At 57.0% G+C, this 103,275-nt stretch overlaps 3 protein-coding genes across 25 annotated transcripts in view; 2 read left to right on the top strand and 1 right to left on the bottom strand.

The window, feature by feature from the left end:
• Positions 1–12,611, top strand: part of LOC108404439 (twinfilin-2) — a 15,633-nt gene extending 3,022 nt beyond the window's left edge. Inside the window, exons 2-9 of one of the 3 annotated variants that reach the window (XM_036994837.2) lie at positions 497–574; positions 2,714–2,892; positions 3,259–3,354; positions 3,537–3,641; positions 3,720–3,845; positions 4,523–4,673; positions 4,770–4,891; positions 9,423–12,611. In XM_036994837.2, coding sequence (XP_036850732.2) covers positions 497–574; positions 2,714–2,892; positions 3,259–3,354; positions 3,537–3,641; positions 3,720–3,845; positions 4,523–4,673; positions 4,770–4,891; positions 9,423–12,515 — 3,950 coding nt within the window. In that variant the 3' untranslated portion in view covers positions 12,516–12,611. Of the gene's footprint in view, positions 1–496; positions 575–2,713; positions 2,893–3,258; positions 3,355–3,536; positions 3,642–3,719; positions 3,846–4,522; positions 4,674–4,769; positions 4,892–5,265; positions 5,806–8,449; positions 8,547–9,422 lie in introns of those variants that run through there. The other 2 variants (XM_036994836.2, XM_017672030.3) reach the window with 2 other exon arrangements.
• A 4,869-nt stretch (positions 12,612–17,480) lies between these two features.
• On the bottom strand, positions 17,481–29,690 carry ALAS1 (5'-aminolevulinate synthase 1). Of its 2 annotated transcripts, none has more exons than XM_036994838.2 (11): positions 29,550–29,690; positions 28,383–28,600; positions 26,036–26,263; positions 25,101–25,250; positions 24,482–24,704; positions 23,419–23,603; positions 22,600–22,779; positions 22,094–22,258; positions 19,609–19,877; positions 18,836–18,998; positions 17,481–17,791 (listed from the first exon to the last, which is right to left on the bottom strand). In XM_036994838.2, the coding sequence occupies exons 2-11, from the start codon at positions 28,579–28,581 to the stop codon at positions 17,631–17,633; spliced, it is 1,923 nt and encodes a 640-aa protein (XP_036850733.1). In that variant the 5' UTR covers positions 28,582–28,600; positions 29,550–29,690; the 3' UTR covers positions 17,481–17,630. The 2 variants fall into 2 exon arrangements, with proteins under 2 accessions (XP_036850733.1, XP_036850734.1); XM_036994839.2 differs by lacking the exon at positions 29,550–29,690 and adding an exon at positions 26,682–26,775 and having other exon boundaries at positions 28,383–28,513.
• On the top strand, positions 29,078–102,582 carry POC1A (POC1 centriolar protein A). 20 transcript variants are annotated; one of them, XM_073230670.1, is made up of 13 exons: positions 29,735–30,051; positions 31,193–31,283; positions 34,807–35,288; positions 50,650–50,734; positions 51,687–51,858; positions 52,251–52,430; positions 53,584–53,691; positions 54,518–54,633; positions 62,761–62,894; positions 69,728–69,796; positions 71,979–72,074; positions 88,544–88,687; positions 90,950–91,222. In XM_073230670.1, the coding sequence occupies exons 3-13, from the start codon at positions 35,217–35,219 to the stop codon at positions 91,205–91,207; spliced, it is 1,434 nt and encodes a 477-aa protein (XP_073086771.1). In that variant the 5' UTR covers positions 29,735–30,051; positions 31,193–31,283; positions 34,807–35,216; the 3' UTR covers positions 91,208–91,222. The 20 variants fall into 20 exon arrangements, with proteins under 20 accessions (XP_073086779.1, XP_073086762.1, XP_073086778.1 ...); XM_073230678.1 differs by lacking the exons at positions 29,735–30,051; positions 34,807–35,288 and adding an exon at positions 29,078–29,140; XM_073230661.1 differs by lacking the exons at positions 29,735–30,051; positions 34,807–35,288 and adding an exon at positions 29,079–29,140 and having other exon boundaries at positions 50,579–50,734.
• The last annotated feature ends 693 nt before the right edge of the window (positions 102,583–103,275 follow it).

The raw sequence follows: 103,275 nt of genomic DNA, 5'->3' as shown, positions 1-103,275 counted from the left end.
CATGCATGTGTTGGTGTGTTTACATATGCTGGATGGAGCATGTACCTGTTGGCACATGCAGCATGAGACACAAGTGTGCGTGTGTGCTAACGGACTTGGTGGCCTGTGCTCATGGAGCATTTATTTGTGTATTTGTGTCTGTGGATATGGCAGTGTTGACAGTGTCCCAGGCCAGCTCAGCGCTGGGCCTTCCTGGGGGTAGGGGACAGGTGGGGGCCATTCCCTCTGGCTAGCCTGGCCTGGCCCAGAGCCCACCCCATTGTTTCATCCCCACCCGCCCTGTCCCACCCGCCTACCACCTCTCCAGGCTAAATTTGGGAGCTTGTGCTCAGCAGCCGGCTCAGGTTCCTAGTCACATGGGGGGTCGTATTTAACCCGGCTCCCAGTTCCGCTGCCAGACCTACGGGAAGAGCGGGCTCTAAGTGTGTCCCTGTGCACTAAGTGTGCCCCTGCTCACTCTACCTGCTCACTCCCACCATGTTTCTTGTTCTTGTAGCCACCAAGGAGCTGAAGGAATTCTTTGCCAAGGCTCGGGCTGGCACCATTCGGCTTATCAAAGTTGTCATTGAGGATGGTGAGTACCCCTGACGGGCTAGGGCATTGGCTGGGGGCTGGACCCATCTGCTCCTCTGGGAGCTGTGGGAGCACTGGCCTCCAGCCCCCTCAGGACCTCAGTTTCCCCATCTGGGAACAGGAGGTGCCTTGTAGGGGAGCATGGGAGTGGGCATGACATTACCCCTGTTACACCGAGCAGGACACCAAAGTTAAGGGGACAGCAAGGAGAGCCCTGCCTGGGGTCCTGCCCAGCGTGCCCAGGGGCCATGTAGGTATCAGATGGGCCTGGTCAGGGTGTGGGATGGGGGCAGGGAGGCAGGCGCAAGCGGGCCAGGCACTGCCCTGTGTGGCTAGTGCCACATGCCTCCCTCTGGGATCGACAGGCCTGGCCTGGCTTGGCCACTGGCTGGGGGGATTCCTAAAGAGAAGCTGGATCCTGTCTTTGGGAAGTGCCCCCACAGTGGGGAGAAGTAGGACTGGGGGATTCCAGGTTTGCCTGGGTTTTGGGCCTGGACCCTGGGCACCTGGGCCTTAGGCTGGGAGTACAGGAGAGGTGAGCCTGAGCTGAGGCCGGATATGGGGAGGGCTTGAAGAGGCAGACGGTTAGCCCGAGGCCCAAGGGGCTGGGGTAGAGGACCTCTATGGGCTGAGGGCCTGTCCTTGAAGGTGAGGGGCACAGACTCTGGGACTGGGAGTGGTCCAGGCTGCCCAGGTATCCTTCCAGCCCCTCCTGGTAGCTGTGCTGTAGCAGGCCCTTCGGGGGGCTTCCGGAATGGGCTCGGTGCCGGGCTCAGTTCTCACGCATTCAATTAACTGGCTCACAGCAGGGTCTGTCCAGACCCAGGGTTCACCCCAAGCTTTAGGGCCAGAGCAGTGCTGGGCTATGTCCAGGGTCTCTGAATTCCAGGCCCCTCAGCCCTCCGGCTTGCCTCCCAGACAACATGTCCCTGCAGGAGTTTAGCAGGGGAACCTGGAAGTGTGCTCTCGGCTCTGTGCTGTTCCCGGAGGGGCCAGGCCCCTGACAGGCAGCCACCACCCATCTCTTACTGAGTGTGGCTTGAGCTTGGTTTTTCTAGAGAAGCCATGAATTCCCACTTCTTAACTAAACTTCTCAGTTTGAAAATGTTGGCGACAAATTAAATAACATTTGACTGCTGCTGGCGCTGACTTGGCCTGTGATGCTGGGAACCTGGGGTAAATGGGCTGTCAGAAGCCCACTGAGCACCCCAGCTTACAGTCCCCGGACCTCTCAGCTTCCCCACTCATCCCCAAGCCTGGCGCCCACTTGCGCTGTGACCCTGCCTCACATCCCACCCTTTGTGGGCCCATGTGGGTCCCGGCCTGCGGGTGCTACCTTCACAGTCCCGAAGGTTCCCAGCCTTGATCCCATCTGAGATCTGGGATGGTAGGTGAGGAGGCTGAGGCCCACAGAGAGACGGCTGTGCTGGTGGCCTGGCATGTTGGGGCACCTGGACAGCTGGGCCCCTTGCCCGCATCAGGAGGGCATGATGGGCAGGGCATCCCTGGCCAAGTGGCCATTGTCCCCTTGCCCCTGGTCTTCCTCCAGCCTGGGCCTGTGCACCCCTGGGCTGGTGCTTGCTGCCAAGCTAAGGCTAAGGCCCTGCGGGCTGATAGGTCAAGTGTGCGTCCAGCCTCCCTGCTCCATTCAGCCACTGTGTGCCAGCTAGGGAGGCAGCAGGGACCTGTTCATACCATGTCTCTCTGTGTCTGCAGGTCCCTCAGGTTCCTGTGGCCTGAGCACATTTGTTCTGAGAAGGAGGGTGGGGCTTGAGAGCTGGGGCTGGGGGAGGAGGGGAGCAGGAGGCGCAGCAGGGGCCGTGCCCGAGCAGCTGTGCTGGTGGGTGGGCTCCGAGTGTGCGGGTATCCGAGAGGGGGCTGCACTGCTGGCGGCTGTGGCCTACTGTGCCTGTCTGTGTCAGGTCACCTGTGGGCATATTCGAGGCCATTTCTGTGCATGTGTGTGCGGGGAGTGACCCCTCGCTGGCAGCTCTGTGCCCTCTGTCACAGACACTGATTCACACAGCCTGGTCTGTCAGGGCCCTGGGGTCCAGGGGCAGGTGGGGTGAGTGGCCAGCAGGCCCACAGTCGGAGGGGGTGTGGGAGATGGCTGCTGGGCTCACCCAGCCTCTGCCCCCAGAGCAGCTCGTGCTGGGTGCCTCTCGGGAGCTGGTGGGTCCCTGGGACCAGGACTACGACAGAGTCGTCCTGCCCCTACTCGATGCCCAGCAGCCCTGCTATCTGCTCTATCGCCTGGACTCGCAGAACGCCCAGGGCTTCGAGTGGCTCTTCCTCGCCTGGTCACCTGATAATTCCCCCGTGAGTCCTAGGGACCCCTGCCCAGCCCCAAGATCGGGGTGGGAAGCTGGGTCTGAGCAAGGCAACAAGGCCCGGTCCTGGGGCGTCTGAGTGGAGAGACATCAGGTCCTGCCCCGGGGACTCTGAGAGAGGAGCAGGCCCTGTGCTTGGCAGTCTGGGGTCCCCTGCAGGCCTCCCCTCAAGGGCCTGGCTCTGGGAGCCTGAGAGGTTGGGTCTGGGAAGGGCTGGCTCACTGCACCCTTGCCTCTGTGCTGTGCTCTCTGCTGGGTGCAGTGAGGTGACTGGGTCCCACCCAGAGCCCCCTGCCTGCTCCTGGAGAGGCAGCCCTGCCAAGAGGGGCCTCACGGCATGGCCCCTCCCCTTTAGGTGCGGCTGAAGATGCTGTATGCCGCCACACGGGCCACGGTGAAGAAGGAGTTTGGGGGCGGCCACATCAAGGATGAGCTCTTTGGGACTGTGAAGGTAGCACCCCCAGACCAGGACCCACACGGGCCCACAGAGGGTGGGATGTGAGGCAGGGTCACAGCACAAGTGGGTGCCAGGCTTGGGGATGAGTGGGGAAGCCGGGAGGTCTGGGGACTGCAAGCTGGGGTGCTCAGGGGGCTTTCTGACAGCCCATTTACCCCTCTGCATCCCCTGGCCAGGATGACCTCTCCTTTGCTGGGTACCAGAAGCACCTGTCATCCTGTGCAGCACCCGCCCCACTGACCTCGGCAGAGAGAGAGCTTCAGCAGATCCGCATTAACGAGGTGGGCGTGCCGAGCCGGTGGAACGTGGGCCGAGGTTTGGGCGGGCGAGGGCCACGTTCACTCCTCGCCTGTCTGCAGGTGAAGACAGAGATCAGTGTGGAGAGCAGGCACCAGACCCTGCAGGGCCTTGCCTTTCCGCTGCAGTCCGAGGCCCAGCGGGCGCTGCAGCAGCTAAGACAGAAGACCATCAACTACATCCAGCTGGTGGGTGCCTGTTCCCCGCCCTGGGCTACCCAGGGTGCACACACCCCTAGGCTGCCCCGCAGGCCCCCCGTGTGCTTGTGGGCACGCACTGTCCCCCGACCCCTGCCTGTTGTGCTATGGGCACAGTCACCATGTGCAGTGGTGTACTCTGGTCCCCTGCTGCACAGTGGCACCCCTGACGCTGTCCGTCATTCCGTCCGCCACGTGCTACCCACTCACCCCTGGGTTCAGACCCCCTCAGCCCTGAGCCCCTTCCCGTCATGGGACCCCCCTGCAGCCCCCATCACCCCTTCCCCAGGCAGGGTGCCCTGCCCCCGTGGTCCTCGCTGCCCCTTTCAAGCAGAGTGGCTCCTCCCTTCCAGAAGGGCCCCTCTGATCCCGAGAGGATGGGCAGCCCACTCGTGGCACCTCCCTGAGGCTGAGACTCGCCTCCTTCTCCCTGCACCGCTGTCCTGACCCCACCCCACCCTTCGTGGGTCGTTCCTCTCCCAGAGCCTTCCTAGGACAGACTTAGGGCTTGGTCCAGAGGGGGGCTCCCAGGCACCATGGCCACCGGGAGGGGAGTCCTGGGAGAGGGAGACCCTGCCTGCCAGCCGATACCACCTCAGGGACCCCGTGTTGGGAGGGTGGGCCTGGCCCCCTCTGCCCTTGCCCTGTACCTCCCTGCTGCTCGGCAGAAGCTGGACCTGGAGCGGGAGACGATCGAGCTTGTGCACACAGAGCCCACAGAGGTGGCCCAGCTGCCCTCCAGGGTGCCCCGAGATGCCGCCCGCTACCACTTCTTCCTCTACAAGCACACCCATGAGGGTGACCCCCTCGAGTCTGTGGGTGAGTGGCCCATGGGCGGGCAGGAGCAGCCCTGGCCTGGAGCTGGGTGGCCCTGCAGCAGGGGCCGGCCCGGGCTCACGTCCGTGTCCCCGGCAGTGTTCATCTACTCGATGCCGGGCTACAGGTGCAGCGTCAGGGAGCGCATGCTCTACTCCAGCTGCAAGAGCCGCCTCCTCGACTCCGCGGAGCAGGACTTCCTGCTGGACATCTCCAGGAAGGTGGGCGCTGCTCCCCCGGCCCCGCCTCCCAGGGCCCGGGAGTCCCGCTGCCTTGTTGAATGGATGGGGAGACAGACCTGAGGGCACGTGCATTGCGTGAGGCCGCCCGGCTCACTGGTGGCCTGGACAGGCCCGAGCACCGGCTGCCCATGTCTCCCCTTTCCTGGTTCTGAAAGGAAGGTAGAGGGGGACCAGGATGAGCAGGGCAGCAGGCCCCAGGCTCAGTATTCCCAGAGGTGGCATTCCAGGTGGGCATCTGGGAGGAGACCAGGGCTGGGCTGTGAGAAGTCAAACGGGACGCCCCAGGGTCGGGGTGGCCGTGGGTGGTGCGCAGGGTCCCACCACTGGGGTGACTGCTGCCTTGCCCCGTTCAGATTGAAATTGGCGATGGGGCAGAGCTGACGGCCGAGTTCCTCTATGATGAGGTGCACCCCAAGCAACACGCCTTCAAGCAGGCCTTCGCCAAGCCCAAGGGCCCGGGAGGCAAGCGGGGCCACAAGCGCCTCATCCGAGGCCCTGGCGAGAATGGGGATGACAGCTAGATGGCGCCAAGCCCTGCTGGTGGGTGGATTGGTGCCCTGCTGCGCCCAGCCCAGGCTCCCAGTCTGGGTTGCTTCCTGTGGGGCAGGGGGCCCAGCCACTGGGCCCTTACAGCTTCTGAGGGCCACTGGGGTGGCACTTTGTGACCCTCCCCCATTGCTGTCACCACCTCATCTGTGTGCTCGCGGCCCTGGGGACCCTGCCTGGCTGGCTGAAGGAGGCTGGCCCCCCACGAACTGAGACCGCAGTCCCAGCACAGCCAGGAAGCTTTGGCCACAAGGGGGTGGGGTTAGTCGGGGCTGGGGCAGGGGCTCCCTCTGGGACAAGATGGTTGAATGCTGTATTTTTTAAAGAATAAAATATTTTTAAATCAATACCTGAGTCTGGCCCTGGGGGCCTACTTCTGGCACTGGAGTTGGGAGGCGCTGTGTACGTAACAGCCTCCCCACAACTCAGACAGGGCCTGTCAGGCTGCCAGGTGGAGCCGCAGCCCTCCTGGCTATGGCAGCCGTATGAGGGCACGAGCCGGACTGGCCAGAAAGGCAGGACCGCCTCCACTGTGATGTCGGAATCTGGGTGTATTAATTTCTCACAGCTGCTGTAACAAAGTGCCACGAGCTTGGTGGCTTAAAGCCACACAAAATTTATCCTCTGAGAGTTCTTGTAAGTCTAACATGGCTGCAGTCTAGGCTAAAATCAAGGGGTTGCAGGCCTGGTGCCTCCCAGAACCCAGAGGAGAGCCCGCCAGCTTGCCCGTCCCGGCCTCTGCAGGCTGCCTGCCTGCCTCGGCTTGCAGCCCTGACCCGTCTGCACAGCTGGCTGTGTAGCACCTCGTCTCAGACTCTGCCTCCCTATGCGGCCATGGTCATGTGGCCTTCTGGGGTCAGATCTCCCTCTGCCTGTCTTATAAGGACATGTGATTATATTCACCTCTTCCCCCCAACATAACTCTCCCATGTCAAGATCCCTAACTAGTCGTCCCTGCACAGCCCCTTCTGTTGTGTAAAGGAGCATATTCACAGGTTCTGGGGGTGAGGACCCAGGCCTCCTTGGGAGCATCCTCAGCTCGCCACACTGGGTTTTCCTGCCTGGATTTTCCAGTCTTGATGGGGCTCATGCTTGGCAGGTGTTTCTGTGGACATCTGGATCTTGTGTCTCCAAGCGTGTGCGTGCTGTGTGTGTGTGTGTGTCCTACAGTTCTGCCCCTGAGAAGTGGGTGGAAGGTGCCTCCCATCCCAGATAGGTGTGCAGGGATGGTTCCATGTCAGGTTGGTGACGATTCAGCTGCTGAATGGGCACTGTCCTTTCTGGAGGGTGTGTCTTGAGCTGGGGCTCAGGGCAGTGTCCCCTCCCTGGGGCCTATCTTAGCCCCTACTAAAGCCCCAGGGATTGTGGGGAAGAGAGCTGGCCCCCTACCCAGAACCCAGGGAAAGAGGCCTGACCTTACCTCCCTGCAAATACTGGTTCCCAGGTAGGCAGGAAGACAGAGCCATCACCCCCAAACTGCTGAACCACCCAGACCTGTGTGCCAGCTGAATGCAGGCAGCTTGGAGCCTGTGTGCATGACACCCACCTAGGGGTAACATGGTGAACCAGGGTGGCAGATGTCCAGCCTGGCCTCCCAGCAGAAGCCCTTTTTATTTCTTCATTTACTAATTCATTCACCGTCACTCAGACACTCTGTGTGCCTGCCCAGAGCACAGATTCAGCAAATACCCGGCACTTGGGGTGTGTGGAGCACTGTGCTAGGCCCTGGGGTTACAGAAAAAGACCCAGGCCCTCAAGACACTGACATTCCAGCAGGGGACTACGATGAGGTACAATGAACCGTGAAAAATCAGTGATAACGGGTGTTAGTGGGTAAAAACTGCTACAAGAACAAAAAACAGCAGGTAAAGGATCTCTGGAGTGCCAGATCCGGTGTAGGATGTTTGAGGTCAGAGAAGGGAAGGCCTCGAAGGGTGACTGAACAGAAACGAATGGATGTGAGTGGCTGGAAAAAGAGCTTCCAGATAGTAAGTTCAAAAGGCAAGGTTTGTACGCAGGTATGTTCCAGCCACAGCAAGGCCAGTGTGGCTGGAGACTGGTTAGGGGGGCAACGGGAGGGCAGATCCCGCAGGACCTTGTTGGCCATCATGTGATCTGTGGCTTTGACTCAGAAAGGCCTGTGGAGGGGTCGGAGCAGAGGCGGGGCCTACGTGACTTAGTGGTCAGGTGCAGATAACACAGATAACCTGAGGGGCATGAGAGCAGTAAGCGCAACACGTGAGGAGGCGGCCGCTGCAGCTGTCTAGGGGAGAGGTGACAGTGGCTCAGCCCGGGCTGCCCCATTTGAAGGTGGGGGCCCTGGGCAGATTCTGAGGTGGAGCCAGCAGGACTTGCTGAGGGTCCTGGGGCACCCCGAGGCTTTGGGCCTGAACAATTTATTGTGATGGGAAGAGCCTTGGAGCAGTATGAGCCTCGGGGTCCCAGCAGGCCAGCCCCCGCGCTGTGCTGATGGGGCGCCAGGAGCTCACGGTGGACCAGAGGGGAGGCCTGCTCCTGGAGGGAGCAGCTGCCGTGGTGACCGGTGCAGACCTACGAGGCCAGCCACAGAGCTCCAGGGCCGGTGCTGCAGGGACAGGGCAGGGCGGCTGGCCTGAGAGCTGCCTGCGGTGGGGGCCCCTCGGGGGTGAAAGTCTTCTTGGCACTGGGAGGGCACTGGCATGGGCGTCAGCATCTGGGTCTGGCACAGCCCCTAATTCCAATCTCCCGCTGACCCTAGACTGGGCTCTGGGCCTTCGTCTCTCCCCAGACTTCCCAGAGGACAGGTGTGGGGCCCCCAGAGGATGTGGTGGCACTTTAAGCTAGGCTGTGGGGAGGCGGAGGGAGTGGAAAGAGGAAGCAGCCAGGCTGTCAGTCTTCTGACTATGCAAATGGCCTCTGACTCATTGTGCCCCCCAGGGCTGGTGGGCAGGACAGGGTGAGGGGGGCGCTGCTGGGCTGTTGTGAAGTTCTCACTTCCTCCGTTTTCCCAGCTGCTGCAGGAAGGGACCAGGAGCTCGAAGCATCCTTGTCTGCAGAGGCTGCCCAGTCTGTCAGCCTAACACCAGGAGAACCCCCACTCCCTGCCATGGTAGGACAGCAGCCTTCTGTGCCCTAGGGAGGGGGATAGTGAGAGGTGGTGGGGAGAGAGATGGGTTTGGCAACTGCAGACAATAGTGAAAGGGGCTGCCATCCACATGGCCCTAGGGACTGTCACTGCCCCTGAAGACTGAGGCGTAGAAACCCTTCTCTGAGCAGTGAGCCCCAAACCCCTTGTGTGGATGAGGAGGCTAACCCTGGGCTGCACTCAGTGGGGCACAGGACTGCAAGTGAGGTAGGTGCCCAGGGCTGGGCTCTGTCTCCCCTCTGCTGCTCACCCACCTCCCATCCTATATGAGCCCTGAAGGGTGGCATGCTTGGGCTGGGTGAGGTGAGCAGAGAGGAAAAGAGCTGAAGGGTGCCCAGCCTCACTGGGGCCCTGGGTGGTACCTTCCTGGACACACTGTCCCCCAGGAGACCCTCATTTTGCCTAGGTCTTGGCAAAAGGGACAAGGTGGGGCTGGGGGTGCCTGGTGGAGGGCAGAGGGGGCTATTCAGAGTGGTAGAGCCAGATGCCCCCTTGCCCTGCAGGAAAGAGAAACAGCCTGAGGACAAGTGGGAGTGCGGGAGTGACCGCCCGGCTCCCTGTCCAGCTGGGGTCTGGTCATGTGTCCAAGCTCTAGAGCATCAGTTTGGTCCCGGCTCTCAGAACCAGTTCTAGTTCCAGTTTTGAGTTAAAGGCTGGGTCTGAGGCCACGTCCAAGCTCCCCATGCACCTCGGAGGCGGGGTGGGTGCTAGGCAGAGAGGCAGGAGACTCCCCGGGGAGGGCTTGGGCGGCGGGGGTTGGAAGCCCTGCTGGGAGACCCCAGGGAGTGGGTCCCGAGGAGGTGGGTCTGGGCTGTACACTCAGCAGCCCCCACCCCACAGGGCCCTTGCTGCAGTGCCCTGCACTGCCTGTCTCTCCTGGTCCTGGCTGCGGTGCTGGCCGCGGCCCTGGCCCAGGGCGCCCTGCCTGCCTTCCTGCCCTGCGAGCTCCAGCCCCACGGCCTGGTGAACTGCAACTGGCTGTTCCTCAAGGCCGTGCCCCACTTCTCTGCAGCCGCGCCCCGGGAGAACATCACCGGTCTCTCCCTGCTCTCCAACCGCATCCACCACCTGCATGACTCTGACTTTGCCCACCTGTCTAGCCTACGGGACCTCAACCTCAAGTGGAACTGCCCGCCCGCCAGCCTCAGCCCCATGCACTTCCCCTGTCACATGACCATAGAGCCCAACACTTTCCTGGCCGTGCCCACCCTGGAGGTGCTGAACCTGAGCTACAATGGCATCTCCACTGTGCCCGCCCTGCCCAGTTCCCTGGTGTCCCTGTCCCTGAGCCACACCCACATCCTGGCGCTGGACCCCCCTGCCCTCATGGGCCTGCATGCCCTGCGTGTCCTCTACATGGACGGCAACTGCTACTACAAGAACCCCTGCAGCCACGCAGTGCGCGTGGCCCCAGGCGCCCTCCTGGGCCTGGGCAACCTCACGCACCTGTCACTCAAGTACAACAACCTCACAGCGGTGCCCCGCAGCCTGCCCCCCGGCCTTCAGACCCTGCTGTTGTCCTACAACCGCATCATCACCCTGGCCCCTGAGGACCTGGCCAACCTGGCCGCCTTGCGGGTGCTCGATGTGGGTGGCAACTGCCGCCGCTGCGACCATGCCCGCAACCCCTGCGTGGAGTGCCCGCGGGGCTTCCCCCAGCTGCACCCAGACACCTTCAGCCGCCTGAGCCACCTTGAGGGCCTAGTGTTGAAGGACAACTCTCTCCACTGCCTGAGCTCCCAGTGGTTCTGGGGCCTGGACAACCTCAGAGTGCTGGACCTGAGTGAGAACTTCCTATACGACTGCATCACCAGAACCAAGGCCTTCCGGCGCTTGGCCCAGCTGCGCCAGCTCAACCTGTCCTTCAATTACCACAAGAGGGTGTCCTTTGCCCACCTGCAGCTGGCGCCCTCCTTTCGGAGCCTGCGCTCCCTGCAGAAGCTAGACATGCACGGCATCTTCTTCCGCTCGCTCAGCGAGACGACGCTGCAGCCCCTGGCCCACCTGCCCACGCTCCACACGCTGAGTCTGCAGATGAACTTCATCAGCCAGGCCCAGCTCAGCATCTTTGGGGCTTTTCCTGGCCTGCGTGTTGTGGACCTGTCGGACAACCGTATCAGCGGAGCTGCAGAGCCACTGGCTGCCACGGGGGAGCTGGACAGGGGGCACGAGCTCTGGCTGCCGCCCAGGAACCTCACTCCAGGCCCACGGGACAGCCCCTGCTCCGAGGACTTCATGCCAAGCTGCAGGACCCTCAGCTTCACCCTAGACCTGTCACGGAACAACCTGGTGGCAGTGCAGCCGGAGATGTTTGCCCGGCTCTCACGCCTGCAGTGCCTGCGCCTTAGCTACAACAGCATCTCACAGGCTGTCAACGGCTCCCAGTTCGTGCCACTGACCAGCCTGCGGGTGCTGGACCTGTCCCACAACAAACTGGACCTGTACCATGGGCGCTCGTTCACCGAGTTGCCGCGACTGGAGGCTCTGGACCTCAGCTACAATAGTCAGCCCTTCAGCATGCAGGGCGTGGGCCACAACCTCAGCTTTGTGGCTCAGCTGCCCGCCCTGCGCTACCTCAGCCTGGCGCACAATGACATCCACAGCCGTGTGTCCCAGCAGCTCCGCAGCGCCTCGCTGCGGGCCCTGGACTTCAGCGGCAATGCGCTGAGCCAGATGTGGGCAGAGGGGGACCTCTACCTCCGCTTCTTCCATGGCCTGAGAAGCCTGGTCCGCCTGGACCTGTCCCAGAACCGCCTGCACACCCTCCTGCCGCGCACCCTGGACAACCTCCCCAAGAGCCTGCAGCTGCTGCGCCTCCGGGACAATTACCTGGCCTTCTTCAACTGGAGTGGTCTGGCGCTCCTGCCCAAGCTGGAAGCACTGGACCTGGCGGGAAACCAGCTGAAAGCCCTGAGCAATGGCAGCCTGCCTGGCGGCACCCAGCTCCAGAGGCTGGACCTCAGCGGCAACAGCATTGGCTTCGTGGACCCTGGATTCTTCGCTCTGGCCACGAGACTGCGGGAGCTCAACCTCAGCGCCAATGCCCTCAAGACGGTGGAGCCCTCCTGGTTTGGCTCCCTGGCCGGCACCCTGAAAATCCTAGACGTGAGTGCCAACCCCCTGCACTGTGCCTGTGGGGCAGGCTTCGTGGACTTCCTGCTGGAGGTGCAGGCCGCCGTACCCGGGCTGCCCAGCCACGTCAAGTGCGGCAGCCCGGGCCAGCTCCAGGGCCGCAGCATTTTTGCGCAGGACCTACGCCTCTGCCTGGACGAGGCGCTCTCCTGGGGCTGTTTTGGCCTCTCGCTGATGGCTGTGGCCCTGGGCCTGGCCGTGCCTGTGCTGTACCACCTCTGCGGCTGGGACCTCTGGTACTGCTCCCACCTGTGCCTGGCCTGGCTGCCCCAGCGGGGGCGGCGGCGGGGCGCAGACGCCCTGCTCTATGACGCCTTCGTGGTGTTCGACAAGTCCCAGAGCGCAGTGGCCGACTGGGTGTACAACGAGCTGCGTGTGCGGCTGGAGGAGCAACGCGGGCGCCGTGTGCTCCGCCTGTGCCTGGAGGAGCGCGACTGGCTGCCTGGAAAAACACTCTTCGAGAACCTGTGGGCCTCGATCTACTGCAGCCGCAAGACGCTGTTTGTGCTGGCCCGGACGGACCGGGTCAGCGGCCTCCTGCGGGCCAGCTTCTTGTTGGCCCAACAGCGCCTGCTGGAGGACCGCAAGGACGTGGTGGTGCTGGTGATCCTCTGCCCCGACGCCCACCGCTCTCGCTACGTGCGGCTGCGTCAGCGCCTCTGCCGCCAGAGCGTCCTCCTCTGGCCCCACCAGCCCAGTGGCCAGCGTGGCTTCTGGGCCCAGCTGGGCATGGCCCTGACCATGGACAACAGCCACTTCTACAACCGGAACTTCTGCCAGGGCCCCACGATGGCCGAGTAGCAGAGTGCCGTGGCCCCGATCTGGGTGCTTGCCCTGCCTCCCCACCCCAACCATGGCAGATAGAGGGCACTCAATAAATGCCACTGGCAGGTCAAACAGCTGGCCCCGAGTCACTGGAGGTGTGACAGGGAGGACAGAAGGGAGAATTGTCCTCAGGTGGGGAGGGCCAAGAGGTGATATGGGGGAAACTGCCCCAGAGCGAAAGGGAGCACCCACAGCTGTGCCCATGGGCATCTCCTTGGGGACTTGGAGCAAGGGCACTAAACGGGGTCTCAGTCCTTCCCAGATTGCAGGCTGACTGCCCTGCCCTCTCCACCTGCCCCTTGCGGCTCCAGGCAGCCCTGCTAAGGTGGGTGGGCATATTTCCACCCTGCATGGTGCACATTCTCAGCATCCGCCTCCCTTACCTGCTGGGCTGAAAGTGGCTTGAGGGCAGAGAACCTGCAGGCCCATTTCATTCCTGGCCCCTGGCACAGTCCTGAGTGGCAGCAGCCCTGGGGAACGTCCATTCCCAAGCCCTGTGGGTTCCGAGGGGTGACTGTGCCCTCTGGTTGCCAACCTGTGCCATGCCCAGGAGGTCAGCCCAGGCTGGGGAGAGGAAGGCTTGTGGGTATAGCCCCATAGCAGGGCGCTGAGAGCCGCTGCAGATTCTAGAGTGAGCTCCCATCCATCCCGTTCTATTTTCGCCTAGCATGCATGTTGGGTCTCTCTGTTCTGACAGCAAAGAGACACCTCGGGAGCTGTCACCTGGCTGCGAAGGTGGGGCCTACCTTCTCTGTCCCTGCTTCTCACGGCTGTTTACACTTAGGTGGAAGACGCAGCCACCTCGGATGAGGATGGAGCATGTGTGTGTGTGTGTTTCTAGCTTTGATAGCCATTTAGACTTTGGGACATTGCTGGGAGCCCCTGAGGCCCATGTTTGGAGACAGCCTGTGCAGGTCTGCCCTCAGTGAGTGTGTGGAATTGGAGGGGTGAGCTCAGGCCTGGAGCCCCTGAGGTACTTTGTCCTGAACTGGGTGCCTCGCCATCCCCACAGCTAAATCTGCCCTTTGAGGAGCAGAAGAGACCAGTGCAGCCCGTGCAGCTGGGGCCCGGCGCTGCAAGAGAGTGGAACCAGCTTGGCCATCCCAGGCTGGTCCTGGGCCAGCCCGGTGGGTCAGGGCCTCCGCGGTGGAAGGTCGGAGCTGGCTGCAGACTCGGCTTACTCTTGCAGCTGGAATGTGGACAGCCCTGCGGTGGGATGAGGCTACTTTTGCCTTCCCGCCAGGGCACAGCTGGGAGAGAAGTACAGGCCACCCTCACCTTTCTGACTTGGGCTTTAGGCGCTCCTGTGGCAGGCTGGTGTACTTGCTACCTGCTTGCCTGAAAGAAAGACAGAAGGACGGTTTCTGACCACCAGTCAGAAGCCCCACCCGGGTCCTGTCCTGTCCTGCCGGAGGCATGGCTGGCCCTGTTACTTCCTCATCCTGTGACTGGGAAGAAAACAAGAACCATACTTCCTCTAGGCTGGAGTCTCAGGGGAGGCCCCTCAGTGGCTCTGAGACTGTTGTGGTCACATCCAAGAGCAGGAACAGAAAGCAGGGCCCTGTGCAGGGCACCATGCTTTGCAAGCGGGAAGCAGTTGGCCTGATAGAACCTCCACGTACACAGCGGGCTGCTCATGCGCAGTCCTGGTTCATCTGGGACCTTGAATTCAGAAGATCATTTTGGAGGCCAGGCCTGAGGCCTGAGGGAAGGGGGCTCCTGGGCTGGGCGGCAGTGAGTCTGGGGGTCCATGGTGCATGGTGTGACCTGCGGGGCAAAGCTCTGATGCTGTCTGCAGGATGGAAGGGGCAGAGCCCTACGAACTCAGGTCCTGAGGAAGGAGCAGGCCCGGGTAGGGCTGCAGAAGGTGGCGCTCGGGTCAGATAAGCAGGGTGATCACCAGCCCCATCATTTCTGGTGTTTTGGGCCCGTGACTTCCCCTTTGGAGCCTCGGTTTGCTCATGGGTGAATGGGGATGGCCAGAGTTACTCTGCAGGCTGTCACAAGAACCGCAGAAAAGTGTGTAAAGGTCTGAGAAACCCACTGGTCCTCAGCTGTCATCATTAGGTAAGGGGCTGCTGCTGAGGCCCATCCACTGATGGGGCTTCAGTGTTTTGTCTCCCCTCCCAGAGGTGGATCCTCCCCAGCCAGGGGCCCCACCCAGGGCGCTGAGCAGCGTTCGGAGACAGATACAGTTGAATCAGAGGCACATGGAGCTGGGAGCAGGGCCAGGGGCCATCTGCTCCCAGTGTTGGCTCCTGTGATTTTTGCTGTCAGGGAGCCTTGAGTGCCAGACAAGCAGGGGTCTGGGCACAAGACGTTGGAAAACCTGGTAGGAGGAACACTATAATGTGAGGAAATCCTGCTGGCTGGGGTTTTAAATTACAACTCACCCATTTCCCTGTAGGACACTTTATTGAATGCCCTAATCTTCTAAATATTCTTGGAAAACTTCCAGGCCATGATACATTTTCACATGTGTTCTTATCAGAAACCACCCTTCTCATTTTTAAGCAGTTTGCAAACCCCATCTGCCTCTCCGCAGATCAGCATGTCACCCCGGTGCGCGGTCCCCGAGCTGCAGGAGCAAAGTGGAGCTGACCACCTGTTGACTCTCTGCTCTGAGCCGCAGGAGAAGGAGGGGCTTGCCAAGCGCAGAGCAGCATTCCCCAGGCCAGAGGGAAGGCTGCCTGGGAGGAGGCGGAGGGCCGCAGGCCCGGGAAGGCCAGGACAGTGGGGAACACCCGCCGGCTGGCGTGAGCGTGCCCAGCCGGGAGGGCTGAGGAGGCCTTTCCCAGCAGACAGGAGCACCGTGATGTGACCTCCCTCGGGCGGCTGGTCTTACCCGACAGGACCAGGACCCCGCTGAGTTCTCCCCGGTGCTGGGCCCGGAAGGGTGTGCGTGCCCATTCCCAGCCTGCTGGGTGGGGGGCCAGGACAACGCTCTCTCGAGTGCAGCACGCTGCCCCTTCTGGAGCTGAGGGAGGCTGCTGGTTTCTGTTCAGTTCACCTCTTTGACTTGGATGTTAATCATTGGTCCCCGTTACGGGCTGGATGTGTGTCCCCCGCAAACTCCTGCGCCAAAGCCCCAGCCTCAGTGTGGTGATGTCTGGAGGTGGGGCCTTTGGAAGGTGACCAGGTTTAGATGAGCTCATGAGGCGAGTCCTCCTGGTGGGACTAGAGGTCTTACAGGTGAGAAAGGTCCTGTGGATTTATAGCGAGAAGACAGCTGTCTACAAGCCAGGAAAAGGGGTCTCTCCAGGAACCCACTCTGCCAGCACCTTGGTATCAGCCTTCCTGGCCTCCACATCTGGGAGGAATCCGCGGGTGTTAGTTCAGCCACCCAGCCTGGGTGCCTGGTTACAGAGCCCAAGCTGACTGCCCCTTTCCTTCACTGAACACACATTTGCTCAGTGCCTGGGCATGCGGTGGGGATGCAGGAGTGAAGACGGGGCAGACGATGGACGGGGGGGTGGGGGAAGCACTGAAGTGACCCCTGGTGGTGACAGAGCTTTGAAGGGCACCGTGTTAGAGGCCAAGCGATGGGGAGAAGGCAGGAGAGGCTGCTGTAGCCCCTGGGGCTCACGGACGGTCTCCTTAGGGACCCTTGTCCTACGTGAAGAGTGGTGGCTGTGCCGTGATCCATGGTAGAAAAAATCCAGGAAAGGGACATGGTCTGGAAGCTGGAGAAGCTGGGGGATCTGAGGCCCAGGGGTGCTCACCAGCACGCACCGGGATGGGTCCCTGAGCAGAGTGGTGTCTGCCTGTGCAAGGAATCTAGAGTTTAACCTGAGTGCCACTGGGAGACCCAGACGATTTCTGCATGGGACAGACATGATCTGATTTATATTTTTAAAAGCTCTCTTGGCTGCTGTGTGGGATTGAGGCGGGGGCAGGTGCCAGGATGAGGTGGGGTGGTGTGACGGCGGAGATGGGAAGTGGCCTGGATGCGTCTCATGAGGACAGCTGACTTCCATTTGAGAGGGCGTAGTTGCTGGGTGGATGATGGTAGGGCAAGGGTGCAAGCAGAACGGATGAGACCCAGGGTGCCCTGTGGACCTGTGTGGCTCGAGGTGTGGGGCTGATGGCAGTCAGCAATGTGCAGCTCACACTGAAAACCCAGGGCAGGGAGAGGCCATGTGGTGGGAGGGGAAAGGGTTATGTGCAGTTAAGAGATGAACCCAGTGGGCGCTCAACACTCACAGAAGGACCAGCTTGTGAAGGAGGAAAATAACCAGAGGTTAGCAGCATGGAAGCTCAGAGAATGCCGTAATACAGACAAGGACAGCCTCCTGAGAACCAATGAAAGGAAAACAACCGGCCACTGGATCGGGTAAGAGCAGCAAGACGTGGCAGGACACGTGGTCTCTGTAGGGAACAGAAGGAGCAAGGCGCACTTAGCAGACGAGAGGCAGTATGGGGCGGCAGCAGCCAGAAGGGGCTGAGGGAGGGCTTGTCCACTTTTAGGACAGGTGGCCATGCCTGCTGCAGGCCCATGGGGGGAATTCACGGCAGGGAAGGCAAGAAATGGCTGCAGGGTGCGCAAAGAGCAACAGGACCCAGCACACAGGTGGGAGGAGCCAGGGTGAGGGGCACGGGCACACGGCGGCAGGCTGGGGGGTCCACAGAGCTGGCCTCCCAGCTGCCCCTTTCCCAGGGAAGTGTATATAGGTCAAGGCCTCGGGAAAACGGAAACGGGAGAGAAACAGCCCAGCCTAGGTGAGAAATTTAAAGTGAAACTGGCGTGACTTCCTTCAGAACCGCACAGCTGCTGGCAGCTGGGTTCAAGCGGGGGATGTTCTGCCGCTGTGCCGGAGTCTGAAGCCACTACCAGGGACCAGTATGCGTTTACACATTTTATACGCCTCAACAATACAGACCAAGATTCCGGGGATGAAGAAAAAGGAGTTTTTGATTCAGCAGCCATTAACAGGACAACCATCACTTAAACAAGAATTTATTTTCTGGTTTATGCTTTTACCATAGCATATAAATTTAATATAATTTAATTCCCATATAAAGACACTTTTGGAGGCTATATGGACATGACATGGCCTGGGGTTAGGTGGAGCAACTGGGACCACAGGACGCTCAGGCCTGAGCAGACACCAGCTTGCTCAGGCCGGAGAAGTAGGATCTCTCTCTCTCACTCATCACCTCAAAGTGCAGCGGCTGCCTGCAGAAGTTGCACTCGGCGGAGGAATGCGGCTTGAGCTCCAGCCCCACGTGCTTCCACGTAGCCAGCAGATTCTCTGTGAGGAGAAACAGTTTGAGCAGGTTAAAGGAAGCCTGTCCCCAAAGAGGTGAAAACGTGCGCCCACACAGAGGGCCCGACGTGAATGCCCACAGCAACACCGTTTTCATAACGTCAGATTGGAAATGCCTAAATGCCCATCAACTGGCAGATATACAAAATGAGTGATCCACGCAGAAGAGGATTATTCCGTAAGAGGAATGCGGTTCTGACACACGCTGGACCATGGATGAACCTGGAGGCCCGTGCTGGAAATGCCAGGCAGCAAGGATCACATGTCACATGACCTCATTACATGATGTGCAAGTCCGGGCAAACCCACGGGGACGGGGCAAGGCAGGGGCAGGGCGAGTGGCTGCTGATGGGTATGGGGTTTCTTCTGGCATGAGAATGTTCTAGAATCAGACAGTGGTGACAGCTGTACATTATGATGTACTTAAAAACCACTAAATTGTATGCTTTGAAAGGGCAAAATTTGTGGTATGTAAATTATATCTCAATAAAGCTGTGTAAAACATGTTTTTAATTGCAGAACAAAACCCAACTCTGGCCTTATCTTACATGCCTACAGGGAAGAAGGTGCTCTGGCAGGGCTCAGCTGTGGAAACAGCATTCTTAGCCAACAGTCCAGAAGCCCGGCAGACGGTAGAACCCTTGCGGGGCTGAGGAAGGGAATGCACCTGGGGCCCTGGGCCGCACACAGCTGCAGAGCCCACGGGACAGGCACTCTCACCGGCGAGCTGGGCGTGGGGCTGCTCGGGGACCACACACGTCAGGGGGGAGAGAGGAGTGCAACACTGAACTTGGCAGGCCCAGGGCAGGCCCAGCCCCCAGAGGCCTCTCCCTGACCCCTGCCACAGCCATGCCATCTCCTTGTGCCACCCACCAAGGGGAAAGCGGGAGGGTTAGCAGGCTCCCTCAACGCCCCCCACCCTCAAGTGAAGGGAACAACTAACGGCCCCCACGGTCGGTGCCAGCACATTCCTGATCCCACGGGAAGAGAAGAAACCGACGGAAAGCCTCGCTGGCGGCGGGCCCTCACCTAGAAAATAGGCCATCATCTGCGGCGAGTGGTGCGGGGTGGGGGCGATGCGCAGGAGCTCCTCCCCGCGAGGCACCGTTGGGTAGTTGATAGCCTGCACGTAGATGTTATGTCTGCCCATCAGCTCGTCACACACAGCTGTGTTTTTAGCAGCATCTGCAACCTACGTTTGATGGGAACAAAAGGTCAGGCGAGAACTCAGCGGGGGCTCCGAGGGCCTTCTGTGGCGTTGGGGCAGCCTGGGCACAGGCGGCCTGAGCAGAGGTCATGTGCGGCTGAAAGGGCTTGGGGCTGATCGGTACGGAACGGAGAACCAAAACCACGCCAGAAGTCACCTTCACGTTCACCCCTCCCGGGCTTTGGGCGGGAAAGCACATGGTCGTCCCTACCGGCCAGTCCCCGTACCCACGGATGCGCAGGCCTAGGGGAGGAAGGCAGCTTCGGCTCCAAGCTCTGCTAAGCTATTTCAGCATGACAGCAGGGCCACTGCTTGCAGCAGGAAGGGCAAGACCCACTTTGGAATTAACCGAACAGAAAGCCAACATTTCAAAGCTACCAAGCTCAGGCTTCTGGGGCTCTCCAGATACAAGCTGTTCACCCTGCCAGGGCCAGTGCTGAGGAGGAGCCTCTGCTCCGGCCTGCTGGGTTCAAGAGCTCCATTCTCAGAGTGACACTACAGCCTGGCCCCAGCCCGTGCTCCGGGAGCCGTGGACCAGCAGCTCCGGCAGCGCAGAGGCCAGCCCCAGCGAGCAGAGCCCCAGGCAGGCCCTTACCCGCACGGGGATGATGTGGCTGGGGCAGTGGACCACGGGGAGGCCGGCATCCATCAGCATCTGCCTCATGAGCTTGACATTGCGCTGGTGCTGGCGGCGAAGCGCCCGGCCCTCGGCGCTCTTCAGGATCCGCACAGACTCCAGGGCCCCGGCCAGCAGCATGGGTGGCAGGGAGGTGGTGAAGATGAAGCCGGCAGCATAGGACCGCACGGTGTCGATCAGAGCGCTGGTGCTGGCGATGTACCCGCCGACACAGCCGAAGGCTTTGCCTGGAGGAGACGGCACCGTTCGCCACAGCAGCCACCCCGGGGCGTCCCAGCGACGCACCGTGGTGCTGAGAGCTCGCCGTGCCCTCACCTGAAGTAAAGGGATGCCCACCCGTTTTGGAAAGGGAAGGCTAAGAAGGTCATGGAAGCATCTGGCCCAGTCACGTGGTGAAGGTGGAGGCCGGCCAGGTCCAGAGCGCAGGCCCCCTGGCCAGGCCGGTCTGGGGTGCGGCGTATCAGCTGCTGCACCTCCTCACCCGCCCTCCCACCGCCTTGCTGCTCTGCCAATGGGCTAGGGGCCACCAGCACGCTCTGTGCCATGGGAGCTCTGCGGGACAGGACCTGAGCTGCGGTGTTTGCACCATCCTCACTGAGAGCACCACCCCCAAGGCCCAGCTGAGACATTAATTGTTGTGGTGTGGCTGGTATTATTTTCTATTCAAGTAAACACAAAACTCTTGACGGGCAGCAATTGCTGGATAAACATGAAAACTCAGAACCTGTTAGGGCTGATCTGGGGCCAGCCTCATTTTTAAATTCTTATTAAGTCCCTTTGTATAATCTGTATCTCCAGTTTCAGGATTAATGACTCCAGAAGAATCCTCCCAGATCTTAATGTTCTGTTCTGTAATTACCACTCCTGCTTGAACCCCATGCAGGGCTGGTTGGTACAATATCTTTCAGCAGAAAAGTTCTCTCTCCAGCCTCTGCCATCTCACAGTGACCACACCTTCGAAGGGCCCCCATCACAAGAGCTCCTTAAAAGAAAAGGGACTCTGGAATCAGAATACATGAGTACCAGCAAGGGTGCCCCTCCGGCAGGGCACCGGCTGCAGGATCAGGGTCTGCATGGGGCTCTCCCACCCCTCAGCGGGGCTCAGGGACACTCTGTGTCACCTGCCCTGCCTTTACCAAGAGCAGGTTGGAAGCTGGCATTTTGGCTAACTGCTGTGTGGGCCCCCAACTGCCTCACTGGCTTCTGAAATCCTCCAATCTGTACAATTTGCACATTTCATCTCTAGAGCCGCCACAGGCAAAGAGAACATCCACTGAAGTTCTCTGCACACAGTTCATTTATTTCCTCCACCAGAGCAGGGGGAGGTTCTGTTACCCCATTACACATGCTTCCCCCGCTCGTGGGAAGTTCGTGTTACTCCCCTTGGCTTTCGTTAGTACCTGTTTTTGCAAACTGAAAGAAATCTGAGGATTTTCCCTCTTACGAAATAAGGCAAAAAGCAAAACGAGCATCCAGTGTTTGTCACAGAGGCCGCACATCCCAAGCAGCCAGAGCGGCCCCTCGAGGCCCCTTCCCCAGAAACACTCAGCATCGCAGCACCACCCCGCCAGCGCTCCGACCTGCGACTGCGAGCATCTGTGAGCGTGTGCTGTATCTGCCGTTATTTTGAACATCTGTTAGCAGGATGTGTCCTGAGGTATCAGAAAAGACTGAGAGAGCTTATTTTTTGGGTCTGAGAACGCTCAAGAATTTTCTCATATAAGTTAATGGTAACTTTTTTGCTTTACTGCATTTTAGCTTATTAAAGGTTTCACAGGAACATTATGATTTTGGGGAGTGGGGAAACTTGTAGATGAGGAAGCTGAGGCACGGAGAGGTTCATTACCAGCCCACGGTCACACAGCTAGTGGGCTATGCAGGCAGAGGTCACTCAGCAGGCGGTGTGGCTATGGAGTCCAAGGTGGGGCTCCGTGAGACCCTGCCTCTCAGTTCGGGGGAGCAGAGGAGATTCAAAGTAGCCGGGGTGAACTGGAACAGTTCCTGTGAGGCAGGCACAGAGCTCAGCACCTCACAATGCTTGAACCCACAGGTCTTCACAACTGCTCTGGGAGAAATCACTAGAACTCCCTGCCCCATTTTTACATATGAAGGCATAGTCTGAGGCATGGAGAGTAAAGGCTATGGCCACGGCATGTAGCTAGAGTCACAGTTACGTAAGTGATGAGCTCAGATGGCAACAGACGGTATTTCTGTCACGTTAGGCTGTGCGATTTGCTTTGATTCTGGGGGCCATGCCTCCACAATTCAAGGGATTCTGCTAAGCTGTGCCACTATTCACGGAGAAAGTAAAAACTCACCCAGAACAGTGGCCCAGGCTTTATATGCTATCGCATTGTCTCACCTGATCCCTCCCAGTGAGTCCCTGGTTTGTCAGGGTAACGTGACGTCAGTGCAGCCAACAGAACGTATGAAGTACACATACCAAGTGTTCCAGAGATGATGTCCATTTTTGGCATAACTCCGTCCCGATCACCAATTCCTCCACCTTGAGCCCCGTACAGCCCCACCGCGTGGACCTCGTCCACAAAGGTGATTGCTCCAAACTCATGGGCCACATCACACAGCTCTTCCAGTGGGCACACCGCGCCTGAGGAAAGACCACCGACCACTCTGAAAAGCTTGCTACTTCATAAATGTCTGTTCTGGCAGGAGTCAGTCAGAACAAAATAACTTATGTTCTAAGTAAGTTATTTTTAGTTTTGGGGAAAAAAAGGAACTTCCCCCAGTTTCTAGGTTATCTGTGGGCCTTAGAGCTTAATAAAAGCCAGAGTAGAAAATCGACATACATCCAAATCTATACAAGGTCCACCAATCACAAAATCCTGGCAGAGTGTGAAAAGGAATTGCAAAACAAAATAAACAGCACACTTAAAGAAAGAATTCAGGCCTAGTTTTTAAGGCTTCAGATGGACCTCTATGTACACCTACCGTCCATGGAGTGGACAGTTTCAAATGCCACGATCTTGGGGACTGAGGGGTCTGATCTCTGCAGCAGCTCTCTGAGGTGCCCAACGTCATTGTGGCGGAAGATGTACTTCGGCACTCGGCTGTTCCGTATCCCTTGGATCATGGAGGCATGGTTCCCAGAATCAGAGTAAATCTCGCAGCCTGCCAGGATAAAGATGCTGGTTATTGCCATCTGCACCGAGGACAAACTATTTCCCAGACAGCCAGGGACTGTACACTTTGCCCTGAAAAGGCAGCTCTGCCCAGCAGGGAGAAGAGGCCACAAGCCGGTTTCTTCTCGGCAGCGTAGCTTCTCCTTGGAGAAAGCTCCGAGGGGTAGGGTCACCCCAGGGTAGGCAATTCACCTGCTTTTATATCTGGCTGCCTCCCTCCAAACCCAGCCAAAAGATAACTACAAGTGGTGAAGAGAATTCTCCAAAGCATTTTCCTAAAACACAAAGCCACGTGAAGCGGTAGGCCTATCGGCACTGATGACGAGCCTTTCAAATGTGATTCTTCACTGATGTCCTGCTCCTGCTCAATTTAAAAAGAAACGCTTCCCGATGCTGTCAGAGGGAAAACGGCAACTTGATCATCACGATATACGCCCCTGGCTGCTCGCCCGGCGAGTGTAGTCACTCCACTACCGCACCGAGCTGTGGCCACACTGTTGGTCATAGTCTCTCCGCCGCACTCGTTCCTCCTGACGGAGCGTTTCTGGCAGGCTTTCTGTGTTGTCAATGTCCCCGGTGTTACTGAGACACCCCCAAAACCCTAAGGCGTCCCAGTGGGCTTCCTCACCTGGCATCATTTTGGCCAGAGTGAAGAGAGTCGAGTCATTGGCCACGAAGCAGGAGGAGAACAGGAGGGCCGCGTCTTTCCCGTGGAGGTCGGCCAGCTCCTGCTCCAAGTCCACATGGAATTTACTAGTTCCGGAAATATTCCTAGTACCACCCGCTCCCGCGCCATGCTGCTTCAAAGTGTCCCTTAAAAAACACAGGCAGACAGAGAATTAATCCCATGGTCTGAACACTGTGCAAAAATCGATCCCTTCCAGCATCTGGGGGACTAAAAGCCTGCTGATCTGGAAACTCCCCGGCCAAGACCGGGGCCAGGAGTTCTAGAAGTTTCATCTGGAGACTAGGCGGGACACCCCTAGGGGGCACCGGGGACCCGTGTCCATTTAACAGTCACTAAGTTCTTGGCAGGAGCCGAGTTGACTGCCTAAGCCTTCTTCTCTCACATGAACATCACTCCCCAGTACCAACCTGTCTCTGGAGGGACCTTCCGGATAGTGGCTACCTAACCCTATACCCAGTCACATAACAACAGACCGCAGATCCACCTGCCAGCAAACCTCAGACTGTGCTCTTGTCCGAGCGCCTTGGAGAGGTGCTGAGCCTCCCTGGCGAGTCTGGCAGGTGACTCTCTCAAGTGTCCCCGGCCACGGCAAGCCTCAAGGACACGGGATGGGCTCTACCTCCTTTCTTAGTGTCCTTTTGAGGACGCTTTCTCTCCAGTGCTGCTAGATTTGTATTTCTCTGCCCACAGCCATGAGCAAGCATGCCTGTGAGCAAGACTGCCTGGTGTTCAGGCGTACTCATGTGTGGCATGCCAGGCGGTGAATGGCCACGTGGTGCCAACGCGCCCATAAACTGGAACCCTCTCACATGAAGAGGCTCCACCAACTACTTGCGTATTACAGTTTCTTTAAAGTAATCTGTAGATATTTTAAAAGGCCAAACACAGTATTTTGCTATGGCACACTTTCAGCTACTGAGTATTCCAATAAAAGATCCAATCCCTATAAATCACCAATGTTTCGCCGTATAGCGTCAGCATATGAGAGCTGAGGGCTACTCACATGACGGCCCCACACACCCGTGGGTGGCGGCTCATCCCCAGGTAGTCGTTGCTGCACCACACGGACACCTGCTTTTTGGTGACGAGAGAGTCCGAATAGTCATCTGCCATGGGGAAGACGTGTGCCCTCCGGTTCACAGTTTTAAAAACCCGATAGGTGTGGTCATTTTTCTTCTCATCAATTTTCTTCTCAAAGAAACGATCATACTGAAAAGTGGAAACAGCTAAAAACCAAAGGACAGCACAGTCTGATGGTTAAGAAGCATCTGGGCTTTGGCAAAAGACCTCGGTTCCAAGCCCAGCTCGGTTGCTTAGTAGCAGGGAGATTCTGGACAAATTATGGAGGTGCTCCTCCAGGCAAGTTACTTTAAGGTCCACATCTTGAGATGATGTGCTTCTCAAACAGGACCATCAAGTGTTTAGTCCAAGGCCCAGTGTGTGGAGGAAGAGAAGGCAGGCTGCCAACAGGACCTCCATTCACTTTGACCAAGAGCACCGACTCGTGTCCAGCAGGGGACATGGCTTTTGATCCATGACTCACCATGCAATTTTATGTTTACTCTCATGTACGTTTAAGTCATATACTCTCTCTCACGTCAACAGATACCAACACGACTTACATTTTGGTAAGTTATCTTGGAGAAGATGGGACACGCCTTCTGGCCTTTGCTTTCGCATGATATCCTGGAAATTCTTCAGCAACCCGCTCGGCTCCCTGCCGTCGGTCTTCACACCAATCACACTGGGGCTCACTGAGGTCTGGGCAACCTCTGTGACAAAAGGGACAAGAGGCGAAGGAGACTTACATTCTACTGAGTTCACGATGCCTTCCAGACACACTGTCAAAAATGGCTTCCTGCCTCGTTCACAAAAGAGGCTGATCAAAACCAGTTAGCTGTAACTGAGTGTATGAAGCTTCTCGTCTTCCGTGTAATTAGTTACTGTAATGGCCAATGTTTGGTATGGGTTTCAGAGCTACCAGCCAGCCTTAATGACTATTAAAGTCCAAAGCTCTCTAGCTGGTTGGTGCGCCTCCCCAGCCCCATGCCCCCAACCTAATCTCAATTTTCTTCACAGAAAACAATTCCAGCCACATGTGCCATTTCTGCTGGTGAGGACTTTTGGGGGACTTGGGTGCTCTTGTGGATACAGCCCCAACTGGAATGAAGGTTGCCACTCATTGACCATCGGTAAGACACACAGCTTGGGAGGCCTAAGACCATCACTCACTATGGTAACACTATTTTTTCCCTTTCATTTCACAAGACTGGGGGGAAGAAGCAAAGATCAGCTGCTAAGAGCTCATGCTTGCAGACTATCTTCAGAAATTAAGCAGTTACTATAAAAGCTTGTCACCCTACACACGCACCAGAAAGTCCCATATTTTGCCAGACTGCCCTCTGATTGTCTATCTTGGTGACCTTCCTCCTTGGCCCTAAAAGAGGAAGGTGTTTACACAAATGCTAGCCTAATAATAGCTCACACATAAATCCGAGGGTCCAAAGAGCCAAAAGGAGCGCTCCACTCTTCCTAATGGCTCACGTCGCCCACTTACCCTTCCTCACGGCATGCATTTCCTGCACGTCCTCCTGAAGCTCTAGGCTGGCTTTGCGGAAGACGCTGCTGCCCCTCTGGCTCATCTGGGCTGCCAGGAAAGGGCATTTGCTGGCAGTGCCCTGGCTCGCGGCAAGGGAAGGGTGTCCAGATGGAAGCTGGGTGCCACCTGGAGCCTGCTGGGACCCACCTGGGGCCTGCTGGACCTCAGCCTTGGCAGTTTTGTCCTCTGAGAGGTAAATGGAAAAATTGAGGCATCAGATCTGGTTGTACAATTTACAAGAAAACCACTTGTTTCTTTTCCTCACTGCCTCAAACACAAACTATGTTTTTGACCCCACAATCCAGACACAAGTTTATTTTCATGAGGTTCTCCTAATTTCACTGGAAACAATGCCCCTGTGAAGAGTTAACGAGGCGCAGTCCAGCTACCTCTCAAGCCCATAGTATTTCTCATTTATAAATCCCTTAAGACATCTTCTCTTGTTCCAGACAGCCCGGAGTTCTTGAGTTGGATTATTTCCAGTATGTCTACCCCACGTCCTCTCAGCATACCTGATGAGAGGTAACTGGAAGTATTTGTACAATTTTTTCTCTGCTAGTATTTTCTAAACAGGTTCTTGACAAAGAAGCTTTCTGTTGCTTACCATGTAAACTACTGGTTTTCTTCTTAACAAGAGAAATTAGCCTGAAAGTGAGGTCTTTAGATTGTCATCTAGTAGGGTTCAAATTATTCGTATGCTAAGAGAAAAATCACAGGGTTACCACCTTCAGATGCCTCATCTAAATGCACCAAAGAAGTTCACTGACAACGCAATTGGATGCTAATTATGCTTCTGGTGACGATGATTCCCCGCCCCAATCCCCCCCAACCCCAGCAAATTCATTTCCCTTCCTGCTAGAAGCCTTTCTTCATCCTTCTGGAATAGTCCTGAGTCATAGGCTAGCCTTTCCTGCCACTTGGGTAAGGTGTTTCAATGCACTTTTTATTAAAACCTTCTGAAAAGGAAAGTAAAAAAAATTGCTTTGAAGTTCATTTCATTCATTATAGAAGTAATACATAGTCACTGTAGGAAGTTTAGATAAAGAAAGAGTTTCATCATTCAAAACAGAAGCACTGCAGACATCGTGGTGTATTATCTTTTCTCCCTGTGGACAGGTTTTTAAAAAGTTTTACTTATTCTGTATATCCTGGTTTATTCTGCCCTTTCCATTATAAAGATCTGCCTAAGCTAGTCAGTCGTTTGTGAACACTGTTTGTGATGGCTGCATGGTAGTCTCTCTAGTGGATAAGTGACATTTTATGCAACCATTCCTCTACTCTAGTGACAGAAAGGTAAAAGAGGTAAGAAAACATAACTAACCCGAGTATGGTAAAGACGAAAAGAAATCCTACAAAGGATTAAACCCTTTCTACTTAAAGAAAAAAAAAGTTATTTTCTTACAAGTCCACATCCAGAGAACACACCTAACAGGGACCGTAAGGTGAACTATTCTCCAGGACTAAGCGGAATCTGAACAGCCGCATCTACTTTGGCATAGCCAGACCCAAAGGGAATTGAACTTTTATCTCTTTATGAAAAGCAAAATTTAAAAAATGCATATCCAACATAAGATACACATTTAAAAACATCACCCTCTTAATAAATTCCGTAGGATCTCACTTGTGAGGTTCCTATAAGCAGCCACACACATAGAAACAGAAAGTAGAATGGCGGGGGCTGGGAACTGGAGGAGGGAGATGGGAAGTTAGTGTTTAACGGGAAAGAGTGTCAGTTAGGAAGATGAAAGAGTTCTAAAGATGGATGATGGTGGTGGCTGCACAAGAGTGTGAGGGTGCTTACCACCACTGAACGGAATGCTCAAAACTGTTTGAGATGGTTAAGTTCTATGTTATGTGCATTTCACCACAAAAACTAATTTAAAGAAGAAAAATAAAATCACAACTTTTAAAGCCTAAAGCATCTACTCAGTTGTGCTGTGAACCTAAAACTGTGCTAAAACATAAACTCTTAAAAAAAAAAAAAAAGCCCAAGGGCCAAATATTTAATGAAGGAGAGGTTGACTTACAACAATCTAACCTTTTATTTATACGTATGAGGCACTAACACTAAACCCCTAATAGACACTGACATGCAATCCAGGAACCTGTAATGCCAACACAGGCCAGTGTCACCTTCAAAGGTGGAAATGCCTGTCTTGTGGGGTTAGGATGACAATGACCAAGCCTGGCACGAAGTAGTCCCCCTAGGGTTAGCCCGACCCACATCACCACTGCGACCAGAACTGCTTCCAGTCTGCAATAGGTGCATTGCTGCTGCCCCTGCTTTTCTGTCGGTGACACTTACTCTCACTGGCCGGAGGGGTTTCTCTGACCTGCTGGCAGTGCCCTGTGGAAGTGGACAGGGCCCGAGGGGCTGGCCTGGCCCCCATTTCCATCATCTTAGGGCAGTTTTGGGCATAGAACAACAGAGATTTGCCTGCCTTCTGCAGAAATGCTTGAGGCACTCGAGATAAGAAGGGGCAGCGGCGAACAACAGTCTCCATTTCTGGGAGGCAACTGGTCCTGTAGAAAGATGAGTGACACCAATATTTATTATAATCAAGCAAAAACCATGCAGGGTCACTGACTTCAGGGGTCACTTGCAGGGTATGGCAAGGGTACCCTGGGATACTAGTGTCACTTAAAAGTGTCTAAGGACAACACTGATTTGAGACTCGGCTGCAGACTGGTGACTGCACTCCACTCAAACCAGCAACATCTTCATTCCCCGCGTCTACACAAAAGCACCTGCAAAGCAACTTTACCAAATGAAGAAAATACCCATGATTAATAACCAAGGTGCTGGGACAGTGAGGGACACGTCAGGAACGGGTTTGGGAAGTTAGAGGCTCCTCCAGGCGACACACAGTGCAGATAAGAACCTGGCACACACCCAGGTGGAGAAGTGAGGTGAAGGAGGAAGCCACTGTCACCCATCCGGACAGAGCCACTCTCAGGGATCCTGATCTCCTGGTCCCGGGAATACCCCCAAGCCTCAGGAAGGGATCTAGCCGGGCCCTGGGTCCCTGAGGCCGGGATTCGCCGGAGATGGTGCCCTCACAGGTCGGCGAACTGGGCGTAACTGGGAAAGCGGGGCATAAAGAGAGGAAAGGGTATGAGGGGAAGCGCTGTCGGTGCTCACTGGGGAGGGCAAGGGGCCACAACGCCCAAGGCGCAGGGCCTGGCGGAAGGTGGTGGTCCTGGGCAGGGGGAGGCCAGAGGCGATCCGGGGGCCAAGGGCTCGAGAACAACGAGAAGGGTATGAGAAAGGAATTCTAAGGCGGCCAGTTAAACGGGGAATGGCCGAGCGGGGACACTAGGGTGTCCCAGGGGCTAAGGGTCCGGGGATGAGGGCTGAGCCCGAGCGGCGGCGGGGGGGTGGGGGATGGGGCCCGGGCCGGGGCAGCGGGGCGCGGGCTGGCCGAGCACGCGGGGCTTCCCGGCCCGGGCCTACCAGGGCGCGGGCGCTCACCTGCGCGGGGACGGCGGCGGCACGCGGGCCAGCAGTTCGAACCACTCCGGCGCCCTTGTCTGAGCAGAGCTGCAGGCCGCAGGCACCGTCGCCTTTATATATAGCGGGCACCGCCGCGCCTGCGCTCTGGGCGGGCCCTCTGCGCAGGCGCACCTCGTCGAGCTCGCGGGGCTGACCGGGCCAGCTGCCGGCGTGGGGGCCGGCCGGGCGGCCTGAGCCTGCGCCCCCAGCGCTGGGGGTACCGCCAGTCCCCGGGGGGCTTTTAGGGCTGTAAAACGCGTGCCGCGGACACAGGGGAGGGACGGCGGGCAAACGGCTTCGGGGCCAGGGTCTTGAGCAGGATCTGCCCGGTGGAGCTTGCTCTCGCGGCCGTGACGGAGGGCTTCCCGGAGGAGGTGGGGCTGGATGTGCCCAAGGATGGAGAGGTTCTGGGCTGACGCGCAGGGGGCTGGAGGGGTCCTCGGAGTGAAGAGGAGGAGCAGAAACGGATGGGCACTTTCCGGTACGGGATGAAGGGACTTAACCCGATGCCAAGAAGGTATAAGAATAGGGCTGGACGGAACCCATATACTCCGCAGCTCTGCGCCCCCCGGGGTCAGGGTTGTGGAGGCACAGCACTTACACATAGTTAGCGTTTGACACATACTGTTATTTTTATTTTAACTGGGGCTTGTCCAACGTTCCCTGCTGGCCACGCAGGGCATGGGCCGAGTGGCTCAGTACCCCTTCCCAGAGTTCAGCTTGGGCTGTGCCCTCTTTGAGTCTTCTCCAGACCACACCTGCAGGGAAGGACTTGGCAAACCCCTCTCAGGAACGCAGGCTTGGCCTCTTTGCTCCACACCCTTTCCAGCCTAACTCAGGCCGGGCTGGGCTGGGCTGGCCGGGCCTGTGCCATGCTCACGGCTGCCATCCTGCACTCTTAGGAAGGGGGCGCCCAGGTTGCTCCTTCCCCAGATGGGCATTAATAAGAGGGGCAAAGTCCAGAGTGATGCTGACCAAGGTGTGTCCAGGTACTTCCCAATTCCCTCTCTCTGAGTCTTCAGCCAGCTGCAAGGCAGGTGAAGTGAGTCTCTACCTGCAGAGGAGGCACCTGGGTCCAGAGAGGCATGGGTGCTTGTCCAGAGGCCCAGGAGGAGGGCTCTCACCTGGCATTCCAAGGCCCTGCTGTGCCCCCTCCTGCTGAGGGGCTCTTGGCAGTGCCCATTAGCTGTAGAGAGGCACAACAAGAGGTCAGCCCTTGGTCTCAGACCCCAGGGCAGATAGAAGTAGAAACGGCCAATGTCGTGTCGCGTGCTTTGCCCATCTCTGGGCCTCCCTTTCCTCATCCAGGCAATGGGGTCATAGCTGCTGTTCTGCCTGCCTGCAGACAGCCCTGGGCCTGGGTTCCCACCCCAGCTCTGGATCTCCTGCCCTGGGGCAGGCGACAACCTCTCTGAGGCTCAGCTTCCTCACTGTAAAGCTCTCCCAGGCCTGCCACTTGTAGTTGGCAGGAGACGCAGGTGAAGTCATGGATTTCAGATGCTTATTGTTTAAACCAACAAGTCTCCAGCCCTTCGGGAGTTTCCTGTTTAACAGAGGGAAAGGTTGGGAAACAAAGCCGTATCACATGGAAAGTGAAAAAAAAATGTTGTAAACAATTGCAGATGGAGGAGGAGGCCATTACTCCAACAGACGCTGAAGGCGGGATATCCCAGCCACCAGGAAGGCTTCCGGAAGACAGTGCTGGCCAGGAGAGTAAGTGTACATGGGGGTGGGAGGCTAGTGGCTGGAGCCCTGAGTGGGAAAGGCCCAGGCCTGTCCTGGGGGCAGTGTGAGTCAGCCCGAGTAGCCGGGCTGCAGGGGTGCAGCTTGGGCTTGGGGCCAGCTCAGACCAGAAAGGCCATAAAAGAGTCACAGAGCTTCGCAGCGTCAGTGCTCAATGATACTGTCAGGGCACTGGTCAAAACGCACGCTCCTGGGCCAGGCCCCTTTGATTCTGACCCAGGAATCTGCATTTTGATCAGACTGTTGTCCTGGTAATGGGGGCCACATATGGGGCGCTGTGAGCAGGCCACAGCCTCTCTGAGGCTCAGCTTCCTCTCTGTAAAGCTCCCCAAGCCTGCCGCCTGTGGTTGGCAGGAGACGCAGGTGAAGTCATGGGTTTCACAGGCTTACTGTTTAAGCCCACAAGTCTCCAGCCCTTTGGGAGTTTCCTGCTTGATAGAGGGAAAGGTTGGTATCTTGGGGGTTGGAATCCTGGGGTCACATTTTGGGAAATGCTCCCTGAGTACTTTACAGTTTGAGACCTTGAAGGGCAAGGTCTATGGCCATGAGTTCTCATGCTGGCACTGCCACTTTCTGACTCTGGGCTCTTAGGCAAATGACCCCATGCCCTAAGGCTCAGTTTTTGCATCTGTGACAGTGGGAGTGCCTCACCGTGAGGTGGATGGGCCCCAGCGTTGCACAGTGTGGTCTCTCTCCTGGGTTCAGCCGTCCTGCTCCCCAATTCTTTTTCCTTCCTTCCCTCCACTCTTGCTTCCCTTTTCTCCCCACTCCTGTCTGCCCGCCTCACAGAGCTGTGGTACAGACTCATCTTATCACCCTTGGCCCTGGGAGCCAAGCTGCTGGAGTTCAGACAAGGTCAGGTCCCATTTTGGGGCTGACGCTGGGGCCTGGCCTCCTCCACTTCCTTCCTCCCGCCCAGTCTGCGTCACTGGTCATCGTCACGGTCAGGGGCTGCTGCGCACAGCACCCATTCAGTGGTCAAGGCTGAAGGACAGTGTCAACCCCAGCCCCACAAGATTCATCCTTTTCCACTCTGGGCCCCAGGAGCTATTTTTAGCAGTGCCCCCCTGTGAGGGTCAAGTAGTGCATGGTCCTCGGGCAAGCTAACTGCTCTCCTGTGGGCTTCAGTCAGGCAGGCAAGAAATCCTACCGGCCTTCCCCTCAAGGAGACCTGGGTAGACGTGGGACAGTTTGAAAGATGGTTAAAACTTTCAGCCTGTGCTGGTGCTTGGTGTGGGCTTGGCGCTGGCCTCGTGGCGCCCCTTGGGTGTCAGGCTCTGCCTGTCTAGTAGCGGGTTGGGGGCCAGCCTCCCACAGTGCAGGAAGTTCTGGAAACAGCTCCTCTCTGCCCTGGAGGGTTGGAAACATGAGCTCTGAGGTTTAGTTCACAGGGCCCAAGAATTGTCATGGAGATGGAATTTGGGGGTTGGGCAGGGCTGAAGGGATCTGGTCAACAACACCTGCCTTGTGCTGGCCCTGCCTTTGGAACCCTATCAGGCTCTGGCCCTCCTGGGGCAGGCTCGGACCTGGTTTTGTGAAGCCAGCTTCAGGGCAGGGGCTGGGCTCTGATTAGCCAGGGGAGAAAGGGGCTGGCTGTGGTGAGGCAAAGCCATCAAATGTTCCAGGAGGCAGGTGGGGGGCTACACAGGGAAAAGCATCCCCCTTTTAAAAGAGCAAACACTATTCTTCCCTCCTGAGAGCCCTGTAGGGCCTCTGAGCCTTGCCCTCCAGCCTAGAACCCACAAACTGTGGCCCAGGTATATTTTTTTTAACCCACGTAGTGCTTTTTAAAAATATGCATTAATTGTCAGCATTTAGCAGTCAGGAGATGGTTAAATTAAATTCAGATTTCCATCTTTTCTGGAGGAGTCAGCAGGCCTGGGGCACCTGGGCTGGCCAGGCAGGATGTGCCCTCTCCCTCCCCCAGCCCTCCCTCAGTGACCCCAACCCTGAGGACATGTGATGTCCAAGCAGTGGCACCTGGGTCCCACCTTGTAGGCATCTGGGGTGTGTCCTACCTGTCTTAGAGCCTGGGTGACTGAGAACCAGAAAGGGGAGAGGATTTGCTCAAGGCCACATGGCAAGTGAGGTTTGGGCCTTAACGGGATCAGAGTCACATACCAGCTCTTCTGCCCTCACAGCACCTGGAGGAGGGTCTGGGGCGGGGGGCCTAAGGCAGGGGTCAGCTGGGCTGCAAGGGGCTCTGGAAGGGACTGGGTTCCCCAGGCTGGTTCTCATCCCCCCAGCTCCCAGCCCCTGGGTTTGGATCAGGCTTCTGTGGTGATGGGGGACTGATGATGGGGTGCTAGGATGACAGGGTGCTGGGGGCTGGTAGGGTGATGGACTGGAGCAGGCTAAGCCTGCCTCCTCTGGCCTGTGCCAGATGCACAGTGTGGAGGAGCCCTGTTCCCTGCCCTCCTGGGCTGCTGGGGCACAGACCCTGCTGCGGGCAAGGGTGCTGCGACAGGGAATGGCAGTGCACGGGACCCGCCCCAGAGCTGGCACCTGGTGTCAAGTTGATGCTGCATCAGAGCAGCCAGGCTGAGGACCCCCGTGAAGGTCAGAGGAACTGGGGTGGAGGAGGGACATCAGGAGGCCGAGGGAAGGAGGTGTGTGTGTGTTGGGGGGATGGTCAGAGTCCCCACCGCCTGCTGCCAGGACCCCACTGTTACCAACACTGTTGGCTGACCAACCAAGGTAGATGCCTTCATTTTTCTCCAGCCCTGGAGGCACTTAAAGAGCCGCCCAGCTGTGGGGGAGCTGGGACAAAGGAGGTGGCGGGGTGTGAAGAAGGCTGGGGCGGGGGCCCTGGCTGGGCAGGAGCTGTGGGGAGGAGGAGGGGAGGACAGCGCGGTGAGGTGAGCAAGTATGGCGGCGAGAGCAGCTCTGCTCAGACGTTGGCCTGGTGCTGTGCTCATGCTCACATGCAGTGTCAGGGGTCCTCAGGGCCACCCTGCAGGTCAAGGTAATGGTTTGGCCCGCACACAGGAGAGAAGCTCCGAAAGGTTAAGTCAGTTGCCCAAGTTCACACTGCCAGCAAGTGGAGAGCATGGCTGAGCTTCTGGCCTTCACCTCTGGTCTGGTGCCCTCCGGGGAGGTTGGGGAAGCTGGGAGGACGGAGGCTGGCACTGTTGCGGGGGCTCAGGTCTCAGTGGAAGCTTTTCTGTACCTCTGGGTGATCGGCCCAGCTTGGGTAGGCGGATGGGGGCTCCCAGCCCAGGAGCCTGCCCGCCTGACTCTTAGTGGAAGTCCCCCACCTCCAGAAGCCTCTGGGCAGCCAGCCATGGCCTCAGAAGGCAAGACTCCCTCTGGCCCCCCAACGCCATGCAACTCTGTCACTGTCCCGTGTGCCTGGTCATCGGCTTGGGGTCGATGGAGGGAGGAGAGGGACCCTGGGGGCTGGGGGCTTTGTGCCCTGCATTCTAGAGCTCATCGCAATGTGGAGGTAGTTGCATGACAGCCACTGCCTCACTGAATTCTGTCTCCACTGCAGGCATGGCCCCAGTACTTCTGTTCTGCATGGTTCTGTAGCTGATTCTCGCACATGCCCTGTGAGTAGCTGCCGTAGCCCCACTCCCCAGGGACAGAGGCAGGCTCGTGCTCAGCTCCCAGCTCCATCCTCTGTGCCTGGGGGCCTTCAGCAGTTGGCACAACCTCTCTGAGCTTCCACGGACATGTACAAAAAGAGGAATGCTCTCTGTCAGGCCTAAGTGTTATGTGTCAGCTGTGTGGTTTGGTTAAACACCAGGCTGCTGTAAAGGTAGCCTGTACATGTGACTAAATCTACAATCAGTTGAGCTTAAGGGAGATTCTCCTTGATAATGTGGATGAACCTCATGCAAACAGCTGAAGGCCGGAAGAGCAAAAACCAGGGTTTCCCAGAGGGCTTGGCTGCAAGCTGTAATGCAAACCCTGCTGACTCCCCAGCCTGCTGCCTGCCCTGCTGAGGTCATACTTGCCAGCCTCTCCAGTCAGGTGAGCCAGTTCTTTAAAATAAAAATATCTCTCTCCATATATACTGAATATATGTATGTATATATGTACACTGTGGCGGACACTGTGGGGACGGAGTTGGCACAAGGCCTCACTGAGACCTGCCTCCATGCTCAGGGGAGGCACAGCCCCTGGAAACAGTCTGCATTGTGTTACCTGGTGGCTACAGGTGACGGGGAAATTGAGGCTCGGGAAAGTGGCTTGTCTAGAGGTTCAGAGCTGGAGGCAGGCTTGGAGGCGGGACTGCCTTCCCACCCCTTTCAGCGTGTCCTCACTTTGTTGGCCCCTCCTCGCCAGGACCCTCAGGCCAAGGTGCCCAAGGGTCACCTCACTGGTGGCTCCCTCACTCCAGGGGTCCTCTGGGGCTTAACCAAAGCCCTCAAGCCCTGGCAGGGGTGATAAGACGACAAGCAGTGTTGGGCCCTGGCTTGCACTGAGTTAACAGGTTCTTGTGCAAGACTGGGAGCCTCGTGACATGCCGGTGTTCACCAGCCCCAGAACTGTCACGGCCCTGCTGTGGCCTTTGGAGTTGTAGTGAAGTCAGCATAGAAGTGATGGCTGCAAATGACCCCTCACCTTGGGGAAGCCTCCTCAGCCCCACTCCCCACCCTGCCGATGTAGCAAGCTCAGCCCTCTGCAGGGCAGACATGGTACCCAGATGGGGGAGGGCAGCGGGTGCCCTGGGCCCCCCGAGCTAAGGGGCAGCTACATCTCAGCTCCGGCCATCATCATCCTCAGGAACAGAGCCCGGTATGGCCAGGCCTCCTTCCCATTTTTAAAAAGAAGCTACACATCTAGATTTTTATGTGTGCCCTTTGAATTCTTCGTGATCTTTAATAACAAAAATATTTATTTGAGTAGATAATATTTGCAGATGGTAAAAATGCAAATAGTATGACATAGTAAGCAAAGAAATTCCCCTTACCCAGGCTTTTAGTGGACACAGCCACTGCTCCCAAGTTCTCATAGGTCCTTCCAGGAAGATCCCACCTGTCCATTCAACACTTACCAATTGATCAGATGTCCATCTACTACTAGATGTCCAGGTGGCACTTTTAAAATGCAATCCTCCTCATTTGCTACTTGCTCTTGTATTTCACAGGATAGCTTGGCGAGGGCCCCATGAGTGAACAGGGCCTTGCCTTTTCTATGGCTGCATAGTACTCCACGGCTCCCGAGCTCCTGGCTCGCCCACCTTGTCCCTTACCAGTTGCATGGTGGTTTCTATGGGGTTTCTCCTATGAATTTCCTTGAACTTGCCCCCTTGTATGGGGTGAAAACTTCTGTGGCATATTTAGAGATAAAGTCACTAAGTCAAAGGTGAGAATCTTTGATTCCAACTTTCTGGTTTTTCTCTTATATTGAATGTGTTTTTGTAAGCAGCCTCAGATCCATGTTGGAGTGGGGTGGCTCTTGGGAAACGGATAAATAGGTTTATTCACTCATCAGATCCTTGCTGTGCACCTACCGTTTACCAAGCCCTGAACTAGGTTCTGGGAGGGCACCTGTGAGCAAGGCAGATGTGGTCCTGCTCTCAGGGGTGGACAGTCTAGTGGGGGGGGGCAGCTGCACAGCGTGTGCAAGAGTGTGATCACAGTACAGCGAGAGTGCCTGTGGGTGCTCTGAGTGGCCAGAACAGGGACTGCTTCCGGGGCTTGGAGAGGCCTCTGTGAGGAGGGGACATTTGAGGTGGGTCCTGAAGGATGGGAAGGGGCCAACCAGGTGATGGTCGGAAGGGGAGCAGGCCAGGCTGGGGGTCCACGCTCTTGGCCGCCTCCAGCTATATAACAGGAAAGTTGGGAGCGTCGGTCATGCCCAGTGCCAAGGGGGGATATGCGTCATTATATCACCATTATTATCGACAAAATAGAGCCAGGAGGTGGGGATGGGGCATGGGGGGCGTGGGCAGCCCTCGGAAGGGGCTCTGGGGTCCTAGGCCTTTGAGGGCCCTGAGGAGGGTGGGTGGGAGGAGTCCCTGGAAGCCATGGGCCCATGTAGCTGGTGGCAGGGGGTATGGGGGGCAGCAGAGGCAGGCTGGGCCTGACCTGGTGGCCCCGGGAGCCAGCCAAGATGGACCTTGTTCCTTGGGGTGTGGGTGGCACGGTTCTGAAGCCTTGGGGCTCAGTCCTGGCTGAGGCAGATTGGACTTTAGGCAGAGTGACAGTGCCAGACCGAGCCAGGGGGCCTTGGGAGGGGGGAGGGCAGCTGCGACATTTGCCCAACCCAGAGCCCATCCGGCTTGATGCAGTGTCTGGTTGTGACACCAGCTCAGAGCTTCCCTCCAGCTAACGGCCACCATCCCACCCAGGCCCCAGGTTCCTCTTCTGAGCGGCCCACATGGAGATCTGTTGGGACTTTGCTGTTGTTGTTCTGACTTGGGGACCTGGGGGAGGGGTCGGCAGGGCCAGTGGCTTGCAGGAGGTACTCAACGAACATTTGTTGAATGAATGAATGAACAAATGGGCTCATGAGTGAATGAATGGACGGATTCCTCATGGGCTGTGGGAATGCATGTGTGGGGACAGTCCTCAGGCCCCAGGTTCAGGGCAGTTTGTGGGCAGGTTGTGTCAGCAGAGAGGCAAGTGTGGAAAGTGAGAAGCAGGTGGCTGCTTGGCAGATTGCCCCGAGGGGGCAGGAGAGTCCACACGGGGTCATATCCCAGGCACCCGGTTGCTTGGGCATTTTCAGAAGCCTGCCCAGGGGAGAGGTGTGAGTGCCTACGTCCTGACACCCTGCCACGACCCTCCTCTCCTCCCTGTGCCAGCCCCCATGGGCCCCCAGGTGTCTGTGCAGCTGTCCATGCCTGCTCTGTGCTCTCCCTGGGCCTGGACCATGGACTGTGCGTGTGGGAGCCCCAGCTGAGGCTCCATGGTGCTGACCCGACTTCAGGGTTCTGTAGGACGGGCCATAGGGCAGGCGGCAAGTCTGCCCCATCCCAGACCCCAAGCCCTTCCTGGACCTTCTGCTGTGCTCTGTGGCCAGTACGCCATGTGGCTGTGGCTACACGCAGGAGGGCTTTCCCTTTATATCTGGGTAACTATGTTTCAAAAACGCTGTTCCCACAGCCTGCACATGTCCTGGCGGAAGGGAAACCGCTGCAGCTCTGCAGTGAGTTCAGGTCTGGGACCTGTTAGGGCCAGGTTCCTGCCAGGCTGCCTGTTGGCCACATTCACAGATTCACATGCGGTCACAGGCCCACAGGTGCCAGAGTCACTACCACCCCCTTGTGTGCGGCCACGTGCCCAGCCACTCTAATCACAGGGACAGTGACACCTGTACTGACAGCCACATGAAGCCGCAGGTGGACAGATGAGGCCGACCGCAGTGACCATGGTTGTGGCACTGTCACATATGGTGTCACGCACACGTGAGTGGAGCCACGCAGCCACATGGCTGTTTGCTCCGCACCCTGTCCCCCCCCCATGTGCTTGCTGGCTCCCTAGGACGTGACATCACCACCTCCTTCCTCACCCACACCCCGGATGAGGCCAGGGCTGTCACGAGCCCTGACTGTCCCTCCCTCATCCTGCCTCCTGTGTGGCCATCCTGCCCAGGGATGCCCTGACCACTCTGTGTACCTCCCCAAACTACCCAGTGTGGAGGCAGGGAGCCCCCTTGGGCACTACACTCAAGCTATATGACTACAAGAGGCCCTTCTTTTCCTGCCTCAGTTTCTCCATCTGCTTAATGGGGGCACAGACCTGGTGGTTCCTAGTGTCTTCTGGCCCTCATGATGGGGACAGCTGTGATCCTGTGGCCCCTCTGGCATTTCCTGGGCCATGGGCTCCTTGGAGCACCCGAACGTGGCTCCCAAGTCTCTGTGTGAACCTCACGGCCAGATGCCTCCTGCCAGTGAGGTTTCCTTGGGAGCAGAGGAGACCCCAGCTACACTTGAGGCCTCAGAGGGGCCCCTGAGGTGGGCCTGGTGCCTGACTGTCCCCAAGGGCCAGAGGAGGTGCTGCCCAGCTTGGAGGCGGGGCCGGCGGGGCTGACTCCCCAGGCCCACCAAAGCCTTCTCCGAACAGCCTCCTACAGAAGCTGCTTTGTAACTCCCTGAGCTCAGGCAGGGTGGGTGCTCAGACCAGAGCCATTTTTGCTCCGCAAAGGCCAAGGTGTAGCCCCTCCCTCTTCCCTTTCCCCATTCTGACCCTCCCGGAGCCCTGGGGTCCCAGGGCAGCCCGGGAATCAGTGTGTCCCCCTGGGGCTCCGGAAAGGTCAGTGGGTGTGTGAGTCACCCAAGTCCAGTCAGGGTCACCGCGGGAAGGTTCCAAAGGGCAGTTGTTGAGCAGTCGCTGCGTGCCAGGTGCACCTGGAGCCCAGAGCAAATAACCAGCGAGCACCTGAAGTGACATGTCAGCGTGCAGAATGTTTAATAACATTCTCTGGAAAAAAATGTTCTGTGATCAACTAAGTTAGGAAAGCGCATTATATAACTGCTGGGTTGGACAAAGGTGAAGCTTGTGGGTTTTGGCAGGCCTTTAGCAGGCTGTGTCCTGGGCCAGCATTCAGGGCAGGTGAGGGCAAGGCTGGCCCTTCAGAGCTTCTGGGGTGGGAGCACTTGAACAGTGCCACCCGAGGGCCCCAGCACTCCCAGAAGGGCTCTGCGCCCTGCCCCAGGGATCCAGGTTCAGCAGGTGCCTGAGAATCTCTACTTCTCCAGGTTCCCAGGTGCTGCTGTGAGACCACACTTGGACAATGGCTGAGTCTTAGGGCAGCCGGCTGGGTGTCTCTCAAGTGAAAACTGCGTGGAGCTCCTCCTCTGCTCGAAGTCCTCCCATGGGTCCCCCTCACTCGTTAGAAGCCAAGTCCTCCTGGGAGGCTGCGACGCCCACCCACCCCGGTGGCCCTGCTGCCACCCGCCTGGTCTCCTGCCCCCCCAGCCCACCCAGCCAGTCCCCTGTCGGGCCTTCACCGTGGCCGGCCCTTCTGCCCCGCGGCGCGCTGTCCCCAGGCTGCAGCACCTCCTCTTACCTTGTGCTGCCGTGCCCGCCCTGAGCGCCGTCCTCGTGCCCCTGCTCTTCCGAGAGGCCCCCCATGTGCCGCGGCTTGTGCAGCCCTGTGTGTGGGCTCCATGAGGGCAGGGCCGTGCACTCTCGCTTACTGCCCTGTTCCCACCTCCCAAGTGCTTGGCAAAGGTGTGTGTGGGGGGGGGGAACGAGGGGTTGGGGTGCTGTTCTGTGAACATTGCAGAGAGCTCGGGGTCCAGCAGAGCTGAAGCTGGCCTGAGCAGCTGGGAACTGCCCATGGGAGGGTGTGGGACAGGGCTCTCTGATCCGATGCCAGCTCTTATGCCCTGGGGGTGGACGGAGAAGAGGGCAGAGGTTTCCGCAGGCTGGGGCCGTGGGGAGAAGCCCTGTGGCAGCCAGGCTTTGTCCCTGGTTCTGAACCTTATCAGTGCCGACCTGTGTCCTGTCCTTGCACACTTGGTGTTCCTGACGCATCTCCCCAGAGGTCAGAGCAGTGCAGATGAACTGAGCTCACAGGGTGTCCTGTGGCAGAATCCAGGGGCTCTGAGGAGCTGGGTCCGGGCCGAGGGATCAACCCTGTGGGCAGCCGCAGGAAGGAGTGTTAGCCCAGGCCCGTGTGACAGGCAGGGGCACGGGAGTTAAGGGGACGCAGTGCCGGTGGCTGCCGAGAACCTTCGCCGGGGCCCCTTGGGGCCCATCTGATTCTGTGTCCCGCCTCTTCCCCAAAGCGCTGTGTTGGCTGTACCCCCACACCCCTCCCCTATCATGAGTGGCCCTGGTCGCAGGGGCTGTCCGTGAATTTGTGCATGGTGCCAGTGGCGACCCTGCTCAGGATTCCCAAGGACTCTTCTGGTGAGCAAGGCTTTGACTTTGGGGTCCTTCTGTCCAGAAAGCTGACATTCGGCCCTGAGCTGGCTCTCAGTGACCCTGGCTGGCAGGTGGGACAGGCTGTCCCAGCCCTCCTGGGTGTAACTCCATGAGCAGTGTTCTGCCTGGACTCACATCTGTGTGTACATGTGAGTACGTGGGTGGGTACCTACAGAAAAGTCTGCCCGTCTTCTCAGTTCCCACCACCACCCCCTGCCTGCCTTCTCTTCTAAACTACCATTTATTGAGAGTTTACTATATGCCAGGCTTGGGGTTTTATCCTTGCAGCAACCCTATGTTTAAGTTCCAGCCCCCAATTGCTGTGAATGTGACTTTATTTGGAAATAGGGTCTTTATAAATGTAAACAAGTTAAAATGAGGTCACACTGGAAGTAGGCAAGTCGTCCTCTCCGCCTGGTAGAGGGAGATTTGGGCACAGAGGTGTGGGGAGAAGGAGGGAGAGACTAGAGGGGTGCCACCACCAGCCCAGGACTCAGGGCTCCCAGAAACAGAGAGGTGAAGAAGGGTCCTCCGAAGGGCCTTCGGAAGGAGAATGGCCCCACCCACACCTTGACTTGTGACTTGGGCCACCAGAACTGTGATAACTGTTGGTGTCAGGCCACCCAGTTTGTGGCCCTGTGTTACAGCAGCCCTAGGAAACTCACGCACCTGCCTTCTGTTCTGATCCCCATTTTAAACGAGGAAATAATGCTCAGAGAGGTTACACTCTTGTCCACAGTTACACAGCAAGTCAGTGTTGCACCCAGGATTGGAACCCAGGCCTGCACAACGCCAGTCTCTCCCCTAAGGATGCCCCGATCTGTCACCTTCTCCCTTGTCACCATACCCTGACCTTCTATAGCACACCCCCAGCAGCCTTAGGGGAGACCCCACCCCCTCCCTGCTGCCCCCTACAAGACCACAGCTGGCTTGCCATTGTGCTGACCTTTCCCTGGGCCCTCAGAAGCTTGCACAGAAGAGGTCCTTGGAGCACCTGCGTCCATGAAGCGTCACAGGGCACCAGCACACGCCCGCAGGCATGGGCACACAGCAGAGTGGCTTGGCGCTCCACCTGGTCCCCTCCCACTCAGCCCTTTGTGTACATAGCCTGATTTCCTCTGCCTGTACCCCTGGGCTGAGGGCTTACTTTGCCCCAGAAGCCCCTCGGCCTGGTGTAGGACAGGCTGGAAGTGCCAAGAACAGGTGGATAAAGCCCTGCATGCCCTCCCCCATCGGGCGGGTTGTCCCTGAGGTGTGTTCTGTACTGCGTCCGAAGCTCTCCAGTGTGACGGTGACGGTCCCGGTCACCCACAGGACTGACTTGTCTAGTGACACAGCCTTCCCTGGCCACCTCCCTTCCCTGCCTCACTTTCCCTTCCCTGCTGCTGTGTCCTAGAACCACCTCCCAGATAATGAAGTGCTGTGGAGCCCTTTCTCAGAGTCAGTGTCTGGGGGAACCCAAATTAAGATACCCAAGCCCAGCTACGTACATAAAGTCTCTCATGGGCATGCACATACGTGCAGCAGACACACACAGCCACAGAAGCTCTCAGAGGCGCAGCCAGGCACGCACAGCCAGCCAAACCCAGACATGCACACGTGTGCATGTGGACACACACACATTTACTCTCAGTCATTATGCACACACATGCACACACACTTCCATCCATGCCATAGGCTCCAGAGAGGGAACCCGAGTGAACTAACACATGGGTGCTCAGGTAGAATGAGACCCAGCCCCTGTGGCCATAGAGGGGGGAATCTGGCCTGAGGCAGTCTGAGCCCTGTGGGGTACAGTGGAGGGGCAGCCACCCCTTCTGTGTATGGAGGGTGTCTGAACAAGGTTAGAGGGCAGGGTTGCTCCCTGAGGAGCAGACCAGGCACAGTGTGGTGGAGTGGGGTGCAGGGCGGGGCTGGAGGGGAGCAGGGGCGGAGTGGATGGGCGTGGGGACCTGCCTTCCCCCGAGGGCATGGGGAGCCAGGAGGGGTTAGCGAGCCCCAGGGAGTAGAGACAAGTGGACCCCCCATATCTACGCCAAACCCCTTTCCTCCTCCAGGGCCAGAAGCCCAGCCTTGTCCCCTCTGGAGCCCAGTCTCCCCCTTGCATGTGGGGGTGCCACCCTGGCCCTGAGCATGTGAGTGATCTGTGGGCCCCTGAGCCTACCTGGGACCCAAGGATGCCTCACTACAGGAGGACTTTGTCACCTGGACAGACTCTTGGCTCCTGGCAGCTGGGCCGGGAGGGGAGCAAGTGGGGAGGCAGGAGGCAGGGGAGGCAAGTCCACACTGGGCGGGCCTGTCACTGCCCCCCACAGTGGGAGCTGCTGTGTCCTCTACCCCACACCTTCCTCCTCTGGGCCTTAGCTGCCCAGGGAACTGCCCTGGGGAGCTTTTAAGACACTGATGCTTGGTGCCACCTGCAGAGGTTCTGAATGGCAGCCAGGATTGAGAACTGCTTCTCTGAAGCCCCATCACATCATCTACTGGGAAGGTCAGTAGCTTTTGGGTTCAGACCTCCTGTGAGCATTTGTCCCCCGTCCCCAGCCCATGTGTGCAAGGCCTCAGCTTTGTGCATCACAGTGGGGCTGCCCTGGACAATGTGAAACGGAGGCCCAGCGCTCTCACAGGGTTGCTGGGGACTATAGAAGGGAGAGCGTGGGTGGGGGGACTTGGCATACAGAGCATTCCCGTCTGACCTGGGTGGCTAGTGAGCACTGTGGTTACTGGCCAGCTCTAGGTCTTCACTCCTGGAAACCAGTCCCAGTCCATTGACATTACTGTCCCCAGGAATCGCCGTGGCAGCTCCAGTCATGCTATCTCCTCTTTGCAAGGGGGATGGACAGGTTTAAGCTGGATGCTTGCCCAGAGGAGCTCCCCGTTGTCCCCACCCAGGGTGGGCTTCCTACCAGCATGGCTGCCACTGTTGGATGGAGGAGCAGGGCTGGCCATGGTTGAAGCCTGTGTCTCCACTGGACCTCTTCCTGCCTTGGGGTGTGGCCTACTATTAGAGGAGGCTGATATGCAGGGGATGCCCATTCCCCAGTGGGCACTTCTGAGGCCCAGAATTGCAGTGGGACTTGCTGGGGAGGATCCCCCAAATGGCAGACCTGCTACCATGGGAGTCTCTTGACTCACCTCAGCCCTAAGAAGAGACATGTGGCCCCCTGACCCTTTGAGACCAATGCCTGATTCTTGCCTACATTTGTGGCCTCATAATTGGGCCCTACTTCTGAGCCCCCCTACTTTGTCCCTGCTCCCCAGATACTCCACGCCCAGTCCTGTCTGCAGAGGTCTGCTGCCGGCACCAGAACTGTCCTTCCTCTTCTCTCCTGTCTACACAGGCCCCCACTCGCTCCAAAGCTCCTGCCCCTCAGAGAAACTTCTCCTGATTACTCTGATCCCTGCCTTTCTGTCCCGCTGAGAACAAGGCCTGCCCATCACAGACCCCATTACCATCAATGAGCAATCTTGTCATGAATCATTTATTTATCTGGCAATGTTCCCTGCGGCCGGGCCCTGTGTTGGGTGCAGGAGTATGGTCTTGTCTGTCCCCTGGAGCTGACTTCCTTGGAAAAAAGGGAACGAACCAACATGTCCCCTGGGTCAGATGGTGACAGAGTAAAGGGAGGGTGGGCTGGCATATTGAGGAGAACGGTCAGGAAAGGCCACACTGACACGGTGACATTTGAACAAAGTCCTGATGGAAGTGATGGGTCGAGGCAAGTGGACTCAGGGACAATAGCCAGTGCAAGAGTCCTGAGAAGGGGGCCGCGGCTCCAGGAGCAGCAAGAAGGCCAGTGTGGCTGGAGCAGAGGCGGGGGAGGTGGGGGCAGAAGCAGAGAGCTGTCGGCTGGTTGTCGGAGCAGAGGACGCACGGGATGTGACTAAGGCCCTAGTAGAAAGCCAAATGTGTTAAGGGCTGCTCAGTGTCAAGTTCTGACGCAATTTAATAGCTCATGGAATCCTTCCTTCCCTATTGTGGCAGGTATATTATAATTATTTTACAATTAAGGACACGAAGGCTTCGAGACATGGCGTGACTCCTGCTAGGTCAACCAGCCTGGAAGTAGCAGAGCCAGATTCACCCCTAGATCTCCCCAACCCTGGGATGAGCTCTGAGCTGTCCAGCTCAGAGATTCAAGCCCCGGCCACAGTGCAGGCTGACTGCATTGATGGGGCTTACCCCCGCAGGCTGGACTGGGCCATGTGCATGGGTGTGATTCCTGCCTTGCATCCTTTTTTCTCTGTGGTCTGGGAGCAGTGACAGGGTGAGAGGCTCTTGCGGGATGGACTGCCTCAGCTTTATACCAGGACAGAAACATCCCTGCTATAGGGGGGCTTCAAAAAGTTCTATTCCAGCACCTCCCACCCCCATATGGAGGTCCTAGTCAGAAATGAAATTTGATCTAATGAGGGTGGCATGGGGTGGGGGCTGCTCAGTCAGAAAGTGGAGGCACCAATCTTGGTTTATGCAGGTTGTGCCAGGGGGTGGGTCCTGGTGTGTCTGTGTGGATGGAAGAATCGACCTCTTTGCATTTTTTTGAGAATTAATGCAAGAGGTAGTGGAGCATCCCCTGCTTCTCCTCCCTAATGGGTATAGATACAGTGGGATCTGGAAAGACTAAGAAAGATGAGTAAAATTTTCCAGCACCTCTCCCTTTGAACAAACCTGATATTTGAAAATCATTTTACAGAAGGTTTATTCTAAATTCAGTTTTGTAGATTATGTGCTCCTGTCGACCAGGGGTATTCCATAACCAAAACTGACAAAACAAAGCAGAACAACAGAACAAAAAAACCCCACCATCCAACAAGAATAAAAGAACCCTAATGGATATTTCTCTGTATTTAGTTTTTTCTTCCTTGGCTTTTTTTTCATTTCTTTTATTTATTTTATTTTGGTATCATTAATATACACTTACATGAGCAACATTGTGGTTACTAGATTCCCCCCATTATCAAGTCCCCACCACATACCCCATTACAGTCACTATCCACCAGCGTAGTAAGATGCTATAGAATCACTACTTGTCTTCTCTGTGCTGTGCTGCCCTCCTCGTGCCACGCCCCTACATTATGTGTGCTAATCGTAATGTCCCTTTTTCCCCTTCTCCCTCCCTTCCCACTCATCCTCCCCAGTCCCTTTCCCTTCGGTAACTGTTAGTCCATTCTTGGGTTCTGTGAGTCTGCTGCTGTTTTGTTCCTTCAGTTTTCCTTTGTTCTGATACTCCACATATGAGTGAAATCATTTGGTGCTTGTCTTTCTCCGCCTGGCTTATTTCACTGAGCATAATACCCTCTAGCTCCATCCATGTTGTTGCAAATGCTAAGATTTGTTTTCTTCTTATGGCTGAATAGTATTCCATTGTGTATATGTACCACATCTTCTTTATGGATTCATTTACTGATAGACACTTAGGTTGCTTCCATATCTTGGCTATTGTAAACAGTGCTGTGATAAACATAGGGGTGCATATGTCTTTTTGAAACTGGGATCCTGCATTCTTAGGGTAAATTCCTAGGAGTAGAATTCCTGGGTCATTAGCTTTTTAACTTAAATGCTTGGCCAACAAGCAAAAGAATAGCTGAGTAAGATGTGGATGTTGGTGAGGAGACTTGAAAATTGTCCTTTGAACAGGGTTGAACAATTATGGGGTGTGTGTGATTGATACTATACTATGCTTGTTGTTTTACAGAGAATTTCAGCATCTACGTTAAATGAGCCTGAACATTTCTATCATAAAGGAATTAATTCTATGCCAAATCACAATGAAGATGGGGTTAAATTTATCTTTATTTCTTGCGTCTAGCCCTAGACCTTTTAAGTCCAAAGGAGAGACCCACTGCTGTACTTGCCAGCTCTCTGCATGTGCCAGTTTCTGAGTTTACTTAATTGGGCACTGGTCTGCAGGTCCAGGTATCCCATCTTAGATCTCAGGTTGTAGTGAGAATCCTCTGGGCCTGGCCAGATCCTAATGAGTGTTGGAGTCTGGCCAACCTGGTTCACCCAGGGGAGGCATGTAAGGTCCCTGAATCTTGCGAAACATCCGGTCCAGGTTAGTTCCAGGCTGGGAAGCCGCCTGGAGTGAGGGTGGGGGGAGGTGTAAAAAGGTCTAGGGACAGCCCCCTGACAGCAGAAAGTGAGCAGGGACGGCCTCTAGTGGCCAGGCCTCTGGAGTGCCTCCTCTTTTAAATATGTGATTCATAACGGTTGTGGGGCCGAAGGGTCCTGGGAGGGCCAGGCTGCATCATTCTCTTTCATATTACAAATGGAGAAACCGAGGCCCACGAAGCGGAGGTGTTTTTCCCGAAGTCATACAGTGAAGCAGGGTGACAGCTAGAATCGAACCTATGTTTCTCCACTCCATAGACGTGACTAGAGTTCTGTTTTAAGCACGTTCGGAGGAGCGAACCCTTTAAGTCATCCCCAAGGCGCGCACAGCTAGCGCCTATCGGGTGTGTTGAGCGACAACTTGGCCCCCAGGGCGCTGCAAGCGGACACTCACGTGTGCTCCACTTCCGGAATGCTCCACCCTCCCCCGGGGCTGGTGGATCCGGACGTGCCCTCAGAGCATCTTGGGAAGTGTAGTTCTGTCGTCCTCCGGATGCCCGGCGGCGGTCGCCTAGAACTGCGTTTCCCAGAAGACTGTGCTCGCCGTCTCGTTCGCCGGGCTACGGGCTGGTGGGGCGAATCGCTCACCCTGGGCTATTTAGTTTCTCAGGGGATGAGCGACGGTGGACGGAGGTCGTTGACGGTGCCGGCCGGACGTGGCCGGACCTGGCGGAGCCGGCCGGACCGCTCTGCTTCCGGTCCGGGGGACAAAAAAACGAGGCTCCGCGTCTCCTTTAACCGCAGTGGGCGGGGCGCGGCGCGGCGACGGCGTTGCTATTGGCGGCGGTTGGGGGCGCGCAAACTGAACGGGCCGCGACTACAGCCGCTGCCCGGTCGGCTCCCTCGCGCCGTGGGCCCGGCCCCGCCATGGCCGCGCCCTGCCCTGTAAGTTCCTGCCGGCGGTTGCCTCCCGCCTCGTTCCCCCGGGGGGACTGGGCGCCTGCCCCGGGCGGTGGGACGCCGGGTTCCGAGCCGGCCCTCTCCTCCGTGTGCCGTCTGAGCGGGCGCTGGGCCGGGGCCTCTGGTGAGCGCCTCCGGCGGGCCGGGCCCTTTTCGGGCCCCCAGGCGAACCATTCGGCCCCTGCCCACGGGCTGGCGGCCTAGCGTGGAGACGCTAGGTCGGTCTGACTGGAGGCGTGACCTGGGCCAGCGCTGGCCTCTCTGGCCTCCGCCCCGCCGTCCTGAGCAGCGGGGTGGCTGGGTGGGGGCTTGCTGAGGTTACACCTTGCTCCGACGGGTGGGAACACCAGGCCCCGGGGGTGCCCTGGGTCCCAGGTTCCTGCAGAGGCCAGAGGGGAGCACTCCAAAGGCCCTCTCTTTGACGGTTGTTTCGTACCCGATTGGCCTTCTGACTGGCTTGAGAGTTGGGCCCCTGCAGCCGTCTCTGGGGACTTGGACACCGAGACAGGGATGGGGCCTTTTGACCCCCGACTAGTGCTCTTCCGACAAGTACCACCTTCCCCTTTCCCCCATATGTAAACCATCGTTGGAGGAGGTGAACCACAGAATCGGGGGGAGGGTGCTGGGAGATTTCAGGGACCCTCTGGTCAGCGGTGGTCCTGAACTTGCTTCTGCCTAGGGAGCCTAGAGGTGGGCACTGTACTACCCGTTCATCCGAAAGGCTCAGCGCCAGCTGCTGCTCTCTTGGGGACCCTCACCCAGCGGCCGCTCCCACTTCTGTTGAAAGGAGCACTCTGGCAGGTGTGTTAGGGTGGAGCTGGGCCCAAGGCCAGGGCGCCTTTGTTCTCGCTGTGGATGGTGGTGGCTTTTCTCTGCCCCAATAACTTTTTTTCTCAAGAGGAGACTTTGCTGGGCTCCCTGGTGCACCCAAAACGCATCTTTGAGATTCTGATGTTTGGAGTAGGGGCTGATGTTTTCATAGCTGGGATATAACTCTTCCGAGTACTAAGACATGAGCTGCTGTTGTACGGCGGAGGGAATCACTGCAATATTAGCTACATGTTTTCCTGAGCGGTGTCCTGTAGGACTGCTCCTCTGACCCTGGGTGGAGTGGAGATGGTGGTGATTCCCCCCACCCCCACCCGGGGAGCTGTCCAGGGCTGACCTTGACCTTTGGGTTCCCTGCCTGGTCTGCAGTGGGTGAGGGTACAGGATCTGAGATGGGGGATGCTGAAAGGCCCCATTTTCTCTTGTTGGTTCTTTTTAAAGAATAATTGTATTGAGGTATTCACACCATAAAGTACACCCCTTTAAAATATAAAGTTCATTGGTTTTTAGTACATTCACAATGTTGTACAGTCATCACCACTAATTCCAGAACATTTATGTCACCCTCAAAGGGACACCTATACCCATTAAGGAGTCACTCCCCTTCATCCCCATTTCTCCCCTAGCCCCAGGCTCTGGCACTGCTAATCTATTCTCTGTCTCTATAGACTTACCTATTCTGGACATTTCATATAAATGCAATCAGACAAAACGTGGCCTTTTGCGTCTGACTTCTTTCACTTAGTGTCATGTCCTCAGTATTCATCTACCATGTATCCTGTGTCAGTACTTTGATCCTTTTTATTGCTGAATGCTATTATGTTGTGTGATTGTACTACATTTTATTTATCCATTCATCTGTGATGGTTAATGTAGGTTTGTCTGCCTTTTGTCTAGTATGGATAATGCTGCTATGAGTATTTGTGTACAAGTTTTTCCTGAGAACATGATTTAATGGGGTATTTACCTAGATTTTCTGGGTCATTTGATAACTAACTTTTTGAGGATCTGCCAGACTTTCTCTACAGTGGCTGTTTTTTGTGTGTGTTTTCAAAGATTCTTTTGTCTGTTCTGGCTGTTTCACATTTTCCTATGAATTTTAGGATCAGTTTGTCAATTTCTGCAAAAATGGTACCTGAGATTTTGATAGCGACTGTTGAATCTGCAGATCAATTTGGAGAGTATTGTGTCTTAGCAGTATTGAGTTTCCCAAACTACGGATGTGGATGTCTTTCCATTCTGTCTTTTTCAATTTCTTTCAATGATGTGTAGTTTTTGTCGTGTCTTGCCCTTCTTTTGTTAAGTTATTCCTAAGTATTTATTATTTTTAGTGTGTGATAAATGAAATTATCTTACCTTTTTAGGGATTGTTCATTGACCTGGGGGTTCCAGTAGATTAAGAGGAAATTGAAGTCATTTTTGGTCTGTTTTGGGGACCTCCTCTAGGCTGGGGTACAGAAAGAAAATTGATTTTGAATACTGATTTTATAACCTGCAACATTGCTGAACTCATTTTAATAGTTTTTAGTGGCTTACTGAGGGTTTTCTATGTACAAGATCTTGCCTTGAGCATTTTTAAACCCTCCTGGCTTTTATAGGAAGAGTCTTGGCCGTGGGGAAGCCCCTTCCTCATCCAAGCTTCACACATTTGACCCTGGCTCTCCCCCAGGAGGACCCCTCGCTGGAGAGGCATTTTAAGGGTCACCGAGATGCAGTTACCTGTGTGGACTTCAGCCTCAACATGAAGCAGCTTGGTAAGAGGAGGCATCTTGTCCTAGGCACTAGGTTATGAGTTCAGAAAGCTGTTTCTACCTGGGAGGTGTGGGGGTAGCAGGGCACAGTGAGGGAGGACCCAGGTGCTTTGTCTAGACTTGCATCTTGTTACACCTGGCCAGCTCTCTGGGCACTGGGCTTTATGAGCTCTGTTCTCCATGTAGAGTGTGAGTGAGGCTCAGAGAGGTTGGGGGCTTTGCCAACATCCCACAGCCTTTAAAGGTTGAACTGGATTCTGGGCTTTTCCCTGCACACCCCAGCTACCACTTGGGTCTGGCCTGTGGAATGGGTCCTAAATAGTGGTTCCTTTTCCTTGTGTCTGCTTTGATTCCGTTGTCCCCGGTAATACGGGAGCAGCTTCTTATTGAAGATCCTACTAGTAAGGGGCTGTGGACCAGACCCAGGTTCTCCCCTTACCTGCTACCCGCATGCTGCAGCTGAGTACCCCTGCTCCGTGGCTGCCTGGGGGTCAGACACAGCTATCATAGCTGTGGCTTTCTCATTTCTGTGGACAAGGTTCCTCCTTCATCCTCTGGTCAAGGTCCCCTGCCAGAGGTTGCTGACCTGGGGGTTGCAGTAGATTAAGAGGAAATTGAAGTCATTTGGATCTGTTTTGGGGACCTCCTCTAGGCATCTGATTGAGTTGAACCCTCTCAATGCCTAATGTGGGAGGAGTACTCTCAGAGACCCCATTGGGATGAGTTTTCTCAGAGACCCCTGTGGTTGTAGCCCAGGGCTGGCATGTGAATGGCATCTGTTGATCTGGAGAGCTGACAGCCCATAGGCTTCCCTGCTCACAGTCACTGGAAGTGTGGCCCCTCCTCATCGGGAGGGACAGGGAATGCTGCTCCCTTGACCCTGCCACCCCAGTGTCCTGGTGGAGGCCTGAGGCCTGCTGGAGCTGAGGGTTATGGAGTCCCTACCTCTCCTCAGCCAGTGGCTCTATGGACTCATGCCTCATGGTCTGGCATATGAAGCCCCAGTCACGTGCCTACCGCTTTGCGGGCCACAAAGACGCTGTCACCTGTGTGAACTTCTCCCCTTCGGGACACCTGCTTGCCTCAGGCTCCCGAGACAAGACTGTCCGCATCTGGATACCCAACGTGTGAGTTGCAGACTGAGAGGGGCTTTTGTGTGTCTGAAGCCCTGGTGCCAGAGCTGTCCACACCTTCGCTCCGTACTGGTCGCAGTGGGAGTTGCTGTCAGAAGCTGGGGCTTCAGTGGGGGCCCTTCCCTCGGGGTTGGGGAGAGGCTTCTGGCTTGCCCCAGCCATCTGGAAAAGGCTCCACCTGCCTTCATCCATGTGGGTGGGGCAGGGGGTGGGTGTAGGCCGCGCTCTGTGCCTGCTGGGGAGGCTCTGGCTCCCTTTGTTGGGGCTTGTGCTCAGGCCTGCATTGACTTTGGGAGGGGCTCCTGAGAGGTGGGAAGAGCGTCCATGTGCTTATGGGCCCTCATGTCACTGTTCTGGGTTTGCTGACTGGATACCTGTGCCTACAGCAAAGGTGAGTCAACCGTGTTCCGTGCACACACGGCCACAGTGAGAAGCGTCCATTTCTGCAGTGATGGCCAGTCCCTCGTGACAGCATCTGATGACAAGACAGTCAAGGTGTGGGCCACTCATCGCCAGAAATTCCTGTTTTCCCTGAGCCAGCACATCAACTGGGTCCGCTGTGCCAAGTGAGCATTGTCCTGCCTGGAGACCTCGGGGCGACTGGGGTTTGGGGGCACAGAGGCGCTGCCCTGGGCCACTGTTTAATATTCCTGAGCCTTGGCTTCCTTATCTGTGAAATGGGAACAGAGGCTCTTAGGTTGTAAGTTGTTGAGAAGCTCCACGAGCTGCTGCATGACTAGCTAGTTCATCCATCGCCAGGTACGGTCGGCTGCCTGACATCTGTTGCAGCCAGAGCTAGTCCACAGGGGCCACTGGTTAGCAGTGCGAACAGTGGCAGCAAGAAGCGTCACTGCCACCACTGTCTGTTTCCATCTGTCTCTTGTAACGCTCCTGCAAGCTGGGGGTTATCATTTCTGTTTCACAGTGAACAGTGCAGTATCTTGCCCCCAGGGCACATGGTGACTTAGTGGCTGAGCTGGGATTTAGTCCATGTCAGCTTCTTAGAGGTGGGTTTTGCTATAGACTCATCAGGTGGGCACCCAGGCTTCTGAGGAGGGTCGACCCTTCATTGGTGAAGGAGCAGTGCCTTGGGGGCCTTACAAGGTCCAAGAACTGTAGACAGCGATGTGCCTACTTCCAGCTTATTGTATTCTTTTCAGCAGAGATATCACATGTCAAGTGTCTGCCCTGGAGGAAGAGATTGGGGGGTGTCTGGGGATGCTGGGAATCCCTGGGGGTCAGACGTCAGGCACTATTGCAGTGTTGTTCTGGGGACCTGTGCAAGTTACTTGTTCTCCAGGTTACCCAATTCCTTTCTCCTGGGAGGCCCCTGATTACCTAGGAGGCCTCACTGTCAGACTCCGGAGAGCAGGTGTCTTATTGACTCATTCTCAGAGTCAGAAGTAGACTTGGGGGGCCTGCGAACAGGATAATGATGCTAACGGACGGGTTCCAGCTGCTTTAAATGCTGACAGCACTGGTAGGCAATGTGGACACTGCCAAAGGCCACCGGCAGTGCATGGTGCTGTTCCCTGTGTACTGCTGGGTGGGCACCAGTCTTACCCATTGCCCCGAGGGAAAGCCCCTTGCCCAGGGTCACTCAGGGTCAGAGCAGGGCAGGTGGCCCTGGCTGGTTTCAGTGGGCAGTGCACGAAGGTGGCTGTGGAGGACAGTGTGTGGTGCCTGTGACCGTGTGTGATGTTCTCCAACCTGGTTCAGGTTCTCCCCTGACGGGCGGCTCATCGTGTCTGCCAGCGATGACAAGACTGTCAAACTGTGGGACAAAGCCAGCCGGGAGTGTGTCCACTCATACTGCGAGCATGGCGGGTGAGTCCGCAGACCTGCCCTCTACCTGCAGCGCTCCGACTCACGACCTGGGTGTGCACAGGCCCAGGGGCCTTCTGTGGGGGCTGTACTTCTTCCTGTGTGGGTGGAAGGCTCAGCCTCACCCTCGCCTCCACATATAACAGGCGCGCTTGACCTCAAAGCATGTCTTTTTTGGGGCCTCCCTTTTCCATTCACTTTCTAGTTCACAGAGTTGGGACACGTTTGTCTGAAAGCAGTTGAGCCCTGATCCCCAAAATCATGTTAGCGTGTCACTTCAACGGTGATGACTCTATCAGTGAAGGGCTTATCAGGTTCTTGCGGTGGGTGGGCTCTTCACATGTGCTGTGCCATCACGGCAGTGGGGGGCCTGCCCTTGAGCGGGGACTTAGCCATCTTGGGTTCCTAATGGACCCCAGCTTCTGCCCTCCTCAGACTGGGAGCCCAGGTGAGAGGTCTTCCTGGGCTGGCCATGACCCCAGCCTGTCTCACTTGTGGGTATACGAGGAGATAGGTGAGCTGGCGGCCCTGGGGCCCTGCTGACCCGGCCTGGCCTGCCTCCGGCTCTGACTCTGAGAGCCCTGGAGCAGCCGGCTGCCCACTTCTCTGCTGGTACACGAAGCTGATTGATGCTGGGACTTGCCCCTGACAGTCCACCTCAGGGCACTGTAGCTGCTGTTCTCCACCCTCTCCTTGTTCTCCCTGGGCCACCTGATAGTGAGATGGGGCAGAAGGGAGGTCTTCTGGGTTGAGGGGGCAGTCGAGCAGCGGGGAGAGTGCTCTGAGCCAGAACAGCCTTCCTCTAGCACGTGCTCCCTTGTCTTTCCAGCTTTGTCACTTACGTGGACTTCCACCCCAGCGGCACGTGCATTGCTGCCGCGGGCATGGACAACACAGTGAAGGTGTGGGACGTGCGGACACACCGGCTCCTGCAGCATTATCAGTGTGAGTGTCCACGAGCAGCTGTGGTGGGACTGTGTGGGACCAGCTGTCTGGCTCATTGCTGTGGTGCTTAAATGGGCCTGAAGATGGCCCTGGTCAGTGGGGTATGTCCCAGGTATGTTGGCTTCAACAGGGGTGGGTAGTCTGTGGTTATCTTGGCATGGAACCTTGGCCAGGAGATGGATTGTGTTGCCTCCTGGCATCTATCACACCTCGTGGGCCCATTCATGAGTTGGCAGTCATATGCATACTGCAGGGCCAGATGGGGAGTGTCTGTGGGTCTCTGGACTGGGCTCCTCCCAAGGGCCACTTCTCAGGGGCAGCCCATGCCACTCCCCTCCAGGGCCAAGGTGACAACTCTTGACCTATGGTGAAGGGGGCAAGTCTGTCAAAAGAGGTCCATGTTGCTGGGACTTTGGCCACCCAAGGTCCCACTGTGCCCCTCACAGAGGTGGAGCCATGAGCCAGAGGGAGGGTCAGCTTAGCTAGGCACTAGCCTCAGGGCAGCCCAGGGACTGTGTCCCTGCTGCCATCATAGCCCTTGGAAAGCAGGCAGTAGGCATTGACATGGGCCAGTGTCAGGGTGCAGGTGGGCGAGGGTCGGGAGCAGACTGGGGTGTGATTAGCGTGAGACAGCTGTAGGTGCTGGGGTCTGGGGCTCTGCGAGAGCAGGCGCAACTGGGCAGGACCAAGAGTCACCTGGTGTGGGCATGGGGCACAGGGCAGGGAGCTGGGGAGGGGCCGCAGGAGGGATGGGGAAGCAGGCGGGTATGTGGGCTAAGGTCTTTTGAAGACCTGCAGCCACTGGCTTGGTACTAAGTTAAAGTGCATGGACTCACTTCCAAAATTCACACCTGAAAATGGGAAGGTCTTTTCGGGGCAGAGGTTTGGGGCCTGGTTCAGAGCTGTTCTGTTGACGCCTCTGCAGCTCCTCCTGGCGGATGTTTGAGGACGGCACTTTCTTGGGGTAACTGAAGTGAGCAGATTTCCCAGAAGGGGGAGTGGGTCCTGGTCTTGCAAAGCACGGTGGAGGGTGCGCTCTGCAGCCAGCCTCAGCCAGCCTCAGCATTCCTGGTTGTGTGACGCTGGGCAGGTCACTTGATGTCCTGGGCCCTGGAACATGGATGGGGCCTGTCTCACAGGTGGTGGTCCCACCAAGCACTTGGAGGTGCCGACACCAAGCAGGCCCCAGGTAGGTGTGCATACTGTGCTGATGGTGCTGGGTGAGTCCCAGTCCTGGGGCCAGGAGGCAGGTCTGCCACCTGCCCTTTTGGTTGAGGCCCGCACTACCCTTCACCACCACCAGGTGGCAGGGGCCAGCCGCAAGAACCCTTGTCTCCCCACAGGTTCCTGGGGTTTGTGCCTGATGCTGCTTCAGAGCTTCTAGAACCAAGCAGCAGTGGGGTCTGCCCTCTGCGTGGAGCCCACACTTCTCCCTCCGCACCTTCAGGTGCCTTTCTCCCACTCTGGGCTGGGCTGGGGTGGAGAGTGGGCCCGCCTGCCCAGCTGGCTGGGCTTGTGGCAGGTGGGTGCTGAGTGCTGGAGGGAAGGCCTCCTTTGAGTGGGGCCAGGAGGGAGGGCTTGCACAGGGAGAGAGGGGCAGGGAAGGCGGTGAGGCAGCGCGGTGGTCAGGGGTACCGGCTGTTTGCTGTCTGTAAAGGGGATGGGGATGGTGGTCAGGCCTCCCTTACAGGGTTTGTGAGGATGTGAGGGAGAACCCATAAGGACTCTAATGCAGTGCTGGGGATATAGTTTGTGTCATGTGGGAGTTGACACTGGGAGGAGAGAGTCTATAGGTGACCCTGGGAAAGACCAGGTGCTCCTTTAATGGGTCAGCAGCCTGGGCTGATGTTTGCAAGCAGCAGGTACCCATGAGGGGAGGCCCTTGAATGCCAAATTCTGGACCAGATCCTGAAGATGCAGCCTAGCCGGCTCTGCTGGGTCGGCTCTGGCACTCGTGTGGGCATCAGAGAGGACAGTAGTGCTGAGAGCCCTCCTGGGTAGGAAGCCTGGAAGGAAAGGTCCACAAAGCAGACAGAGTGAGGGGGGCTCCCTCCCCCTGCCCTGGAGGGCAGAGCCCCGGGAGTAAAGGAGCACTGACTCTAATGAAGAGGGTGGTCAGGAGGTGGAGTGACATGGAGCCGCCAAGGGGAGGGCGTTGCAGGGGAGAGGCCCCGGGGTTCCTGAGGGAGCAGGCTTGGCAGTGGGTGGGGTGCCAGGTCAGTGACCGGCAAGGCTAGGGACAGGCTGGGTGGCCTCAGACAGCGTCAGGGCCAATTCCTGAGGAGACCTGCAGTGCGTGAGATTGACAGGCTCTGCAGAGAGATTTCAGTGGGTTTCTGCCACTGTCCTTTTCTCTAGTGAAGAGCCACTCAGTGAGTCTGCAGCCTCTTGTTCCTAAGCCACCCCTAGTATAGATCTGAGGCTTTGGGGGGCTTGGATACCCCATAAACAACTGGGTTCCCCCACGTGCCCTGCCCAGTGCGTGATGTGTGGTGGGTACTTCCAGGGCAACAGACATATCCCACCCCCTCTAGGCTCACCCTCTGGCTCAAGGAGAGCCAAGCAGATATGCCTCATTGGCTGGGGCGCGCCCTCACCCTCTGTTGCCGGAGGGACTGGCCAGGTCTGCTTGGGTCTGGTGGCTTCTCTAGAGAGCTCCGTGCCTGAACCTTTGTCTGAGGGGCTCTCCAGCCCTGGAGGAGCAGCTGCTCCCCATCCGCACAGGTGCATGGAAGCTGTGTGGAGGCTGAGTCCTCAGGAAGGGCTCCCAGCCCTCTGGCAGGAGGCACCTGGGCTGATTTCTGCTTCTGAGCCCTAAGAAACCCAGGGGAAAGTTTTCAAGGACACAATGACTTGCAGTGTCTCCTGGTGGCCGGATGAGCACCAGGCACTCCTGAGTCGGCTTTGGGCATATGAGGCTGATGGGCTGTCCTGAGAATCTGGTTCATGATTCTGCAGGGGACATTCAGCTGCCCTATGGTCACACTTCGTGGAGGACACTTCCTGTCCTGTGTGGAATGTGGCTTTGCGCTCCAGCAGGCAGCTGGTGCCATTGGCTTCAGGCAAGGAGTTTCTTGGCTCTGGCCTGCCACTGTGGGGAGCAGTTCTGATTTCCCAGCTCAACATGGAGTCTGGGGGGTTGCTGGGCCCGGGAGTGCCAGTCCTGTGGAGGTGTGTTGGGCTCCATGTGCTCCAAGCCCACAGTAAGACTTTGCAAACACCGTTTCCGGAACCCAAAGCATACTTTGCAGTGTGTAGGCACATGCAGGTCCGTCATCTGGTGACAGGCCTGGGTGGCCAGCAGGGCAAGCTGCTCCCCATTTCACAGGTGGGGGTTTGAGGCTTGTCCACGGCCGCATAGATAAGAAGCTATGAATCTGGGTCTCCATCTCAGGGCCTTTGAGTTCATCGTCTGTCCACTATCCCACACTGGGTCCCTTATACTGTGTGGGCTCTAGCCATTTACTTCCCCAAGGCCCCTGGGAAGGCTTGGCCTGGACCCCTCCAGAAACTCCACTTAGAGCTCAGAGTCCCAGGTGCTCTGTCTGCCTGTCCTTAGCACATCCCTGGAGCCCCACCCTGCCCCAGCTATGGTCACAGAGGGTTTTAAGGCAGCTGTGTAGCCAGCCAGTAGGCAGGCCTGTGCCCTTTGCACGGTATCTTGACCCAAAAGTGTTGCTAGGGGGCGGTGCACTGTCCTACCTGGTCTGGCCAGCTTATTGAGCCATTACCGCCATCTCTAAGTGGGCAATTTATATGACATTTGCAAAGAGGAAGTTTTTTTTTAATCTATTATTTTCTCTAAGGTATTGTTGATATACACTCTTATGAAGGTTTCACAAGAAAAACAATGTGGTTATTACATTCACCCTTATTATCGAGTCCCCGCCATACCCTATTGCAGTAACTATCCATCAGTGTAGTAAGATGCCACAGATTCTCTACTTGTCTAGCTGACTTACTGTCTTCCCCGTGACCCCACAAACACCATGTGCACCACGTGATACCCCACAATCCCCTTTTCCCTCCCTCCCCACCCGTTCTCCCCCTCCCCTCCCCTCTGGTAACCACTAGTCCCTTCTTGGAGTCTGTGAGTCTGCTGCTGTTTTTTCCTTCAGTTTTGCTGCTTTGTTACTACTCCACAATGAGGGAAATCATTTGATACTTGCCTTTCTCCGCCTGGCTTATTTCACTGAGCATAATTAATACCCTCTAGCTCCATCCATGTTGTTGCAAATGGTAGGATTTGTTTCTTTCTTATGGCTGTATAGTATTCCATTGTGTGTAGTACCACATCTTTATCTATTCATCTATTGATGGACACTTAGGTTGCTTCCATATCTTAGCTGTTGTAAATAGTGCTGCGATAAACATAGGGGTACATATGTCTTTTTGAATCTGAGAAGTTGTTTTTTTTTTGAGTAAATTCCTAGGAGTGGAATTCCCGGGTCAAATGGTAGTTCTATTTTTAGTTTTTTGAGGAACCTCCATATTGCTTTCTACAGTGGTTGAACTAGGTTACATTCCCACCAGCAGTGTAGGAGGGTTCCCCTTTCTCTGCATCCTTGCCAGCATTTGTTGTTCCTTGTCTTTTCTATGTTGGCCATCATAGCTGGTGTGAGGTGATATCTCATTGTGGTTTTAATTTGCATTTCCCTGATGATTAGTGATGTGGAGCATCTTTTCATGTGCCTGTTGGCCATCTGAATTTTTTCTTTGGAGACATGTCTGTTCATAGCAAAGAGGAAGGTTTTGAATGTCCTGTGCTGCTGACATCAGAGCACCTCATTGTATGAATCCATAGCCCTTTGTAAACGCAAAGCCATGTGTCACTGGGAGGGTGCATCATGACAACCTACCCTGTATGAAGGGGGCCAAGCCCTTTGTTGGAAATGGTGGGGGGGCTTGGCCCTGGCATGGACTGCCCCAGAAAGTTACCCCCTACTTGGGCACCTGGGGTTGCTCGCTCTGGATCCCTTGGCCAGTTTGAAGCCCGTTGGGCAGTGGGCCAGGTTTGGTGAGGGCTTCTACATGCAGAGGTGTGTGGGCAGAGTAGATCATGGGTACCCAGGTATCTCTGTAGGCCACTTGCTGCCCACAAGCTGTGGCCAGTTCTCAGTAGCATTTGCAGCAGCCGCAATCCCAACCTCTCTGGACTCCTGGTAACCTGTAGAATCTTGACGTTGGTATATATCTGAGCCTAAGTTGGAGTCCCTTGTTTGGGGTAGAGGTGGGGTGGGGGAATAATAGCCAGGGGCCCACAGCTGCACCCAATGGCAGTCTGCCATCTGTTATCACTGCGTGGAAGTAAGAGAGGCCTTTAGCTTGGGGCTTGAAGAAACGTGGGTTGTTTGTGAATAGTCACTGCTCAGGGCTTTGTGACAAGAGGCTCATCCTTTGTGCGGCAGCCCAGTCTGCATAGGGGACTGTCATGTAGGGATGACTGTCATGAGGAGACCTCCCTGGAATGGCCTTAACTGCCCCTACAGAGCCAGCAAAGCTGCCCCAGGCTGGCAGGGGCAGCGGATGGGGCAGGAGAGCCAGTGGGGGGAGGCGAGGAGGTCCTGGATCTGGTGCATCCCCAGTGGCCCGGCATGCCTAGCTGAGCCCTCTTCTGGAGTAAACATCTCCGATGACCCCACCCAGTGAGGAGGCCTTTGATATTCCTGCCATTTGTCGGTGCTCGGCTTGTGGGGCCCTCCTCTGGGGAAGAGGCCCTCCCTTGGGTGGGTCTGGCACGGTGGGAGGTCTTGATGTGATGTCCATGCCCTGCCCACTGTTGGTGGGCTAGCTGTGTCTCAGCTGGGGTGGGTGGCGCCGATGCCCTGCTGGCTGCCAGGGGCTGCAGAAAGGGGAATGGCGCGCCCTGCATGGCTTGGAGGCAGGTGTGCCTGAAGCGGCATTTAAAGAGGCCCAAGGGTAGACTGGGGTGTGGTGAGGCCCTGGGGACTGCTTGGGCTTTCCTGCTGTGGTGGAGGGGGAGACTCGCCCGAGGGACTCAGCATGGATTCTGTCCCCCTCCCACCCCACTTCACTGCCAGTGCGAACCCGAACTCTGGAGAGCGTAGCTGGCCGCTCAGCCTGTAGAGGCACTGGCTGAAGGACCTGCAGGACCACTATGGGCTAGACATGCTTTCCTGCCCCCGGGCGGAATGTGCTCTTGCTGGGGGCGGGAGACCTTCACTTTCCATCCTTCACTCTGCTGTGTGATCATAGTGACTGGATCCTGATGGTCACACTATTCTGAGAGTACGTAGAATGACAAGTCCCCTGTCCCTGTCCTCCCTGCAGATGAGCCCTGTTCCCCATCTGTAGCTTCTATCCCCGCCCCTCCTCGGGCCTGCACACTAGGTGTGCCCCTCTGCGCATGAGCAGGGACAGTCTCCCTCTGTGTGTTACTAATGTTCTTTCTGCTCTGGCTTGTGGGTAGTGCCCATTTTATTCCTGCTGGCATCGGCTATGGCTTTATTCCTCTGCACTCCATGCCCCAAATTTTGGTAAACACTGAGGGTGCTGGCCCCCTCCCCCATGGCCTCGAGTGTGGGCAGTGTGCCAGGCTGTGGGGTCTGGCCTCTGCCTCCAGGAGTTGGCTGTGGAAACCCTGTGAGCCCTCTCCAGGCTGTCCCTTAGGGGAGCTCCTGCTGCCTGGAGTGGCCGGGCATAATGCTGTGTTATGTAAGGCCCTGGCTGCTTTCCCTAGGTGTGCTTGGGACCATGTATCCACCCTCCCAGGGGCATTAGCACTGCAGCCAGGCTGGTGTCTTGAGGGGTCTGTGCAGCCACGGGACCTGCTGAGGGCTGTTCCGTGGTGGCTGCATTCACTGGCCCACCAGTGGCCGGGAGCCTCAGAGTGCCAGGACGAGGGGTTGGCTTTAGAATTTGCTTTTACATGTTCAGCAAGTCTGCCTTGGCAGCGTCATGGCTGTCTCAGCCCCACGGGGTCCCTCACCAGGCCTGTGGTGATGGGTACAGAGGCCCTGGCATCTTCTGCAGCTCCTCTGAGAAGCTGTGATGCAGCTGGCGCTCACACTGCCATCCCTGGTGGCTTGCTGGGGCACCGCATCCACTCACCCACTGCCTTCTGAGTCTGCCCAGTGTCAGGTGCTGAGCCGGGAGCTGAGGACCCACACAGCCCCTGCCTGACACAGCATGCAGTCTTGGGAGAGACCCAGCCCCGAATCCAGCTGCACATACACGCAAGCCTGCTGTGAAGAGCATGCTGCCCGGCAACTCATGGTGTTTCAGAAGGACAATCGGGGGGCCCCAGTGGGCAAGTGACACTGAGCAGGGAGCTTCAAGGTCAGGGGAAGACATGGACAAGTCTCCCAGGCCCATGGGGAGCAAGGGGTGGAAGGGCCAGATCTTGGGGAGTAAGAGACATCAGGATGGACAGTGGGGCTTGGGTTGAGGCAGTGGGGAAAGGGTCATGGGTGGGGTTGAGCCACTGACTGGGTAAAATCACAGGACTGGCCTGCACGGGATGCTGGGGGCAGCAGAGGGTACCCAAGGGCTCCCTCTGTGTAGAGGCCTCACAGGCTTAGCCTGGCAGCAGCCTCTGAAACACCAGCACTTGGGTGCCATGTATAATAGGGAAGGAGAGACAGGCTCAGTGTGGCGAGGTGCTTACTCAGGGTCACAGGGAGGACTGTTGGGGAGACGGATTGGAACCAGGCCTGCATGGCTCCTGAGGGTGCTAGCCGTTGCTCTCCTGCCCCCACATGCAGGGGCATCGCCTTGGCATTTCAAGGGTCTTGTTTTCTATTTGGTTTCCCTAAGTAGCAGTGAGGAAGACAGATTGAGCCCGAGGCTGAGCACTCTGGTTTGCTCTGCTCAGCTGCTCAGCGTGGCGAGGCAGGTGGAGGGATCGCTGGATACGTCTGGCCTGCCACGTGTGCTCCCACCTGCACTTCTCCCCTGTCTGCCTTTGGCTCGGGCTGAGTCTCCCCCTGTCCTTAGATCGGGACAGAATCCTAGGCTGCTCTCCTAGGAAATCCTTGGGGGTCCCCACGGCTCCTCTGAGCAGCGGCTACCCTGTGCTGAGCCTCCACTGGCCTTAGTCACCTGCCTTGAGGCTGCAGCTGGGCTCTTGGGCCTCCAGCTGTTGCCTGACCAATGTCCTCTCCCTAGTGCACAGTGCAGCGGTGAATGCCCTCTCCTTCCACCCGTCTGGAAACTACCTCATCACGGCCTCCAGTGACTCCACCTTGAAGATCCTGGACCTCATGGAGGGCCGGCTGCTCTACACGCTCCACGGGCATCAGGTGAGGGCGCCAGCCTGGTGTTGAGCGGCATGCAGTGGCCAGAGACCTGTTCAGGGCTGGGTTCACCTGAGGTGGCCCTGCCCTTGGAGCCCACTGGGGGTGGTTCCTGCATCCCCTCATATCCTGAGCAGTGGGGTGAGATGCAGAAACAGGTTTGCTGCCCACAAGGCCTGTGGCCTCCAGCAGAAGTGTGAGGCCTGGTGCTGTAGCTGAGGAGGGAGGACAGGAGTTAAGTTGGAGGCGGTCTGGACATCATTGACAGACCTCCCCCGGGGGCCAGATGGAATCTGTCCCCTTGTGACCTCAGGCATCCCTTGATCCAGCAGTTGGGCAGAACCTGGAAGCCATGCCCTGAAATGCCATCAGGGCCTCCTGGGGTTCTGCAGAGACTGACGCCTCTAGAGACAGAAATAGCAGGTATCTCACAGAGGCAGGCATGAAGGAAGGAGGTCTCCCTGCACATTAGTTGGAGAATGCCTGGGATTGAATCAAGGGAGCTCCTCTCTGAGTGGCCTCACCAGGGCATCTGGTGGCCTGGGCTCCCTGGGCGGGCAGGCTGTGGTGAGGTGGGCTGCCTGCGGCTTCCTGGCAGCTGGCCTGGATGTGGGCCTCACCCCCAGGAGGTGTGAGCTGTCTCCTGCTGCGAGTAGGCATCAGAGTGTCTCCTGTTGGGATGCCACCTCCACACCCAAGTGGGCCAGGAGGCCTGGACCAGTGCGTTTCAGTTTTTCCCCCCTCCACCTGTGAGCAGGGAGCGGGCAGGCTGGAGAGTGGGGATGGGCTCTCGAGGCTGGGGGAGGCCCTGGGTGCGTGTGTGTCTTGGGCTGGCAGCCAGATGTGAGGTGTCTAGCCCAAGGCTCTCCGGATCCCACTGCCCACTGAGGTGGGGCACATGGGGGCGTTGGCCATGGCTTGGCGTAGGGTCATAGGCCTTTCCTGCTTCCTTAGGACCTAGTGGCTGCTTGCTACCCTCAGCACATGGTGACTCTTGTCCTCCCCGTTAGGACCATGTTTGATGTGCAGGACCAGTGGCCTGTCCCCCCAGGGACCGATACACTTAAGTGTAACACATGGCCGCTGGGGTGGGGGGACCACTGCCCTTGATGTGAGCTGCTGGGGAGCCCCCTTTGTTAGCTCTTTGGCAAGCCAGCTATTTAGACAACCCTGAAACCAGTTTGGGTTTTATAACTGGGGCCATTTGGAAACCAGGAAGCAGCAGCTATACCCAGAAATGTCATGCAGACAGGTGCACCCCAGCAGTCGCCGAGGGCTTGTTCTCCTTTGGGAGGGCTCTGGAACGGCTGCCTCCTCAGCCTGAGAGCCCTCGCTGTTCCTGGCTGGGCGGCAGCACGCACAGAGGACCTGTTTCCGTAGTCCTGCAGGAGTGAAACCGCATGCTGCACGGCTGCTGTTGCACATGCAAACGTGGGGACTAGGCTGAGGGGCGGCTGGTGGGAGGGCTCACACAGCCTGTCTGTTGGGCGCCGGTGCCCAGCCTCCTGAGGAAACACCCCAGTGTTTGCAGGAACGGCCAGCTCTCACCCTCCTGGTCCTGTTTTGGGAAAACCACAGGCGATGTGTTCTGAGCTCTAAGAGACTATAGTGGGAGGAGAGGGCGTGGGCATTGGGGTCAGAGTCCAGCTGTGCCTACTACCCTGTGACACTGGGCACGATGTTGACCTTGCTGAGCCTTTCTCACCCGTAAGAACACTCCTGTATCTGCCTCCTAATGGGCAAGGATGTGTCTGTGTCACCCAGCTCCCCACACAGTAGGTCCTCACAGATTAGGACCCCTTCAGCCCCTGAAAAGTGATCCCATGCTGTGGGTGAAAGGCTGTTTTTGTTTCTGTTACGGGCTTGGTGCTGGCACCGTGGGTGGGTAGGCAGTGTGTGCTGGGAAAATGGAGCCATTGGGGGGGGCTCTGATGACTGGGCCTTAGTTGATGGGCACAGCACCGTCACCATTGGCTTCTCCTCCAGGATGGGGGTCCCCATCTCCCCACCTTCCACTCACCCACGGGTGGGGCCTTTCGAGGGCCGATCTGGGTCTCCACTGTGTCTGTGGTCTTGTCACCTCTCCCAGGACGTCCTCTTGCTTCGGCCTCTCTTGTCACACAGCGCCTGGAACTTGTTCCCTGGTGGATGGCTGCTGCGACTCCCTCGACCCACCTGTGTGTGCCCCACCAGCTGCCCTGAGCGGGTTTGGCCTGCTGCCCATTATTGGTTCTGCCCATCAGGTTGTCTTCTCCAGGGCTTGACTCCTGGAGGGTGGCACTGGGCTGGCTGGGGTGCCAGTGGCCTTCACAAGGCTCTGAATGTCTTCTGTGGGGATTTGCGCAGTACAGCTTGCTGGGTCCGGGACAGGCTTTGGGGTGTCTGGCTGCAGGGGATGCCAGGGAAGGGCTTTCTTACCAGCTATAGCTGCCATTCAAGCCTCGTGCCCTGAGCGAGGCCCCCATGGCTCTGTGTAGCAAGTGAGGGGGCAGTGTACTAGAAATCCAGATTTATTTTTCTGTCTTTTTTGAAACATAATCTCGAGCCATGCTCATTTGGTTTAAGTCCCCAGAGCTATTTGGGAGAGGATGGTGGGCGGGATGTGGGTGGGAGTTAAATCTGGTGTTTGTGGCTGTGCAGTTAATGTTCGTGTCACCGCGGAGCGACTGAACTGCACAGGAACCCATGGCACATGGTTCCATGTGGCCCCAGCTGACCCCCAGTGCAGTGAGCAGCCATTGCTGAGGGCCCAGAAACCCAGACTAGGGCTGCTGTCTGCGCCCAGGCCTGTGCTGGAGACTGGTTGTCCTGACACCACAGGCTCAGAGCGTGGGGTCCACCGATGGTCCTGGGAGCCGCCATGCCAGGGTAGGCAGGGGCCAGCCCGCGAGGAGGAGGGGCGGCAGTGTGGCAGAGGGGCTTGGGGGCATGTGAGCCCTCATCCCTCGTTCCTTGGAGTGTTCTGCAGCTGTTGGGGGACCCTTTCATCCTGGGGAATTCCTTCGATGCTTGGGAGGCTCAGACCTGGCTTGGACGGTTGGGCACCTCCTGGGAGAGGTGAAGGGACATCAAGAGGGGAAGGAGCTCATTGGCTCTGACCCAGGTAACCAGGAGGCCAGCTTGGCCCTCTGTCCCCGGCCAGCAGCCCAGGGTTGGGGCTGGGAGTAGGTGTCCTCGGCCGTGGTTGGGAAAGAGCATCGGCATTCTTGGGCAGCAGCTCCTCCCAGAGGCCACTCCTTGTGCACGGGGCACCCCTAGGACACAATAGGCAGCCCCCGGCGGCCCCTGGTAAGCAAGCGCGTGTGGGAGGCCCCCCGGGTGGTGGTGGCGGTTGCGGAAGAAGCGGTCTTCTGGGCTGGATTGCTGTTTTCTGCCTGAGCACAGGGGTCAGAGGCCACAGCACCCGCACCTGGGGCCTCTTGGGCCTTGGTGCCCGTGTCTGTTTGATGGCCACTCTTCTTTCACCTCTGACTTGGGCATTCGTGTAACATTCCTTTTTATTTGCTAGCAGCCAGTGAAAAGCATTTCAAAACCCTTGCAAGGGGTTGATGGGTGGGAGTACCCACCTGAGCCTCTGCTAGCACAGCTGTGTGGACACAGCGGTCAAAGTTCAGGCATGCAGGGGCCTCAGGGAGTCAGCTGAGGGGTGAAGACAGTGGAGAGGTCTGGGGTCTGCGGGGTCTAAGCACTGAACGCTCCTTTGTTTTTTAAATTCTCTCCATTGACACTTTGCCGTTTAAGAGTGAAGAAACCAGACTGTGCAGGTCCCTTGGGACTGGAGGTTGGCAAGGCAGGGTGGGTGTGGTGAAGTGACTGAGTGTGGGTCCAGCCAAGCTCAAGGGCCAAGTGCAGCTAGGTCTGGAGGGAGAGTGGAGCAGGAAGCCAGGCTGCATCCAGCACTCGTGATGGTCAAGCAGGGTCATCTCATGAAAGACTGACAGGCCAGAAGCAGAGAGGGAAGGAGGAAGGGCCTGGTTGAGCCTGTGAGATGTCCCTGCCAGTGGGCCAGGCCTGGAGCCCGATGAGGGTCAGGACCTCAGGCGGGTGGGCACCTCTGGAGATCGGGGCAGGTGGGCTTCACATTGAGGGAGGCCCTGCCAAGAGCTAATGCCCAGAGTCATACCAGGAGTTGCTGCAGAGGTCCCTGGGCTTGTCTGAGGGAAGAAATGACTTGGCAGCACCCCTGCCCTAAGCTGGTGAGCTAGGCATCAAGCGTGACTAGTTAACAGGAGGAAGCTACCGTGTGGCCAGGGTGGCCTCAGAGACACCAGTGCACCCAGGCCCCGAGATTTGGAAACTAGAAGGCACTCCTAAAGATTGCCGGGCTGAAGGGAAAACTGCAGTGGAACTCAGCACTTGGTGGTGAGTGACAGTGAAGATACAGCCTGTGGGGCACTTCGGGGATCTGTCTAAGGTAATCAGGCCAGTTTGGAGCCCCCAGCAATGCGACTTAAAGCCAAGAGAGGTTGGAAATCACTGAAGAGCTCAATGCAGGAGCCTGAGGAAAGAACGTGGACAAAGAGAAGAGCTCGCCAAGCTCACAGTGCTGGAGGAGCAGCAAGCGGCCCAGCGGGGCTGGGATGCTGGGGAGCGCAGAGGGCGAGGGCTCGCCCTGCTCAGGAGGGCCTGGGTTCCCTGGGGCCCTGAAGAGACACTGACTGGCAGCAGTGGATGGTCCTGATACATGCCAGTCCCTTCTGGCTTTTGTGCCCAGCAGAGCCGAGGGCCCACTGTTCTCTGGGTGCCCTGAGCTGCCTTCCTGGGCCATGGGTAGGCGGGCAGGAGTTTTTGTGGAAGGCCGCTCTTCCCAAGAGCACCGAGGTGCCTGGCACGGGAGCGAGCGGGCCTCTGGAAGCAGGGTCTGTCGGGGAGGACTGTGGGCGCCTTCCCCAGAATTGCCTGGCACTTGGAGCCTTCTGGGGAGGCTGTAGCACTTCTGACCTGGGGGGCCCCCCCGGCACTGCCCTCTGGTCCTGGCTGCCCTGCTGAGTCACATTCTCCAAGTCTGCTGCCACTTGGCCTCCAACATCTTGCCCCCACCTGGGCATCTGGTGGTTGAGTGACAGTAGGGAAGGAGGTAGATCCACGAGTATTTGGTCCCGTAGCTGCTGTGCCTTCCTGGGGGGGCGGCTCCCTTGCTGGCCTCTGGACGGGCAAAGGGCCCAGCTGCCTTGACACGCCACATACGCTCTCCTCTTTTCTCTCTTGCCCGATTTGCTTTTCCTCAGAATGAAGATAGCTTGTTGTTTTGTTTTTCTGTTAGGGCAGCAGTGCCACATACTTGTTAAAAAAACTCAAAAGGCTGGGAAATTACAAAGACTTCCAAGAACAAAGGAAAGGTCACCTGAGATTGCAGCCCCCAGGTCCGTTAAGCCTTGGTTGCCGTCCACCTGGAAGGGAATCGGGGTGATGCACGATCTGCCCCCACCCTGCACTCAGGCCCTGCACAGGCAGCCCCGATGCCTCACAGCTGGCATCTCACACGCACTGATGTAATGGATATTGCTCCCGCCAGCAAGAATGAGTCCCCTTTGTCCTGTTGGGTGGCTGCACAGGACTCCAGCTGCTGTGGTTCCCAGCCCCCGCGGCCCAGCTGCTAGAGATGCTGCGCGAGGCACTGGTTAGGCTTCTCAGGTGCTGCTCTGCCCTCTTGGGCTCATCGCCCTCAGGCAGGGTAGACATGCAGACAGCATGCTGAAGAGCCGGTGGGTTAGTGCAGGTGAGCGACTCTGAGCCAGCCGGAGTGCCCTGCGTTGGCTGGCCTGATGCTTCCTGTCCCTGCCACCATGGGCCCCTGGCGGGGGAGGAGCATGGTAGATTAGGGAAATGTGGGTGGGCCCAGGCCCAGGGGCAGCTCGGCCTGCCTCTTTGGGACCATGCTCCATGACCTTAGGACCCCTTTCCTGCCGACAGCTTGTCGGTCATCGCCAGCACTGACTGGAAGGTGCTGCCCAGCATCCCTCTTGTCTGTGTGCTGCCGCTCCTGTCAGCCCCACTACCCGAGGCCCTCATACTGGGGCTCTTGCTGTTCCCTGTGCTGGTCTGGAGGAACTGTGGTGGCCTTTGTGACATGGCCATGCTGTCCTCATCTGGGAGAGAACGTCTTTTTTATCTGGTTTTGCCTGGGGAATGCCAGGGCTGCTGTACTAAAAGCTCGGCAAAGAGGAAGAGATGGTTGGTGGGTGGTGGTGTGCTGGACAGATCTTCTGTGTGCACCTTTCTGGGATGGAGCTCAGGCTTGTGGGGAAGAGCCCTCTCTTTACTGGGAGAACATGCTGCCCTCCTCCAATCCCAGATGTGCTCCCTGGCCCTCAGAGCATGGCCTGGCATCAACCTTTGAATAGTCACGTGGATGTTCAGCAGCTGGGACGCCAGAGTGGGCACATCTCCTCCCAAAGCCTGGGCATAAGGATAATGACGTGCACATTAGAGGGATGTGTCATGGTGCTTCTCTGCCCAGTGGCTCCCCCCTGGGGCTCTACACTTCTTTGGTCAGCTACTGGGTGTGTGGGAGAAGCAGGGTCTGGGTCAGGGGACCGACTTCTGGTCCCAGTGCTGGGCCTGGAGCAAGTCAGTGTACCCTTCCAACCTCCAGCTTCTTGTGAAGTGGGGGTGGTGATGCCAGCTCAGCAGGCTGCCAGCATGGACTGTCCTGCACATTCCCCTCTGCCCGGAAGCAGTGGCGCTCAGGTCTGGGCACCACTGGTCCCTTGGCCAAAGGCTGGGGTTGGCCGTGGGCCAAATGAGGCCTTCAGCCCTTCCCTGCCGCTGCTAAATCAGGAGCTTCTGATTCCTTTTGCCGTGACCTTTGGTGTTCTTCTGTGTGTGTTCTCCTATAGGGTCCAGCCACCACTGTTGCCTTTTCAAGAACAGGGGAGTATTTTGCTTCTGGAGGCTCTGATGAACAGGTAAGTAAGGAGTGGTCCCCACTGATGCTGGGCTGAGCAGGGCAGGTGGCCCATGCTTCTGGGCTGCCGGGTGTCACCAGCTTCCCCCATTGAGGCTGAGCATGGGGTGGAGCGCTCAGACCCGGGGCCCTTGCCTCCCAGGCAGGTCTCCTGCAGGGCTGACCCCTGGCTAAGCCAGCCTGGGTTGTAAGGAGTCTGAGCTATCATTGCCATGAAGAAGTTAAGACAAAGCTTCCCAGTAATTTCTTTTTCCTAACTATAAGTGAGTAATTAAGTAACTGTTGGATACCCACTGCGGCCCGGTAATGTGGGCAACACGGTAAGAGGCGCACACCCCACGTAGCCTCATGCCCGCCCTGTGGACAGGCCCTGGCCGCACCACTCTATGGGTCAGGACACCAGGTCTCAGCCTGGAGCCCGCCTTGGGGCCTGCGCTCCGTCCCTGCTGCCCTGGGCTCCCCGGCCTGCTCTTGCTCTCTTTGTGGGGCCAGCCTGTTCCGACTCCATGGCTGCAGGGAGGTGACGTGAGAAGGTCCCCTCCTGCTTTGTTAGTCCTTGCACTGAGGCTTTCTGCCTGTCAGCCCAGGCGCCTCCCACCTAGACTGCTAGCACCTGTCCCCAAGTGGGCACCCTGCCGGGCACCTGGGAGGCTTTGGGGCATTGAAGATCCCACCGGGCACAAACCTTTCTCCACTTTCCCACATGAACTGCGTCTCCCTGAGGCAGTGATGGGGTGGCTGCTGGAGCCGCTGTTGACCTGGTGGGCTGTCTGCAATGTTCACCCCACTGATGTTGGACCTCACAGCTCTGCCCAGCCCGGGGAAGTCCCACCAGCCTCCAGTGAGCCCCCACCCCAGCCCCACGGACCGATTGTGGCTGCATCTCTGTTAGGCGAGCAGTACAGCCTAGATGGGAGACAGGAGGTGTCTTCCCACACCAGCAGCAGTTTTGCCCTTCCTGGAAGAAGGGGAGGCCCCGAGCTGGGCCTCAGCGTGGAAGCCTGGCTCGCTGCTTAGAAGTGAGATGATAGAAGGGAAACTGGATGGCGGTGTCATGCCACACAGAGTCACAGGAAGGGAAACTCACGTGGCACAAGACACAGCCTGGCAGGAAGCAGGGATTCTGTCCTCCGGGCCCTCGGCTCCCTGACGGCCTTTAAGCCTGCTCCAAGACGTTTCTTGGAGAGAAGTTGGCCCCTCTTGTTTCCTGATAGCCCTTCTGCTCCAGGCATGTGGTCCGCAGCTAGACCGCACAGTTCCACGAGGATGCTGGGAGCAGCGTGTATGCGGTGCTCTGCAAGGGGACCAAGGAGATATCCTAGTGCCCATCACTGGGGGGTGGAGAGGAGCCCCCCCCAGAGAACTAGGCTGTTGGCTGCGTCCAGTGGGGAAGGCATCCAGGCCATGTTGGGGCTTCTGTTTGTATGGTTACAGTGGCTTTTCTGTGGCCTCAGTTGACTGCTGGCCCTGTTCCACAAGTGCTGTCATCCTGGAAGTGATCCTGGAAGAGCAAGCGCATGGCTGGCACTCTCCAGCAGGGGTCGCTCTTGCTCCCAGCAGGCAGTTCTCCACTTTGTGGAGGAGCCTCACCGTGAGGTCCTGTGTGGATGGGGATGATGGGTGTGTTCCCCCACACTCCTAGGCGCGGTGTGGGTGCTGAGCCTGGCGAGGTGGGCACTGGGATTGTCCCTTACGCACAGATGAAGAAACTGAGGCACAGGGAGCCACCCTGTTGTGTGGAGCTAGGATCTCAACCCTAGTGTCTGGGCTTGAATGTGTGCATTAACCACGATGTGGCAGGCCAAGGCCACCCTCAGGAGCTCCCATTTTAATGGGAAGACAGGTGGTGAGCATGGCCAAGGACTGATTCTGTGACAAAGCTGGAAGGAGGGAAGGCCTCTGGGGAGGTGGACCCTGGAGCCTGGGACACACTGGCAGGGGACCAGCAAGTGCAAAGGCCTGGTAATGGCACACAGGATGGTGCATCCTGGTGGCGCAGCCACATCTTCTCAAGGCCTGTCCCAAACAACCTGCGCTGCAGGGAGGTGGGTATTAGGTGGGGCCATGGTCCTGCTCCTGGCCCAGAGCTCTGGGAGAGGCCTCTGGGCCCATTTTCGCCATGAAGGAGGACTGGTGAGGAAGAGGTTTCTTTGCCCTGACTCTGTGCTTGTTGGTCTTGGCAGGTGATGGTTTGGAAGAGTAACTTTGACGTTGACTGTGGAGAAGTCAGGAGAGCACAGAGGCCCCCAGCTGTGCTGGCCGGCCCCTCTGGGAATCTGGTAAGTGGCTCAGCAGGTGAGTCCCGAGCCCTGACTGGTGGGCTGGGCCGTGGAGAGCAGCAGTGGGCTTGGGGATGCGGGGGCTGGCCCTTAGGCCAGGCGTGGGGAAGGGGCTCATGCTGTCTTGGCATTTACCAAATAATACTTAGGCACTGTGCTTTTTTCAGATCTAGAATGAACAAACGATGGGAAGAGGCTGCTAGCGTAGATGCTGGGTGCCCAGGGCCCATGCCATTTGGCGGGCGTGTGTTTGTGTGGGTCATGCTCCGGTTGGTTGAGGCCTGAGGAAAGGAAGGACGTGTCTGTGCTGAGCCCTGGGCCACAGGGCTTGCGACGTAGAGTTCCTAGAGGGTGCAGGGCCTGAGCCAAGCTGGGACAGACGGGAAGGGCCCAGCCCTGTTGCTCTCACTTCCTGTGTTTTTTTTTTTAACCATAAAAAGGAAGTTCCTCAGCCACAAGCCATTTTTAGTACCTTTGTTGGTAAAAGGGCATTCAGTGTTCCTGAATTAAAATGGTTAACAATATTTTTTGGTAAATATTTGGAGGGAAAATTGGTAATTGATAAGGGATCGTTCACTGAGGTTGCATGGTCTTTGGCTGAAATAAGCACTGAAGCCAAAGATGTGGAGTGTGAGGCTTTTAAGCTCCAGTGGCCGAAGGCTGTTCAAATCTCTCCCTCCTGGACCCGAGAGGCAGTGTGGCCCTGCCACCCATGGGAGCTTGTCTGAACAACGGGAAGTGGCTCACCTGAGGCCCCCAGCGAGTCAAGGCTGGCCCGGAATAGAGCCAGGAAGCCTGAGTCCATCCCAGGCTTTCTTCGGCTTCAGCAGAGGGACACCCCCATATCCATGCCCCTGTCCTGTGTGTTGGGGCAGCTTCTAGGCGTGGCCCAGGTTGGGACTTCAAGCTTTTCCTCCAAGGATTTCCCTTGGCCGAGGGATGTGTATGCCTTCCGCATTTGCTAGCGAGGGGCTTGTTCTCAGCTTCAGGTTTGTTGGGGGATGATCAGGTTGCCTGGCGTTCTGCTTGCTGCCATTTCAACTTCCAGTAGGAAGGCCTCTTCCCAGCTACAGGGCTGGGGTTCTCTGAGGGCCCTGCCCCTGAGGCTCCCCGTCTGTTGGACACTTACTCTGAGCCAGGCCTTGAATGCACTGCCCCGTTTCTTCCTTCCCTCAGCGGGCAGAGTGGTGCAGCCGCTGCTCTCACTTGAGATGACACACCTGGGGCTTAGTCACCTGCCCAGGCTCCTGGGCCTGGGGGCTCACCGGGCCGCTGCTGTGAGCAAGGCTGACTAAGCTGCAACCTGCGGAGCACAGAGGCTGCCCAGCAGCTCTTCTCATTGCAGGGGTGGGCACCGCTACCTGCCTCTTCAGAACGCTTAGGAATCACCTGCAACGGGAGAACACCAGTCCCCTTCCCTTGTGGTCGCTAGGAAAGCTCCTTGGACAAGCTGTGTCTTGTGCCTTGAGTCCCACTCAGGGATGGGGTGTGGGCACCCTTGCTTCCTGGAGCTGGAGCTGTGGGCCTTGATAATCTAGCGCAAGGCATGTGGGGTCGGGGAGGCCAGCAGGGCAGAGCAGGCACAATGGGCTACAGCTCAGTAGGGCTCAGGGAAACCACTTGTGCCCTGTGGGCCCATGGTAGGCCTGTTGGGGCCCAAGTAGCGGGAACGGTATAGGCTCCAGAGTCAGAGAGCCGGCGTGAACCCTGGCCATGTGGTCCGGCACAGCACCCACTTCTCCTAGGCCTCTGTTTCCATGCTGGGCCCGGGCATACCCTGTGGCAGGCTCTGTGGACCCTGTGTGTCGTGTAGATGTCATCTGCTGACCCATGCACTGAAGACTTGTTAATCCTAGAATCATTTTCTGTGAGGGCGCTTCCCTCATTTGTCACAAGCCCCTGGAGACTGAACAGACATAGGGGCCCCCATCACCATCGCATCCAGGCCAAGATGAGAGCTAAGTGTTTTGTCTTATCTACTTAAGATAAAATTTACAGTCTTAACCATTTTTCAGTATACAGTTGAGTGGCATTAAGTGCATTCACACTGTTGTGTAACCATCTCTGCCATCATCCACAGAATTTTGTCATCTTCCCAAACTGAGGAAAGCCAACTGGCGTGGCACTGCTCAGTGGCTAGGTTTCCCTGGGGCAGGAAGGGAAGCTGTTGGGTGTGGTCTCGCCCTTCCTGTCCAAGGGCTTCTCTGGTGCTGAGGTAGTGCCTGGTGATTGACCATGGCTGGCCAGGGTGTCCTAGCTCCCCAGGGAGCCTTGAGCTTGCAGCCATGACCAGGTGCAGTGAGTGGGGACACCCCGCCCTTTCAGTGGCCCAGGGTCTCAACCTTGGCCCTCTTGATTCTTTGGGACAGGTGAATCTTCCTGCGGGGGCTATCCTGTGCTCGGCAGGATCCCTGGCTTCTGGGGCCTTGATGCCAGGAGCACTCCACTACCAGCGGTTTTGGTGGCCAAAAATGCCTCCAGGCACTGCCAAATGCCTCCCTGGGATGATTGCCCTCCCCTCCAGGAGCAAGGAGTGTGGGGAGTGGGCCTGGGTGTCTGCGCAGTGGGCGGAGCAGGCATGTGGCCCACCCTGAGCTGAGGGCAGGACTCCTTCTGGCTTCACTGGTCCAGGTGTGGCCTGGGTCTCTCACCTCCATTTCTAACACAAGCCCGTTTTATAGGAATGTCACTTGGCCTGTCAAACTTTGAAATCTTCTGGAGGTAATGGTAAATTACAAAAAAGACCTTTAGCAACTTGGTCTTTTCACTCAGAGTTGGAGTGCTGTGCCGTTCCCACCTGCGGGCTTCCCTAGCTCTGGGATGGTACCTGGTCAGTGGGTGGGGGCTGGCCAGGGTGGCTTGGCTTCTCAAAGAGCCCATGAGCAGCACCTGTGCCCCAGAGGCTCTTAAATCTAATAACCTCTCCCTCTCCAGCTCTGTCTACACACTGGGCCTTGGGCCCTAAATCCACGTGAGACACACCTAGGCATTTGGGGATTTTAGGAAGCCATTGAGCCAGGTGTTGGGTTTTGAACTTCTGACGCTGAGCTTATTAGAGTATGGCAGTATAAAGCCAGGGTTGGGTCCTGCACGGCCTGCTCTGCTCACCCATCAGCAGACGGTGACAAGGGCAGCCCGTGAGCCTGTGACAGGCCCTCTGCCCCAGAAAGCCCCTGCCCAGGACCCCCGCCCCGACTGCGGAGCTCCACTCCCACTCCTGAAATGAAGGCCACCGTGAGCCCACTCTGAATACAGCTTTTGCTGCCAGAGCTATTTTCAACCTCTGATTGAAATTCACAGCTTATTTTAGGCACATTTGATATTGGAAAGCACAAACCATTTCCCAGCCCTTCAGAATGAGAATAATGGGTTCCATTTTCCCTCTATTCTTGGCTGAGTTGTGATAAGGAGAGGTTCAGGGCTGTGGCTGGGAGCTTTCTCTGCCTGGAAGGCTGCAGAGGAAGGACTGCAGCCCAGCCTCTGGGCTGAGGGTGGGTAGGGAGCTGTGCGTCCTGCCCCAGGACACGCTGCGGGTGGAGGGAGGTCGGAATGGAAGGTCTCCCTGGGCAGCCAAGTGCCTCCCAGGGGGCTTGTACGGGGGCCCCTCAAGTTACCTGCAGTGGTTTTTTCAAGGGTCCGGTCCCAGCTCGGGTTGTGCCGCAGCGCAGGCCCCTCTGCGTGCCCCAGGCAGGTGCTCCCTCCCCACTGCTGTCCTTGCTTTGGGGCCTGTCCCTGAGGCAGCAGGACCACCGTGTGGTGGCTGACCTTGGGTCTGGCGCCTGCCCCTCAGGACTCACTGCAGTCCCAGAAACATTTTTAAACCACTTTTACTAGCAAAGATGCATTTATTCTGACTTATTCTTGCCCTCCTTCCAAACATCTCAGAGCCCATTATGCAGTTGGAAGGAAGGCTATGCCCGGTGGTGGTGTGGGGGGAAGAATGCAGAATCGTAGAAAGCTCAGTAAAATGGAAAACCGCTTCCTGCGTTCCTGGGGCCGGCTGCCCTCCAGTTCAGACAGTGACCCCGAGCTCTGGGGCCGAGGGCTTCTCTCCACTCCCGTCAAACAGGGAGACACTGGGCCTTCCCTTGTGAGACTTCTCAAGGTGGCTCGCGCCAGGCAGGCACTTGGAACTGTGTCTGGCACATGGCAGGTGCTCACCAAGCTTTAGCCATTCTAAAATGCCCCTCTTCCTTGCTCTGAGAGCTTGAGGAGCCCCTGCCCAGGCAAGGTGATTCGGGTACAGAGCCTGCTGGGCTGGGGACAACGTGGAGCGGGGAGGACCTGACCGGGACCACTTCCAGTGCTGCCTGCTCCCTGCAGGCCGTGTCTATGAGGCCCAGCGGGGCTTAGACCCTGGCAGGCATCAGTTGTGCTCCCTGATGAGAGGCCCTAGTCCTCTGTGCTCCCAGATACAAAAGCAAATCTGTGAGGTGATTGGGAATAGGCCTCTCTTCCTTCCCTACCCCGTGATTCCTCAGGGCAGGGTGCCCAAGCCCCCCAGGGCTTCGTGCCAGAACTGTCCCCAGGAGGAGCAGACCCGGGTAGCCAGCCCTGTCGAACCTGAGGGTGAGGCTCCAGCCACCCTCCTGCTCCACATTTCTGTTTGGATGCGCTACACAGGGCTGGGCTGGACTGGGGTTCTGACCATGTGCTATGCTAAGAATCTGGGAGTCCTGGGTGGGGGCTGTGGACTGGCTTCTCACTAGCAGCAGTCCCCTCTCCTGCAGTCAGACTTGTCTCCCGGGAGGCTGGGGCCTGGGCTGCCCCGTGGTGCCTCGCGCATGTCTGAGCACAGAGCGCTCAGGAAGTCAGCTCACTGGACACGTGGCTGCCTCTGGGCAGCGGGGTTGAGTGTGTGAGGCTAGAGCCAGACTCTGACTCCTTCCTTTTGGCATTTCTGACAGTCCCAGGCTTCATGGAGGGAACCGCTTTCTGGCCGGCTGGTTAGTCTAGGGGCAGGTGGCATGGGGTGTGGACAGTGGAGGGGCTGCATGTTGGGACTAGAAGTTTCAGTACTGCTTTTCACTTCCTGTGGAAAAAAGTCCTTTGGAGCTTCTGTTTTCCAGATTGGATGGCGGCATTGCCCATGTGGTGCAAGGGTGTTGGATAATGCTTGTGTTTATGTTCTCATTGGTTACCATGGAAAAAATCAGAATAGATGGTTTCCATGGAGATCATCTTAAAATTAGTTTCTTTGAAGGTCTGGACATGGCTGCAGGGTTCACTGAATGCTCTGGGTGCCATCAGGGGTTTCGTGTGGCAGTGCCTGAGGCTGGTCTGAACGAACATTCAAACCCCTCCTGCTCCTGTCCTTGGAGACGCTGGGCCACCAGGGTAGGGGACCTCCATGACCCAGCTCCAAGCTCAGTCCAGCTGACTGGGAGCTTTATTTTCTTAAGAACACCTTTGCATAGTGGAAATTTTCAAGCTAGTATGGAACGCAGTGACAGTAATATGACAAACTCTGTGTACCTTTTTCCTAGCTGCAGCATCTTACCAGTCTTATTTTACTCATCTCCCCCACATTTCTTTGGAAGAATTGGAGCATTTTTGTTTAATTCCAGATATATTGTTTTACCCTGAATAAGGACTTTTCTTTGTTATGTGACTGCAGTGCTCCTATTATATCCAGCAAAATCAGTGATTCCGTAACATCAAATCCTGGTCCATATTCACATTTCTGCATCATGCCACAGTTTTCCACACTGTAGAAAGCTCAAGTCTCCCCTCCCCTCCGTGGTCCTGATTCATGCAGAGGTGGCACCAGGCTTCGAGCTGCAGCTGGACTGGACAGGAAAGCGTTGCGGGTCCACCTCCTACTGGCCTCAGGACAGTCAAGTTCTGTGAGCTCCAGGATGCCCCGTTCTGGCTGCCACGGGGCAGCTGCTGCCATCTGTCCTGGGCAGGCACCACTGGGGGTTGCTGTCCCTCTTTGCTGCCTCGGGGAGGGACAGAGAGAGGTGCGGTAAGGTTGCTTCACAACAGCTGTTTGCAGCTTCATTTTCCAGGGAAGGAAGGCTGTGAGACCCTGTGGGACACACCACTGCCGACTCCTTTGGAGTGTGAGGGCTTTCGTCTGGCAGGGCCTGCACTTCTGCATGGTAGCCAGAGCCAGTTGTGATTCTCTCGCCACGCTTTGCCCATGTCCTGGGATGCTGCACGAAACATGAATTGCTGAGCTTGGGAGTGATGCTGGGTGTGGTCGGTGTCTCCAGCACTCTCCATTGAGCTAAGTGCAAGGAGAGCCTAAAATAGCCAGCCTTTGTTCCAGGGTTTAACAGTTCAGCTCCACTGGTTACAATGAGCTGCGTTCAAGTGGGTCTATAAATAAACTGCTACTGTTCCTCTTTGTCACCGAGAGCTCCGGCGTCTTCCTGAGACATTGGCTCCGCTGCCCGTCTTCATTAGATGCCTCTCGTCTGTGGGGCAGCTGCAGCCATAAGCAGGCTAGCTGACAACTCAGAATTTGTAATGACAGCAACACATTCTTTTTAAAAAGCCACACTCCCCCAAGATCAACTGCACAGGGAAAGATACAACTTTGCTGTGGAGAAACCTGGCAGAGGGTCAGCATCACCACTGATGAAGGTCAGCGCTACGCATCAACCCTGTTCCGTGATGTCATGCATGTGGGTGTGTGGTGTTCCTGTCAAAAATGTCCCAAACTGAGGGACATTGGAAAGCATACCTGATTAGTACTCTTCAGAAGTGTCAAGACCACGAAGGACAAGTGAGAGCTGAGGCAGACGGCAGGATGTGCAGCCGAAATGACTGTGCAGCGCAAGGTCCTGGGAAGGATTCTAGAATGACAGGACCACAGACATCAGTAGAAAAACCAATGAAGCTCCTTAGTTTGGCTAGTGGTCTTGTCCCAGCGTTAATTTCCTGGTCTGATCGTTGTACCGATGGTTAGGTATGCCACTGTCCTTGGGGAGGGATGGATGGATGCACTCTGTACTAAGTCTAATAAAACTAGTTCAAAACAGTTTAATTTTTAAAAATGTACAGTGAGCACTTGGGCTTTATCAGAGCCTTGATCTTCCTGCCAGGGTGCCTGGGGTCGGTGTCTCCTGGCAGGCATAGGGGACCCTAAGGTACTCAGTGCCCCATGCAGAGGCAGCTCAGCAGTGTTCATGGAACCAAGCTGAGCAAATGCTTATGGCAGAGAAAGCCAGTGGCCTCAAGGGGCCACTCTCGCCAAGGTGTGGAGCCGGCAGGCGGCTGGTCGGCTTGTGCGCCTTTCTAGAGTGTTCTGGAGGCCCTGGGGCCCTGGCTCCCGGCGGGCTGTGCCGTGCATAAAGCAGGTGACCCAGAGGGTCTCAGCCCTGGAGGCCTCCGGTGCTTTTTCTGCTCCCTCAGAGCCCCTGCGGGGGGGCCTGGGGTCTCCTCAGCCCAGGGAAGGTCACTCTGGTTGCTTCATCCTCCCCTCCCGGTTGTCTCCCGATGCTTCCCTCTGGTAGGGATACCCTTTCAGTGGGACTGGCCTTCCCAGTCCCCTGTCTCTCTCTTGGGAAAATGTTTGGACATAGGGGTGACTCCCTGTTTCCTGTTTACCAAGGCAGTCCTGTCACCCCTTTGGAAAATGTGGCTCTGCAAATCAGCCCTCTTGTGGGCAGGGGCATACCTGGGAGCCTGGGAGAGCTGCCGATGCAGGGTCAGCAGGAGACTGCTGGGGGCCGGGCCCAGGTGGCTGACTTAGCCCTGGGGGGCCTTGATTTCTTTGGGCCAAGGTGAAGAGATGGGGCTCCTCGGTTGTGCTTTTGGCATTTCCCACATGCCAGGCAGGCCTGTGAGTGACACTGACATGACAGGATGACAGAGACGCCTGTGGTCCCTGCCTCAAAGGGACCACTCTGAGGAGAGGACAGAGACAAGAGTAGGCCAGGCTGCCTGGGGCCCTGGGTCTGCATGAGAATCCAGGGGTGTCAGGCAGGTGGATCCTTCATCCTCCATGTTAGATGAGTCTTTTTTTTTTTTTTTTTTTTGAGAGGGCATCTCTCATATTTATTGATCAGGGCCTAATTCTCGTGTCAGGGTCAAATATGAATATTCGTTTGATTTTTGTACTTGATTTATATGTTGATCCCACATTTCTCCTATTATTATTATTATTTTTATTTTTAATAAAATGCTGAAGTGGTAGGTAGATGCAAGATAAAGGTAGAAAACATAGTTTAGTGCTGTAAGAAGGCAAATGTAGATGATCAGATGATCAGGTGTGTGCCTATGGACTAAGTATTAATCCAGGCTAGACAGGTGGATCCTTCATCCTCCATGTTAGATGAGTCTTTTGATCTCCTCACAATTCTGGACACCCTGCCTGCTTCCTGTGGGAGGAGCCTGTGTTCAAGGGGTGGCTCTTGGGCCCTACTGACCCACCCTCATGGCACATCCTCATTCAGTTCACAGGCTGTGCAGTGCAGACCCCAGGCCCTGTGTCCTTGAGCCTCCAGGGCCCAGTGTCCGCCCTCCTTGGGAGCCTGTGTGGAGAACACGTCAGGGCACCCTGCACATTCGTACTCCAGATAAAAGCCCGTAGCAGTAACCAGACCCCATGCTCAGGCTCTTGGAAGAACATGGGCAAGATTGCCAAACAATTAGGTGATTTTAAGAAGCCAGAATTCCTGTTGGGTTCAGGGCTATATTTAGAACCAGAAGTTTCCTCTCTTGTTGGACCCCAGGCTGGAACCCTAAATTAGAGGGCAAACAAGGCCATGATATATCTAGTCCACAAACACGTGTGGTGAATACAATACCAGGTTTCTTTTGCTCTGATTTAGACAACAGCCATGCCTTTTTCCACATGGGAAGCTGGAGGTGAGGGTGAGACCGGGTGAGCGCTGTTCTGTCCCTGCTACCCTCACCAGGTCGGGGTTAGCAAACAGGCAGGTGGGCAAACACAGGCAAAGCCAAAGGGCCTGAGGCAAAGACCAGGAAATGTGTCTGAATCCCTGCAGCTACAGCAGACTAGGCGGTGAACAGCTTACTCAATGATTAAGCTGAAAAGATGGAATCATGGGGTTCATGTCTGTCCATTTCTTCCAGCTTTGCACTCGGCCCTGCTTTGGGAGCACAGTGATGTGCCTTGGTGGACAGTAGCTGGATGGGTTGCCCCCCCGGGTCTGTACAAAGAGGGCCTTGGTGAGACAGCCCGGTCTTGGGACTGACCGGGTCCCCTCCCTTTCCCCTTTTTGGCCCGGACTCAAGCCATGGACCTGTTCCTAGATGATTTTGTCTGTTTCAGAGTTTTAGTTGACGGAGCAGGCTGGGCAGGGGACTTGGTCCAGTGTTAGAGATTAAAAGAAAAGGAGAAATTTCTACCTTGAGCAAGTGTTAATAGTTGACAACCTCCCCCACCAGAGGGGTGTTCTGTGGAGCCAGCTCACAATGTCTGCAGGAAAACCGCAGCCCCTCCCGGCTGTCAGCCAGGTGTGTGCCAGCCTCCAGCTCATGACTGTCAAGGGCCCTGAGCAGCGGAGGCCTGATGTCCCATACACTGGGCAGCCGTCCACTCTTTGGGTAGCCCTGCCTGGGGGCACTTGCTGGTGACTGGATATTGAGGCTTTGGGAATTGAACTGTATCGAAATGTGACTGGCGTTTTGCGTTTGGCAGCCGTAATCCCCAGACCAATGGTGGACCTCACGTGCTTCACGTCGGGTCTTGAGCTTTGGGTTTTGCCCACTGGCAATGTTGTGGAGAGGCAGTGAGGGGTGGTGCCAAGTGCAGCTGTCATGTGATGGGCAGGTTGGGCTTCTCGGGGCATTTCAGTTGTAACTGCATCTTTTAAAGTTAGGCTTACTGATGTACAAATAACAGCATTCACCACTTTAAGAAGTGAAGTCTTTTGTGAGTTTTGACAGACACATACAGTGATGACCTCACCACCATGATCAAAGTATAAAATAATTCCATCATCCCAAAAGTTCCCTTGCGCCTCCTTATAATCAGTCCACTCCCTCCCGCTCCATCCCCAGGATCCTTCTCTGGACTCTTATTTGTCCCACTGATCTATGTGTCTCTCCTTTCACCAATGTGATTGCTATAGCTTAGCCCTAAGTCTTCAAATGAGGTAATGTGAGTCCTTTAATTTTGTTCTTTTGTTTAGAATTATTTTGCCTTTTCTGGTGCATTGCCTTTCCATGTAACTTTTAGAAAAAGCCTCTTGATTCCTGTAGATGACTTCAGTGAAAATTGACATCGTAGCAGCACTGAGCCTTCAGCACATGAACATGGTCTATCTCTTCATTGATATTGGTCGTCTTTGATTTTTTATCATCAGTGTATCACAGTGTATTTTAAACATACAGATTTTCCATATATGTTGTTAAATTTATTCTAAGCATTTTTTGGTGGGTTAAGTGGTGGCCCCAACAAAAGAGATGCTCACATCCTACCCCCCAGAACCTGCATACATGCATGACCTTGTTTGGGAAAAGGGTCTTTGCTGATGTAATTAAGTTAAGACTCTTGAGGTAAGAGTATCTTGGGTTGTCGGGTTGGCCCTAATCCAATGACAAGTGTCCTCACAGGAGACACATGGAGGAGAGACACACAGAGAGGAGAGGAAAAGCCATTGAGGAGGGAGGCCGAGCCTGGAGTGATGCAGCCGTGAGCCAGGGAACCCGGAGCCTCCGGAAGCTGGAAGGAGCGAGGAGGGGTTCTCCCTTGGTGCCTCCAGAGGGAGGGTGGGCCTCTTGGCCCCTTGGTTTCAGACCTCTGGCCTCTAGAACTCCGAGAGAAGAAATTTCTGTTGTTTTAAGCCACCAAGTGTGACAGTTTGTTAGAGCAGCCCCCTAGGAAACTGGTGACACATGTCATGGTTTTCTGGTGTTGTTGAAAAGATAATGGCTAAGGAATTTCAAAAAATAATGAAAGGCATCAAATCACAGATCCAAGAAGCTCAGAGAACTGACAGGCAGGTGGAAGAAAAACCGAAACCAAACCCTACACAACTGATATTCAGGCTTCTGAAAAATCAAAGATTAAGCGCAAACATGGGCAGTAGAGAAAAGAGACACATTATATACAGAGGTGCAAAGGTGAGAATGACAGAATTCTCAGATGAAGCCACACAATCCCGAAGGCTTTGGAGCAGCATCTTTAAAGTATTGAACGAAAAGCTGCCGACCCAGCACCCTATACTCAGCAATGCAGTCTTTTAGATGTGAAGGAGACATACTTTCTTCAGACAGATGGAAGCTTAGGGAATAAAATGTGCGCTCTGAGAAATGTCTCTTTCTCTCTCTCCTCTTTCTGGGGTTCCAGCCACATGTGTGTTTGGTAACTCGATATTGTCCCACAGCTTACAGATGCTCTGTTCTGGGTCGTTCTCTTTGCATTTCAGTGCGAGGAGCTGATCTACCTTTATGGTCATTGATTTATTTTCCTCAGTTGAGCTGAGCCTACCAATAGCACATCACAGCCATTCTTCATCTCTGTTACTGGGTTTCTTATTTCTAGCATTTCCATGGATGTGCCATTTCTACCTCTCTGTTGAAATTCCCCATCTGTCCCTGTGTGTTGTCCACATTTTCCAGTAGTCATAGTCATTTTAAATTCTGTCTGATAGTGTCAACATCTACATCATCTGAATCTGATTCTGCCGATTGCTTGTCTCTTTTGACAGGGGTTTTTTCCCCCTTGTTTTTGTGTGTGATGACGTTTGGCTAAATGCCAAGCACTGTGATTGGATAGTCAAGAGGGAGGTGATCAGTTTATTGGGTTGAGCTGAGTTTAGTGTTGCTGTGTCCTTAGGGTGGGCCCTGGGTGTCGGAGGGTCCGCTCAGGGCTCCTGCTCTGCTGCCATCTTTCGGCCTTCCTGCAGGCCTGCCCCTCAGAGCGTGTCCACTTCCATACTCTCACCTCTCCCCCAGCCATAGGCTCTGTTGCTCCTTGGGCTCTGCTGGGGAGCTGGGGAGGTGCTCGGGTGTTGTGGAGGCTTCAGTCTTAGGCAGGCCCTTTGTCCCTGGGTCTCGGTGGTCCTGCCTCTCCCCAAGGGCAGAGGGGTTTTATCTGTGTTCTTCCCCCAGTAGCTTAGGATTCTGTTCTGTAGGAGAGAGAGGCCCTGGCAGGGCTTCATGCCTTTCTGTCTCCCCTCTTCAAGGTCTCTTCCCCAGCCCCAGTGCCTTTCTCACCAGTCCTCATGGAGGTCTGCCGAGAAGACACTGTGAGTGGGTGCCAAGTCCCCTGTGTCTGTGGCTCCCAGGGGCTCCTCACTTTCACCCTGTCCACACCCTGAGTCTCCAGCACTTTGTTAAGCTTGTAACACAGTTCTTGCCACTTGGGCAGCTCAGTGTCCCTCCTTCCTGCCAAAGGTAAGCTGATGCTCACTTCCTGTTTGCCCTGGAAGAGTCTGTCGTTCCTTAGATTTCAGGCTAGTTGTTTGCCCTCTGGCCTCAGCTTTCTAATGTAAGAAAAATAATGATTCTTTTAGAATGTTAGTCTTTTATTCGGATGAGATTAGTGCCTTCCCCAGCTTTCTACATCTGGGTGGAAGGTCTTCATCCATACCCACATCCTGATGTTGAAAAAGTGAGACCATAGCCAGTGCGGAGACCAGTCAAGATGTTAACCCCAGATGAGTTCATTTCTTGTCACAGGAAAGACTTGCAAGCTGTTTTGTTTTGTGTTTGAATGAAAATTTATGGGTTGGTTGCCCATGTGCCTGAGTGGCTGACATTAAATTAACCACAGATACTTAGGCAGTTCCTACCAATGTGAGGAGCTGTGCTCCCAGCGGCTTGTGACCGGCTAGCAGCAGCAGCAGCTGAAGCAAGCTGGAGACTAACCTGCTGTGAGAGTCCAGGATCCCACAGCAGAGTAGGGTGAGGGGTCACCTACAGACCCCAGTAAAATCTGCAAAGTCACACAAATTCATCCAGTCTGAGTTCCACCTTTCTTTCCTTTTGATGTTGAGATGTTCATATTTGGCAAAAGTGTAAGCCCGCCCTCGAGTCCCCTTCTTATCTGTGCTTTATCACTTGTGCCAAGCCCTTGGGAAATGCCACCTCTCCCAAGTATTGGGATGCTGGTGAGTGGCTGCAATGCTGTGCAGGGCGGGGCTGCTGGCCCTTTGCTTGCAGAAGGTTTCATGGCCCCGGAATGTCACCACAGTGGGCTTGGCTCTTTAAGGCCAAGTCAAGTGTTTGCAGAGGCCCCCACTCTGTTCAGCTCTGTGCCAACAGGCATTCCAGGGCAGGTGGGTGAGGAGCTGGGCCCTCATGGGGATGCAGGGGAGAGGTGAGGTGTATGGAGGCAAGCCTGCATGCAAGAGCATCTGACGTCAGGGACCTGCCAGTACTTTGGGGTCAGATCCCAGCTCAGTCACTTTCTGGTTGTCTTCAAGTAAGTTAAGTGCCCTCTCTGAGTCTTCTTACAGTAAGTCACTTCCTGTCTGAGCCTCAGTTTCCTTTGTTGTGAAACGGACTCATTCTGGGAGAGCTGGGAGGAGGTGGGGGAGCATAGTGGTTCCTGCGGGCCTCTCCTCCCAAGGCCACCCCCCACCCCCCCACCCCCGGTCAGGCATGTGGCTGCTGTCCTCAGAACTCTCGGGGGCTGTCTCAGCTCTGGTTCAGAGGGAGAGCTCCTGTCCTTGAAGTGCATGGTGCTTCCCCAGCACCTGGTCACCTTGCGGCCAAGGAGGGGCCTGGCCTGTCAGTTTCTGGGCCCTTCTGCGGGGGCTCAGGATGACATTCCCTCCTTCCCAGGAAGCGAGCAGCACCCAGGGAGCCCCGGGGGCTCTGTGTCCAGAGGAAGAGCTCGTGTGATCGGGGGGGGGTCCTTGGGGAGCAGTGGGCCCAGGACCTTGAATGCTTCTCAGGGAAGGCCTGCTGGGGTTTCAGATGAGTGCCTCCCACCTAGCCCTCTGAGGGCAGGTGCAGTCATCACCCCGGTCACAGAGAAGCAGAGGCCCAGAGCCAGGAAGCCCCTTGCCCCGGGCCCCCAGCCGGTCAGTGGTGGAGCGGGCATGCCGGCCAAGGCTGTTCTGAGTGGCTGCTCTCTACTGTGGCTCCCTACAGGGCTGCCAGCATCCGGGGCCGCTGCAGTGAGGTGCGGGCGGGGGAAGGCTTCTGAAATGTTTCCTTTTGGGGTGCACTTCTGATGTCGTGTGTGGTCTCAGCCCGTCAACAGCCAGTGTCATGGCTGGACCAGCCCTTGTGGTTCTTTTTGACTGCAGGATACCCTTCAGCAATAACTATCAGGAAACTGAAAAACAGGTTTATTATATAGAACCTGAAAATTACACAGCACGTATGGGGCCACACAGTGCGGCCGTGGGGAGAGAGAATGAGAGCGGGCGGGCCTAGGGTTCTGCTTCATCAGTGTCGAGGGTGGAGGCCTAGGGTTTCAGGGGCTCACTCCTTATTGGTGAATTTAAAACATAAGAGCGGGAATTTTAAAGTTGAGGAAGAAAGAAAAAGTTTCCCAAAGGGTCCTGTCAAAATTAACCAAGATCTCTAAAAGAGGTGCGTTGCAGGGGAGGTGGCTGGCTCTTTCGTCACATGGCTGGCAATGTGTTTATTCCAGATAGCCTTCTTTGAAGTGGATGCCTGAACAATCAAAGCTCAGGGCAGGCACTTGTATGACAAAAAAAAGGAAGGAAAAAAAACCAACTTTCAGGGCTGACACTCCAAAAAGTGCATAGATCCTTGGAGGACTGGAGCCCTGCCCTCGGGCACCCCCACCCCTCCAGGTCTTACAGAACGGTCATAGCACCACAGCAGACACGCCCACCCTGGGGCTTGTGTCTCACATTCAAGTTCTTTTTAACCGCAAGGCCTGCATTTTTCCAAGTTAAGATCAACATACACTGTAGAATTGTTACCTATGAGATCAGAGCATGTTCCTAATAAAGGAAAATATGCAGGTGGGTCCATTTGCTAAACTGCCCTCCTTCGCTGGTTGGGAATCCTCTCTTGAGTTGGTTCTCTTTAAGGACTCTGATGCCCAGCCAGGTGAGCACGGCCAGGGCAGAGCATCTTCCCGAGGCTGGGCCGCTGTGGATTTGTGTGAGAAACAGGGAGACTCGGAGCTGCAAGCTGGAGATGTGCTGATGGCGGGGTGCAGGTGGCCTAGTGTCGGCGCCAGGCGGTGGGTGGGTGTGCAGGCCGCCCAGGTGAGCCCCAGGCACAGCCTAAGTGCTCCACGGACTGGCACTGGGGGAGGAGGGGGCTGGGTGAAGTAGCCTTGGCTCTGGTGCGTGGGTAGCTGACAGGCTTTTAGCCCAGTGATGTCATGGGTTTAGAGGGGGCAGGGTGATGAGTGCAGGCAGGAGACAGAGGGACACAAACACTCGGGCAGGTGGCAGGCCATCCCCCTCGTGTGCTGACCCTGGGGGTGCAGTGGCCAGGGGAGCAGGGCAGGGAGCACTGCGGAATATACCCTCACGGGGGGGTGAGTGGAGGACAGGAAACTGGGAGCAGGGAAAGGAGGGGTGGGGCAGGCAGGCTGGAGCAGGGGGCTTGTCAAGGGGCAGGGAACCCTGGAAGTGACACGGGGACACTTGGAACACCCACTAGTAGGGTTGTGGTGTGAAACCCGGGGCCCCAAGTCTGACTGCATTTCTAGGTTGCAGGGGCTTTGGGCCTGGCTGAGCACGTGAGCCTTGCCCAGCACGGCATTCCGGCATTCCGCAGGGAGCAGGTCCACAGAGGGATCGTAGGCTCTGAGACCAAACTGGAACATGTCCTCAGGGGCCAGGTGGCCCCGGAATCCGGCCCTGCTGAGCACAGCAGGGCACTTCCTATGTCAGGAGACGCCTCCATTTGTGTGCAGAGCAGGGCCTGAATTTGGGGGGATGCACCTTGGACTGGAATGAATCCCCTTAGGAAATCACTCATTCTCAGTGGTGAGGGGGTAACGGAGGATCTGTGTTTGGGAACTAAAGGATTCTAGGCAGAAACCTGAGTTGCTCATGTTCTGTGAGTCCTGTCCTGTGGATTCTGACCGTAGCAGCCGTCTTGCCAGAACGCTCCCTTGCAGTCTCCTTCCCAGGGAATGTGCACGAGAACAGGATTGGACCATCCCCTAGTGCTGGGCCATCCACGTGCTGAGGGTGGGGATTGGCATGGAGGATACCAGGAGGACTGACTTCCGAGCCAGGCCGGGCTTCAGGGCCCCTGCCCTCTGAGAGGCCTGCTGGAGGGTGCAAGCTGCACGGACAGTTGGCAGCCGGCCCGGCTTCCCTGCGGACCCTCACCTGCCCACCTGCACATCCCTGCCCGGCCCCCTCGTCCCCTTGCTGGGTCCTCTGATTCTGTTCTCATCACGGCCTCCGCTGAGAATGGAGGGGGCGGAGGGGCGCGGCTGAGGGAGAACCACACACTGCTGTTTCCCACCATTTGGAACTTGTCTCCTCAAGTTTGCTGGGGGCTTCCAGGTACCCCCATGCAGGGGCTGTCCTCTCTGTGTTTCCCCAAGCACTGGGTTGAGACTGAGGGGCCCTCTTTCTGTTCACTGTCTTCAGCCAGAAGTGGAGTTCCTGCTCCCAGCAGGCAGAGGCAGGAGTCAGGAGTCGGTGCAGAGCCGGCCCTGGGAGCCCGTCAGCACGCCCCAGACACTGACCAGCACGCTGGGGCACATCGTGGGCCAGCTGGACGTCCTCACCCAGGTAGGGGCTGCTGAGTTCACCCCATCGTCTGCACTCGGCCTGGCATTCAGACCCCTTGAAGTTGTCCAGCGGGTGCTGCATTTTTAAAAGACATAATTATAATGGGTCTATCTTCCAGCCTGAATTAGTGAAGTAGCAGTGTCAGCTCTGGGGTCCTGGCCCTCAGAGCCATCCCCACCCTGGTCAAGCCACTGGACCCCTGCATCACCCACAAGGCATCCTGCCAGTGTGGGCCTGCCTGGAGCGGGCCTGCTCGGGGCAGGGGTGGGCCACAGAAGAGCCTTGAAGGAGGTGCTGTCCAGTCATTCCCCTCTTTGCTGGGTGGGCACTTCAGGGACGTGCCAGGGGACCATGAGCAGTGAGTGAGTCCAGGCACCCAAGAACCCAGCTCTGGGTTCAGACTGACACTGCTGCTTATCACCTGAGTGACCCTGGAGAAATCCCTTCAGCTCTCTAAGCTCTGGTGTGTTTAGCTGTGCTGTGTGGTGGCCCTGGGCTCCGCCCCCCACATTTGTATGAGGATTGGAGGAGGTGGGTCCGTGGGAAGTGTCTGGTCTCACCTGGCCCCAGGTGGATGCTCAGTGATGTCAGCTGCGGGGCAAGGCAGGTGTGGGCCCCACCCTTTGGAGTGTGCATCTTTCTGGCAGCTTGTTCACAGAACTGTAGGGTTTCAGGAGTTCCCAGGATTGCCAAATGCCCTGACAAGAAGTGGCAGCCTGCCTGAAGGTCTGGAGGGAGTCCTGGGCACATCCAGGCCCTGCTGCAAGCCCAGCGTGGCTGGTGGGGGCATACAGGTAGTGGTGGCCCAAGGCAGAGTTTAAAGGTCCTCAGGCCCCTTCTCTCCTTCTCTCCTTGGCTCTGGGTGCAGCCCCCCCACCCCGCCGTACAGCCTTGGAGGTAGACCCAGGGTGTGGGGGGAACACAAAGGAGGACCCTTAGTCTCATGGAAGTGGAGCTGAAGTGCATGGCACCCTTCCGTCCCCCTGGGTCTGGGCCCCAGGAGGAAGCTCCTCCATGGCATGTGTGGCTGATGGCGTGTCACCACATCCCAGCTGGCACACCTCGGGCTCACTGAAGGAGGACCATTTGAAGGGAAAGGTCAGGTGTCGGTGACTGGGGGAATGCGGGACTGGGCACATTGTGCAGACGTTTTTGGAAGCCCTTTAACCCTTGAGAAGGAGGCATTGCTAGGAAATAGGAGCAGCGTGCCGAGAGAAAAAATCCTCCTCAGGCCCATCAGAAACCACCCAGGCTGCTCATATTCTTGACAGCCTTGTCAAGTGAGAGATCAGGGGAAGCGAGTCAGTTAGAACTTCCTAGGATAAAATTGGAAGTCAAGTCTGAGAAGTTGGTTAAAAAAAGCTTCATTGGATCCAGAGCAGTTAACACTAAACAGCAGCCCTGTTGCCGTGCTCAGGGACGTGCACAGAGCTGCCAGGAGTGCGATGGCACCCAGCCTTGCAAGGACTGTGCTGGGGTCTGGGTATCTCTGTGGCATCTTGTGCCCTCCAACACCATTCAGCCCCTTGCCAATGCAGATGGCACTGCACCCGACCAGATGCCAAGGCCATCAGCTGGTCACCTGCTCTGCCAAACAGGGTGTGTTCCCGAGTGCCAGAAAATGAGGCATGTTTAAACCTGGGTTCCACAGATGGAGACCCCAGCTGCAGCCTTCAGTGCACCCGTCTGCGCTGACTCGTGAGCTCCCCTTGAGCTTGGGGCCACTTGTTTTCCAGACCCCCCTCCTCTCCTAGAGTCGGGCCTCTAGCTGAGCTGCCCCTCATCTTGGGAATGCCTCCCCCAAGCCAAGAGCCAGACGTCCAGAGCTCCCGTGTGGGCAGCCCAGCCGGGCCCTGAGCCTCCTTAGCCTGCGGGTGTTGGCCTCAGGCACTGTCCTTGCAGTGGCGCACTTCGCCGTCCTGACGTGCCTCTGTACCCTGTGCGCAGTGGGGGCTCAGCCACCCAGCACGGACTCCTACTTCAGAGTCGCCTCTGAATCGTGCTGTTCTCCATCCTGACCCTCACTTCCCTTCCCAGCTCCCCTCAGGAAGTCTGCTTCCAGGAGGCTTAGAGGGAAACTGCCTTCCAAGTCCTTGGGGCCTCTGTTCTGCACAGCATCCTTCCAGGGAAGAACTCTGGGAGCTGCAGTGGCTGGGGATGCTTACTGAGGGGGTCTCAGGGCCTGCAGCCCCTGGGTGGCTTGAGCAGGGCACCCCACTGTGGAGACTCCCGGCCCTCAGAGCCTGGCATCTTGCCCAACAGGCTGGCTGCGGCCCAGGAACAGAGTCCTCTTCTCTGGATGTCTGTAGCCCACTTGGCAGCAGTCTGAAGGCCGGGGGCCCAGTCTTGGTCCTCTTCAGTGGCACCTCTGTGCAAGGCAGAGGTCTGGCGATCAGGCAGCTGCATGAGCCCATGGAGAGAGGTAACTCAGAGCTTGTTTGGGTGCAAATCCCAGCTTCCCATTTCCCAGCTCAGTGGCCATGGGCACGTCACTTTAACCTCTCGTGCCTCCATTTCTGAATCTGGAGTGTAGCTGATCATGGTGCCATTTCATGGGCCTCTTCCGAGGATTAGATAATGCCATGGTGCATGGGACTCTGAGCAGTCCCCACAGTGTCACACGCTGCCACCCTTGTAATTCAGGACCAGGCTGGGTGGACACGGGTGCTGGGGGATCTTCCCAGGGCACCAGAAATAGCTGCCCCAGTTCCTCACTGCCTCCCTGCCTGGGGAGCCAGGCCTCGGCCCTCACAGCGGGGCTGGCGGGCCCCCACATGCAGGTTCACTGGGCCCTTTCTACGGCCAGGGCCTGGTGCAAGACCCAGTCCCACCTTTGGGAAGGCCCAGGACTGACTCCTGACAGCAGAGCCAGGCCTTCAGGGAGGAGCAGGCAGCTGGGACTGTGGGAGTCGGCTGGGAATAGTAGGCCAGGTCTCAGAGGCGGTGGGGCCAGGAGCAGTGCAGGGAGGGCCTGACCCATGCTGAGGGTTGGGGGTGGAATGGAGATGGGGACACAGAGGCTGGCACCTGGACAAGGGGTGGCCCTGTTGTGCTCCTACCCCAGGAGGCACCTTGTGCAGCTGCCCTGGCGTGGGATCAGCTGCAGGTGTCACTGCAGGGGAGAGGCCCCTGGTCTCCAGAGTGAGACCCCAAGGAAGCAAAACTGTCCTGGAGGCGTGTTGTAGCATCTGAAATCCAGCCCTTGGACTCCCCAGCTGGGGCTGTGCTGTTTACTTTTTTTAGGAATATCTTTTTTATAAAGTGCATACATTGTTTTACCAAAGTATTTATTCAGGGAAATAGACTTTGGGGGTGGCCCTGCAAGGTACACAGTCTCCGCCCGGCTCCGAGCAGGCTGTCCTCAGGGCTGTCCGGCTACCAGGCCCCCTGCAGTGTTGCTTTAGGTGGAAAGGAGAGTGCAGGGGCCATGTCTTCATCATAATTTCCTCCTCGTGCTTCTCTGAGGCCTCAGCTTGCCACGGGCTCCCCTTCTCGACCCTCGTGTCACCCTCCACCTGGCATCCAGCAGCCAGCACGGTGTAGGTGCAGAAGCGTTAGCGGCAGCTCGTTGTGCCTGGGCTGCTGCATGCCCACTCAACCTGGACCTTTCCAGGATGCCAGGTGACCCTGAACTTGACCCAGCTTCCCTCGCTAAGCAATTTGGGTGTAGTCAAGGGCAATTTCATTGAGAAGCTCATCCACAAATCAAACGGGATCTTCCTGGAAGTGAAGGCCAGAAGTTCCTGCTCATAGCCGAGCAGGCTGAGGTCCCTGGCCAGAGAGCACAGCCCCTGTCCTGGTTCTTTTGTGGGAAGACGCTTCCTCACCCCTGTGGGCTTGCTGTCTAGGGCTTCACTGGGTCCTCCACTGAGTTCCTCGGGACCCTGGTCCCAGCTGGACACCATGTTTGTTCAGCCTTACACGTCCCTGCCAGCTATGGGGAGAGAGGTCTTCCTTGGGTTCCAGGGCTGCTCTACCTCAGCCCGCTGAGCCACCTGCCAGATGGGAGCCTTGAACCTGGACCTAGGTTTCAGGGGCAAGACTGAAGCTCTTCAAAGATGTGCGCTTCTCGTGACTGCCGTCCCTTGAATCTAGCTACTGTAATGGTTGCTGGGGAAACACATTTCCTAACGATGACATGTAAGTCTTTCTCTGGGAGACTTCCTGCCCCTCAGAACCCCGTATGGGAATTGTCAGGAGCCACTTGGGCTAACGGAAAGAGTGTGGGTGCGCGCCCCGCTGCCCCGCCTCCAGCCTCCTGTGAGCCATCCTGAGCCTCTGGAGGGGGTGCTCACCTGTCCCGACCTCCCAGAGCCCGTGACCCGCTGCGCCTGCCTGAGTCTTCTTTTCCTAAGAAAGCTGCCTCGACTTCAGAGGCCTGCAGGGCCTGGAGAAAAGCCCAGGCCAGGGCTCAGAAGCCTCAGCTGCTCTGACCAGGCTTTGCTTTCCATCTGCCCCCATGGAGGCCTGGCCACCTGTCTGTTCCCTGGGGTGGCAGCAGAGGTCAGCACCTCAGGTGGCTGGGCCTCTCCCCTGTGGCCGCCTAGCCGAGAGACTGTAGGGTGGGCCCCAGCCTGCCGGCCCTCTTGCTTGGTACTGGGCATTCAGTGGGTATCCAGTCAGAGGCCCTGACCTCTCCCCTGGTGTACTTGTGGGATACCACCAAGTGATGCAGGGGCCCCTGTCACAGATGCTGGAGAGCTGTGCAGGGAACAGGGAGAAGCTGTTTTCCACAACTAACGTTCCTGCACCAGCTCACCTCCTGGGTTGGCCCTGCCGCTCCTTCAGGGCTTCCCGGGCGACAGGGCTGGGGGGCCGGGCACGCCTGTGTGGACAGTACCCAGGAGCTGAGGAGGCTGCTGAGAGGGCCCGGCCTGGCAGGCAGTGGGGGGGTTCTGTCTCAGAAGCCCACAACACAGTTATTTTTGACTCCAGTTTCACGTCTTGCTGCTTTTTAAAAATACCGAGCCATGAAATTCCTGCTCCAACTGTGTGTTTTTATGGCAGCCAAGCTTCAGGCTGGCCCAGCAATGCCGTGCTGTCACGCTCAGGCTCCAGTGACTCACAGGGCTGCTGGGCCCCGGGACTGAAACGTGCATGCAGAGAAAGGCGGTGCGGGAGGCCTGCCCACCCTGCAGGTCCGAGTCCCCAGCCTTTGAGTTCGTTAAACACCCCGTGGTTAACTCGACTCTCCTAACACATCGAGCCTAAGGGTTTGTGTCTGGTTTGCCTTGGGGAGTTGGGTAGAATGGCCTGTTTGCTTCGGGACGCCCTGGCCCTCCCCCGCCATGGTCCTGACAGCTCCCTGTTTGATGGGCTGCTCAGGTGAGGCGCCCAGTTCCATGCGGGTGGGGAAGGTGGGCGCACTGGGCCGCCCAGAGCAGGCTTGTTGGGAGGATGTAGTGAAGGTCACACACACACACCACCCGTGGGCCCTGTGTCGGGTGGCGTGGCTTGCACACAGGCAGAGCTGAGGGCTGGTGGTTGGCTGGTTTCCATGCCAGCATACCCAGCCACCTGGCCTGTATAGTTCAGGGTGGGCTTTGCTGGCCACCTCCTTACGGTCAGGGAAGGGTGGCCCGTGGACCACAATTGAGTTCGGAGACAAGAGATTCGTTTCCCTCTGTTAAGAGGCTGCTTCCTGGGGACAAGGGACTCAAGACACTCTGGTCAGAGACGCACTTAGGGTCTGCCTCTAGCCAGTCGTAGAGGGGCTGGGCCCTGGCCTTCCCCAGCCCTGTTGGTCTCTTTGGCAATCAGTCTGAACCCAGAGGCACGGGGTGGCTACATGTCCCCAGCTCCAGGTCTGCTGCTCTGGCGGCACTCGGAGACAGGCCAGCTCGGGTTCGCCATTGCAGTGGAGTCGGGGGGCAGCTCAGCTAACACGCCGTCTGTGCTGTAGCTACAAGCATCCCCTCCCCAAAGAAGCTGCACATTGAAGCCCCCGCCCACCAGGTGGGCTCAGGGTGGCTGTGGTCACCCCTGGGGCCTGGGAATGCTCATGGCCATGAGGTTTCTCCTGTGAGGCTCGAGGGGCCCTGGAGCTGCGGACGGGGTGCGGGGACATCTCAGGCTGACTCCGGGATTACGCTCAGAGGAGGGAAGGAGGGGCTGCTGCGTGATTTGCCTACATTCCTCTGGGGCCCCGAGAAGGGCCTGTGGACATTCTGGCTGTGACAGGCCCAGGTCCCGGCCACTGGATAGTCTCCCTAATGAGGTGCTGCAGGCATGGGGCCTGTGCTTCCCTTGGCCTGCTCCCTCGAGGGCCCTCTCTGGGCCTGGGCTGTGCGTGCAGACCTTCTCTGCATACTTCCCTGCTAGGTGGAAGGGGAGAAGCAGAAAGAAGCCTTGGACTCAACAGGGCATGGCACTCAGCGGACTGGCTCTCTGCCCTCTGTTCTAATCTGGGCCTAGCCGTTGGCTCCAGAAAACTGGCCGAGATGAGAGGCCAGGCTTCCCCCAGTGGGTCGGCCTGTACCTGGCAGGGCAGGGAGAGCCTGGGAGTCCCTCCTCATCCCTGAGGTGGTTCTGTTGGCAGGAGGCCACAGCCTGACTTGGCAGGTTTTCTAGGCCTTCAGCAAGCTACCAGTCACTCTCTCTGACTTGGCACAATGTGTTTTATCAGGCTTTGGTGAATTAATCTGTTTTATGTGGATCGTTGGAAGAGGCAGCCTCTGAAGAAATGGGATGCAGAAGGTGGCCAAGGCCGAGGTCCCCAGCCCACGCTCACCCTGTTTGGACTCGCCCTGGAGTCAGTACAGCTGGGCCTGTGGCTGCGCAGTGACTGGGGGCCTGCACTTGGGGCCTGTCACTGTCAGACACGGGGCTTCCCTGGTGACCTGCCTATGGCTGATGAAGAAGTGACCTTGAACCCAGGCCAGGGTTAGTGGGTGTTTGTTTGCTCAGGTCTTCTCTCATGGTGTGGGTAGCACCCCACAGGTCCCAGGAGCTTTGGTTTTATAGATGGTAGTGAGTGAATCCCTTTTCGTAGCTTCTCCTTTAGGGGTAAGCAGCAATACGGAAAAGCCTGTGTTTATTTAGAAGGAGTTGCTGTAAAGCCACAAGGAAGGCAGATTAGCCAAGATTCCTTAATCCCGTGGCTCATCCACCAATAGAAAATAGTGCTTCCTATACTTCCCAGAGAGGGCCCATCCTCAGGAGAAGAGGGGCTGGGGTGAGAACCGGCAGAGAAACCCTATATCCCTGAGATAATGGGGAGCAGAATGCAGGCCTCAGCCCAAGGGACAGAGACTCATTTTGTGCCTTTAGCAGCCAGCTGTGAGCAAAAGGGGCCAAGAAGGCAGTTACTGAGCCCAGAGAGATTGGGAGGGTTTCTTTAGAACCCTTTATTTTTGTGCATCTGCTGCATGTGACCCTGGGCAAGTGAGCATGTCAGCTGCCTGCATGAGAGGCATCCCCAGTCCCTTCCTTCTGAAGTCAAGGCCTCAAAGCCGCTAGTCCTCACCAAACTGGGCCCAAGGGACCAGGGCAGGGAGGGGCTGGCTGCTTCCCGTATCTGCCCCACATTGTGCACCCCAACTACCTGGAGGCCAGAAGGCTTCCTTCCCCCAAGGCCAGCTGGCAGGGCCCCTTTCCATCCACCTCTCTTCCCCTGCCATCCCCTCCAGATGCCAGGTCCAAGGCCTAAGCTGGGGGGAGCATTCCTCATCAGCCATGCAGGCCCATGACCAGAGTAGGGCTACTGCCAGGCCTCAGAGGTGGGCTGGCTGGTGCAGGACCTGAATTCTCTGCATCGCAAGGCGCCCAGGGCCTGGCATTTGTCCATCCAGACTTTAGTGTGCACTGCATGTGCCTGGAGCCAGAAGACAGTACTGCACAATAGTAAACAAAGCCTGTCTTTGAGGTGCTGTCATTCAGATGGGTGGACATTGACAGGCCACTTGAGGGCCCGCATTAGCACCTCTGACTCAAAGTCACCTGTGCCACAGACCATTAGGCACTGGACAGAGGCTGGGGCTGAGAAGGAGAGCCTGGGGCCGTGGAGAGGACCAGGTTCAGACCAGCAGTCCCCGTCCCAGGGCACCGGCCTGGCCCCTCTGGTCCCCAATCACCCATGAGTGGCAGTGGGTGGGCCAAGGTACGTCAGCAAGACCAGGGCCCTACGTGTGCACACACACACTCACACGCGTTTGTGTGCGTACACACACATGCACACGCACACACCAAGGGGCAACGCTGGAGCTGGCAGGAGATGAGGCCAAGCTGGGCAGACTCTGGGCCCAGCAGCCCCACTTTCTTTGGATAGCTTACAAGACCCCACAGCAATGAGATCCTCCTTTTATTGCATCTGTTTTAGATCTTTAGAATTGGAGTTACTGCAGGGGAGATTAATTACACATTTTTCCATCTTTGCAATGAAACCAAAGGAAAAGTTAAGATGTGTACATCCCATTTGAGACAGGGGCATTGATTCGATGGCCAACCCCAAGACATTGGCTGTGCCACCAGGTGACCCTGGTGGTATGGCTAGGCAGCTGTACCCGCCCTCTTCCTGAGACCCAGGGCCCCTGGACCCTCTCTGGCTCCTGTGTGGCAGGGATAGGAGCACCCCAGCCTCTTGGGAGACCGCTTGGAGAAGCCCAGATCAACCGCAGGCCTGGAGATGATTAAAAGGAACTTTCGTCACAGGACCATAAGCAGCAGCCAGACCACCACGTGCCCTGATGGCTCAGACCCTACCAGGCCTGACCACAGGCTGCCTCTTTGGGACCTCATTAAGCCCCGTCCACACCCAGCACCCTGCGGCAGCCCAGAGCTAGGCAGGGACCCCTTGAGCTGGGGCGCTGTGTTGCCCTCGGGGTACCCCTGGGCCCAGGGCAAGTGCCACACAAATATTAGCTGTTAACATGGTGGAGAGAGAGAGAGAGAGAGAGAGAGATGCATTAACACAGACAGGAATTTGAAGCCCTGAGTCAGATGACTTGCCCAAGGCCACTCAGCAAATTAGTGGCCAAATTCAGATTCAGACACAGGCAGTAGAGCTCCACAGCCTGTGCTCTTACCCACAGGACAGAGGTGGGGACCAGGAGTCTCAGGGACAGCATTTCCTAAGAGCCCACCCCAGTCAGCGGCCTTGACATGCTGGGAGAGGACACAAGAAGGCACCCAAGTGCTGGGGCTGGCACGGCACCTAGAGGGAGGAGGGCTCCCGGGAGCCAGGGCTTCGGCTGGAGGGGATCACAGGGGAGGGCTCTGCCATCTGGCCTTGGCAGAAGGAAGCCACCTGGCCCCAGCGGGAAGTGGGGCTTCACAGGGGGGGCCAGGAGTCCGGGCAGTGGGGCTTGAATGCCGTCAGAATGCCATGCTGAGAGGTCTGGCCTTCACTGCTGATCTCTTAGACAGAAAGGGACAGCAGAAGCCCTGGAGGTTGGGGCCCAGGTGCTTCCCTCTCCACCCCAGCCTTTCTGCCTCAGCCTCCTGCTGACTGGTGGCCACCCTTCCCTGCTGCGCTGCACACCTCCTGCACCTTCCGGGTGGCCTCCACACTCTTCCCTGCTCAGGCCCTCCAGGCCAGGCACACTAGCCTCCCAGCAGGTCACATGTGTGCCACATTCCTCTCTGCCTCGGAGCCTTCCCCTCTCGGTACCTTGTGCTCGGAGCACACTTCCCTGGGCCCATCTGTGTTGTCTCCTCAGAGGGCCTCCAGGCTGCCTGCCAAAGTTGGCACTGGCTTTCCCAGGACGGCCAGCCCCAGAGCAGGTGAGCCACACTGGGGCCCAGACTCCACTTGGGGTTCAGTCTCTGTGGGCTAAACCAACACACAAAGCATAAAGGGAACAAAAAAGAGGCCAAAACAGGAAGCAGGAAAGAGAAGAGAATCAGAGAAGAGCTGAGGAAAGATGCAGAGCAAGCCCAAAAGAGGTCACGGGGGTCAGTGGGTAGGCCTGCCAGGCCTCCCCGGGGCGAGTGCCTGCCGGGCCCTGCATTGTCCCACCACTGCCGAGGTGGGGGGTTCATTCTCTCGGCAAGCCCTGGCCCCGCACCTCCGCCATGTTGTGCCCACAGAAGATCCCTCCCCTGACCCACTAGTCTCAGCCCGCACCACCCAGGCCCTTACTGCCACCTCGGAGTCAGATAAGACCGCTCAAACCCCCTTGGCCTCGCCTCCAACACATCAGGAACGGAGGCCACCCCCACCCCCAGCCACCTCAGGCCAACAGATCCACCAGGCTCTGTCCATGCAGGGCACTCAAGCCGGCCATTGGCAAGCGCTAGGGAGCATGTGGGGGCTTGGACTCAGCCGTTCCGCGTTCCGGAGCTGGAGGGGCCTTGGCAAACACCTGATCGGTCACTCGATGCCCAGACAGAAAAGGCATCTGAGGCAGCACAGGGAGGAGCCCAGGTGTCTTTCGGGATGTCCCCTGCGTTGGGTTCTCTCCCACCCGGAGTCGGGCACCGGGGGCCAGATGTGTTGCTGAGGACTGGCGTCCAGTTCAGCCTCTTTGGGCAGCACTGCACTTCTAAGGGGACTAAAAAGGCTGTGCCTTTAGAATCGTTCTCACACCACATCAGCAGGCCCCTCGACACGGAACGTCCCAGTCATCTGAACCTGAGCGAGAGAAGCCCCGTGCCCTGGTCGTGGTGCCTCAGTAGGAAACAGGTTGGCCTTCCCATGGCGCCCGAGAGAGGCCCTACTCCGCTCCCCGCAGGGGTGGCCGAGTCGTGCCGCCCACCCACTCCTGGCCCGGGCTGGTCTCCCCATGCTCCCGGCTGCGGTCCTGGCAGGTGGAGCGCCTTCCTCCCTGTTGGGCCCCCTGCTCCGTCCAGCCCCGCCCACCTGCAGGCAGGGCCCTGTGGACTCCTTGCTCCCTTTGCCTCCCCTTCTGCCTTTTCGTAGCTCAAATTGTGACTTTTATGATAATCCGAAACCTGTGCATTTAGCCTGGTAAGAGGCTCCGCTTCGTGGGGACTGGGGGTGTCTGAGGCCTGGGCACTGCTTCTGTGAGTGGCCTGGTGGTGTGGGCGCTGCTGGGTGACCTGGGGGTTGTCCTGTCCCACTGCTGCTCATTGAGTCTGGAGCCATCAGGCCAGGTGGCCTGGACAGGACCGAAGGCCGCTGCCAGGTGAGAACAGGATCCGTGAGATCCTCCTCAGACTGCTGGAGCGCGGCCAGGCGGTGGGGGACACACAGGGCTCCAGGGTCACACGGCCAGGAGCCCTTGGGCATGGCTGGAGTGGGTGCGGGGAAACAGTAAGGCCAGTCTTTCCTCATTTGTGCTCAGTGGGGACAAAGTTAAGGTCCACAGTTTCCAGCACTTTGGCCTTAACTCTGGAGCCAGGCCTCTGAGGCTCACAGCCCAGGTTTGTCATGTATGAGCTGTGTGACTTTAGACAAATTGCTTAATGTCCTGTGCCTCGGTTTCCTCATCTGGAAAAAGGAAAAGGCTGCTACCTGGGAGGGTGTTGAATGAATGCGTGGCACAAGCACTCCATGAACACCGGTGGCCAAGAGCAGCCTGGGAGCCATGTGTCAAGGATTGTCAGGATGGACCCCAAAGCCAAGTTCTGGGTCCTCCCACTGGTCTCCCCTCGGTCTGGGCTCCACACCCCAGTTACAGAGGGGAGTTACAGTAAGCTGCTGGGTGGCACAAGACAGGGAGAGGGAATGAGCTGCCTGGTTTCTCCAAGGCCAGCAGACGGGGGGTGTCTCTGTGGACGAGTCAGAGGGAAGGCTTCCCAGGAGATGGGCCATCTTTCCTGGCCACCTTGCTCAGACAGGTCTGCCCAGCCACCAGAACCATGGACACCTGTGTCAGGCAAGGCCGTTTCCCTCCCTGGCACCTGCCACCAGTCCTAGCCTGCAGCTCCTTGAGGACTTCTGAGAGGCTGGGACCAGCCTTCTGGCCCTCTGTTCCTCTGGACAGAGAAGGTGAGAGGCCATATGGTGAGGGGCTGCTTGGACAATCAGGTCTCACTTGCCCTTGGACAGAAGGAAGGCCAGGTGGTTGGGCTGGGAGAATGGCCTCCGAAAGAGGGAGGTGTCTGCCTCTACAGTGTCCTCCTTACCCTCCAAGGTGGTGTGGCCTTGTCTCCGGGTCTGGGGGGGTGGGGGCGGTGGGCCCTCTGTTGCAGGAGAAGTCCTAGGACCAGATCCGGAGCGTGAGGCAGGTGAACACTGGGCGATGGGATGTGGCCTCCGGGCGCTGAGGCAGCATGCATTTCCCCAGGGAATGAGAGATCAGGATTTGCAGGCTTCACTTTATCGTGAGGGAGGAATAACTGGTTTCCGTGAAAAGGTGGTCCATGCTCATTGGAGTAGGGTCATTAAGAAAACCTTGTGAAGCAGAAAATGCCAGATAGCATCCTAATGTACTGAAATCCAAAAGGTGTCCTCTCCCTGGCCCATCCTTCTGGCCAAAGTGAGTGGGGTGGATCAAATGTAACCGGGAAGATCCCTGGATGGTGGCTGCCACCCAGCATTGGGGCAGAGTAGGCTGGGGTGGGAGGTGTAGGGAAGGTGGGCACCAGACATAGAGATGACGTAACTCCAGAAGCTCAGCTGGGAGAGGGGAATGGCAGGTTTGGGGGGGTGGACTTTTTTTAGGCCTGCTTATAACACGCTATGAAGCACCCGGTAAAGTTCCTAAAGGAAGGACCCACGCTTGGACTGGCAGCCTCCATTCAGGGGCCCGGGTGTGAGACGGGCAATGCTGTTCTGTTCAAAGGAACTTAGCCACAAATTGGATGGCCGCGTTTCTACCGAACTGAAGTAGGGGCCCCCCATGGAACTCAGGAGAGGCCTTCTGGAATGCATGGCACCCCTGGTATTGACATTTGCTGGGCACCCATTGCTTCCACATTTGGAAATTCTGTAAAAAGTTTTTAAAAAGTGGGAGGGCAGAAAAGGAAAAGCAGGCTGGCTTCCCCGCTGTGGCCTGGAGTCCAGGGCCTTTGGAAAAAGTCTGGATGAAGAATGATTTTGGAGCTTGGCTCAGTGTGAGTTCCGCAGCAGCCAGTGGAACCTTCCAGGAATGCTGCCCTGGGCCAGCCGGGGGCTGTTTCCGCCGCCACTTTTATGAGATGCAGAGCCCTCCGCGCTGGCCGGCTAGCGTAGGGGGAACGTGACTGTCTCTGTCAGCTCAGCTCTGCTGCTCAGGCCACAGTTCATATTCCACAGAGAAGCCACTCTCTGGCCCCTGCCCTGTGCCCTGGGGCTCAGAGCCCTTGCAGCCTGGCCAGCTCATTTGAAAGGGGCCAGCGGCAGAGGGAGCCATCTCCGTGGGCAGCTGACTGCCGTGCGGGATGTCGTGAGAATTCGGAGCAGCCTTACAGGGGAAACTCCCTCCCAAAGTGTTTCAGTGCATCACTAAATACACAAAAGGAAGGTTCCCTTTCCACTGGACCAAGGCCCTGAGCCCCATGGAGCCCCAGGGAAGGTGGCAACATCTCTTGGGAAAGCCCGCAGACAGACGGGTAAAGTTAATAGAGAGCTTTGTTTCCTGACCTGACCCTTTTCTCACGCTGCTCGCCTACTTGCCCTCCCTGTCCCCCCCCACCCCACCCCCGCCACCAACATCAGAGGACAACTGTTCAGAGTCAGGACGGGTGGGCGTGAAGGCAGGAGCTCTCCTACCGTCACCGGAGACAAGGGGCCGGGCAGGGCCCCCCGGGGGGAAGAGCCGGTGCCGGCAGCGCGGAGGCGCCCTGTCCTCTGAGCCTTACCACCGTTGATTTTGCAGACGGTCTCCATCCTGGAGCAGCGGTTGTCACTGACAGAAGACAAGCTGAAGCAGTGTCTGGAGAACCAGCAGCTAATCATGCAGGGAGCGGCACCGTGATCAAGGGAGCGAGAATTAAGAGCTCAGTTGATTTGGGGGTGGCAGGCCAGGGGTTTGTACTGTGGAACTTGGGTAAATAAAGGGGATTCAGCTCGGTGGGAGTCCCATCCCTCCCTGAGCCCCAGTGCTGCGCCGATCTGCCCTTTGCCCTTGTTCCCCCAGAGCCCCACCCAGCAGAGAGGCCCCCGGGGTGGCCGCACATGCGGAGTGCACCCTGTTTAACGTGGAACCACCTGGAGAGGTTTGCTGCCTGGGAGTCCTAAGGGGCCCTGGAATCACAGGGCCTGCCAGGGGGTAGCCTCAAGCCACCTCGCTTTCCAAAACTCACCTTACCGGGACCTTTCTGCCCTGTGACACCTGCTACAGCTCAGAAGTGCTCTGCTCGTCTGACAAGAGGCCCAGCATGGGCCCACCCGAGCCGGCTTTCTCCAGAAATGAGCACCCGGGGGTGGCTCTGGCTGCTCCACATGTCCCCTGCGGCCTGGGGGCCTCCTGCATGGGCGAGGACAAAAGAATCTGAAATTAAAACAGACTTTATTGAACTCGCAGACATGGCTTGTTCTGAGTGAGCCCTAGTCAGCCCTCCCGTCCCCAGGGCCCCTGCACACCTCCCGCCCCCCTCCGGCTGGCCCCAGCTGGCTTCCTGCATTGGGACCTGGAGGCCGCAGGCATCGGCATTCCCACTTCCTCACGAGGGTTTCCACAGGCTCCTTCCTCTGCCTCTGCGGGAAGGCCAGGGAGTGTTTCCCGTTATGTGGGGGGTGTCCATACCTTCAGCATTCGGCTCCT

The sequence above is a fragment of the Manis javanica genome, chromosome 3 (assembly GCF_040802235.1).
Source record: "Manis javanica isolate MJ-LG chromosome 3, MJ_LKY, whole genome shotgun sequence".
NCBI lineage: Eukaryota > Metazoa > Chordata > Mammalia > Pholidota > Manidae > Manis > Manis javanica.
Note: the sequence above shows the minus strand (reverse complement) of the source record. Positions and strands in the feature narration are given on the sequence as shown.

Bases quoted from the DNA above. Each gene is read 5' to 3' on its own strand.
- POC1A (XM_073230661.1), top strand. The intron at 31,284-50,578 runs GTAAGTGTACAT...TGGCTTTTATAG, and splicing joins AGACAGTGCTGGCCAGGAGA to GAAGAGTCTTGGCCGTGGGG. The intron at 62,895-69,727 runs GTGAGGGCGCCA...GTTCTCCTATAG, and splicing joins ACACGCTCCACGGGCATCAG to GGTCCAGCCACCACTGTTGC.
- ALAS1 (XM_036994838.2), bottom strand. From the start codon at position 28,581: ATGGAGACTGTTGTTCGCCGCTGCCCCTTCTTATCTCGAGTGCCTCAA. The intron at 22,780-23,418 runs GTGAGGAAGCCC...TTATCCTGGCAG, and splicing joins TCTGGCCAAAATGATGCCAG to GCTGCGAGATTTACTCTGAT. The intron at 19,878-22,093 runs GTATGTGTACTT...CGTCTCCTCCAG, and splicing joins CATCATCTCTGGAACACTTG to GCAAAGCCTTCGGCTGTGTC.